General features: G+C 33.3%; 11 protein-coding genes and 3 long non-coding RNA genes across 27 annotated transcripts; 6 read left to right on the plus strand and 8 right to left on the minus strand.

The window, feature by feature from the left end:
• Window positions 1-3944: 3944 nt before the first annotated feature.
• LOC146896483 (uncharacterized) lies at window positions 3945-8058 on the minus strand. 6 transcript variants are annotated; one of them, XM_085735045.1, is made up of 6 exons: window positions 7272-8058; window positions 7042-7128; window positions 6017-6484; window positions 5270-5775; window positions 5052-5165; window positions 3945-4539 (listed from the first exon to the last, which is right to left on the minus strand). In XM_085735045.1, the coding sequence occupies exons 4-6, from the start codon at window positions 5495-5497 to the stop codon at window positions 4186-4188; spliced, it is 696 nt and encodes a 231-aa protein (XP_085591171.1). In that variant the 5' UTR covers window positions 5498-5775; window positions 6017-6484; window positions 7042-7128; window positions 7272-8058; the 3' UTR covers window positions 3945-4185. The 6 variants fall into 6 exon arrangements, with proteins under 6 accessions (XP_085591171.1, XP_085591170.1, XP_085591176.1 ...); XM_085735044.1 differs by having other exon boundaries at window positions 7042-7186; XM_085735050.1 differs by having other exon boundaries at window positions 5270-5412; window positions 5504-5775; window positions 6017-7186.
• Window positions 8059-31177: 23119 nt separating this feature from the next.
• LOC146896484 (putative ABC transporter C family member 15) lies at window positions 31178-43895 on the plus strand. 3 transcript variants are annotated; one of them, XM_085731351.1, is made up of 12 exons: window positions 31178-31738; window positions 33209-33291; window positions 37204-39536; window positions 39649-39735; window positions 40081-40737; window positions 40826-40990; window positions 41284-41578; window positions 41718-41932; window positions 42036-42341; window positions 42696-42759; window positions 42852-43091; window positions 43360-43895. In XM_085731351.1, exons 2-12 carry the CDS (start codon window positions 33249-33251, stop codon window positions 43497-43499), a joined length of 4545 nt encoding a protein of 1514 aa, XP_085587477.1. In that variant the 5' UTR covers window positions 31178-31738; window positions 33209-33248; the 3' UTR covers window positions 43500-43895. The 3 variants fall into 3 exon arrangements, with proteins under 3 accessions (XP_085587477.1, XP_085587476.1, XP_085587475.1); XM_085731350.1 differs by lacking the exon at window positions 31178-31738 and adding an exon at window positions 32981-33111; XM_085731349.1 differs by lacking the exons at window positions 31178-31738; window positions 33209-33291 and having other exon boundaries at window positions 36960-39536.
• On the minus strand, window positions 39825-41335 carry LOC146896485 (uncharacterized). The gene is made up of 2 exons (XR_015021064.1): window positions 41198-41335; window positions 39825-41023 (listed from the first exon to the last, which is right to left on the minus strand). It is a non-coding gene; the product is annotated as an uncharacterized LOC146896485 (long non-coding RNA).
• A 1490-nt stretch (window positions 43896-45385) lies between the features above and the next one.
• On the minus strand, window positions 45386-46488 carry LOC146896486 (uncharacterized). Its single transcript, XM_085731358.1, has one exon. The coding sequence runs from the start codon at window positions 46486-46488 to the stop codon at window positions 45544-45546; it is 945 nt and encodes a 314-aa protein (XP_085587484.1). The 3' UTR covers window positions 45386-45543.
• Window positions 45648-62554, plus strand: LOC146896487 (putative ABC transporter C family member 15). 3 transcript variants are annotated; one of them, XM_085731354.1, is made up of 13 exons: window positions 45648-46600; window positions 48353-48448; window positions 50227-50309; window positions 55675-57998; window positions 58112-58198; window positions 58543-59199; window positions 59459-59623; window positions 59938-60232; window positions 60372-60586; window positions 60690-60995; window positions 61389-61452; window positions 61542-61781; window positions 62013-62554. In XM_085731354.1, exons 3-13 carry the CDS (start codon window positions 50267-50269, stop codon window positions 62150-62152), a joined length of 4536 nt encoding a protein of 1511 aa, XP_085587480.1. In that variant the 5' UTR covers window positions 45648-46600; window positions 48353-48448; window positions 50227-50266; the 3' UTR covers window positions 62153-62554. The 3 variants fall into 3 exon arrangements, with proteins under 3 accessions (XP_085587480.1, XP_085587479.1, XP_085587478.1); XM_085731353.1 differs by lacking the exons at window positions 45648-46600; window positions 48353-48448 and adding an exon at window positions 50025-50129; XM_085731352.1 differs by lacking the exons at window positions 45648-46600; window positions 48353-48448; window positions 50227-50309 and having other exon boundaries at window positions 54535-57998.
• A 1426-nt stretch (window positions 62555-63980) lies between these two features.
• EMB1513 (copper ion transmembrane transporter) lies at window positions 63981-66290 on the minus strand. 2 transcript variants are annotated; one of them, XM_085731355.1, is made up of 2 exons: window positions 66226-66290; window positions 63981-65798 (listed from the first exon to the last, which is right to left on the minus strand). In XM_085731355.1, the coding sequence occupies exon 2, from the start codon at window positions 65735-65737 to the stop codon at window positions 64133-64135; it is 1605 nt and encodes a 534-aa protein (XP_085587481.1). In that variant the 5' UTR covers window positions 65738-65798; window positions 66226-66290; the 3' UTR covers window positions 63981-64132. The 2 variants fall into 2 exon arrangements, with proteins under 2 accessions (XP_085587481.1, XP_085587482.1); XM_085731356.1 differs by having other exon boundaries at window positions 66127-66290.
• A 1248-nt stretch (window positions 66291-67538) lies between these two features.
• Window positions 67539-73841, minus strand: LOC146896489 (ribose-phosphate pyrophosphokinase 1). 2 transcript variants are annotated; one of them, XM_085731360.1, is made up of 9 exons: window positions 73709-73841; window positions 73437-73628; window positions 71803-72051; window positions 70800-70943; window positions 70216-70383; window positions 70003-70072; window positions 68831-68912; window positions 68283-68442; window positions 67539-67903 (listed from the first exon to the last, which is right to left on the minus strand). In XM_085731360.1, exons 1-9 carry the CDS (start codon window positions 73796-73798, stop codon window positions 67865-67867), a joined length of 1194 nt encoding a protein of 397 aa, XP_085587486.1. In that variant the 5' UTR covers window positions 73799-73841; the 3' UTR covers window positions 67539-67864. The 2 variants fall into 2 exon arrangements, with proteins under 2 accessions (XP_085587486.1, XP_085587485.1); XM_085731359.1 differs by having other exon boundaries at window positions 73703-73841.
• Window positions 73842-75338: 1497 nt separating this feature from the next.
• Window positions 75339-79854, minus strand: LOC146896490 (uncharacterized). Its single transcript, XM_085731361.1, has 5 exons — window positions 79638-79854; window positions 79169-79285; window positions 77349-77383; window positions 76758-76858; window positions 75339-75673 (listed from the first exon to the last, which is right to left on the minus strand). Exons 1-5 carry the CDS (start codon window positions 79835-79837, stop codon window positions 75587-75589), a joined length of 540 nt encoding a protein of 179 aa, XP_085587487.1. The 5' UTR covers window positions 79838-79854; the 3' UTR covers window positions 75339-75586.
• Window positions 79855-81900: 2046 nt separating this feature from the next.
• Window positions 81901-85570, plus strand: LOC146896491 (uncharacterized). Its single transcript, XM_085736269.1, has 8 exons — window positions 81901-82339; window positions 82422-82478; window positions 83634-83709; window positions 84241-84320; window positions 84447-84496; window positions 84598-84682; window positions 84964-85062; window positions 85188-85570. The coding sequence occupies exons 1-8, from the start codon at window positions 82055-82057 to the stop codon at window positions 85410-85412; spliced, it is 957 nt and encodes a 318-aa protein (XP_085592395.1). The 5' UTR covers window positions 81901-82054; the 3' UTR covers window positions 85413-85570.
• A 6919-nt stretch (window positions 85571-92489) lies between these two features.
• LOC146896492 (uncharacterized) lies at window positions 92490-96613 on the plus strand. Its single transcript, XM_085736270.1, has 8 exons — window positions 92490-92722; window positions 92847-92897; window positions 94250-94325; window positions 94844-94923; window positions 95079-95128; window positions 95230-95314; window positions 95661-95759; window positions 96110-96613. The coding sequence occupies exons 1-8, from the start codon at window positions 92540-92542 to the stop codon at window positions 96332-96334; spliced, it is 849 nt and encodes a 282-aa protein (XP_085592396.1). The 5' UTR covers window positions 92490-92539; the 3' UTR covers window positions 96335-96613.
• Window positions 96614-99637: 3024 nt separating this feature from the next.
• On the plus strand, window positions 99638-101626 carry LOC146896493 (uncharacterized). Its single transcript, XM_085736271.1, has 3 exons — window positions 99638-99707; window positions 100580-100813; window positions 101253-101626. The coding sequence occupies exons 2-3, from the start codon at window positions 100591-100593 to the stop codon at window positions 101426-101428; spliced, it is 399 nt and encodes a 132-aa protein (XP_085592397.1). The 5' UTR covers window positions 99638-99707; window positions 100580-100590; the 3' UTR covers window positions 101429-101626.
• A 2277-nt stretch (window positions 101627-103903) lies between these two features.
• Window positions 103904-105693, plus strand: LOC146896494 (uncharacterized). Of its 3 annotated transcripts, none has more exons than XM_085736274.1 (3): window positions 103904-104044; window positions 104444-104752; window positions 105274-105693. In XM_085736274.1, exons 2-3 carry the CDS (start codon window positions 104455-104457, stop codon window positions 105480-105482), a joined length of 507 nt encoding a protein of 168 aa, XP_085592400.1. In that variant the 5' UTR covers window positions 103904-104044; window positions 104444-104454; the 3' UTR covers window positions 105483-105693. The 3 variants fall into 3 exon arrangements, with proteins under 3 accessions (XP_085592400.1, XP_085592399.1, XP_085592398.1); XM_085736273.1 differs by having other exon boundaries at window positions 103945-104138; XM_085736272.1 differs by having other exon boundaries at window positions 103947-104143.
• Window positions 105694-124898: 19205 nt separating this feature from the next.
• Window positions 124899-126928, minus strand: LOC146896495 (uncharacterized). The gene is made up of 2 exons (XR_015023094.1): window positions 126585-126928; window positions 124899-125212 (listed from the first exon to the last, which is right to left on the minus strand). It is a non-coding gene; the product is annotated as an uncharacterized LOC146896495 (long non-coding RNA).
• A 2137-nt stretch (window positions 126929-129065) lies between these two features.
• LOC146896496 (uncharacterized) lies at window positions 129066-131093 on the minus strand. The gene is made up of 2 exons (XR_015023095.1): window positions 130792-131093; window positions 129066-129379 (listed from the first exon to the last, which is right to left on the minus strand). It is a non-coding gene; the product is annotated as an uncharacterized LOC146896496 (long non-coding RNA).
• Window positions 131094-132666: the final 1573 nt, after the last annotated feature.

Genomic DNA, 132666 nt, shown 5'->3' on the forward strand with positions numbered 1-132666 from the left:
AGGCGAATATCCTCCTACAAACATGTTGCCATAAAATGAGCAACCCACAAACAAATGATGCCGCTTTTCTAAAGACCACAACCACTCGAGAAAAGGCCTGAAGCATGCGGAATAACGACGCTGTTTGGTAGGAGATTTAATCGGAGCTTCCACACTAGCAATGAGACCTTCGAACGACGTTGCATTGTTCCAAACATAGTCATAATATATCAACCTATCATTTTGCACCACAGATGAAAGCAAATTATAGGCTCCTCGAACTGAGTACCCTTTACCTGGATCTAGGCTCCAATCCCATTTATCTTTCACTCCATTTTGCAAGAAAATGTTAGACAATAAGAGACTACACTCCCTCGTCTGCTCCTCCTCAAAACCAATAGCCTAAGATGCCACTTCCACGCATCTTCCCCACCACTCCAACCTAATGTACACATCTTAGACACCGTCACAAACCGTTAATTATCTGATAAGTCATACGACCGTCTAAACATGTCACACAACAATCCTCCCACTAACCATTGATATCACCATAATAAAGTTTTGGTTCTGTCACCCACTACCCTTACCAAAATTGCGTATTACCAACTTCCTACCCCCAATCTTGCACCTTTATGAATGGCGAAGATATCTCTCCACCACGTAGAACCCTTTCTCCCTCCTTCCTCCCCTCGCCCTCCTTCACCCCATACTTAGATGCTAACACCTTATACCAAACAATCGACTACTCCACATATGCATTCTCCAACACCACTTCCCAAAGAAAGTATATTAAACATATCCTTGAAACCCCAAAACTCTCTTTATCTTTATCGAATCAAAGAGTATCACATTTATTCCAGGGTATTTTTCTAGCATCCTACTGACCCAAAGAGCTTTGTTCTTTTTACTAAGATCTCTTTGTCAAAAAAGTTACAACGTTGAATATATGATGTCAGCATCAAAATAACTAGTGACACCAAATCAAAAATAAAAACTAGAGCTTAAGTTATCGAAAGAGCCACTATTGAACATCTGAGCGGTTGAGTGCTTCATTGATATAAGTCGCATAAAAAAAGTTTTATTTTTGAATTTCATCTATAACCATACCAATAATAAGAACGAGTTAAACAATCATGTTGACCAAATACTATATAATTGTGGCGTTTCTATATTGATTGTATGCATGTCAACCAAATCACGTGAAAACATTCATTCAATTACTTTTCATGAGAAACCAAACCTTGGAACCGTACCCCATGATAAAAACAATTATTTGTCATTCCACAGCTATTGCACATATTATAATTATTTTTCTAACATGAGCAATATCTAACATGTGCAATATTGAACATGTTAAAGATACTAAAAGAAGCAATTTCTTTTTAAGAGCACAATTATTTATTAAAAAATTATATATTTGCTATAAAATACACAAGTTCCAATATAAACTTGCTACTTTAAACTTCTTAACATGTGTAAATTTGTACATGTTAGAAAAACTCTTTTTATAATAACAAAAAAGAAATTGATAAAAAAAAATAGTTTGGAGGATAAATCTTTATGTGTATTCCCAAGCGTTGTACATGGTGTTGCGACCATATCGAAGAATACCTCCCCTACTTCATCCTCCTTATACACCGTTTAATCAAAACTTCATGTTTTATATATGTATGCTACATAAAGTCACATTTGACTATTCAAAAAGATAAATTGCATCTTCAATTCATTATGATAACAACTACATTCATTAGAATGGTTGTTATAATGTTTACTCAATCAAAATTAACATGATCGTTTTTAATTTTTATTTAATATATTGTGACTTCAATCGTCACCAACGAGAATCAATTACTCAATCAAAATTAACATGATCGTTTTTAATTTTTATTTAATATATTGTGACTTCAATCGTCACCAACGAGAATCAAATTAGTAATTACCGTGTTTTTTTAAGGGTGTAATTACCGTGTTGGGTGGTGAAGTATTTTTTTTTAGTATATTGTTCACTAACAATGTAGACAAATTTGTAATAAAATTGGAATACGAACGAATGTTGGTTTACGGTGTAAATTAGTACTAACAATTTAAAAACAGATGACTAATTTGACACAGAAAAAGATAAAGATTCATTTGATAGTTTTTCCTCTTCACTGGTATATGTGTAATATTTTTTAAACAAAGGTGATGCATTAAGCACCACTCAAAATATTATAACTAAAAGGGGGAATTAGCCAAAAACCTTTTCAAAATGTGGTGAATTTAAACTTGAGCATACCCAACATATTCTTAATGTACTCCCTGCTTAGGAAGTAACAAAATTAAAAGAGGAAATGTAGGGGTTAACCCAAAATTGGTCGATCTATCTGCACAGACATTTCCTTCCATGTATATATGAGTAACAAAAAAAGTCATATTACTGGTTAGAGTTAAATAGTTTAGCCACCTATATCTAAGTGTCCATGGGACAACTGAGATGGACTTAAAAGCTTGAAGCCTTGAAGGACAAGCTCAGAGTCAATTTCTAACCAAAGATGGATGTAGCCTTTTAGAAGCTGTGACTTCAATGGCAATCATTGCAGTGTGCAATTCAGGAAACAAAGCATTATCAGGACCTAGGTTTTGAACAAAGCAAGCAGTGCAGATGGCATTGTCAGCCCTAAAAATTCCACTAGTTGCTGCATTATCATGATTATTCACAGCCGCTTCATCAGTGTTAATCTTTATCCAACTTTGAAAAGGTCGAGACAAAGAACTTTAGGAGGGTGGATATCAACTTTGCAAGCTTTCAAAATTGTGAACTCATACATAGAAATTGCAGATGTTTTCTTTGTGTTGTTACTAGATAAAGAGACATTTGAGATGATTAGATTAACAACAAATTTTCAGTGGAGCAGATTGTCTTGGAATCTAGCTTGATTTCTTCTATACCAATTGACATTCAAAACATTTATGATGCATGCTTTGATTACCACTTTGCACCGAGGAGTCCAGTTTATGTCGCATAAATGCCAAATATCATGAATTGTAGTGAATTGAAGAGTTGTGACTAGCATTGTGGCCAACCAAGACCAAAGTTTTAGAGCAAACGAACAATCAAAGAATAGATGGAATGTTGATTCAGTACAATTCATACAAAACGAGTAGATTGATGGAATATTTCAACCTCTAATTTTGAGGTTTTTATCTGTTGAGAGCTTATCATGCATCAACCTCCAAACTAGAAAGGATTTAGAGGGAGGAGGGATATCCGGACTCCAAATATGTGCAATTTATGTATGCTTTTCTCGATGAAAGTAATTCAAATTACAAACACTTGTGTGATTTAAAAAAAAAAAAATCCTTGATTGAGAAAAAAAAGATGAAATTGTAATAATAAATAAAGTATAAAATTTAAAGAAAAAATATATTTCAAATTTGGTATGAACTTTATATAATGTATAGATATTTAAAAGTCCTCGCACTACTAGAAAAATCAATTTTAGAGAGGGTAGAAATCCGTCACTAAACTACCATAATTCCCTCACTAACGAATTTAGTGAGGGATTTAGTGACGACCGGTAATCCCTTAAGAATATTGGCCTTGCTAAATTTTTGTGAGGGATTTTGGTTTCCGTCCCTAATTGACACGGATAAAATCCCTCACTAATCATATAAATCCGTCACTATATATGCACCAGAAAACTTTGGCAAATCCGTCAGTAATCAGTGAGGGATTCTTGTTCCCTCTCTAATAGTGAGGGACTATTCCATAGTTGTTTACCAATATTTCCGTCTCTAATTAATGACGGATTGCTATTCCCTCTCAAATTGTGAAGGCATATTTCATCACTAATTGTGATGAAACTAAATTCCCTCACTAATTCAAACAGAAATTTAATGACAAATCTCAAACCAGATTTCATTAATTAATTATATTAGTATTGTAAATATATTTACTATATTAAACTTGTTGAAAATTATAAATATACAATAAAAAACAATTGATAAATTGTCTTCATACCCATCACCATAAAAGTCATGAGGAAACTTAATAAGTTTACAACCATTGTTCAACTCTCAAAATACATGAGTCATAAGGAAACTCTCAAAATAAGTTTCATAAGAAACGCATAAACATTTTTAATGGTACTAGAAGTAGCACATTAACTAAGTTTGCAACCAAGCTATCAAAATAACCATATGTTATACATACTATATATCTATATATCAAGTAGATGGAGGTAGAGGTGGGTGTAGATGACCTTGAGAAATCATTTCCATCAATTTAGTCATTTGCTCCCGCGATGCACGAATCAACTTCTCATGAGCCTTCAATTTCTCTTTAAGTGATGTGTTTTCAGCCCTCATTTGTTCAAATTCAGAATGTAAGATGCCATCAGATATGGAAGATCTAAATGGCTTATATTTCCCAGCTTCCGGGCCCAAACCATATATACGACCCTTCTTATTTACTCCAACAACATCTAAGAAGATAATGTTGTCACTTTCATGTCTAGAAACATCATCCCCTAGTGCCTCCTCATGTGAATCCCTCTCAATAATCCTTTTTTCAAACTCATCCTGCAAAATAATAATATTTTACTAACAAGTAATAATTTCATACTTCATTCAGTCAACAAAAACAAACTAACATTCTGATATATCTTCTTGTCAAGACAATTCATTATTTTTCCCACAAGCAACATTATTATACTGTGTTCACTGCTTGCCTATATTACAAAAACTGAAGCATCAAGTGGAGTTAGGATTGGTATGGAATAAAAAAAAAAAGAATTGAAATGTCAGTGCTCAGTCTAAGTCATAGGTACATTTATATTATTTCTTAATATCTTTTAAGCTAATTGATTAAACATACACTTGCAGACTGCTACATATGTGCTTAACATTTAGCATCAGTGTAGAACCTCCATAAAAATAACATCAGTGTATAACTAGTTCCCAACAACTAGCATAAATGAACAATTATTTCAGTGCAGATCTATTAAAACAATTAGAAATAGCATCAGTTCTTAACAATAGACTAAATACTAAATATTCATCAAGTTCAATAAGGTCATGAAGTATTAACTTACAGCAATATCCTTTGATTTTGAGGATATTTTATCTAGAGATAGTTTATCACACACAACTTCAAGATAAGAAAGAAAGTTATCTAGCTCCTGAAATTCAAGAACTGTGGTATAGTCCTATCGAAACAAGTAAAGAATGAATTTGGAATGGTACAATAAAGACAACAAAATAAGAGGATATTCGCATGTAATGAGGAAATTAAACAAAAACAGCAACATACCCATTTCTTCTTGAACATGCCAATCTTGAGACACTTTGATTTGGGAACGCCATCTACAACCTTGTAGCCATATACTTTGGGCATATTAGGAAGGTCATCAACAAACATCTTCAGCTTGGATGCATTTATATGTTTCACTGTAGCTGATGATGATGATGTTGATAAGGTAACAAAACATAGTAAATAAGCTAAAAGAGTGAGTAGCTTCAGGAGCAATGTTTTCTCCATCGCTACCTTGTTGGAAGGTGGATTTGAGATAGACTAATATAAAGAGAGGAAAAGGAGAATGTTGTAGTGAGAACTCTCCTTACAGCAACATCCTTTTATGTGTGTTTGTTGTTGTATGAGATGTGGAAGGATTTGTTGCTTGCCCAACAATAGAGTGTGATGGAGTAGTGGCAGCCATACCTCTCCCAGATGAGTGTGGTACCCCCAACTCTCCTACCTCTACTGATACCTATACCAGTACCTCTTCCTCCACCCGTCATAGTAACATTTCATGCCATCTATATATACATATAAAAAAACATATATTTGATTAACACATCAAAATCTGGACATATCTAAAACATATAACACAGATGTCAGAAGAAAGTTCAATGGTTATTTGTAAGAAAAGCTTCTTATCATGTCGGTATGAGTACTTCTTATCCTACCAAATGCAAAAACAGAAAACTACCAAGGGAACAAACATAAAAGGCTGGGACAGCAGGCCAAACTACAATTACAAAGCAGCTGCGCAGGTACCTCAGCACAGAAGAACAGCAGAAGGTGCTGTTAAGGTCAGATAGAATCCACCAAAAGCAACAGAACAGCCAAAAACCAGCAGCTTGTTTGCACCAAAAAAAACTCCCATGCCCCATCAAAAAGTGGGCATATATCAAAAGTTGCATACACAAAAAAAAAACAGATTAGTTCATTCTCTAAAAGAGCACAGTGACCTACTTAAAGTGGCTATATCAAAAGTTGTTGATTTTTTAGGGAAATAACAGGTGTACATACAAAACATAACTCATTTCATCAAGAGGTGGAAGTTGGAAAATGTACACTAATCAATACTGATGCTGCTCTCGATATTCTTCTTTGTCAAAATATATATTATTTGGTTTTTCACTTGTGTTTGTCTAAAAATGAATAGCAAGTAATCTTTGTCAATGATATTTACAAAGAAGTTACATGGAAGGGTTATAGAAAATTCAAAGGAAGTTTCTGACTCTGCAAAGCCAAAAAAAAGCAAGAGGGTCAGTGCTAATAATAACTAATCCATAAAGATTACTAGCTAATTAGTCAACACAATAGAAAACGAGTTGTGTTATTCAAATATACAAAAACTGAAGCAGTTTTCATACATAATGTACAATACATACATTTTTATGCGCTGTATGTTCTGTTTTGAGTGTAAATAAATTCAAATAAATATCAAAATGCTATCAAAGTTAAAGCAACAAGTCGTATCTTTATAACTAAGTTTAAAGTCATAAAAGCTTAACCAAGTACAAATTTGACGATTTCTTAAAATTAAATGACCTATATCAGGGACAGCACCCTGCTCTAAATTGTATCAACACCATATCACATATCAACAAAATTCGAACCCAAAATCCAAGTGTCACTTCAAGTAAGGCCATGATGAAAATCACAGTTAATATATATAAATTAAAACAACATCAGTATCACAAACATCAATTTCACTGAAGAAAAAAACTCTGAAAAAAATAAAAATAAAATAAAAATAAATAACAAATAAATTCTGAGATTGAGAGAGTGGTTACCGTGATTCTGAGATTCACTGAAGATTTGAGAAAGGATTTCGGGAGAAGGAAGAAGATTCACTTTTGGGAGTGAGATTCAGTGAAGATCTGTATTGTGAGAGCATGAGCACAGTGAGGAGAAATTCAACATCAAATTCAGAAGAATCTACAAATTAAACACATAAATTAGTAAAGATGAGAATGGGAAGAAATTTAAAATTGAAACCTTGACAAAAGAATCTGAAACTAACCGATTTTGGGACTGAGAAGAGCTTTTGCGATTTCGTGAAGATGAATGCGATTCCGTGAAGATGACAGCGATTCCGTGAAGGTGTGTGCGATTCTGAGAAGATGAGAGCTTGCGATTAGTTTTTGAGAAGAGCTTGCTGTTTGGGATCGATAGATTTGGTTCAGATTTGGAACTTTGGAGCGATTCATTTTTGGATTGAGAAGAGCTTTGGTTTAGATTTGACGTGAATTGGGAAATTTTTTTATCTGAAGAGTGGTTGAGTGTTTGGGAAATTTTTTTGGTTAATTTAGGGTTTGTGAATATTGAGTTCTTGGGTTTGAGTATGAAATTTTGTTGGATAATTATTTTAGGGTGTTTGTGAGCCAAAAAAAAAAAAAAAGAGGGGGGATATTTTAGTAGAGAGGAGGGAAAAACCAAAACGTGAAAAGAATTGAGGGGGAAATAATTCAGTTTTGATAGTAGTGAGGGTTTTAGTGAGGGATGCCTTGGATAGAGTTATGTAAGTGATATTAGTGAGGGTTTTAGTGAGGGATCCATTAGAGAGGGATAAAGTCCATGCCAAATTCCGTCACAAACATACAGTTAAAGAATTTAGTGAGGGATTTAGTCACGGAATTTTTGTGACGGAATTTTTGTGACGGGTATTTAAACATTTCCGTTACTAATGCTTGGCAACTCATGTTTTGTGGAAAATACAAAAATCCGTCCCTAAATCCGTCCCTATTAGTGAGGGATTGTCTTCCCTCCCTAAAATCCGTCTCTAAATCGCGTTTTTCTAGTAGTGTCGTGAGCTTAGCTCAGTTGGTATGGACAATGCATAAAAATATGCAAGGTCCGAGGTTCAAACCCCGGCCACCACAAAAAAAAAAGATATCAAACCCCGGCCACCACAAAAAAAAAAGATATAAAAAAAATCCAGTTATCTTACTAGAAAAGTGATAAAATTGTAAATAAAATTATTGTAAAGTTGAAAGAAAATAAGGTTAGGAAAAATATTAGAAAATATAGTTTGTAAATGATATTAATTTCAAACCTCGGTCACCACCAAAAAAAAAATATTTAAAAAAAAATCCAGTTATCTTACTAGAAAAGTGATAAAATTGTAAATAAAATTATTGTAAAGTTGAAAGAAAATAAGGTTAGGAAAAATATTAGAAAATATAATTTGTAAATGATATTAATAATAATCATATTAGAGAAAATAAAGTTATGAAAAGAAAATTATAAAGAACGAAAAAAATGTTAAAGATATTGAAAAAAAAATCAATATATTTTGTTTATAAAATTGTGGTACATGATGGACATAGGCCATTAGGACCAATTACTAGCTGCATCCTGCTCTTTACCCAAATGATTTCGCTCATTCCCAAAGTAAAAGACCAAATTACCCCTACGCAACTTAACATGCGCTACGTGACTTAACATGCGCAGCGTGACTTAAGTCACGCTAAGTGTCATTTTTAGTTCAAAACTCAGCATGCAAGCCCAAAACACCATTTTTCTTTCCCTCCACCTCCAAAAACCCTAAAAGTGTGAATTTTTGGGTCATAATCTCAACTCCAAATCATTGCAAATCGTTAGGAAGCAAGTTTCTACGCCCATCAAGCATCAAAGAACAGGTAATGTATCCCCAAAACTCATCCTATTTTCATGGTTTTTGTGCCTGTCACGTCATGTTTTTCAGTAGGGGGTAGGGCTCAGCGTGAGTTAACTCACGCTAGTTGTAAGTGTTGCACAAGTTAACTTGCGTAGGAAGATAACACTAGCGTGAGTTAACTCGCGCTAGTGTGTTGCCCAGATTTTGAAATTTTTCACCTCTTAATTTTTCTTGCTTTGCTTGCCGCACAAGTCATTTATTTATTTTTTCTTTGTTTTTTTTTATTGAGTAGACATTGAGCGGCATGGTTGAAAATGTGGCGGAGGATGGCGTTGAGCCAAAACCGGGCAAAAACAAACCAACCAATGAAGTGAAGTTTAAAGTGAAAATTCCTTTTCAAGTTGAAGCTCACATACTTCACAATCAAGCAACACCGGTACCTACCGGTAACTTTGAAGAGAAGCCTAAACCGGTACCTACCGGTATTCGTGTTATTCAAGTAAACACCGGTTCATTTTTTACAACAAACGAGAGATGGAAAGATCGAGAAGAATTGCTTGGTTGGGTTCGTCGACAAGCGGCTAGGGCGAGATTTACTATTTCTATAGATAAATCTAGTACAATAGCGCCATACATGACGATGCAATGTGAGAGGAGTGGTGAATACAAGCCATATGGCAAGAGTAAGTCTCATAAAACTAAAGGTTCTCGTCTTGGCACTTGCTCCCTCTCACAAACTTCAACTCCTACTTCAAAAAAACAACCTTATTTGCAAATACCATACATTTCACAAATTCCAAATCTCATGAGACCTTACGTTGAAGACATTATGAATGTTAGAGGGGATGGTAATTGTGGTTTCCGGGTCATAGCTAGGCACATGGGATTTCATGAGGATGATCATGTTTTGGTTCGTCATGCACTTATTAATGAGTTGAAAACTCACAAGAGTGACCACTTGCCAATATATGCTACCGAGAGCCGTTACAAACTTATCTTGGATGGTTTACACCCTCCAACAAGTAAAAGTGGTATTGCACCTCCAGAGAAGTGGTTGACCACTCCGGATATGGGTCACATTATTGCTAGTTGCTACAATAGAGCGGTTGTTCTATTGACTTTGCCCGAATTGGGTGGTTCATGTGAGACATATTTTCCAATCCGGAGTGCTCCACCACTTAATGCACATTCCAACATAATGTGCCTTTGCTTGATTCCCGACCACTTTTTTCATGTGAAGTTGAAAGAAAATTGTCCGCTACCACCTCCTCCTAAGGAGTGGATGACTCACAAGATTGGTGATGCGGAGCAATGGCTTTTTCAGTTTTTCGATAGAAACGCCGCCTTCGATGAGCTCATGTCTAAGGAGCCAAATCCGCCAAAAGAAACCAACAAATGAGCACAATCCTATTACTTTGGACACCCCGGAAAAGCCAAAGCAAGAGAACGAAGTCATGGATGAAGATGGAGATTATGCACTATCACTAGTCTAGTTAGATAGGTTATGACACTTTTGGGTCGGTGGGTGTTCGTCCTATTTTTTGGTGGTATTACACCCCGACATATTTTTTGGTGGCCTATTGTGTAATTTTGATATTTATGGCCAATATGTAACTAATATTATATAAATATATGAAATGAATTATTTTGGATCGTTTACGTGTCATTAAGTGTGTCTAAATTATTACGGGTCATTACCGGCGAATTTATGAAATTTGGACCGTTTGGATCGTTTATATGTGATTACGTGATTGTGATAAAAACGATGTTTTTAAGTAATTTTGATCAATTATGTCGTATTATCCAATAAACTTCTTAAACTGGCATAATTTGGTTAAGTTATGAATGTGGCGTGATTACGGGTCTTTCTAGACTTATCACAAGTCTGTTCTGTTACTGCATGCATTTAATGCAGTTTCTGTTTCTGCTATGAACGTGAGTTAACTCACGCCAATGCAAATGGCAACGTGAGTTAACTAACGCACTGCATTACACTAACGCATGTTAACATGCATGTTTTTTTTTTTTACAAATAACTCAAACACATGTTAACATGCGCAATGTCTTTCAACAAATAACACTAACGCATGTTAACATGTGTTTTATCTTGGTTTTTCGGGTGTCAAACATTGATTAAGTTTGAACCTTTTTAACCTTTGATATCTCATTTTTTCTTGGGAAGGGAAAAATAAGAAAAACCCTTGAGAATCGAGGTCCGGGAGTTGTTTTCGTTACGGGAAGGTGTTATGTAACACCCCGTTTTCCCAACATAAAAATTTCATTTAAAATCAGAGTATTTAGTTCATAACGGAATGTCACACACTACTTTAACATCTCAAAACAGATAATAATAATTATCCTTCAAATTCAACATCATGAAAATCTTAAACTGTTGCAGCGGAAAATAGTTCAACATTTAAAAGTCTTGGCACGCAGGCCTTATTGGAAAATCTCATAAATTAGTTCATAAAAGAGACACGTAAGGAATAGAAGTAAAAGCAAGCCCCCATCCCGTTACGTATCAGAGCACCTAGACACCAAGTGAAGAGTCCACTCATGAACGCCTCTAATCTTTATTACCTGCACATTACCCACGGTCGAGGCAACATATACGCAGAAGGGGTGAGATTTCATAATCAATACATTAAGCATATAATCCAATAAAATGCATTTAACAACTTAAACATTAATAACATATCAACGATTAACAATTAGCATATTTTTCATTTCATAACAAATACAATCATCAAATACCATTACTAATTTTCATCACAAATCATAATCAACTTAACACTCAACTTGACGACTCAACTCACCTTTGACCATGCAACTCTATCAACTCAACAACAACTTGACAACACAACTCATCTTTGACCATGCAACTCTATCAACTCAACAACAACTTGACAACTTAAACATCATGAAACTTCTTGTTATGCAAATGCATGTGGTACCAATCAACAACAAAATGAGCATAATAGGCTCTTCAACGTGTGAGCACAAAGGCTGCCGGGCCTAAAGCCCCCAACTTTAATGAGCACAAAGGCTGCCGGGCCTAAAGCCCTCAACTTTAATGAGTATGCAATGAACTCAAACTTCCAACAACTTAGACAACAACGTGAACAACTCATACGACTCATAATCATGGACAACTTCTTAAATTCCAACAACATAGACCGACTCATGCAACTTCAAGACACTAACAGTCAACAGCAGGAAACAGCAGCAAGATACAGCATTTAATAACACTTGAATGCGTTAACATCATCTAAGGAATGAATTACATCAACATAAGTATCATAAAGCATCATAATATCATTCATGCAACAACATTACTAATCTCAGTCACCTAACAGACTTCTGGAGCTTATGAAAGTATCCTAAACAGCTCTCTTACTTACTTCTAAGGTCAACTCAAGACTACACGTGCGAAAGGATCGCATCGAGACAATTTTGGGCGACTAACAGCCTAACTCGCAGTGGCGAGTAACTTTGCTCGCAATGGCGAGCAAAGCGTGCATTCTAGGGATCCTAAGTCCTTACTCGCAGTGGCGAGTTATTCTGCTCGCAATGGCGAGCTTACTGGTCACTCGCAGTTGCGAGTTGCATTGCTCGCAGTTGCGAGCTCTAGGTTCTAGCTCGCAGTTGCGAGTGTTCTTGCTCGCAGATGCGAGCGATGAATGTCAGTACGGCCAGAAACCTAAAAATCATAACTTTTCACCTATATTCATGATTCCTTCATCCAAATAGAATCTAATTATCATCTTAAGTAATATTTAAGGTCTGTACACTAATTTTGCATCAATGTAACATCTGTTCATGATTCAATCGTCAAAATTGATCTTAAACCTAATTCTCAATTCTCACCAAAACTTAACCTAATCATGCTAAATTTATCCTATAGAATTGTACCCTTAATAATATTGAAAATTAGTCTCACCCTTACCTGGTTATGATGAAATCGCAGCTCTCCCTCTAGTTCTCCTCTTTTCTGACTTTTCTCCCTTTTCTCCAAAAGTGTTTCCGGTAAAAACGTTTCTAACTTATGTTTGCCATATTTATCTTTTCGTATTACTCTTCTCACCTCTAAACTTACTCTTTACACATCACAGCCCAACTTCTAATATTTTTATTTTATTTATCATATCTTATTTTATTTAATAATAAAATAAGTCATAACAACATAACAACTTCACCACAACAAAATACCCCACATAATTCATTTATAAATCATATAAACCACTCAACTTCATGAATCATAAAATTCACACAGATCAATCATGAAAATCACTTAAATCATATATAAATATATTTTTCAATAATCAAATAATTAAGACGGGCGTTACATGTTAGGCACCCATAACGACTATAGTATCCTATAGGAACCGTCTTTACTTTCTACGCGCGCGCTTTATTTTTAAATGCTATTTGAAAGTGTTATTTACACTTAAGGGTTTGCTAGGTTAAGAATTGGAGGGAGAAGAATGTGTTTGAATTTTTTTTTTTATTGGAATTGGAGAAGTTTTGACTTCTTGCCTACATACCCCTTTTAAGGGATCAAAATCCATGTAGTTCTCTTCCAAAAAAATGTTTTTGTTTTTTGTTGATTGATTTTAATTTTAAAAATGGAATTTTGAAGAATAAGAGAGAGAGGCCTCAAGGGCATAAGGTTTGGAAAACGTGAGGTGGAATTAGTTATTTTGCAAAAGAAGTCTAAGTATGATTAAAGTTCATTAAGGTTTTTGTTTAAGAAAATAAAGGGAAAATTCAATGGGATTTTGATCCCAAGGTTTCTTTGGAAAATTATTTGAGTGAAGTTGTTCATTTTTTTTTGGGAAAGAGAATTTTCTAAGTATCGTGATTCCTAAGCATACATCTAAAACATACATTCCCTAAGCATACATCTAAAGTATCCGTGTGATGTGTGTGCATGTGTCGGTGCTTGTGTCGGTGTACATCATTAGAGTCCATTGTCCGTTACATCGGGTCCTAGTTTACATGCTACTCCTTGCAAGAAATTAAAAGCATAAAGAGAATTACAAAACCCCTAAGTCTTTACATGCTAAGTCTTGGCGAAATTTAAAGTGCGAGAAATAAAAGCTAAGAATATGTGATGGAGGATGAGATGTTTATGGCATGTATGAAACATGAAATAATGGGGTTAGTAGCACATGATAATGTCAAGAAAAATAAAGCAAGTAAAATTGACATAACAACAGTAAGGAAATGTCACAAAAACATAGCCAAAATAATGCAAAATATAGCTAAAATTCCACCACAAAATGCAAGGGCCACATGACCTATAATCCCCATAATTCAAAACATGTTAAAGTCATAGATTCAGGTTTTTGTAATGAGGATCAAAGGAGTGTAATAGACTATACATTTCAATAGTTAATTTGAACATATTTTGCATCATTTATTCACAAACAAAACTTGCAAAGCAAGCAACTAAGCATCATACTCACAAATTCAGTAAAAACACATTCAAACAGTAGCAAAAGCTTTCACAAAGTCATATATCATGGATTACAAACATCCATCAAGAATTGACATTGAAATCATGCAACTTTCACAAGTTTTTTTTAACATGAAATTCAAGAAATGAAACAAGAAACAACATCAATATTTCCTATCAAGTTTTCCAGTATAAAACCATCAAAAAACATCACAAAACTAACAAGAAAACCCTATGAATTTCTATGGAATTTTTATAAAATATTTTAAACTCAATAGCGGTGCAATTATCAAAAGCAGTATACAAAATAGCAAGAAAACAAGTGAAGAACGAAAATCTGCAAGAGACAGGCCCAGGCCCAAGATCACTCATGGATCTGGACTATCCATCAGCCATACAGCCACTGGATTGATCCAGGTCCAAGTTTGACCTAGATCCAAGGGTTCAAAACACACAACGCATGGTAAAAGCAATCAGATACACATGAGGAAACAATCACAGCCGTACACCTCATTCCTACGCAAGATAAACGCTTGAGATTGAAAAAGGGATTGAACCAAGTGAACCGGCAGGGTTTAGGTGAACCAGACGGTTCAAAAATGCCTATAAAAGAGAAATGAGGCCGGTTCACCTCATTTCTTTCTTTTCATTCTCTCTCTTCTCTCGTTCTAGTGAGAGAAGCTCTCACTTCTCTCTTCCCTCGTTCATCTTTCACCGCCGGTTTCTGGAATGAAACGGCTGGAGAAGATGAAGATTCATCGGAATCTTCATCGTCACCGCCGTGAATTCCAGATTCCGGCAAGTCCTAAACAACTCCGATCTACATGGATTTAAAGCCTAACTTACCCTATTTTTCACACTGATTACGAATATGAACTTAGTTTTACAAAATAAACGGTGAATCTTCGTAGATCTACATTTTAGGGTTCGGTTTTCAAATCTTTTCAATCTTTTCAGAGTTCTTCGAAAGAACAAGTCTTAGAACTTGTTAATCTGCTTCGATTCACCGTTTATTTGTGTTTGTAAACCTTCGATGAGCTATTGCGATGAAAACGAAGAAGTTTTTGGTGATTACCTGGTTTTAATCGGAGATTCGAACGAAAAGATCCTCAAGAACGTTTCAGATTCTTCTGGTAAGTGTTGGAAACTTCTGGAAACCGAAAATAAATCGGTGAATCTCTTTTTCTTCTTTGCCGGTTCAAAATTTTACTTCGATCCTTCTTCTTCTCTTTTCGAACACTGTGATCGTATGAGTTTGTTACTTCGGTGACGAATTTGTACTGGAATTGCAGTGAATTTGGTTCGATGATGAAGATTCAGATTTGAATCTCTGAGAACTTCACAAAATTCACTTCAATTTGGTTCAATTTGTGATTCTGGAAAAGTTAGGGTTTGTGATTGTTCTTTCGGGTTCTTGGTGAATTCTGAGATTTTGGTTGTTCTGCGATGAATCAGTGTGAAAATTGTTGTGAATTGATGAGTTTTTGTGATGAATTCGTTCGAAATTGATGAGATTGGAAACGGTTAGGGCTTGAGTTCTTGATGAATGTTCTTGAAGTTCTGGGATTTTTGAGCTTTGATCCTTGAGATCAGAGAGAGAAATTCCAGAGGTGTTTGTTGTGATGTGGCGCCTTCTGAATGGAATTGTTGGCACTGTACATTGATGATATGGCCCTTATATAGGCTGCCATGTGGACCTGTGACCCAATGAACTTGTGACACCTGTACTGGACTGTAACTAACTCGGCCTTGGGCTGTTTTGGGACCTAGGGACCTTCCTGCAATTATTGAAAATACAAGGACCAAAATGCAATAATAGAAAAAGGACTTAAAAACAAGATTACAAACATTTGAGGACTAAAATGTAAAACTGTCAAAGGACTAAAATGCAAATTTTAGAGACTCAGTGGACTGAAATAAAAAAAGGACTAAAATGCAAATAATAAGACTTTAAGGACTAAAATGCAATTAAAATAAAATTGGGTAAAAAATGTAAATTGAAAACAACGTAAAGTGAAACCAATAAAAACACAAAAAAGGACTAAAATGAACCAACTACACAAATGAGGTACTTCAAAGTAACCTCTCTCTGTCAAAATTTCATGTGAAATGACCAAAATGCCCCTAGGGACTAAACTGACTCTAAATGACTCAAATGCAATTTTTGAAATGGATTTTAACATGGAATTGGAACAAAAACTTATACAACAAATTGAAAGGACTCAGAGACTATTTTCAGGGACTAAAATGAGTTTGAACACAGGAAATGACTAAAATGCCCTTTTTATGAATTTTTGCAAATAACATTGAAATAAAATGCAGAGAACATGCAATTGATCAGAGACAATTTCAAATAACTTGATATGCAAGAAAAACATTTTGGATGGCCTTAAATGCAAGAAAACATAGACAAATACACGGTTGAGAAGATTTTTAAAGCAAAATTAGAAGATAAAGCAGAGTAAAATATCAGTGTAAACAATAACAAATTGGCAATCTTTCAATAGTAAGAGGTACATATCAGAGATGAAGGACATTTTGAACAAGTATTTTTAGGTCCAAAATTAGGGTATGACAACATGCGTAACGTAACTTAACATACGTTAATAATTGTACTAGCGTAACTTAACATGCGTAAGGGCAGTTTGGTATTTTACTTTGGGAGTGAGCAAACCTGTTTGGGTAAAGAGCAGGATTCTTACTAGCTCAATAATCAAACAGGCCCAAAGGACGACAATGTTTCACAAAAGACAATTGCTATTTCTACCCCTATGAAAAGTCAAAGAGCATACTTTTTAAGTTGGATGAACTGATTTAAAAAATGTCTCAACTGATCTCAAAAGTGGGAAACGGCGGTTAGTTGTGTTCTGTGAGTGCTTGAGAGCAATCACTATGTGCCTACAGAGCAAGCGTCTACACATAATGAACACAATAAGTTCCTTAACAAAAAACCACATGTGTAATTTGGAGAATACTTATGGATAGTTATACTGATTAATTTACGATAGTTTCTATTCCAACCATACTCTCTTCTCACACACCCTCGTATATTCCAAAAATACCCCGTTTTGATTATATAATCCGGCCTTTTTTTTTGAAGATTTTTGAATTGTACAATTCAAAAATTACTAAAAAACTAGAATTCTTATTCTAAATGATATGAAGTCTTTGCTTACCATTGTATTGTTCCTACATAAACTGCATATCAATTTTGGGGAGATTATGAGTGGTCAGCATTGACCATGGTGTCATAAACACTCTTAAAAAAAATTATGAAAAAAAATTTGTAAAATGAATGAAAAGCGAAGAATGAATGAAAATGTTTAAGAATGCAATGTAATTTATAGTCATAAAATGTTCCTAGACAGTAACTACAATCAAAGGAAACATTTAACACCACAAACCATCCAAACCTTGTTTGTAACACCACAATCCATTCTAGAATGGTTGAGATTATATAATTTGAATTCATTCTCATAATATTTTGGATTATATAATCTAAACAAGCCCGAGAATATGTTAAAACTTGATATTTGGCAAGGTTCAACAACATACATACATTAAACATAACAATTTAAACACAACAAATTCAACATCATAATTAAAAAACGTAAAACAACATAATAGAACACAAACACAATAAAGTGTCTAAGTCAATTCAAACTATGCTGACAAAATATAAAGAACATGATTCTCACGTCGTTGTTGTTCTAGAGCTTCATCTTGGTGAACCAAACAATTCTATCTGAGTTTATCTTTGATGATATTCAACATTATTCACCCTTCTTGTATCTCCGTGGCCGAGAAGATAATTAATTTGGTCAAGTTGGTTCTTCAAGTTAAACGGTGTGACAACAACGTGGACCCTAAACTACTCGGAATAATATTTCCTTGCTCGGAATAATATTTCCTTCGTTTCAAATTATATGTCATTCTAGTAAAATTTGTTTGTTTCAAATTATATATTATTTTAAAATATCAAGAAATCATTAATGTTTATTTTTCTATTATGTCTTTTACTATTTATTACTTTATCTTTTTTCACTTCTTTTAATTTATGTTTTCCATACCATTAATAAAAAATAGATTTATAAAACAACTCACAATTTCTATTTTATGTACAATATTAACTACATTTCTTAAATTGCTAAAGTGACATAGAGTTTGGAACGGAATGAGTATATGTTTTCGTTCTACTTTATTATTTATCATCTATTACAAAGGGATTTGAGAATTTATAGAGTATTTGAGAATGCACCGCCACACCTACTAATTGTGGTTCATTAATTCTTTGATGGGTTATGTGAATCATCTAACTCATAACAGTCTTGAATCTTCCAATATAGTTGGAACATGCAAGAATGCACCAAATTAAATAACATCGTCAATACCACTTATTTGACATATATTTTCATTAACCATTTAGCTCATAATATTAAAAGGGTTTTTCTAACCTATCATATTAATTATCTTTTTCTTGAAAAATGATAGTTTTCTCTATTCTATTAATCATTCTATTTTTTTTATTTTTTCTATAGTATTTTTTTTTGTGGTGGCCGGGGTTCGAACCCGGACCATGCATATATTATGCATTGTTCATACCAATTGAGTCAAGCTCACGATGACATTTTTTCTATAGTATGATATCAATTATATATTCGGTTAAATATGTTTTTACTCCCTATAAATATATCAACTTTTCGTTTAAGTTCCTTTAAAAAATTTCTTCAACTTTTAGTCCCTAAAAGTTTTCTATCTTCACTTTTAGTCCCTCCTTTTAAATAAACTCATATGTATAATTCATATTTTTTAATAAAAATTTGCATAAAAGTTTAAAATATTATAATAATCTCTCTCGAAAAAAATTGAATTGTTTTAATAAAATACGAATCAAATATGAATTTTATATTTTTTGCGGTTAAATTCATATTTTATTTATGTTTTGTTAAAAAAATTCTAATTTTTTGGGAGGAATTTTGATAATATTATACACAGTTTTGCACAATTTCATTAAAAAATACAGAGACTACACACACGTTGACTTAAAAATAGAAACCAAAAGTGGTGATTGAAAAATTTACAAGGACTAAATGTTGAAGAAATTTTTTAGATGGACTAAAACAAAAATTGATATATTTATTTTGACCAAAAACATATTTAACCCTTATATCTTTTCCAGAAAATGAAAATGTGTCTAAATTAATCTACTAGCTGGACTTAAGTTAATGAAAATGTGGTTATTAAACTACAATTAACCTTAAATTGTCTGCAAGAAATAGAATTCAAATTCTATCTAATTAAAAAATATATGGTTAAATTTTACTAATTGCTTTCTAACAAGTATTCGAATTATCAGATTCTTTTTTTGATAATGAAAACAAAAATAGAAAATGTGTCCAAGTTGTGCTCTAACTTTGAGCAGATCTCTAACTAATATACGAATCTACACGATGACTAGTGTCCAAGTAGTATATGATGAAAAAGTATTTGTAAATTAAGTATCATTCTGATTTCCCACAGGCAATCTAAACTCACAATTTTAGAGTTTTTCGGATGCAAAATTCTTTATTCGATAAATAATGTGCAAGTGCTACCACTCACACTATCTATGCATCTACATTAAATTAAAAATACTCCATCATACTTTTACAGGAGATAAATGAGTCAACACAAAAATATGGATTTGATTCATATAATATACACTATTTAGGTTGCAATGATGATGTTTGTTTGGGGCTTTGGATTATATTCCTCTCAATGTTATATGTAAGTTTGATTCTCCCGATAATCGGTGTCAATTTTAATGAGTTAATTTGACTTCTTTAAAAAAATATAAAACTAATACAACAACTTTTATAAATTCATCTGTCAAAAAAAAAAAATTATTGATTCATTTATTTCTTATAAAAAAGAGTTGGGGGAGTATTGTTTATAATATTCTTTTATTAACATAAAAATTGACTTTTATTATTATTATTTTTCATTAATTCTTTCAAAAAAGTTATTTTTTCATCAAAGGTTCATTCATAATCGAGGATTAAAGGATTCAAAAATCAACGAGGTTTGGTTAGTAGTATCTCCACTTTAAGAAAAACATACTTTGAATGCCTACTGAATGCAATATATGTATATGGCAAATGCTTTTTAGGCCCCGCTTAGATTGAGCTTATTTCGAGCTTATGAAAACTAGTTTATTCAAATAAATAAGTTTTTATATTAATTAATAAGTTCTCACCAACGAAAATTTTATCTTCATAATTTGTTTTTCATAAACTACCTTCATAAATTGTTTTTCCATAAGCTGTTTTGCATAAGCTCAATCCAAACGAGCCCTTAGTACGATGCCAGTTTGACAAAAAAAATAAGAAATGCATTGCTTTAAACGTGTAATTACTAGTTTATCCAACACTTATTTTTCTATAATACCATATTATCCTTTTTTTTAACAAGCCAAAATGAAACTTATATTAACGTATTATCATATTATCCTTGTATAGTAAGTGGTTTTCAACTGTCGTCAAAATTCGTGTAGTGTCTTCCATATCATATAGCAATGTTGCATATGTATAACAACTAAATTTGACCATATTTCAAAAATAAATAAATAATGATTTAAGACAAATGATTAAATATTTTAGAATGAAGATCAATTTTAATTTAAAAAAGCAAGACCCTATTTAGTTCTTTAAAAAAAATAAAAACAATTTTAGTATTTAAAAAAAACAAATCAGAGAAAATTAGCCTCTATATTCTTTATACTTTTTTTAACCAAAAGGGGTTAAACAACCCCAAATACTTTGTTTAATTGATGCATAAAAGACAGAGAAAGAAAAGGAAAGGAAAAAAGATAGAATCCTAAGAGAGAGAGAGAAAGGAAGAAGAAAGACCCACAATAAAATATATTCCTCTCAAATTGAGAAGAAAATAAAGAAATATTTGACATAAAATCAAAAAAACAACAATAATGTCTTCATTTTTTATGTGAACTAGATATCCTTTATGCACAACCGTAAAGACAAACACATCGAGTCAGATAAGACCGTAAAAGGTGGCAAAACTCTCCTCCAAGAGAACTCAGCACTACTGTATTTTTCAGCGTTGGATTCGAACTCATGACATTCCGTTAATATTTTAGTAATAATTCAAGTGTTCATGCAATATTTTAATAATAGTTCATTAAATATATACTATTTGATTGATAACTTTTATCTATTAACTCAATTTCTTTCTTTTTAATTAATTTTAAATAATATTTATATTTATATTATTTATATTTTTTTGACAAATTATTATTTATAATATTTATAATTTATTAAATCTATATTATTTTTTAGGGGAATTTATATTATTATTCTTTTTATTTATTTATCCTTTCCTTTATTAAAAACGCTCTGCTAGGGTTACTCGTATGAGCGCCGCTACCAAATTCTATTCTTACCAAGCTATAATCAATTAGTTCTCCTTTTGTTTTTTGCTACTACGTGATTGAATTGCCTACTTGCTATTAGGAACAATTGCTTCTATGATAGAATTTTAATTCACCGCATGATATTGTCTTCCACGTGCGATTAAGGATTTTGCTAATACGTAAAAGAATATTTTAGGATAACTAATGCGATTGGCGATTTGCGACTATTAGCAATTTGCGATTTATCAGATCTAGAATACGATTTCTGCCGCGTGAAGAAAATAACAGAGCTTCGATATGGCACTGTCACTCTCTTCTGAATAGTGTTTGTTCAAAGATTTGGCGCTGATTTAGATGAAGATCATGAGATACCTATTTTCGATGTTAAGCAATAACAGGAATATGATCAAGTCTATGGAGCGGTCACAAACAAGTAATTAGCGATTGAAAAGCTTTTGCGATTGCTTCTGGTTTTCTAAATTGCTCGATTAAGGTTTCTGGTTGATGACGGTTTTCTCTCCGTTGTGAGAGCTTTTATGTTTCTCTTCTTGTAAGAGTTTGTGGTGTTGGTTTTCTTTCAAGCGTGGGTACGATGACTGAGATAAATTTTGAAGACTTGTCACTAAGTGATGATGAGGGACTGAGTTTCGACATTGAAGAGGAAGATAGTTCTGAACATGATCCTCGCCTATGTTTGGTGGGACGTTTTCTTGTCAACCGTCCAGTTTGACTTAAGGAAATGAAGATACGGATGTCTGAGGTGTGGCGACTGCTGAAGGGGGTGGCGGTGAAGGAAGCGCAACTAGGGCTATTCTTGTTCCAATTTTTTCACAAGTTGGATATGGAGGAGGTACTGAAGGGTGGTCCGTGGACATATGACAATCATTCTTTGGTTTTGGAAAAGCTGCGAATAGGGGTGCCATTAAAGGATATACAATTGAACTATATGAATCTCTGGGTTAGGCTTTACAATTTGCCAACCGGTATGATGAAGGAGAAAGTAGGAATGGGGTTAGGGAACTATATTGGAGAATTTTTGGAGTATGATGGAAATAACAATTCTAGCTTCTGGCGTGAGTATATGAGGTTGAAGGTGAGGTTTGATATCAGACAGCCATTGATGATAGGGAAGAAGATCAAGGCGAATGGGGGTGAATGGTGTGTGGTGAATTTCAAATATGAGAGGTTAGGAACCTTCTGTTTTGTGTGTGGGGTGCTAGGACATAGCGAGAACAAGTGCGAGGTTAGGTTCTCTCAGTCAGACGTTATGATTCCCAAACGCTGGTCAAACACTATTAGGGCAGATCCATGGAAGCCCGGGGGGGGGGGGGGGGGGGGAGGGGCGTCATCACAGTGGTTGCGGGAAGATGGGGGTCCTCAGGCTAATGTGGAAAAGGAGGGATTGAGAAGAGCCGAAACAGATGGGCAGTCTGAGTCCAGTAGGCAACAGGTGTCTCCGACTTCTGTGGAGAGGGTGACCACGTCTCAGGTACTGGTGGGTAAGCATACTAGTTCTACGCTTGTGCCATGTGGGGCCAGCAATGGCGTGAAGGAGTTAAGGCATGTAAATGCTCCTTTATTGACTTTGACTAAAGATATACGGTCGGGTACATCATGTTTAGTCATTTCCTCAACTATTGATAACCAAAACCAGGTGCATAGTACTAGTGAGAATGAAAATAATGCAAACATGGAATATCAGTTTCAGAGAAAGCGTATGCGAGAGGACAAACAACCTGTCGAGGATTCCACAAATCAGACACTTCAGCATTTTTTATCGGCACGTCCTGGCAGCCAGGACTGCCGGGACCAATGATTATTTTGAGTTGGAACTGTCGGGGATTGGGCAGCCCGAGTGCAGTTCCAAATCTTCGAAATCTGGCTCGGGGAAACAAACCAGTCATTCTTTTCCTATCTGAAACATTGACTAATACGCGAAGCATGGAAAGTATCCGTGTCATGTTGGGATATGATTCATGCTTAGCAGTTGATGTGGAAGGCAGGAGCGGTGGACTGGCAGTGTTTTGGAAAGATGTTTTTAATTGTCGTGTGTTAAATTACTCTCGAAATTTCATTAATCTGATTGTGGAAGATAGAGAAGCTGGTGATTGGAGATTAACTTGTTATTATGGCTTTCCTGAACGTGCGCGTCGTCATGATGCTTGGGATTTACTTCGGGAGCTGCGGGATATGTCATCTCTTCCGTGGTGTATCATTGGGGACTTTAATGATTTGTTGTCTCAACAAGACAAAGCTGATATTCATCCTCATCCTAATTGGTTGTGTACGGATTTCTATGAAGCAGTTGAATATTGTGCCTTATCCGATATTAAATTGCATGGTCACCCATTTACGTGGATGAAGAGTCCGGGTACCAATCGAGTTCTGGAAGAAAGATTGGATATGGCTATGGGAAACTCTGAATGGCTGCAACGTTTTCCAGAAGTCAAACTTACAAACTTGCTTACTTCTCACTCTGATCACACTCCAATACTGCTTGATACTATACCTACGGTTCGTCAGAGGTATAATTATTCTTTTAAATTTGAAAACAGTTGGCTCCTAGAGGACGATATTGAGGAGGTGGTGGTGGATGGCTGGGGTGGTACTAGGGGGTTGGAGCTCGGTGATAGAGTTGTGAATTGTTCTACGAAGTTGCAAAGCTAGGGTAGGAGGAAGAGAGTTCGGTTTAAGGAAGAAATTAACCAATGTGTTCGTATATTAGAGGAGCTTCGTGCCCAGCCGAATGGTATGATGCGTACACAATATGTCGAAACTCGGGTGAAGCATGCTCGACTACTTGTACAGGATGAGGCCTTTTGGAAGCAAAGAGCGAAAATGCACTGGTTGAAGGAATGGGACATGAATACTAAGTTCTTTCATACATCTACGGTAGCCCGTGGCAAAGTAAAGAAGGTTAGTAAGCTCCAAACAGATGATGGGAGGATTGCTACGTCTCAAAAGGATATGTGTATCGTGGCACAAGGTTATTTTGAGCAACTATTTGCTGCGAATGCAGGTGTGCATGAACCAGTGCCTGGATTTGATGAGTCAATGTGTGTCAATGGTTTTAATCCGGCATTTTATCAGAGATTTTGGCATGTGTGTGGTGATGATATTTTTCAGGCAGTGGTTGCTTGGTTGGATCGCGGTTACTTCCCTTCAAACCTTTTAGAAACAAATATGTGTTTGATTCCGAAGTGCGAAGACCCGGATAGTATGAAAGATCTTAGGCCTATATCTCTTTGTAATGTGTTGTATAAGATGGTGTCAAAGTTGCTCGCTAAATCGACTGAAACGATGTTTGGATAAATGTGTGTCAGAGGAGCAGTCAGCGTTTGTTGAGGGCCGCTCTATATTGGACAACGCGTTAATTGCTACCGAGATAATCCACTCAATGAAGAGGAAGACGAAGGGATGGAGAAGGGAATTGGCTCTTAAGATTGATATTAGTAAGGCTTATGATAGAGTGGATTGGGGGTTTCTTCGTGGTGTGCTTATGCGAATGGGGTTCAGTGAGAAATGGATCCAATGGATGATGATGTGTGTTAGTTCTGTTACTTATTCGGTTCTTATGAACTTTGACAGGGTGGGGCCTATTGTACCCGGCCGAGGGTTGCGCCAAGGTGACCCGTTATCACCATATTTATTCATATTGGTGGCTGAGGGCCTATCGACTCTAATACATAAGGCTATTAATAGAGGTGATATTCATGGGGTACAAGTATGTCGCGGCGCACCAGTGGTGTCCCATCTGTTGTTTTTAGACGATTGTTTCTTGTTTTGCAGGGCCAATGTGGTAGAAGCACAACGTTTACTCACTATTCTTAAAACTTATGAGGTAGCATCTGGACAAGAAATCAACTTATCAAAGTCTGAGGTGTTTTTCAGTCGCAATTTGAGTGAGGCGGCGCAGAAGGATTTGTCACACATTATTGGTGTCCGACATGTGATGGGTACCGGAAAGTTTTTGGGGTTACCTTCGATGATTGGTAGAGATAAGAGGTCTGTTTTTTCTTTTATCAAGGATCGTATTTGGAAACGAATAAATGCATGGAGTGGACGAGCATTATCGAAGGCGGGAAAGTAAGTTATGATCAAATCTGTGTTACAATCTATTCCAGCATACATAATGAGTATTTATCTTTTGCCGAATTCAATTATAGATGATATTGAAAAGATGATCAATGCGTTTTGGTGGGGAGGAAGGAGTAACAACCGAGGGATTAAATGGATGGCATGGTAACGTGTGGCATGCCCCAAAGAATTTGGTGGAATGGGGTTTCGAAATTTCAAAGCTTTTAATCTTGTTATGGTAGCTAAGCAAGGATGGAGCTTTCTGTCTAAACCTGAATCGCTGGTTGCTAGAGTCTTTAAATCGAGGTACTTTCCACGTTCCTCGTTTTTAGGTGCTACACTCGGACATAACCCGAGCTTTACTTGGCGGAGTATTTGGAATTCGCGTCAGTTACTTTTATATGGATGTAGGTGGACAATTGGAAATGGGCAGTAGGTCAGCGTGATGAATGATCCATGAGTTCGAGGTGGTCATGGTAGCTGGATTCAATCCCCACAAAGTCAGGGTGTGCATAGTTTGTGCGTGTCTGATTTGATAGTTGACGAGGAACGAGTTTGGGATATTGATAAGCTTGAATCTCTGTTTCCAGATGATATGGTGCAAGCTATTCTCGACACACCACTCTTTGCAGAAGTTCAAAATGATAAAAAGTGTGGATGATGGAACGTAAGGGGAGGTATACTGTTAAGACTGGTTATAAACTTGCTATGATGGAGTTGTTACATACTGATCGGTTTCATGTTGAAGGAGAGTGACATAGAATTTGGAATGTGAATTCCCCTCACAAAGCTCGTAATTTGTTATGGAGGATTTGCATAGGGTGTGTTCCGACGCGTCTCCGACTACAATCACGGCATGTACAATGTGAGGTGATATGTCCATGATGTGATACGGATGTTGAGGATGATTGGCATGCTTTTGTGGGTTGTACGGTGGCGCGTGAGAGTTGGTATTGGGCAGGCCTTTCGCCTGTGCTGCAACCGCGAGTTGGAACTGTGAGCAGTTTGGCAGATTTTGTTTTTGATATATGTCGTTCCGAAAGCCGAGACATTGCTGGCCGGGTGGCTTCACTTCTTTGGCAAATTTGGGCTGCACGTAATAATGTCATTTGGAATGCCGCTCATCATACTTCAACAAGCATTGGGAGGACGGCACTAGATGCATGGCATCAATGGCAGGAGGTTCATAAACATCCCCCACAACCGGCTGTGGAACACGGGTAGAATAGAGTGCAAGGTAACAGCTCAGTTTGGGAGAAACCACACGAGACATGATTGAAGTGCAATGTGGATGCCGCGTTCCATGACCGTAACCATATTACATCTTTTGCGTGTTGTGTTAGAGAGTCCCGCGGGCAATTTATTCGGGCTCGAACGAAATGGCAGCGGGCAAATATAACAGTTTTGGAGAGGGAGGCTGTAACACCCACGCCGTGGCTTTTGATATCCCGCCAGTTGGATACGAAAGGTTCCCGCCAGTTGGAACGGGCACTATCCGTAAGGATGACCCCACGTTAATAAGAGGAACCGAATCACATCGAAATGAGAGGGATCCGGAGGCCGTGTAGGTATGGGACTACATGGTTGAAGGAAGGCTTATAAGAATTGTTAGGTACTACCCATATCAACAAGATGTATCTTCTTTTCGGTAGCTCATTCCATAAGAACTCCACAGTTAAGTGTGCTTGACTTGGAGCAATTTTTGGATGGGTGACCTACCGGGAAGTTTTCCGGTAAGCGTGCGAGTGAGGACAAAACACACTGAAAAGACTCGTATTGGTTTGTGGGGTTAGTCGGCAATCCTAAAAGCAGTCTGGGATGTTACAGAGGCAGTAGCCTTACTCGAGGCTCTTCACTTTGCTGATGCGAACAGATGGGACCGGGTTGTCTTCGAGTCCGACTCATCTACTCTAGTGCAAGCTCTATCGTCTCCGTGCCAGGGTGATTCGGAATTCTATGCTATTGTTTCTAGTATTATTTATCAGTTATCTTTACATTCCAACTTCGAGGTGAAGTTTGTTAGGAGACAAGCGAACATGGTTGCTCATAGTTTAGCTAGGGCGGCCTGTTCTTGGGCTAGTCACCGTATTTTTGATTTTTATCCTTCTTGTATTGAACATTGGATGATTAATGATAATAATTAACTTTATTTCGGTAAAAAAAAAAAAAATTCTTTCCTTTATTTATAATCTTTGAACCGTGTTGTGGAAGCCCTAATCCACCAAATTAGAGCGAAACTCCCTATTAATGTGGAGGGCCAACACATTCTTAGCATGTGCCAATCAATACTTGCCAAGTGTCACTCTAAACATCATTAATAACCCTAACTAATTCACAATGCATAGATATCACACATACAAACATTTGTTTCTCTCTGATATGGGTGCTTTCTCTTCGTATTTCATAGTGTAACGTGTGCATGCTTCCTTCTTAATTACATATGCTGCTTCCTTCTTACCTCTTCATGTGTCTTTCCTTCTTCCCTACTGCTTTATAAATACGAATTCAAAAACACAGATTTGTTGTTGTTTGTCATTTTATATTCTATTGTGGATTTTATATTGTTACATCTACATCCAAGGTCTTGGATAGATCGAAAGGTTATGATTTAATTCTAATTGTCCTTATTTATTTATTTATTTATTTATTTTCCAATGGTTTTTATGCCATTTTATGATGTGTGTTGTTATAATTTTTTCCCCTTGAATGCGTCTTTCTTATAGACTGTTACTCTTTTGTGCATTGCTATATCTTATGTGTTGAGTTTTTCCGTTGAATTCGTTTGCATAAAAACTGCTCTTGAGTGTCTTGCTATTCTTTTGTTTTGATGTTTTCCTTTAAACTTGTTTGTTTATGTAGTGCTTCTTATATTTGAATTCGTATTTTTTTATTTATATTCTTCTATGTTGATTTTTTTGTAACTTGACTACCCTTTAGGTTTCTTTTAATTTATGCTATTCTTCTTTTGCTATTTTAATTTCATTTCTTTGAATTTGTATGCGGTATATACTACTATTCTTTTGTGTCTTGTTATTCTTTTGTGTTGATATTTTCCTAGATATTGTTATACTGCTATCTAGTGCCTTGCTATTTTCCTTTTAATTTGGTTGCTTATATACTGATTCTGGTATTATGTTATTCTACTTCTTACTAAAGCGGTACTTTTTATTTGTATCATTTAATTGTTTTGTGCTTCAATGCAACAAGGAAGTTGTATAGAACTTCATTAGTCGCAGGGGAGAGACTTGCAAGTAATTAGTTTTTTTGTTTTTGTTTTAAAGAAGCTAAAATGGAATATAATAACCAGAAACTTAGTCTCTCAAGCACAAGATGTGCCAAAGAAGAACTAAGAAGAGTGTCTGTTACACGAGGATACCAAAAAGAAATTAAGTGTTACAGCCACAAAAAGGCACGCTAAAAGCACAAAAAGAGACTGAAAATTAAAAATGAACTCCCAAATATAAAAGGGCATTAAGCTACCACATGTGGTAACTAAAAGCAAAATTAGGGTGATTTGTCAAATCAGGGTGATTTGCCTTCAACCACTAGAAGGATTGAAGCTTAATTTTATCTCTAAGTTGATTAATAGATTCTCCCTTTTGTGTGAAGACCCTAGCATTCTTTATAAAAACAATTGAACGACACAAATTTCTTTATCAGTAATATTCTCACATGGTCAACTATATGTAGTTGTATCAAGAGCCACTTCTAGATATGATTTGATTTTTTTTTTTGTTAGGTGTCGACAAAGATGTCCATCTAAATATTATTTTAAATGTAATGTACAATGAAGTTTTTTGTTATTCGTAAACATCAAATTGTAGTTCAAATGTGTTATATGACTGTATTGTTGGATATTTTATTTCAGTATCACACATCTAATTTACACATTACTATATAGGGTTAATAGCGTTTTACCATCTGTAAACTATTGCGCAGATGGATGATTTGGGGTGGGATGTGGGAGGAGAGGCGTGGAAGTGGCGAAGGAGGTTATGGGCGTGGGAGGAGGAGCTATTAGTGGAGTGTAGGACTTTATTAAATTGTGAAAAGGGCGTAAACCTGATCAAAGAAACCACAATATATTATTAAATTGTTCTTTTTGAGAATAAATGTAGTCGTACACCCCACTATATTTTTCTTTATTACTGACTACAATTTAAGGACTTCATTTTTTACACTTCCACTAATAGCGCCTCCTCCCACGCCCATAACCTCCTTCGCCGCTTCCATGCCTCTCCTCCCACATCCCACCCAAATATTTCACTTATTTTTATTATTTTTATCATATCTATTTTTTTAGAGTTTGTCATATCTAGTTTTTTTGTCAAAATATTATATCATTTTATAATACATATATTTGCTTTCTTTCTATTTTTAGACAAAACATATATTTACTTTCTATCAACATTTCTTTTCATTTTTCTATCTCATTTTTTTAACGAAATTTTCATTTTCCCGTTTACCAAAGTACAAAATAAAATATTACTTTCTTACTTTTTTCTCTCTCCTTTTCACTTTCTTTTCTCTATCTTTCTTTCATCGGTCAAATTTATACTATATATATAAAGAAAATACATAAGTTTAAACTGATTTTTTTCCTTTCCATTTTTATCCTTCATTTTTTTAATTGATTATATTATCCTTTTCATAACAATATTTAAATTATTAATTAAAATACCCAACTACATTAGGAACAATATTATCTTAAAAATATATAAAGGAAATAGAAGATTTTGAGTTGGATTTTTTTATCATTCCAATTACACCCTTAAAAAAAAAATTCCTGTAATAATTTTATATTTTTGTGTCATCGAAAAGGATAAAAGTTTTATTATATTTGCAACATTCATAATACGTTATTTAAATTTACACCTATTAGCGCAATAAAAATAACATATAGATGGGCACAGACTGCTCGTTAACCGCTAGTAAAATATAAAGAATGTTGGAGCTAAGTTGTCCCGATATATTTTTCTCAAGGATTAAAAATTATTTTTATTTTTATTATGGACTAAATTGCGTCTCATAGTTTTTTTCAAAGACTAAAATGAATCTTACTCAACATTTTAAAACCGGGTGCTAAAAAAAAAACTTTAGTTCCTTAAAAAAAAAACTTTAGTTATGCTTTAACTTTATTATTTATTATATGTTGTCAAAAATAAACTTTATGATTTATTTATTTTTATTGAGAAAACTTTAAAATATTTATGTGTTTATTTTATCATAATTTTAATTTTGATTTAAAATTTTTAAGTAGTCAAACTCACATGCACTAAACGCGTTGAAAATTTTACACGATTAGTCTTATCTTCGTATCTGACGACTCCATTTTTTTATTAACCCTCTTTTTTGAAAATAAAACTTAGGTGCATTTTCTTATATACTTTTCATATGGATCTTAACTAAATTACTTGTGATTTCTTTAAATCTACAACTTTCTTAAAGTTTGTTATAGCCACAAAATGTGTCTTTAGTGAAGAATCATAGGAAAAACACATGCGATATGCATGTAAGTTATGTCTTCTTTTTTTTTTTTTTACAAAGAAAACGACGCTAGTTTATTAACTACTTGCTTTAGTTTTTTTAACCCTAGTAAAAAAGGATTTCTCGATCATTCCCTAAATTTACATTAAAAAAATAAATTTAAAAAACCCTTCTACAAGTTTAAAGAGCCAAAACCCAAATCAAAACCAAGCTGTCAATGTCACATTACTTTGAATACTCTATTCATGCAAAAACCATATATCGTGACAAAATAAATAGCGTCAATCTTAATCTAGTTTGTTATGATTGAATGAGTAGTACCCATTCACCACCTCTCACACACTTCTCATCTTTAAAATAATCCATAATCACTTTCCAACCACAAAACATAATCGATGAATTGAGGTTGTCTTTCAGATTGTGACATCTAAATAAATTGAGGTATGTTTCTTTGGTCTTAATTTGATTTCATTCACAATTTGTACATACATGTTTGTCAATGCCGTATGTGATTTTTTCTGTAGACAACCTGGGATTGTTTTCCGATCACTAGTGTGTGTTTTTGGATTTTGTTCATTTTTTTGTTCTCTTCATTCATTAGTAGATTAAGAAGGATTTTAGGATCGTGGTGAAATTGTGATGAAATTATGAACTTGTGATAAATGAGAGATGGTAGAAATATTTGGGAAAAAAAGGGACCTAAAACTCTTATTGTTGGCTTGACATTGGAATGTCTACCGTCAACAATCTTGTGAATTCACGCAATCAACATATCAATGATTGTTAGATCGAGATAATTAGTCTACATTTCGATGCAAATTTTGTTTGTTTTTAATTTAAAACATTCGATTTTGATCTATTGATGTGTTGATTGTATAAACGCGTAAGTGTATATATGCGTGAGAATGTGACAACAACAAATAAAATCATTTTGGAGAGAGATTATACCTTTGCTGCTTGAAATATAAAATAAAGTCACAATCTAACAGTTGTAACTTTGTTATATTCATTGCATATGCTTGTGCGCAAGTGGAATTTAAAACCATGATTGAATACCTTGTACATAGTTTTATAAGAATGTTAATCACAAACTGAAAACTTGGTAAATAGTTTTTATTGTCTCAAGAAGTTTTTTATTCTCAATTATCAGATATCTAAATTATTGAAAATGTACCAACAATGGACTGTATTGAGTGGTAAAAGACTCTAACACCTTAAATAAATAGTCCGAAATTCGATCTCTAACCCTTGTGTATAGAGAAAGCTCAGTCTCTAACACTCTAACAAATTCTCTGATAAAAATTAATCATCGTTAAATGATTGTGGATACTTCTTCGTATATATAACATAGTTATAAAAAAATACTCAATGTGAGAATATTCTTGGTGGTCCAAAGGCCAGATATGATTTTTAGCTTTGTCACATTTGCTTTTTGAGTTTTCACTTTTAAACCCTGATAGGGACAGTAATAATCACCTTCAACCAGCTTTGTTTTTTTTACCAATTATGCGTATATGAAATCAAGTGATGTTATTCTTCATATCTTGTCTGTCCTACCAAAGCTGAGCACCTATAACATGACAAAAATCAATTATGTAGGACTCTCACGTGACATTCAATCTAACATCCAATTTAAAATTGACCAGAAAAATAAATATATTATTTGCCATGTGATTTCCCTTTATACTATAATGTAGTGCTTTTCTTTTGCTTTGGTCTAAACTCAAATTCTCTTCAAATTTCCTCTACTTCTTTCTCTTTACGTTCACTCACTTGATTGCCAAGTTCTAAATCCATAATACTTTGCTAGAGTGGTTAGTACATACATGTATTCATATATGTATACTATGAGTTATGTATTATTACAATATGAAAAATCTTAGGTCAATAATTTTGTGACACTTCTTGCAGAACCAAGAGCAAAATTTTAGCTTCAAGCTAAGAAGCAAGCATGGCTTTGGAGAACTTCTACAACATCTTATTTGGTGAAACAAGTAAGTCCTAATCAATATTTACAAATTCATGCATCACTGCATCTTATTATTATTATTATTATTATTTCAATATAAATTAGAACTATAATCAGAATGCATTATTTGTATGAACATTTCACTTCTAGTGAGTGTTTTTATTCCCTTTGTCTTTTTTTTTCTCCTCAATTCCAAAGTCTAAACCTTGGAAAGACTTTTGTTTTTTGGTAAATGGAGATTTTCAAGATTTGATAAAATGATTGGTGTATCTACTGTGTGGCTTTTAACTTTAGCTATTTAGCACCGGCATTTCAATTTAAAGACGAGTTTGGTGTCCAAAACCGACACATTTTATTCAATCATTTTACTTTCTCAAGTTATTGTAGTACAGGCATGTTAGTTTCGTATCCGTGTGTCTGTGCCGATGCTTAAACATTATTGAACAGAATGAGCAAGTGAATGAGTTTGTATAAGAGAGTAACATTTATATTTTTTTTGGAGGAGAGTAACGTAAATATGGTATTTACACCCAAGATATACAAATAGTAACAATTGAATCATATGGCAACATTAATTCAGTGCAGGAAGCTTCATTGAACATCTTTGTTAAGCATATCAGTGGTAGCCACTTGTAGACTGTAGTTGTTTTGTGTAGGGTCGTCCCTGTGAAACTGGAGGCTCAGCTCTCATAGTAAAAATAGGCCCCTAATAAAAAAACGCACAATTTTTTTAAAAGATTAATCTTCTGTTTATATTGAAAATAACACTCGTATAATGATTATTAGCCACCGAAATCAAAATTAGCAATTAATTTTACTAAAGACGTGTTTTTTAATTTAGAAATAGAAACATGAAACATGAAGATTTTTTACTTAAAAATTGAAACATGAAACATGTTTATTTTTCTTTTTTGAGTGGAGGTGGCGATATTGAGCAATAATTTTTTTTTTTTAGGCCCAACTCAGTTGAGCTCTTTGCACTCCCCAAAGAACAGCTTGGTTTTGTGATATTAGCATTTTTTTTTCTTAAAAAATAATTTTCAATAATTAATTATAGACAATCATTTATTAATTTCTGACAATCAAAATAACTCCCACCAACTCTTTTGAAGAGCCAATCCTATTTAGCCACCTTTCTCAAGTGTCTTCTCTGATTAATATTTTTATATGTTCAGTAATATAATATACAACTTGTGTGGTGGAATGGATAACAATAATCCAGGACCAAAGTACAGACAGTATAACACGTATATATAAATATTTTAGGAATGATAGTTTTCTTTTCTGCGAAAGAAGTATAACATTTTATTACTAAGATTTTTTTCTAATAACCTAGTAGCTGGATCTCACACATTTAAATACAGATAAATAGAGTATTCGAAATTTGAACCTCGACCCTTCATAAATATGCAATACTCTGTTAATTGAGTTAAGCTTACGTTGCTAAGATTTTAGTGGCACATACAAATGTCCATCATTTTAGAAGCGCTGGCCTAACACTTCTTTGTAAATTAAAAACATTAATAATAGAGTTCTCCTTTAAAAAAATATATATAATTTAATAATAGAGTTCTTTATTTTCCTTGAAAAGTAGAGAAAATCCCACTCATATATTATATTTATAATAAAATCCTACTCATAATTTTCTTTTTTTGACAAGTACTCGTATTTTTCTTGAAAAGTTTCTCTAACGTGTTTTGTTGTAAATATTTTTTATTGTGCTTCATTTTATAAAATATTCGCTTTTAATTCAATTCATTTGTTGTAGTTATAATATCTATATTTTTTTAAATGTATCTAAATTTACTAATTTAGTTTTAATATTAGTAAAGTGTGTTTGGGTTTTATTTTTATTTTATAAAAAAGTGTCTTGTTAGGATAAATTTATATTGAAAATTCATAATAAAATTATTTTTTTAAATCTTATATATTATGATATATAGTATATCATATATTCAAAATAAATCATCCACTAAGTGCTTTCCATGTGGCTTTTTTTAATGAACAAATTACTTTCCAAGTTGATTCCTCCACACAATGAACAATATTGGCATCATTGATAATTAAAGTGACGAAGCATATGCTGTGGCTGTCTGTAACAATTTTGTCTTTGTGTGTACATTCATTGATTCAAAGTTCTAATCACACCTTTCTATTTGTGGCTTTATTTGTTTTGTTGGAAAAATCAAATTTGCATTCCTCCTTAGTTTTTTATTTTGTCTAACTCAACTCAAAAAATTGATAAATCTAACATGAATATTTCATTAACAAATATAAGATAAAAGCCTATATTATCTTAATAGTTCTCAACCTGTGCCACAACCTAGTGTTCTTAATAACTCTCCTATTTCTTCAAAATTTCCACCGATTGTGATGTCCACCAATTGTTTGTTCATCTAGCTTGTTTCTCTCAAAATAGAAATCACTGAAGTCATTAAAGTGAAAGAAATATAGACCAATTCTTACTTGGTCACAAACCTAAATATAAAGGTTTTAGGCGCGCACACATGAGTGAATAAAAATAAAAGAAACAAAGTATATTTTTTTAAATAAATAAACAATATATACTTTGATGTGTGTGTACTTAAATCGTTTTTATTTAGGTTTGTGTCCATGTAAGCGTTGCTCAAGAAATATGATTCCCAAATATAAGAAAAACATACTCAAAGATAAGAACTTGTAAAAAAAAAAAAAAAAAAACTCAAAGATAAGAAGAAAGACACGATGTGATTTTTACTCTTTTTAGTTTTTGCAAATCGACATAGAACAAAAAGTTTGTATATAAAATGTGATTTTTCTTTATTTCATATTTTTTGCAATTTAAAAGATGACAGCCTATAACAAGTCATGTAAAGAGGACCATGGTTGGACCTAAGGTCCATATTAGGGGACCCTAAATTTAATTCTACAAAATACACTTTTAAAAATTGGCTAATTTTGTATAAACGACATTCAAGCTTATCTCTTATAATAAATGTGAGAAGTAATAGATTTTTTTTTATAGATTTTTTGTATTCCTAAAAAAAAATGTAGTATTTTTTATAGAATTTTTGGCATCTTGGAAAATCAAAATAAAACAAAAAGTAGGGGAGGTTTCAATTTAAGACTATAGTCATAGACTCATAGTATCACTTTTTAACTTTTTCTTTGGTTTTTGGGCAAAAATTACTATTTGGTTTTGTTTGTTAGCGAGCAATATTTTGTACTTTAGAGAAATGTGCACACATTAGCGGCGATACCAAACATGTCTTATTCTATTTTTTATTTTCTATTCAAAGAGAAATTATTTACGTCAAAGTTAACTCAATTATTGATGAAGGGGTAAAGAAGAGTTTAAAAATGGGACAATAATAAATTCTCTTGAGAAACTATTTTTCATGTTTGTCCTTGTCTAATTAGGTGTCATTGATTTCAATTTTACAGAAAAAAACAACTTAGATTTTTAGAGTAATGTTGAAACTTGAAAGTGATGATAAAGACTAATGAGGTACAATTATTCAGTAAAACAAAGGAGGCATAGTCACATTAACACACACTTCTAACTTTTTACGCTAAACTATTTAAAAAAAAAAATACTCTACGTATACTTTACGTTATTTGAAATGATTTTATTTGTTTATTGAATACAGCAACAATACAATAATCCAAGATGCCAAATACTATAAATGTTCAATTAGTCTTTATACTTCACTTGACTCAAAACGACATTCTGCGAGTTTTAGGGATTTGGGTTGTGTGGAGTCACAACTTCGTTATTTACACAACCAATTAAATTTGAATTGTTCGAATCAGATGATCCATATTTTAAGTGTGGTATTTTAGATTATAGAGATTCAATATATACCTCACTCTGTAGGCTCAATATTACTTTTGCTTGAACTATATACTACAATGAATCTTCATGAGTTTAACATCGTTCTTCATTTGGCTTTGACAGAGCTGAGAAGTTTTTCATGGACTACATGGCAGCCATTAGTCTCACCATGCTTGTTGGAACATGTAACTTTACCTCTAGAATTTGGCTTTCTTGTGATATTGTTAGTCCAACTCCCAAGAAATTGCGTGAACAACATCACCAAGCAAAACAAGGTCTCAGAAGTGCATCCAAATTGCATAAAATTTGGTTTTCCTTACATGATAAGCTTAGCTTGCACCACTTTATTCTTGGCTATTCATGCCTTAATGCTAATATTGATGCTCAATCATGAGCCTCAATGTACTTCAAAACTTCAAACTTTTACATCAGAGATCATTCAAGTGTTATCATCTGCAACTATTCTAATAGCAATATGCAAGATGTCAAAAACAAATGCTAATTTCCCGTGGATTATAAGGATTTGGTGGTTTTTCAGTTTCCTTTTGAGCATTATCAGCACAGCCCTTCATGTCCATTTCAGTATAAAAAATAAGGGTGTTATTGGTATAAAAGAATATGCAGATTTCCTTGGTTTGGTTGTTTCAACATGTCTGTTAGTTGTTTCAACAAGAGGGAAAACAGGCATAGTCATCATTGCAACAAATGGTAGCATATCTGAACCACTTTTGGAAGAGAAAAATGAGAAACATTCTTCTCAGTGTCTAAAAGAATCACCATATGGAAAAGCTACAATTTTTCAATTGATAAATTTCTCATGGCTCAATCTGTTGTTTGCGGTAGGGTATAAGAAACCTCTTCAATTGGATGACATTCCTAATCTTGACATCAAGGACTCTGCTGAATATCTAAATTGTGCATTTGATGAGAGTCTTAGACAAGTTAAGGAAAAAGATGGAACTACAAATCCATCTATCTACAAGGCAATCTATTTATTTGCTAGAAAGAAAGCGGCAATCAACGCGCTTTTCGCAATAATAAGCGCTTCAGCATCTTATGTTGGTCCATATTTGATCACTGACTTTGTGAATTTCCTCACCGAGAAGGACAGTCGCGGACTAAAGAGCGGATACCTTTTGTCTCTAGGTTTCTTATGTGCTAAAATGGTTGAGGTCATAGCTCAGAGGCAATGGATTTTCGGTGCTCGGCAACTAGGCCTCCGCCTAAGAGCCGCATTGATATCACACATATATAAGAAGGGCTTACATCTATCAAGCCGATCGCGTCAAAGTCATTCTGGTGGTGAGATAATGAACTACATGAGTGTAGATGTGCAGAGGATTACAGATTTCGTTTGGTATGTAAATGTTATTTGGATGCTGCCGATACAAATTTCCTTAGCTGTTATCGTTTTGCAGACAAATCTTGGATTAGGTTCATTGGCTGCATTAGCTGCTACACTAGCAGTTATGACTTTGAACATACCTTTAACGAAAATACAGAAAAGATACCAAACCAAGATCATGGATGCAAAAGACAACAGAATGAAGACCACTTCAGAAATTCTCAAAAACATGAGGACTTTGAAACTTCAAGCATGGGATAGTGAGTTTTTCCAAAGGATAGAATCATTGAGAAGTGTTGAATATGGATGGTTATCAAAGTCGTTAAGACAACAGGCGTTTTCGGCTTTTATCTTCTGGGGTTCACCTACATTCATTTCAGTGATAACCTTTTGGACATGCATGTTCGTAGGGATTGAGCTGACAGCTGGAAGGGTCTTATCCGCATTTGCGACATTCCGAATGTTACAAGATCCTATCTTTAGTCTACCTGATCTACTCAATGTTATTGCTCAAGGAAAAGTTTCTGTCGATAGGATCGCTTCTTTTCTTAAGAAGGAAGAAATCCAACATGATGTAATTGAATATGTTTCCAAGGACAAAACAGAATTTGATGTAGTTATTGAGAAAGGAAGATTCAGTTGGGATCCTGAGACAACAATTCCAACACTTGATGAAATTGAGTTGAATGTTAAGAGAGGAATGAAGGTTGCAATTTGTGGTTCTGTTGGTTCCGGGAAATCTAGTATGCTCTCAGGAGTTTTGGGAGAGATATTTAAACAATCAGGGAATGTTAAGATTAGTGGTACAAAGGCTTATGTTCCACAATCAGCATGGATAATTACTGGAAATATTAGGGACAATATAACCTTTGGAAAAGAGTTCGATGAAGATAAGTATGAAAAAACTGTTGAAGCATGTGCATTGAAAAAGGACTTTGAGCTATTCTCATGTGGTGATTTGACTGAGATTGGTGAAAGAGGGATTAATATGAGTGGTGGACAGAAACAAAGAATACAGATAGCTAGAGCTGTTTATCAAGATGCTGATATATACCTTTTTGATGATCCTTTCAGTGCTGTCGATGCTCATACCGGCACTCACCTCTTTAAGGTCAATTATTCTTTTTTGTACTTTAAATTTGTAAAATATTTCATGTTTTGAAGACTTGTTTGTGAAACAATTGCATTGCTTTAATGTTAGGTGTTTCATATGTTTTCCGCAGGAATGTCTTCTGGGGATTCTCAAAGAAAAAACTATACTATTTGTTACACACCAAGTTGAGTTTCTTCCAGCAGCAGACCTCATTCTGGTAAATGATGATGCTTGCTTGAAAGTTTGGTTCTATATTTATTTAGTCAATAAAGAGTATATCAAATTATGCTGTTGAAGAGATTATAGTCTGTTAAACTACGAATTTAATTCATATACACCGTCAGTTTAAAGATTTTCTACATTGGCAATCAATTGTAATCCTCACATCTTTAAAAACATTTGGTTGTAATCAATAAATACTTCTAAAGCCACACATATGATGATTGGTTTTGATTTTTTGACAGTGTAAAATATATCATTTTACTTTGGATTCCTTAATGTTTGATATACCTCTTCCACTTTTATCATATATCACGCTGCCACTGATCCAAATGAAAACCAGGTGATGCAAAATGGAAGGATTGCACAAGCCGGAACATTTGAAGAACTTCTAAAGCAAAATATAGGATTTGAATTATTAGTTGGTGCTCATAGCAAAGCACTAGAGTCAGTTCTTATGGTTGGAAATTCAAGTAAAGCAAATTTAAATCCAATACCTGAAGGAGAATGCATCACCTACTCAAACTCAAGTTCTGAACTTTTGCACACACAACTTGACACAGTGCAAGATAATCCTCCTACAGAAAGCAAAGGAAATAATGATGGAAAATTGGTTACAGATGAAGAAAGAGAAACAGGAAGCATATCAAAAGAAGTTTACTGGTCTTATTTGACAACTGTTAAAGGAGGAATTCTGGTTCCAATCATACTATTGGCACAGTCTTCATTCCAAATACTTCAGATTGCTAGTAACTATTGGATGGCTTGGGTTTGTCCTACAAAATCTGATGCTAAGCCTATATTTGATATGAATTTCATACTACTTATTTATATGGTACTTTCTGTTGCTGGTTCCCTTTGTGTTCTTCTGAGAGCCATGTTGGTGTTAAATGTTGGACTTTGGACAGCACAAACTTTTTTCACAAGAATGTTGCATAATGTGCAACGAGCCCCCATGTCATTTTTTGATTCTACCCCAACTGGAAGAATCTTGAACAGGGTAAGAATTCATATCTATCAATGCTATCTATGACTATTATTGTTATTGCACTATATAACAACACTGATATTGAAAGTCTTAATTTCAGGCCTCCACAGATCAAAGTGTGCTAGACTTGGAAATGGCAAACAAAATAGGATGGTGTGCTTTCTCAATAATACAAATTCTTGGCACTATTGCGGTGATGTGTCAGGCAGCATGGCAAGTATTTATCATCTTCATTCCAGTAACTGCAATTTGCATATGGTATCAAGTATGTATCCTTTTTCCTTTTTGCTCTCTCTCTCTATTAAAGGACATAAAACAAGTTTTACTCATAACTAATTCCAAAATTAATGCAAGATATAATATTTCAATTTTGCAATGTGTAAGCTATGTGAACCGAAGCTTATGCTCAAATTTTAAGTCCAACATTTAAAGTAGATAAAAATGCTCATATTTAAGTTATTTTTGTACTTACAAAGAAATCAGTCTCTTTCTCATGTCCTTCTCTATCCACCGTTGTTTTATGAAATCCTGACAGAAGTTGAATGATGTTTATTTCAGCGATATTATAATCCGACAGCAAGAGAACTGGCTCGCTTAGCACAGATACAAATTACTCCAATTCTCCACCATTTTTCAGAATCTTTAGCAGGAGCTGCATCAATACGAGCTTTCGATCAAGAAGGCCGTTTCATGAGCACAAATCTTGTCCTTCTGGATGGCTTCTCAAGGCCATGGTTTCACAACGTGTCTGCAATGGAATGGCTTTCTTACAGATTGAACTTGCTTTCAAATTTTGTTTTTGCCTTTTCACTTGTCTTGCTAGTGAGCCTCCCTGAAGGTTTCATAAATCCAAGTAAGTACAAACCTTTATTGAGAAAATATTAGTAATAGACAATAAAACCATGTGTTTTGCAAACATACGAAGTTATTTTCATATAATGCTCCTCACAGGAATTGAAAATGATCTTACTTTCATTTCCGGTATGTTACAGGCATTGCAGGGTTAGCAGTAACATATGGAATCAATTTGAATGTCTTGCAAGCTTCGGTTATATGGAACATTTGCAATGCAGAAAACAAGATGATATCAGTTGAAAGAATTCTTCAATATACAAATATCGCAAGTGAATCACCTCTTGTGATTGAAGACTGTCGGCCGCCAAGAAACTGGCCAGAAACTGGAACAATATGTTTCCAAAATTTGCAGGTTTGATATAGCAAGAATTAAGGACACACAAAATATATAATGAATCAAGTTTCTATGTCCAATTTTTCCTTACATATCTTCTACACAAACTTTTATGTTACAGATACGATATGCTGAACATCTACCATCTGTGTTGAAAAATATCACTTGCACATTTCCTGGAAGGAAGAAAATAGGTGTTGTAGGACGAACTGGCAGTGGTAAATCAACCCTCATACAGGCAATTTTCAGGATTGTTGAACCAAGAGAGGGATGCATTATGATTGACAATGTGGACATATGTGAGATAGGTCTCCATGACTTAAGGTCAAGGCTCAGCATTATCCCACAAGATCCAGCCTTGTTTGAAGGCACAGTCAGAGGAAACCTGGACCCTCTGGAGCAATACTCTGACAATGAAGTGTGGGAGGTAAACACTTCAATCAAAGTTAATGTATGTTTATCACTATTAGCACAGTTAAAAATATCTTCTCATTGAAGAGGAAAGAGAGTATCCAGATGAATACTCATTGGTTACATTTAGGGTGCGTTTGATACACTGAGGTACAAAACAATGAGAATGGCACAAGACAAACACTTGATACACTTTACAACTCTTTGTTATGTACATTTTTTTATGGAGAACAGCACAAGTAATATATTGTGAAATTTACTAAAACATCCTTAGTACTTTTTCTAAGAGCAAATTATATATGGTAAGCTACACGTGAAATGGTCGTATTTTTTTCCCTTATCATCAGCTAAATGGTTTTTTCATTTTCAGGCACTAGATAAATGTCAGCTAGGACACCTAGTGAGGGCCAAGGAAGAGAAGTTGGACTCCCCAGGTTGGATTCATTGGCTATCAACTTGCACAGTTTATTATGCTTTTGGTAATAATAATCATAGTTACTGATAAAAACTGAATTGCTTTATACAGTGGTTGAAAATGGTGATAATTGGAGTGCTGGACAAAGGCAATTATTTTGCCTTGGAAGAGCTTTGCTGAAGAAAAGCAGCATTTTAGTACTAGATGAAGCAACAGCCTCAGTGGACTCTGCAACTGATGGGGTGATACAGGATATCATTTGTCAAGAGTTCAACAATCGAACAGTTGTCACAATAGCTCATCGAATCCACACAGTCATCGATAGCGACTTGGTTTTGGTTCTCAGCGATGGTAAGTGTTTGAGATTACAAATAGAACTAATTTGACCATTTAAATTGTGTTGCAAAATAGACTTTTAAATAGGTTTTCAAATAAAAAAATGTACACCGACAGTGTAAATAAGCATTACACCGACAAAAATATGAAAGATATTGATAAATATTCAACAACCAAATGAAGTAACAAAATAATGACACTAGAGTTTGACATTATATGGGAAGAAGTATCTTAATATATATCTTTTTTTTGAGTAAATCTTAATATATATCTTATGTTACAGGGAGAATTGCAGAATATGATGAACCATCAAAGTTACTTGAAAGAGAAGATTCTTTCTTCTACAAACTTATAAAGGAGTACTCTAGCAGATCCCATAGCTTCAATAACTTGGCAACTCAACATGTCCAAGACAGGGAATAATTTCAAGACTTTAGGGATAATATATTAATTTATGGAGTCACAGATAGCTACTTGTTTGATGGGACAAAAAAGGCTCCAAATTATTCCAGCCATAGCTTCAATAAAGAAAGAAGCTCCTTCCTGGCCCCATCCATGTGAGGTAACAGAACAAAATGGGAAATCATTAAGAGGTTCTTTATTTGATATACCATATGTGAGGAGACAGGCTCCAATTTTGAGCAGGAAAGAGCAAATTGGGATGAGATTGTAAATAGGGATGTCCAGTCTCTCATCTAGTAAACTGTAATAACTAGCAGATCTCTGCAATCTATTAAGTGCACTCTTAGAGTATATTTGTTTTCAGATGGAGTTCTCACCGTCCTTGGGAAAGTAAAACTGAGAAAGAAAAAAAAAAAACTTGTTTGATTTTTAGATTGGATCTTATTGTAAACTCAGTTTTTGCCTTCAAACTCAATTCAAAATAGAAGGGGAGGTTTTGCTTTAGCAAACTTCAATCCAATCTAATCCCGTCAAAAAAGGATCTTTCACTCGCAACTTTATAGACTAATCACTCGAGGAAGCTGAGATCCAATTAAGGTTTCTAGGAGCTTGTACCTTTCCAAGACCACAAACCCGTGACAGAGCTTATGAGATGTGGAAGTCTGCAACTGATAATTGGCAGCTAAGAACTCCACTTTCAGCTCAAAAATTTTATAAGCAAATCCCCCTCACATCAACTAAGCTATACCATTATGAAGGTGTTCAACGCCAAAGTTTAAAATGCTCTGATCATATCCTGACAATTCTTTTAACATGATTGTCATTAAATATTGGGATTGAGGAATTAAATATTGAAAGGATTGAACCAAAAGGTAGTCTCTTTGACTAAAATAATACAGTTAAGGAAAGCATGTACAACTTCAACAATGTTCAAACCAAAGACCCTAGTTCATTTAATCAAGGATAAGGTCACAAGTAATTGATTCTACTACTAAAATTGAAAGGAAACAGGATGAAGCCATAAAAGAGAGAGAATTAAATTGCTCCATAAAAGACACTGGTATTTATCTTTTCAAATTAAAGGAGCAAGGATGAATTTCAAACCACCTCACACATCACTAGATTTTGATATTTTGCTTCTAAACTCCAATGATTCTGCATAAAGAGCTTGATCATCCTTACAATTTCATATAAAACATCTACCAACTACATCAAAAAACTACTTTTATCAACATCAATAAAGGCAAAACCAATAGCTCTAAATATACATCCCACAACAAAATGTTCGGCAATAAAATATATACAGAGGGCAATTTTGCCAATTGAGTGAAATAAGGGTATATGAATGTGACTTGGGATCTTGCATGGGATCCACTATGCCATATATCATTTTGAAATCCAATTCGGATATGATTTTTGTTTCCTAGAATGACCACTGAATTGCAATCAGATTAACAGCTTATATCTGTTTCAATACAGGTCCGCGTATGTAAATTTAAACACTATACTCTAAATATTTTAAGCTACAAAAGCTATGCTCGAAAACTGATTCAAAAGAAGCCCTTGTATATGAGTTCACATTGATTAGATTAATATCAATTTCTCAAAATTCTTGTAGTCCAGAAACCTCTTAAACTATCCATGACCAAATTTATTGTACAAAATTTGATCAAATATAACTTGGTTATTGTCGTTGGTTACTTTTTAAAATTAAAAGCAGTTGGTTTCAAACACAACACTTTCAAGAGAAATCACCTAGGAAATGGTTATGTATTTATAATATACATTATAACCTGTTACTAAAATATTATTTCTATGGACTTCAGTCTTCAAATAATTGCACGCAATAAGCAATTATAAGAATAAGAATTTACTAAGTTCAAAAGTTTTTAAAGAATAAAAAAGACTTTGACTTGATATTCAACGTTTTCATTAAAGATGAAATGTATTATATACAAAATATACTTTTACAATGCCTATGAAAGAGGAACGAAGCATCAATCATTTTTCTCAAGCAAACATTTACCAATATCAAAGAATAACCCTTGACTTAGAGTCCACGGTTTTACCAGCTTGTAGAGTCAGGTTGCTCATTCTGTAAGAATTGATAACTTCCATCTTGTTGCAAACCCATATCATAAATTTCGGTATCTGCATCTCTAACCCTTCGTGAAGCATTGTTTGAAGTCCTCTGAGTATATTTTCCATATCTCCTGCCTGCAATGGAATTACTCCCTCTCTGTGTTCTGTCAGAAGCATCTCTTCCTGCATACATCCCATTAGACCCATTAACATCCTTTGACATAAACCTCTTTCCACTCTCCTTCCTCCTCGATCTAATATCACCAGATCCATTAGACCTAACAGCATCACCATTGTTGGATAAAACCCTCCTTGCACTCCCTTTATTCCCGAAATTGCCATCAAAACTCGCTCCATTCCTCGCATGTGAAGGAGAAGAACACTCTGCATCATCCGACCCATCTACACCCTTTGGAATAAACTTCCTTCCATTCCCGTGCTTCCTCATTCTAGCATCAATATTTGATCCATTCCTCCTAGAATTCAAAGAAGAATAATGATCTTCATTGTCTGGCCGATCAACATCCCCTAATGAATACCTACTCTCATTCTTTCTGAATCCACCACGAACATTCAGTTCACTCCTCCTAGTACTCAAATGAGAAGAATGTTCCCCATCATTGGACCGATACCTCCTCCCATTTCCGTTCTTTCTCAATCCACCACGAATATTCAATTCACTCATCTCAGCACTCAAATGAGAAGAATGCTCCCCATCATGGGACCGATCAACATTCTCTGACAAATACCTCCTTCCATTCCCATTCTTTCGCAATCGACTGCCAACACTCGCTTCATTCCTCCCATAATTCAAAGGAGAAGAAGAACCACCCTCACCATCATGAACATCATCTGACCAATACCCTTCACCACCATCATTTTCTAGAACATCAGATCCCTCCAACAAGTCATCACTATTAACCTTCATATAAGGCTTGATACTATGAACAACCCCTTTAGGAAAGAACCTAGCAGAAGGCAACTCATCAGGGGTTTGAAACAACCGTGGTCCATCATTTTCCGTCCAAAGGTCAAATCAGGTATTTTCTTTTACTACTTACACCCCATAAAATACTACGTATTATCTTAAAATACCCTTTTTATTATATTATTATTATTTTTATTATTATAAGAAAATGCTAACTTGTGCCTTTTTCTAAGTTTACATTGGTGGCTTCTAATTTTTTGGAATGTGGGGAGTGGTTATAATTTTTTCGATAAAAAAAATAGAATGGTGTGTTTTTTTCGTTACGGATTTCCTGGAACATATCGTCGTATTTTTCTCCGAGTTCGTATGGAAGATATTCAGTCTCTCATACTACAAGACACGTGTTAAGGAACTTGAAGTGGAAGTGTGTCAATTCATTATGACTCTTTTAATAAAGTATATATGCTTTAATTGTTATTATACTACAAACATTCATGCTTCCTTGATTCTAGGTAAGTGACGATGTTTTGTGCTATTGAAAATCATCACTTGATAGTTGCTCAATAGAAAATCATGTAATGTGAGTAGTTAGTGACACTAAAATCTTCCCACAAGACCTCCATTGATCAAAAGTATGTCATTGAGTCATTGGAGAGCAAAGAGAAACGGGACAAGGACTTATCATAGAATAGAACTGCAAAATATTTTCATAAAAAACATTCGAAGCAATTACAATATTCTATTTAGTCTAACATACTTTAAAATTTAATTATTTCTCAACATTTTCTATTATAATCGTGTTGTAAATAAAATTAATTTAACAACTGCCTGCAATTTTGAAGTATGTGCATTAGGTTGAAATGGACATAAAAAATGAGATCGAAATTATTTGACATTCATTAGGTTAATCCAACCATCAACTTCATTGATCAAGTTTGCCCAAGGAAGCACCATCTTATGCATCACTAGTATAAACCTTGAAATGAACACATACTGTATATAGGGAATTATTTTGCGAATTCAAATAAAAAGACAAGCTTAAATATATAAGACGACGCATGGAACTCAAAAAAAAAATAAAAAAAAAAAAAATAAAAACTGATCTGAACTGATAGGAACTGAAAAGTTAAGAACAATTCATTTCAATGGGATGAATTGAAATGAAGTTAAGAACAATTTTTGTATCAATAATGTCACACTTGCATAGGAAAGAGATAGACATAATAATACTAAAAATATTGCAAGAACATGTTTTACTAGGATAGCCGTTCTTACACTAGTAAATATACTAGAACATGAAAATCTATTGAGTATTATATTTATAGAGAAAAAAATAATCCAGTGAACTAACTAACTAAGGGTTGCATTTGCATATCAAGAAAACACTCACCTGAGCTTGAAGCCTTGAACAAAAAAAAAATGGTGGGTTTTTCAACCTATTTTCAACCTTCTCACCACTTAACAACCGAGTTACATTCAGAACAATGTAAAGATATATCTCAGGAAGACAAAGACCACAAGGGAATAAACCTTTGTTAACTATGATGAACTTGAGGTTTTAGTCCTTTGTACAAATAGGCATCATGGTCTATTTCTGACCCTTATCTGAAAAATTAAAACACTTGAAAACTTTACATTTGTAAAAATTACATGTTGAAATTCCACAAGAGATCGGTAAATTAATATCACTTGAAGAGTTAGTGACTTATAATAACAACTTAAGGATTTTGTGCTTCTCTTTATTAGGTGCTCAATTTTTATAATTAGAACATGTTCTTCCAATTGTTTAAAGTGGTCCATTATACAAGTCTCAGCTTATTGTTATATCACTTATGTTGATTTCTCTTGCTTTTTGACAATGTAGGCATACATGGTGGAATTACATAAAAATGCTTTAAAAAATCTCATGTTACCTAAGAATGGAAGTCATCCAAGATTAGATATCAAGAAGTATTCAACGGTAATGATCCATATGTTGCCAGTATAATTTCCAATTGCTAAACATTTACAATTCACAATTGATTACGTAGAATGATTTGAAGTTGTTTATCTATATGATGTTTGTCGAACCAAAGCTTCCAAAACATGCACAAAATCATGTCCTGATTTACCCAAACCGTGCCGTGATTTTTGCCAAATCTTCAATCATCAGTTTTGAGGCAATTCTCAACAAGAACTATAAAGTTATATGAATGTTTTTAGGTATGCAAGCCCCAAAAATGTCATCAAAAAGGAAACTAGAGACATCATTAGGAGGTGTCTCCATAACATGAATGTTAAAAGAATTCAGAGAAAAGTTAAGATCATCTAGTCAACCAACACTTTTATTTCCTTCTTGTCAGGTATGATTGAAATGCACTTGTCAATTCAACTTTAAGAGCTCCTAAATACAGCGCATCAAGGTTTCTTCATCCCATACCTGTATAGGAGATAAATGAGTCAACAAATAGTGATGTATTTCATTCATATAGTATAAGTCATTTGGGTTGGTCCGATGATGTTGGCTTGGGACCTTAGAATATGCTCCTCTTAAGATTTCATATAATTAAGTTTGATTCTCTCTGGTGCTAATTTTGATGGGTTAGTTTGACTTCTTCCAAAAAAATTAATATAAAACCATACATCAACTTTATTGACTCATTTATTTCTTATAAAAAAGAGCCGGGAGATTATTTCTTATCAAAAAGAGCCGGGAGAGTATTGTTTATAAAAGTATTTTATTAAAAGAAAAGAGAGAGGAAGAAGAAGAGAAAAGAAAAAGAAAAAAAAAATAACATCCTAAGAGAAAAGAAAATGAAGAAGAGAGACCCACAATAAAATCTAATCTCTCGAATTGAGAAGAAAATAAAGAATTGAGAAAAACAATAACAACCCAACCCCTAATTTTAGCCCTTTTTGCAGTTTTGATCCTCAAATCATGAAAACTTTGGAAATAGTTTTTATTGTCTCAGGAAATTTTTTATTCTCAATTAACTGATATCTAAATTGCTGAAAATGTACCAACAATGGATTGTGTTGAGTGATAAAAGACTCATACACCTTAAATAAATAGTCAAAAGTTCGATCTCTAACACTTACGCATGGAAAAAAGCTCGGTCTCTAACAGTACTCTAACAAATTCTTTGATAAAGATTAATCATCGTTAAATGATTGTTGATATTTCTTCGTATATATAACATGGTTATAAAAAAATACTCAATATAGGATTCTTCATCGTCCAAAGGCTAGATATGATTTGTAGCGTTTTCACATTTGCTTTTGAGTTTTCACTTTTGAACCCTGATAGGGACAGTAATCACCTTCAACCAGTTTTTTTTTTACCAATTATGTGTATATAAATCAAGTGGTATTCTTCATAGCTTGTGCTGTCCTACCAAAGCTGAGCACCGCATAACATCAACCGTATTATAACATTACAAAAATCAATCATGTAGGACTCTCACGTGACATTCAATCTACATCCAATTTAAAATTGACCAGTAAAATAAATATATTATTTGCCATATAATTCCCCTTTAATGTAGTGCTTTTCTTTTGTTTTGGTCTAAACTCAAATTCTCATCAAATTCCCTCTACTTCACTCTCTTTATGTTCACTCACTTGATTGCCAAGTTTTAAATCGATAATATATTGCTAGAGTGGTTAGTACATACATGTATTCATATATGTATACTATGAGTTATGTATTATTACAATATGAAAAATCTTAGGCCAATAATTTTGTGACACTTCTTGCAGAACCAAAAGCAGAATTTGAGCTTCAAGCTAAGAAGCAAGCATGGCTTTGGAGAACTTCTACAACATCTTATTTGGTGAAACAGGTAAGTCCTAATCAATATTATTATTTACAAATTCATGCACACCACTACATATTATTATTTTAACAGAGATTAGAGAACTATATGAAACTTGAAGGAGGGGAAAGAGCAAATTAACCAATAAAAGTAGTTTTGAAGTTCATTAATAAATCAGAGAGCATTATTTGTGTGAATATTTCACTTCTGGTGAGTGTTTTTATTCCCATTGTCTTCTTTTGGCTCCTAAGTTCCAAAGTCTAAAGTTTGGGAAGACTTTTGTTTGAGTTTTTCCAGAAGTAGACTTTCGTAGCAGTACTATAAAGATAAAATCCGGTCAATAGGTAAAATGAATTAAAATAATGGATGACATGGCTAAGTACTGTTGGATGTATTAAAAGAATGTGTTAGGGGGTGCGACTCTATCATTTCTCTTGATAAAATGATTGTTGTATCCACTATATGGCGGAAATAGATTCTCTCAAGTGTAATTCTCTCAATTTTCCTCAATTGGTACATCTCAATCACACATTTAATACCATTTTTCTTTACAATTTTATATCTCTTTTTTACTCTCATGTTTAATAGTGTAGATATAACAGTTAAGAAAAATGGAGAAAATTTCACTTGAGAAAATTCATTCCTCTATGTGGTTTTTAACTTTACCTATGGGATTTCTCAATCATTCCTTGAATTTACATTAAAAAATACAAATTTAAAAAACTCCTCGACAAGTTTAAGAGCCAAACCCCAGATCAAAACTAAGCTTTCAGTGTCACGTTGCTTTGCATACTCTTTCCATATAAACAAACACCTTACTTTACCCATATATAGTGACAAAATAGATAGCGTAAATCTTAGTCTAGTTTATAATTTATTTGAAGGATAGTCTAGTTTATGATTTGAGTTGTACCGGTTCACCACCTCTCACACACTTCTCATCTTTAAAATAATCCCAAATCACTTTCCAACAATCAAACCTAATATTTCTCATCAAAGTTAATTTTTAGATGTGTTGTGTATATCTCAATTGCTCTAATATAATGCACTAAGATAAATCTTTATTTTTTTAAGAAATTCAAATGGAATTTCAATAACCAAACTTCTTTGATTGCCCCGCAAAAGAAGTTTTCTTACATAATATTTGAGGAATGATAGTTTTCTTTTCTTCGAAAGAAATATAAAATTTTAGATTTAAATACAATTTTGATGGTTTCAAAATTGTTAACTTTTGATACCCCTTTTTCAAAATCAACTTTCTCATCCCCCTACTTTGAAAGCCAACAAAAAATTTTGGCCCCTCATTTTTGGATGATGTGGCAAGCTCATTAATGTCGTAGATCATATGTGATATTGTTTATGTGGCACATCCTTTGATACATCATTTCCACTTCATTAAAATTTAAACATAATTATAAAATTAAATAACAAATTAATATTAAAATTAAAAAAGAATTGGGGAATAAAATTAGAATATACGTCATATAGAATGAAGTGGAAATGATTTGTCAAAAGATGCATCACATAAACAATGCCATATAGAATCTACGTCATTAATGAACTTACCACATCATAGAATCTACGTCATTAATGAACTTACCACATCATAGAGAAGGGAACCAAAATTTTTTGTTGACTTTCTAACTAAGGGGATAAGAAAGTTGATTTTGATAAAAAAAAAAAAAAAGAAAAAAAAGGTATCAAAAATTAACATTTTTAAAAATAAGAAATCAAAATTACATTTAAGCCAAAATTTTATTACTAAGATTTTATAGGTACGTACAAAGGTCCATCATTTTAGAAGCGACAACTTATTCTCCAAGTTGATTCCACACAATGGACAATAATGACATTGATGCTTAAGTGACGAAGCAAATGTTGTGGCTGTCATAACAATTAACAATGTTGTCTTTGTGTGTGCATTCATTGATTCAAACTTCTAATATGGTGGTCAAGATTTAAACCTCACACTTTGTATATACTCCCTCCGTCCCTATATGTAAACACTCATTTAACTAAAAATTTGTACCTAAATGTAAACTCTTTTTCAAATTTTTAGATGCATTTATTATTTTTTTCCTAAACATACCTCTAATTAATATTACTAACTTATCTTAAAATATGAAAAGTCAAATTTAATACACATAAAAACAAACGATAATTTGGTAATATTAACACAAAAAGTAGACACATTAATTACACTAACAACTTTTCTTAAGAAATGTGAAAATAACAAAAGGGGTTTACATATAGGGACGGAGGAAGTATTATGCATTGTCCCTACCTACTGAACTAAACTCATGAAAATAAATCTAATCACACCTTTCTATTTGTGGCTTTATTTTATTTTTTTTTTGGAAAAATCAAATTTGCATTCCTAGTTTTTTATTTTGTCTAACTCAACTCAAAACATTGACAAATCTAATATGAATATTTCATTAACAAATACTCCTATAAGATAAAAGCCTATATTATTATATTATCTGAATAATTATCAACATGTGCCACAGCCTAGTGTTCTTAATAATTCTCCTATTGTGATTGTGATGTCTGCTAATCCTTATTTATTAATTTTATTAGGTATGCAGCAACCTAACCTAATATTTTCCCTCCAATTTGCTGTATTAGGTTAGCAGTAGTTTAACCTAACAAATTCCATCTAAAAAAATGCATCGCACCAATTTCATTCCTATCCTCTTGCCTTTTTTTTGTCAATATTTTGTACACTTATTTAATACTAAAAAAATGCATCGTCCCATTTCATGCCTTTTTTTCCAATTTCATTTCTATCCTCTTGCCTTTTTTTTGTCAATATTTTGTACACTTATTTAATACTAAAAAAATGCATCGTAGAATTTCATGCCTTTTTTTTGACAATATTTTGTACTCTTATTTAATATTAAAAAATTCATCGCACCAATTTCATTCCTTTTTTTTGAGAATATCCTTATTTATTAATTTTATCAGGTCTGCATCAACTTAACCTAATAATTTCCCTCTAAAATGCTGCATTAGGTTAGCAGCAATTTAACCTAACAAATTCCATCTAAAATGCAGCGCACCAATTTAACCTAACAAATTCCCTCTAAAATGCAGCAATCCCTAATATTTCTTCTCACTGATCAACTTTTACATTTCTATCCTGTTGTGTCATCGTTTGTATATATCTATTATTTTTGTAGACTTTTTTTTGACAAGTTGTTGTACACTTATTTAATACGTTTACAAACAGAATACCCTAATTATCTCGCAAACTCGGCTATATATAGCAAACCATAAACTGTGTAATTATTCTTTTTAGAGTTGTACGTGTAATTTAGAATTATATTAATTGAAGTGACTTTGTTTTTCATGTTAGTAGAAATTTAAAACAAGTGCAACAATATAATATTGTATTCTTTTTATCTTTTTTCTTTATAATTTAAAAAAAAATTGAGAAGATAATGCCCCAATAATATATTATGATAAAATAAAATAACGGCCTTTAATTGATTAGTTTTTCAAAATTAAAATGTAAAATTTGATAAGATTCAAGTGTCATTGAAGGACATAGTAAGACAAATTTGATTGTAATATTGTATCTCTAATAATCTAAGTTGTGTTTATTGATCGACCCATGATCTTAAAGGTTAAAGATTATTCATTGATCTCTATTATAAACGACAAGACCCGTGCGTCACACGGGTCAAAAGTCTAGTTGTTTGTTAAGTCACTAAAGTGAAAGAAATATGAATCAATTTTTACTTAAACGACAAGACCCGTGCGTCGCACGGGTCAAAAGTCTAGTTGTTTGTTAAGTCACTAAAGTGAAAGAAATATGAATCAATTTTTACTTCACAAACCTAAATACAATGGTTATAAGCGGCACACGCATAAGTGAATAAAAATAAAAAATAAAATGAATTAAACAAAGTATATTTTTAGATAATTAAACAATATATATCTTGATGTATGTGTGTCTAAATCACATATACTTCGCTTTGTGCCCCTGTAAGTATTGCTCAAGAAATATGATTCTCAAAGATAAGACGAAAGACACAATGTGATTTTTAATATTTTTAGTTTTTACAAATCGACATAGAACAAAAAGTATGTATATATAAAATGTGACTAGCTTTTGTACAAAAAGTATGTATATATAAAATTGCCTAGTTTCTCCTTAAAAAAATATAAAAAAAAAAAAAAAATTGACTAGCTTTTGTATAAACGACATTCAAGCTTATGAGAAGTAGTAGATTTTTATAGATTTTTTTTTTTTTTTGTATTCCTCAAAATAAAAAAAATAGTAGATTTTTTAGCATCTTGGAAAATCAAAATAAAACAAAAAGTAGGGGAGGTTTCAATTTAAAACGATAGTCATAGTACCACTTTTTAACTTTTTCTTTGGTTTTTTTTGTCAAAAATTATTATTTGGTTTTGTTTGTTAGCGAGCAAATATTGTACTTTAGAAATGTGCACATTAGCGGCGATACCAAAACATGTCTTATTCTATTTTTTTATTTTCTATTCAAAGAGAAATTATTTACGTCAAAGTTGACTCAATTATTGATGAAGGGGTAAAGAAGAGTTTAAAAATGGGACTAATAAATTATCTCTTAAGAAACTATTTTTCATATTTGTCATTGTCTTATTAGCTGTCATTGATTTCAATTTTACAGAAAGAAAAAAAAAACAATTTAGAATTTTAGAGTAATGTTAAAAGTTATAAAGACTAATGTTATTAAGTAAAACCAAAGGAGGCACAATCACATTTACACACATCTAATTTTTTTTACGTCTAAACTTTTTTCAAAAAAAAAATACTCTACTTACAATTTACGTTATTTGAAATGATTTTATTTGTTTATTGAATACAGCAAAAATACAATAATCCAAGATGTATAAGAAAAATTAGTATTTTAGAAAAGAAAAATGAGCTGTCTTTGATATTTCAAACAAGAATTATACCAAATTAACAAGCATAATTTTAGTTTTAGGAAACTACTTGGTAGTTCATGCCAAATACTATAAAAGTTCAATTAGTCTTTATACTTCACTTGGCTCAAAACTATGATATTATGCGAGTTTTAGAGATTTGGATTGTGTGCAATCACAACTTCGTGATTATACACGACCATTCAAATGATCCATATTTTAAGTTTGGTATTTCAGATTCCTTAAAAAAAAAAGTTTGGTATTTTAGATTATAAAGAATCAAAATTTGTATTGAAATTTAGATACGACTCATTGAGTGTTGTCACACTACACACAATCCAAATCGGAGTTTAATTTAGATACCCTTTATAACTCATTCTGTGTAGGCTCAATACTTTTTTCGCATGAACTATATCCTACAACTACAATACAATGAATCTTCATGAGTTTGATATTGCTCTTCATTTGGCTTTGACAGAGCTGAGAAGTTTTTCATGGACTACATGGCAGCAACCATGCTTGTTGGAACATGTAACTTTACCTCTAGAATTTGGCTTTCTTGTGATATTGTTAGTCCAACTCCTAAGAAATTGCATAAACAACATCACCAAGCACAACAATGTCTCAGAAGTGCATCCAAATTGCATAAAATTTGGTTTTCCTTACATAGTAAGCTTAGCTTGCACCACTTTACTGTTGACTATTCATTCCTTAGTGCTAATATTGAAGCTCAATCCTGAGCCTCAGTGTACTTCAAAACTTCAAACTTTTACATCAGAGATCATTCAAGCGTTATCGGGTGCAACTGTTCTAATAGCAATATGCAAGATGTCGAAAACAAATGCTAATTTCCCTTGGATTATAAGGATTTGGTGGTTTTTCAGTTTCCTTTTGAGCATTATCAGCACAGCCCTTCATGTCCATTTCAGTATAAAAAACAAGGGTGTTATTGGTATAAAAGAATATGCAGATTTCCTTGGTTTGGTTGTTTCAACATGTCTGTTAGTTGTTTCAACAAGAGGGAAAACAGGCATAGTCATCATTGCAACAAATGGTAGCATATCTGAACCACTTTTGGAAGAGAAAAATGAGAAACATTCTTCTGAGTGTCTAAAAGAATCACCATATGGAAAAGCTACACTTTTTCAATTGATAAATTTCTCATGGCTCAATCCGTTGTTTGCGGTAGGGTATAAGAAACCTCTTCAATTGGATGACATTCCTAATCTTGACATCAAGGACTCTGCTGAATATCTAAATTGCGCATTTGATGAGAGTCTTAGACAAGTTAAGGAAAAAGATGGAACTACAAATCCATCTATCTACAAGGCAGTCTATTTATTTACTAGAAAGAAAGTGGCAATGAACGCGTTTTTCGCAATAATAAGCGCTTCAGCATCTTATGTTGGTCCATATTTGATCACAGACTTTGTGAATTTCCTCACCGAGAAGGACAGTCGTGGACTAAAGAGCGGATACCTTTTGTCGCTAGGTTTCTTATGTGCTAAAATGGTTGAGGTCATAGCTCAGAGGCAATGGATTTTCGGTGCTCGGCAATTAGGCCTCCGCCTAAGGGCCGCATTGATATCACATACATATAAGAAGGGCTTACATCTGTCCAGTCGATCGCGTCAAAGTCATTCTGGTGGTGAGATAATGAACTACATGAGTGTAGATGTGCAGAGGATTACGGATTTCGTTTGGTCTGTAAATGTTATTTGGATGCTGCCAATACAAATTTCCTTAGCCGTTATCATTTTGCAGACAAATCTTGGATTAGGTTCATTGGCTGCATTAGCTGCTACGCTAGCAGTGATGACTTTGAACATACCTTTAACAAAAATACAGAAAAGATACCAAACCAAGATCATGGATGCAAAAGACAACAGAATGAAGACCACTTCAGAGATTCTCAAAAACATGAGGACTTTGAAACTTCAAGCATGGGATAGTGAGTTTTTCCAAAGGATAGAATCATTGAGAAGTGTTGAATATGGTTGGTTATCAAAGTCATTAAGACAACAGGCGTTTTCGGCATTTATCTTCTGGGGTTCACCTACATTCATTTCTGTGATAACCTTTTGGACATGCATGTTTGTAGGGATTGAGCTGACAGCTGGAAGGGTCTTATCCGCATTTGCGACATTCCGAATGTTACAAGATCCTATGTTTAGTCTACCCGATCTACTCAATGTCATTGCCCAAGGAAAAGTTTCCGGCGATAGGATCGCTTATTTTCTTAAGAAGGAAGAAATCCAACATGACGTGATTGAATATGTTTCTAAGGACAAAACAGAATTTGATGTAGTTATTGAGAAAGGAAGATTCAGTTGGGATCCTGAGACAACAATTCCAACACTTGATGAAATTGAGTTGAAAGTTAAGAGAGGAATGAAGGTTGCAATTTGTGGTTCTGTTGGTTCCGGGAAATCTAGTTTGCTCTCAGGAGTTTTGGGAGAGATATTTAAACAATCAGGGAACGTTAAGATTAGTGGAACAAAGGCTTATGTTCCACAATCAGCATGGATACTTACCGGAAATATTAGGGACAATATAACCTTTGGAAAAGAGTTTGATGAAGACAAGTATGAAAACACTGTTGAAGCTTGTGCACTGAAAAAGGACTTTGAGCTATTCTCATGTAGTGATTTGACTGAGATTGGTGAAAGAGGGATTAATATGAGTGGTGGACAGAAACAAAGAATACAGATAGCTAGAGCTGTTTATCAAGATGCTGACATATACCTTTTTGATGATCCTTTTAGTGCTGTCGATGCTCATACCGGCACTCACCTCTTTAAGGTCAGTTTTTCTTTTTCTATACTTTAAATTTGTAAAATATTTCATGGTTTGAAGACTTGTTTGAGAAACAATTACATTGCTTTAATGTTTGGTGTTTCATATGTTTTCCGCAGGAATGTCTTCTGGGGATTCTCAAAGAAAAAACTATACTTTTTGTAACACACCAAGTTGAGTTTCTCCCAGCAGCAGACCTCATTCTGGTAAATGATGCTTGCTTGAAAATTTGGTACTATATATTTATTTAGTCAATAAATAGTATATCAAATTATGTTGTTGAAGAGACTATAGTCTGTTAAACTATGAATTTAATTCATATACACTGTCAGTTTAAAGATTTTCTACATTGGCCATCAATTGTAATCCTCACATCTTTAAAAACATTTGGCTGTAATCAATAACTACTTCTAAAGTCACACATATGATGATTGGTTTTGATTTTTGGACAGTGTAAAATATATCATTTTACTTTGGATTCCTTAAATTTTGATATACTTCTTCCATTTTTATCATATATCACACTGTCACTGATCCAAATGAAAACCAGGTGATGCAAAATGGAAGGATTGCACAAGCTGGAACATTTGAAGAACTTCTAAAGCAAAATATAGGATTTGAATCATTAGTTGGTGCTCATAGCAAAGCACTAGAGTCAGTTCTTATGGTTGGAAATTCAAGTAAAGCAAATTTAAATCCAATACCTGAAGGAGAATGCATCACCTACTCAAACTCAAGTTCTGAACTTTTGCACACACAACTTGACACAGTGCAAGAAAATCCTCCTACAGAAAGCAAAGGAAATAATGATGGAAAATTGGTTCAAGATGAAGAAAGAGAAACAGGAAGCATATCAAAAGAAGTTTATTGGTCTTATTTGACAACTGTTAAAGGAGGAATTCTTGTTCCAATCATACTATTGGCACAGTCTTCATTCCAAATACTTCAGATTGCTAGTAACTATTGGATGGCTTGGGTTTGTCCTACAAAATCTGATGCTAAGCCTATATTTGATATGAATTTCATACTGCTTATTTATATGGTACTTTCTGTTGCTGGTTCCCTTTGTGTTCTTCTGAGAGCCACGTTGGTGTTAAATGTTGGACTTTGGACAGCACAAACTTTTTTCACAAGAATGTTGCATAGTGTGCAACGAGCCCCCATGTCATTTTTTGATTCTACTCCAACTGGAAGAATCTTGAACAGGGTAAGAATTCATATATATCAATGCTATCTATGAAAATGCAATATTGAACAACGCTGTCAATCGTGGATGGAGGAAAATAGCAGTTCATTGAAATTCTACTAAGCAACAGTGCTATACCGTCACTATTGCCTATATTTGACAACATTTTGTACTAAATAAAATATTGCCTAACAATATAGATTTGGTCAAACTCCTCATATGATATAGCCCTACTATGGGCACTATATAACAACACTGATATTGAAAGTCTTAATTTCAGGCCTCCACAGATCAAAGTGTGCTAGACATGGAAATGTTACACAGAATAGGATGGTGTGCTTTCTCAATAATACAAATTCTTGGCACTATTGCGGTGATGTGTCAAGCGGCTTGGCAAGTATTTATCATCTTCATTCCAGTAACTGCAATCTGCATATGGTATCAAGTATGTATCATTTTTCCTTCTTGCTCTCTCTCTCTCTCTCTCTCTCTCTCTCTCTCTATGAAAGGGCATAAAACAAGTGTTACTCATTTCTAATTCCAAAATTAATACAAGATATAATATTTCAATTTTGCAATGCGTAAGCTATGTGAACCGAAGCTTATATTCAAATTATAAATCTAATATTTAAAGTAGATAAAAATGCTCATTTTTAAGTTATTTGATACTTACAAAGAAAGCAGTCTCTTTCTCATGTCCCTCTCTATACACCATTGTTTTATGAAATCCTAACAGAAGTTGAATGATGTTTATTTCAGCGATACTATAATCCGACAGCAAGAGAACTGGCTCGCTTAGCACAGATACAAATTACTCCAATTCTCCACCATTTTTCAGAATCTTTAGCAGGAGCTGCATCAATACGAGCTTTCGATCAAGAAGGCCGTTTCATGAGCACAAATCTTGTCCTTCTGGATGGCTTCTCAAGGCCATGGTTTCATAACGTATCTGCAATGGAATGGCTTTCTTACAGATTGAACCTGCTTTCAAATTTTGTTTTTGCCTTTTCACTTGTCTTGCTAGTGAGCCTCCCTGAAGGTTTCATAAATCCAAGTAAGTACAAACCTTTATTGAGAAAATATCAGAAATAGACAATAAAACCATGTGTTTAGCAAACATACAAAGTTATTTTCACATAATGCTCCACACAGGAATTGAAAATGATCTTACTTTCTTTTCTGGTATGTTACAGGTATTGCAGGATTAGCAGTAACATATGGAATCAATTTGAATGTCTTGCAAGCTTCAGTTATATGGAACATTTGCAATGCAGAAAACAAGATGATATCAGTAGAAAGAATTCTTCAATATACAAATATCACAAGTGAATCACCTCTTGTGATTGAAGACCGCCGGCCGCCAAGAAACTGGCCAGAAACTGGAACAATATGTTTCCAAAATTTGCAGGTTTGATATAGCAAGAATTAAGGACACACAAAATATGTAATGAATCAAGTTTCTATGTCCATTTTTTCCTAACATATCTTCTACACAAAATATTATGATACAGATACGATACGCTGAACATCTACCATCTGTGTTGAAAAATATCACTTGCACATTTCCTGGAAGGAAGAAAATAGGTGTTGTAGGACGAACTGGCAGTGGTAAATCAACCCTCATACAGGCAATTTTCAGGATTGTTGAACCAAGAGAGGGATGCATTATGATTGACAATGTGGACATATGTGAGATAGGTCTCCATGACTTAAGGTCAAAGCTCAGCATTATCCCACAGGATCCAGCCTTGTTTGAAGGCACAGTCAGAGGAAACCTGGACCCTCTGGAGCAATACTCTGACAGTGAAGTGTGGGAGGTAAACACTTTAACAAAACAGTTAGTTCATGAACATGAAAATAAAGTTAATGTATATTTATCAGTATTAGCACAGTTGAAAATATCTTCTCATTCAAGAGGAAAGAAAGTATCCAGATAAATATTCATAGGTGACATTTAGGGTGTGTTTGATACACTCTTGAGGTACAAAACAATGAGAATAGCACAAGAAAAACACTTGATAATACACTTCAGAACTCTTTGTTCCGTATATTTTTTTAAGGAGAACAACACAAGTAATATAATGTGAAATTTACTAAAATATCCTTTGTACACTTTCTAAGACCAAATTATATATAGTTTGGTAAACATGAAGTAGTCATACCTTTCTCCCCTTATTATCACCAACCAAATGATTTTTTTTCATTTTCAGGCACTAGATAAATGTCAGCTAGGTCACCTAGTGAGGGCCAAGGAAGAGAAGTTGGACTCCCCAGGTTGGATTCATTAGCTATCAACTTGCAGAGTTTATTTTTCTTTTGGTAATAATCAAAATCATTAATACTAAACTGAAATGCTTTCTCAGTCGTTGAAAATGGTGATAACTGGAGTGCTGGACAAAGACAATTATTTTGCCTTGGAAGAGCCTTGTTGAAGAAAAGCAGCATATTAGTACTAGATGAAGCAACAGCCTCGGTGGATTCTGCAACTGACGGAGTGATACAGGATATCATCTGCCAACAGTTTAACAATCGAACAGTTGTCACAATAGCTCATCGAATCCACACAGTTATTGACAGCGACTTGGTTTTGGTCCTCAGTGATGGTAAGTATTTTAGATCACAATTAGAGCTGATTCTGACCATTTAATTGTGTTACAAAATAGGCTTTCAGATTAAAAAAAAACTATATACCGGAAGTGTTAATAAGCATTGTACAGATAAAAATATGAAAGATATTGATAAATATTCTAAAGCCGAATGAAGTAACATATTAATGATGCTAGAGTTTGATGTATGATATTGACAAGTAACTTAATATATATCTTATTTTACAGGGAGAATTGCAGAATATGATGAACCATCAAAGTTACTTGAAAGAGAAGATTCTTTCTTCTACAAACTTATAAAGGAGTACTCTAGCAGATCCCATAGCTTCAATAACTTGGCAACTCAACATGTCCAAGACAGGGAATAATTTCAAGACTTTAGGGATAATATATTAATTTATGGCGTCACAGATAGCGACTTGTTTGATGGGACAAAAAAGGCTCCATATTATTTCAGCCATAGCTTCAACAAAGAAAGAAGCTCCTTCCTGGTCCCATCCATGTGAGGTAACAGAACAAAATGGGAAATCATTAAGAGGCTCTTTATTTGATATACCATATGTGAGGAGACAAGCTCCAATTTTGAGCAGGAAAGAGCAAATTGGGATGAGATTGTAAATAGGGATGTCCTGTCTCTCATCTAGCAAACTGTAATAATCTGTTCAGTGCACTCTTAGAGTATATTTGTTTTCAGATGGAGTTATTCACTGTCCGTTTAGAAAGTAAAACTGAGAAAGAAACAAAAAAAAAAAACTCTTGTTTGATTTTTAGATTGCATCTTATTGTAAACTCATTTTTGCCTTCAAACTCAGTTTAAAATAGAAGGGGAGGCTTTGCTATAGCAAACTTCAATCCAATCTAATCCCGTCAAAAAAGGATCTTTCACTCGCAACTTTATAGACTAATCACTCAAGAAAGCTAATCACTCGAGGAAGCTGAGATCCAATTAAGGTTTCCAGGAGCTTGTACCTTTCCAAGACCACAAACCCGTGACAGAGCTTATGAGATGTGGGAGTCTACAACTGATAATTGGGAGCTAAGATCATATCCTGACAATTCCTTCAACTTGATTGTCAGTAAATATTGGGATTGAGGAAATAAGATTGTCAGTAAATATTGGGATTGAGGAAATAAATATTGAAAGGATTGAACCAAAAGGTGGTCTCTTTGACTAAAATAATACAGTTATGGAAAGCATGTACGACTTCAACAATGTTCAAACCGAAGACCCTAGTTCATTTCATCAAGGATAAGGTCACAAGTAATTGATTCTACTACTAAAATTGAAAGGAAACAGGATGAAACCATAAAAGAGAGAGAATTAAATTGATCCATAAAAGACACTGGTATTTATCTTTTCAAATTAAAGGAGCAAGGATGAATTTCAAACCACATCACACATCACTAGACTTTGATATTTTGCTTCTAAACTCCAATGATTCTACATAAAGAGCTTGATTATCCTTACAATTTCATATAAAAATCTACCAACTACATCGAAAAACTACTTTTATCAACATCAATAAAGGCAAAACCAATAGCTCTAAATATGCAGCCCGCAGCAAAATGATCGGCATTAAAATATATACAGAGGGAAATTTTGGCAATTGAGTGAAATAAGGGTATATGAGTATTACTTGGGATCTTTCATGGGATCCACTATGCCATATATCATTTTGAAATCAAATTCGAATATGGTTTTTGTTTCCTAGAATGACCACATGAACACTGAATTACAATCAGATTAACAGATGTACATTTAAACACTATACTCTAAATATTTTAAGCTACAAAAGCTATACTCGAAAACTGATTCAAAAGAAGCCCTTGTTTATGAGTTCACCTTGATTAGATTCTAGCATGCAAATATAATATCAATCTCTCAATATTAATCTAGTCCAGAAACCTCTTAAACTATCCAGGACCAAATTTTTTTTTTTCAAAATTTGATCAAACATAACTTGGTTATTGTCATTGGTTACTTTTTGAAATTAAAAACAGTTGGTTTCAAACACAGCACTTTCAAGAGAAATCACCTACGAAATGGCTCTGTATTTAAAATATACATATCATAACCTGTTATTAAAATATTATTTTTATGGACTTCAGTTTTCAAATAATTGCACGCAATAAGCAATTATAAGAATAAGAATTTACGAAGTTCAAAAGCTTTTAAAAAATAAAAAAGACTTTGACTTGATATTCAACGGTTTCATTAAAGATGAAATGTATTATATACAAAATATACTTTTACAATGCCTACGAAAGAGGAACAAAGCATCAATCATTTCTCTCAAGCAAACATTTACCAATATCAAAGAATAACCCTTGACTAAGAGTCCACAGTTTTACCAGCTTGTAGAGTCAGGTTGCTCATTCTGTAAGAATTGATAACTTCCATCTTGTTGTAAACCCATATCATAAACTTCGGAATCTGCATCTCTAACCCTTCGTGAAGCATTGTTTGAAGTCCTCTGAGTATATTTTCCATATCTCCTGCCTGCAATGGAATTACTCCCTCTCTGTGGTTTGCCAGAAGCATCTCTTCCTGCATACATCCCATTAGACCCATTAACACCCTTTGACATAAACCTCTTTCCACTGTCCTTCCTCCTCGATCTAATATCACCAGATTCATTAGACCTAACAGCATCACCATCGTTGGATAAAACCCTCCTTGCACTCCCTTTATTCCCGAAATTGCCATCAAAACTCGCTCCATTCCTCGCATGTGAAGGAGAAGAACGCTCTGCATCATCCGACCCATCTACACCCTTTGGAATAAACTTCCTTCCATTCCCGTGCTTCCTCATTCTAGCATCAATATTTGATCCATTCCTCCTAGAATTCAAAGAAGAATAATGATCTTCATTATCTGGCCGATCAACATCCCCTAATGAATACCTACTCCCGTTCTTTCTCAATCCACCACGAACATTCAACTCGGTCTTCCTAGTACTCAAATGAGAAGAACGCTCCCCATCATGGAACTGATCGACATCTTCTGGCAAATAACTCCTCCCACTTTCATTCTTTCTGAATCCACCACGAACATTCAGTTCACTTCTCCCAGTACTCAAATGAGAAGAACGCTCTCCATCAAGGGACCGAACAACATCCTCTGACAAATACCTCCTTCCATTCCCGTTCTTTTTCAATCCACCACGAACATTCAATTCACTCCTCTCAGCACTCAAATGAGAAGAACGCTCCCCATCATGGGACCGATCAACATTATCTGACAAATACCTCCTTCCATTCCCATTCTTTTGCAATCGACTGCCAACATTCACTTCATCCCTCCCATAATTCAAAGGAGAAGAAGAACCACCCTCACAATCATCAACATCCTCTGACCAATACCCTTCACCGCCACCATCTTCCAAAACATCCGGTTCCACCAACAAGTCATCACTAGTAACCTTCATATAAGGCTTGATACTATGAACAACCCCTTTAGGAAAGTACCTAGCAGAAGGCAACTCATCAGGGGTTTGAAACAACTGTGGTCCATCATTTTCAGTCCAAAGGTCAAACCCACCAGGCTTCTGAAACCTATCAGCCAAAACCTTGAGCTGCTCATCAGCTTTGATAGAGAACAACTTAGGGGGCTTCTCAACCACCTCCCAAGGCCTCTCCAACTCAGACACAGCAGCCTTAAGCTCAGCCCTCTTCCTCATTTCATATATTTGCCGCTCCCGGCACAGTCGCGCCTTTAAGAGTTGCTTGGCCTTCTTGGCCTGCATACGCTTCCATTGCCACTTGGACACCCCACCTGGATACGTCCTTGGCCCACCACCCATTCGGATCACAGTTGAACGAGAAGGTGGTTTTGCTACAGTCACTGTAAGGAACAGCACATTCTTGTTCTTGTTCTGCCATTCAAAACTTGACAAAGATTTTGAGAATGAAAATGACAGTTGTTGTACCACATTGGCGGATAACACGTTCATTTTTGGCTCAGTGTCTGTAGTATGGTTCAAAATCCCACCATCCAATTTGTTTAACTTTTATCTGAAAATAGGACAGAATTCAACGGCAAATGAGATATGAAAACAATATTATAATACATAATTGAATAAAAATGGGTGGGTTGAATTGCATGAATTGAACAAGAACAAAAATTATGGTTGATGAAGAATTAGGAAAAAGGGGAATAGTAAATTGACAGAGGTGAAATGAAATTGAACACTGAATTAATAGAAGCATAAATAATCAATTGGGTAATTTTTAGCAGAATATGTACTCAGAGCTGTTAAAGGAAATTTTTAATCCTTTACAATATCAATAGCTATAGAAACTCAATCTGTAATGAGTAAGGAGCAAGTGCGTTTTTCCTTACTCAACAAAGCTTAACACATGCATTTCCTCAAACATATGGCATGCAATATAACCTCACGAGCGTAACAGTAAAAGAAAAGGGAAATTCGAGAAAGAAAACCTGTTTCCGGACAGTTGAGTTCAGTTAGTTCATAAACCAAGCTGCGGAGTGAGAAACATGTGTTTAATGGGTTGGATAAAAGTTTCGTATCCAAATCCCCTCCTGCTATCTCTCCTGCCCTATTTGCCATCGTCGGATCAATCTCAAGGTTGAGAGAGAGAGAGAAACAATTACATACAATATTGATTTTAGTGTTAACCAAAGTTTTAGGACATTCTTTAAGAATCTTAAATGATAAATTTCTTAAATGATAAATTTTACTCCCTCCGGTCCTATTTATAAGAGAAAGTTAGGTCAATAAAAGTGAATGTATTTGGACTGAATTTTTAACTAGATACATCAACTTTTGTTGACGCAAATTTCTCTTATAAATAGGACCGGAGGGAGTATAAAAATTCATGTATTTAATGCATTGAAATTAAAATATGTAATTTTCTTAATTTAAACTATTTTTAGCAAGACCCTTAAGATAATTATATTCAATAATTTCTTTAAAAAAAAAAATTATACTCCCTACAGTCACTATTATAAGCAAATTTTTACTTTTTTAAATTCATTCAATAAATGATGTATGTAGTCTACAATATAGACCACATACATCATTTATTGAATGAATCTAAAAAGTCAAAATTCGCTTATAATAGCGACCGGAGAGAGTATTCAATAATCATATGTCAAACTATTGTCCTATTTTATTTCAGCAACCTAATGCCTACACTAATTCAATGTTGGACCCCGGTTTTGATTATGTTAAATACAGTCTTAAGAAACAACATTGTGCGCCAACATGCCAATCAATTTAACGAAAAATTTGACCGAATAAGAAGTTCAATCCCTACATTACATATATTTCACTACCTCTTCGAAACATACACTAACCGTGTTTTCGTTTTTCTATTGTTCTCAGTTACATGAATAGTTTATCATATTTTGTTATAAATTTATCGGAATATACCATAATGGGATCTACCTGGTTTTTTTATTAATTCTTTTTTGAAGAATTTTTTATTAATAATTTAAATAATATCATATAAAAAGATAAAATAGTCATGTGAAAAGTTTAAATTAAGGGTATAATTGAAAGAAAGAAAAAAAAAAGTCAGCATAAAACCATGTATTTTCATTTCATTGTATAATACGTATATAGGTTACTATTTTTAGTAAAAATCAAACTCATACCTTACAACAATCGCGCACACACAGACACCCCGCAGCCGCAGCTATCACTCACACTAGATCACGTGGTCTTAGATGTTTAATATAGATCAATTGTGCTTAATCATATTCATTCACTATATATATACTTGAGCGTGTTTAATTCAATCAAACTGTTTCTTATATCCAAAATCAATACATGTAAGACTGAATGAAAACAATACACCGAAAACAGTCACACAAATCAATATTTTTCTTACAAAATTATACTCATCAAGCGGGGTAAAAATACACGATATTCCCTGTGAATTCCAAATATACCTACAGTGTGTTTTTCAAGTACAAAAAATTACCCCAAACAGCTCTCTAAAAGGTATTACTAATGACAAGCTTTTGCTATAATAAATCGACTATACGATTCTTCCACTTCTTGTTACTGCAGTATCATAAGCTGGAACAGCAGAACATGGATACAACAATTTGTTCAATCGATGCCCAAACTGGAATAAGGTTCAATTCCACCCTGACAAAGATAAAACAGAGCAAGAAATTGCAAGATAAATCTACTTTGGATTCTACTCTATCCTATACAAACAAAACTAGCAAAAATTATTGCTCAACGGACAGAACTTTTTATAGCAAAAACAGAAGAGGCTAACATAACATTTGATATATATAACTCAGATTCAACTACGAGACATGCCATTATTAATAATACAGTCTAGCAATAAATGGAAGAGTTTAACTCCAAGTTACATGCTCAATTTTATCCAAAATTGATGTATTTGAATAGATGCATATGTTTATGTAAGCATGCAAGTATGGAGAGTAGTCTCCTTTTTTCTATTGGTAGAATGAAGAAATGACCAACTAAACTTATTTTACAGAAATATGCTACTCACTGAGCAGTCATCGTGAACACGCCATATGGTCTCGCCCAGAAGGTTTGCTACTGATAAGACAGTTAATTGGGGGAAGTAGTTCTTCTCTGCTAGTGGAATTGTATTAGTTATGATAACTTCTTGAAATAAACCGCTTGACAATCTCTCTATAGCAGGAGGGCTGCAAAAGCAATAATGATGCATAAGTTACAAGTAAAATGCCTTGTATCAAAAAACAACTAAGAGTACTATTATTAACCATCATTGCAATACATTCTTCACACGTGTCAATCTATCTATATTCATGACATCTAGGTCACTCTTAGATCAACTAATCGTTCAATTAAGAAACTGATACAGTATAAACCAACTCGTACCCAGACATACTTAACACACTCTCTCCACAACTCTTGAGATCAATCTAGTTAGAAAAGCAGTACGTAACAATAGTGAAAAGGGAACAAACGTCCCTTTATTTTCATTTCACCACAATTAACACGATTCAAGTGCCTAGCAGCACAAACCACAAATTGAAATAAATTATTATAAGATATAAAAGAACATTATACCTGAAAACAGCGTGTGTTGTGCATGCATAGACTTCTCTTGCCCCTTCTTGATGCAAAAGAGCTGCTCCTTTGGCGATGGTCCCTATAAGACAAATTAACAATTTATTGAGCGGATCACTGATAAGACTTGGTCATACCAAGCTGTAGCAAGAGAGAATTGACACAAACAATCAAGAATCTTAGAGGTATATCGAAGCGGCACCAAAATTTTAGCTAAAGATAATTATGCCAAATGAATAGACTGATTAATATAAAGCCAAGGAAGCAACCATCATGTTTAATCTGTCAGGTATAAAACCTAGAATGATTTTCATCTCTAACATGTCTCTATACAGAAAAGTGCATTGCACTCTAAAGTTTGGAGAAAGCACATATCAAAGATGCAATTTGTTATAATCTAATTAAAAATGAAATAGTTGAGCAGCATGAATTGAACTCTTGACCACTTGATCAATAAATGCATTGATACCATGTCAACGAATGACAAATAAGAAGGTATGTTGCAACGGAAAATGTAATTCAATTTAGATTCTCTCATTTTAGCTCCCATTGCGTCTATCTCAATAGATGCCTTAAAACTGTGTCAAGGAATGACAAATTGTATGAGATGTATCGAAGACAAATATAATTCAATTTGGATTCTCTCATTTTAGTTCCTATTGCGACTTTTTCATTTGATAACATCCTGCATTGCACATGGAAATACACATCTCCAGCACAGCCTTGACAGGTCCAGCGTACCTGATTAGGATCTCACTATTGTATCTTTCTCTCTCCTAAAATGACAAGATTAAGTTAGAAAAAGAAAATTCAGAAACTCAATGGATTCAGGCATTCCTTGTAAAGTTGCAAGATTTTTTTAAGGTTTTTTCCTGTAGAAAAATAATATATATCATCAAGAAAAAGGGAGATTCAAAGTATAAATAAGGGTAATTAAGTCCTACGAAATAGAAAAGAAAAGCAGAATAGAAAATTGAAAAAATCATGACCTTTTTATGAATAAGGACTCAAAAATAGTATCAATTCAGTCAGCAAAACATATAAAGAGGAAATGTATTTGAGTAAAGCACGTTTATTGATCAGAAATGTATACGTTTTGAGCCACCGATCTAAGGGTCATAGAGACAAGCTATCAATATTGCACTAGAAACTCAAGTTTTACACAAACTTACCAGCAGTATCAATCATGTCATCTACCATCACTGCTACCTTTCCTTTTACATCACCAATCAAATTCATCACCTGCAAAATGAGATTCATCCAATAAGAAAAGCCTAAAGTTTCTTCAATCTAGACTGTAAATAAATATGCTTCATTAGCTTAAAGGGAAAAATAGTAGACAGCAGTCAATCCTGAGAGATCTTAAGAAAAGTATATTAACATACCTCGGCAACATTATGCCCATGACGTCTTTTATCAACAATTGCTAAAGGAGCATCAGATAACTTTTTGGCAAAAGCACGTGCTCTAGCTACACCACCAACATCTGGCGAGACAACTATCAAATCATCTGAACAAATAGTCTTGCTGGCAAGGTAATCGAGTATAACAGGCTGGTAGTGGCACAAAAGAACATATGATTATTAATCAACAAACCGAATTACATTGACAGTTTCAAGGTAGGAAGTTAAGATTAACCACCAATAAAAAATGTTTGCCTGAATGGGGGTAAGAATGTTTCAATACATCTAAGAAAAGCAAGTTTTGTGATATACTAAGTTACGAAGAAAATCAGAAATTTAAAGGGTCATATAAACAATAAAATAGGCATGTCACTATAACCTTGTCCTTTCTGTTCAGAATTGTGATGCATCAATACAATAAAGTAACAAACATTGACTGATTATAAATTGTTGCAAATATACAGCATATTCATAGCATGTTCGTTTGGGTTGAACAGTACACAAGTGGTTTTATTCTTCAAAACTATGATACACTAATGAAAAAACCATGTACAATAATCTATTACCTGTCCATACACATGATCAACTGGAATATCGAAGTAGCCCATAGACTGCCCAGAGTGGAGGTCACATGCAAGAACACGATTTGCACCAGCTTCTGTAATTAAATTTGCTACAAGCTTAGCAGCAATTGATTCACGCCCTTGAGTCTGAAACAGTAGTTGATGACCATGTTTTAACTAAACTGAACTTTTTTTTTGAGAAAAACAAAACTGCACTTGAATGTTTGAATATTTTTAAAAAATTCATGTACAAGTAATGTTAGGTAACTTTTGCAGAGCTAAAAATGCATGACTTCAGCAGATGCATGTAGAACGTGATTGGTCTAATCACTAATGCCTTGGATATTGTCATCTTTACATCCACAGTATGATACAGAGATATGCCAAAAAGGTAGTTTATTTACATATGATGTGCATGCCTGATACTGATAATCATTTGGTATGGCTGTCCAAGTATTTTGTAAAAAAATAAATATATTTTTCTGGCTGAGACAGTCACTGGTGTGTATTGTGCTTATTTTCTTATCAACTCGGAAATGAGAGTGCTGTATACATGAGCCTTAACCCAACAGGTTAAGCTTTTGGGAGAGTTTATGGTTGATAGAAAAGTCTCCCATTTGGTCTGATAACAAAAGAGTCAAAGTTAACGCAAATGAAGTAGCTAGCGGTTATCAGTAATGGAGCATGGAGATGTTACTAACTGCACTAATTAACTCAGTTCAAGAGATAAGTAGCTTCAAAGATGATTGTGCATTAAGTAATTTTTTTTTTTACAAATGCAAATATGTTTATATATAGTATATTATATTCTACAATTCCCTTATCTTATGTTCATTCCTAAAAATGACATTCAAGTTATACAAATAAATGTATCTGTATCAATACAATATTGAAAAAAAAAAAAAATACAATCTGTATTCAACACAGGAAAATATAAGATAGTGAGAATATTTCATCACCAATAAAAAATATATTATAGTTATGAAAACAAAGCTGACAAACAGACCTTTCTATCAGCTCTAGCATATCCAAAATATGGAATGACTGCAGTAATATTTTTGGCAGAAGCTCTCCTGCAGGCATCAATCATTACGAGAAGCTCCATAAGATTCTCATTCGCGGGAGGACATGTAGGCTGCACAAGAAACACATCACACCCCCTGACACTCTCTTGCAGTTGGACATATATCTCCCCATCGGCAAAACGTTTTATCTTAATTTTTCCCAGATCCAGGCCCATATAACATGCAATTTCCTATTTAAATGCAAATCAGAAATTTTAGAAAACAAATACTGTCTTGTTATAACATAAAATTTCAAATATCATTAGGAAACAACAAAAGTATAAGTTCAATATGCTTTACTTATTGACCAACCATATTATATCATGAGCAAGTTTTGAATAGAAATTTCTCTACAAGGACATGGTGTTTTTCTGAGCTTAACTACTGGTCTAAGCACTTGACAGTGGGTTTGGGAGAACTTATGAAAACCATTTATGAAAACAACTTATAGCTAACATAAAAATAGTTTTGAGTATATTTTCTTTTGACCATAGAAATAGCTTATACATAAGCACTTACATGATAGTGTTTATCCTATAATATAAGCACTTAATTAATTTGTTTATCCAAGCAGATCCTAAAAAATTATCAAGTTAACTATGAGATTGTTAAACAATAGCTTTTTAAGTATAAGCTATTGATTAAGTAAATTGAGATGTAATATATTGGTTTTCTCCTCCAAGGGTTTCCCCTTTCACATTAGAGAATACTATATTCACATACAGTTACAATGTTCAAAGATACTCCTAGGAAATGAAGGGCTATTTAAAGATTTTCTAATAGGCTTAACAGTCACATAACAAACTACCCAACCAACTAACTAATTCCTATAACAACTCTTTACTACTTTAACCATTCTAATCAGTTATTATTCTATATCCTAATGAACAGTGAGATTGGTAAACAATATTTTTTTAAGTGTACATAGAAATGCTTTTACAACTCAATTTTTCAAAAAATAAAATAAAATGGAAATCTTATATTTAACTACTATGTGAACTCTCCTATAAGTTTATGTTCATAAGTGAAGAACCATAAACTATTAGGCTCAGTTTGGCAAGGCCAACTTATAAGCTCGTATGACCAAACTAGACATTTTTTGTAACAATTTTTTATAACTACTTCAAGTAGCATTTGAGCTTATCATCTTTTTTCTGTCAACTTTATCCTTATTATCGTATTCGGAAAGAGAAAAAAAATAGTTAAAATATCTTTTATGTCAACTAGCTATGAAGCATGGACCCTCCTCGGCTTAGACGTGTCGGTGTCCGACACATATAATTACTATGAATTATGTGATTTTCTCAAATTATTAAAAGTGTCTGGGTGTCAGTGCCCGTGCTTGTCAGGTCATATTTAGCTAATTTTAGTGAACATTACAAATTTAATCTAGTACTAGTTTATACATTATCAGCTAGCTTATACATTATCAACTAGCTTATCCGCACTATAATCTGACTCAGCTAACGAGCTAGAAGTTAATCGAAGTTCAAAACCTATATTACATCTCAATATAATTTAATTTAATTTGTTGTTCCATATCGAAACATTCTGTACGATCAAGATTGGATGATACCTGAGCGAGTGCGGGATTGGCGGTGCCAGAGAAAATACGAAGACGATTCTTGTTAACGAGATCATGAATACGAGTGTTTGGCGCCACTAGATAACTGGGAATTGAACTTGTACCACCGGTAACTGAATATTCAGTTGAACGGTACGGTTTTCCGTTTTCCAGATTGACAGATTGTACTACATTATTACATCTCTGAAATCCAAGAAATTCACATTCAGCTATTAAATCAAACGAACGCGAAGAGAGAGAGGGAGAGAGTTACTTACGACGACGGCGGCGGCGTTGCGGAGGGAGAAACGAGGAGTGATCGGAGAGAATGAAGACGAAGAAGAAATGAAAGAAGATTGAAGTAGAGTGGACATGATGAATGAATGAATGGCGTAACACTCAGTAAACGGTTACGCTAAATTCGGAAGGAGGATTAGGTGGGACTATTTATACTACTTCCATATCATTCCATTCATGTTTATCACACTGGTGTTAATTAGTTGTGTCCTAATCATACATTTATATTTTTCTCTCTTCTATCTTATCTTAACATATTTGGTAAATATTAACTAATTTTACATTTATTATGAAATTTATTTGACTATGATTATTTTAGTATTTAATAAAATTAAATGTATTTAAAAAAATGCACGATGAAAACTTGTTTAATAGAAATAAAATAGTCATTGGAAAAATAAAATTTATATTAATTGAAAATATTATAAAAATGACATCCTTAAATGAGTAAAGTGGTTAACCAAGTAATTGGACTCAAGTGGTTAATGAGTTTCATCGAATGACGAACTGTTTAGGAGAATCTGAATTCGATTCTTGAATAGAACAATTCTTAATAGATTTTACTTACCTTCTATTCGAACTCTGGGTTATTAAGGATATAAGTATTTTTCGTTTATATTCGAGACGAAAATTGTATAATTTGTAGGGTAGGTTTAACACATATTGAGGTTTTAGACGAATTTTAAAATGAGACATTTTGAAGCGCATAATACTACTTCAATAAAATTACTACAACGTGAAGTATTTTTATCATGTAAATGTTCAATGATATTTTATTAATTTTAGTAGAATATGACACCTTTTTATCAAGTAAATTTGTATCAATGGTAGAAAATAAGTCATCTTATCAAGTAGTTTTTTTTTTTTTTTTTTATATATTTTGTAGGCATAAGGTGATTGCTTTGGTGGTGTTACCCTTAGGTCAACCTCGAACATATGAATGACAGAGCCTGACATGGAGAAAGTTACGTTTTGAGATGAGCTTAAAACTTGTGGTTTATGAAATTATGAATGTTAAAAAAGAGATGTTACTTTGAGATTGAGATTTTCTCACATTATAACTATTTCATTTGCGTTAAACATAGTCGTCCAAGACATAGTTTGACTAATTTGTTGTTGATTTGGAATAAACCATAGAGGTAAGTTTTAGGAGTTATCCTAAGGAGTTGATAGTACAATGATTACCCAGTGTAGTATGACTGATAGGAGTTTGGAATTTGAGAGAAGTTATGTATCTCCAGAGTTTTGTAAGTTAAAAAATATGATGAAATAGATGCATGAAGTTACTAAGGTATGGAGAGCAGTAGAGAGACCTTACCTTCTGGAACAAAAATGACATATATCTCCGAGTAATCAGAAGTGACAATACTCTCTTCCAAATTAATGGTAATTAGATACACAAATTAATTGTCAGATAATTATCAATTTTTATTTATACCATAAATTCAAAAATATATTGAGAATTAACTACTGATAAATGTTTAACATCCCCAAGGGAGAGGGGCAAGGTTCTGTGTCAACACCTAATAATGTTGAAGAAATAAAGCGTTTTCTTCACAAGTCACAGCTCTAACAAAATGAAGTAACATTGAAATTTAAAACCAAACAACCACCAGCTAGAAAAGCCAACTTTGCTTGGATTTATGAGAGCTGCTGTTCTATACATTATTATCGTCGTTATTATTACATTTGAAAACATCAACAGACATGGACAAAGTTACATGTGCTTAACTCACTGTCCTATTGATATGTAAAATTTCTACATAGAAAATCCAAGCATGTCCTGCAGATAAGGCAAGATTTTAGTTCTGACGAATGTGAGCATATTTGAACAAAGGATAGCTACTAGAGTATAGGTCCAGGCGTCACGAAGTAACTCCGTATGGAAGAAGTGCGGCAGCCACAATGCGACCTTCTTCATTCAATATGTTGTAAGTTGATGCTGCATTTCTCTATTCAATAATGGATGATAATAAGTAAATGAGTAAATAATGTAACATAATTCAACGAGAAGCAGCCAAAATGGAAGTGTTCATATTTTTGGTTGGTTTCTCCCTTGTAACATTTGGAGTTATCTTATGAGAATTGTACTATGACTAACCTTTAAGCCACTTTTAATCTATATTAAAATCATGTTTCAATAACTTTTTTTTTGAAAGAATGTTTCAATAACTAATTATAAATACAAATATTCTATTACTTTAATAAATATACACTAATAGTGTAACCAAATTTTGTATATACATCTAATCATATTTTATCATCTTGTCACATTTTAAACGGGTTTTAAAGATGTAACATTATGATGTAGCATGACAGTAAAATATGGACGTACAAGTAAAATCTGATTACACTGTCAATGTGCATTTATCAAACTCATACTCTACAACTACTAAACATTGATTAATTCAAATAAAATGAAAATTCTTCCCATCCTTAGAGTGATACCCAGGACTATAATACCACAAATGACTCTGCTAAGTTCATCAAATGACAGAGCTAACACATACATCCACGATTTTATTTTGATCCATCCAATTATTTGTTACCATGTCATTGTAAAGAGTTTGACAAATAGATGTTTAGCATACTCAAACTCTTTCAATGATGTGGAAAAAGATAATTGAATGTTATCGTGAAATAATTTTAAATTAATATCATATCAAAATTATAATAATTCCTAACTATTAGTACAATTATCCTTGAATTCCATCATCATCTATTTTGAACATTCATTTTCTCACCATTCGAAATCACCTTTACAACCCGAATTTCAGACACTGGCTGGTATTAGAGGAAATATAAGAATCCATGTCTCCTCCATTTTCTTAAAGTCCCTTATCAAACAGGTTAAATGGTTCCCATTCCCCCTCTGTACGAATGTCCTGAGGGACCATGTACTCTTTTACTTAGATTATTTTATCATACACAATAATAACACCAATGTAAGGAAAAGTATTTGTCAAAAAAAAAAAAAAAAAATAATGCAGGGAGAAGTAAAACACAGATCTCATAAATTAAAGCAAATGTATATACCGAGTCAACAGCTTCTAACTTCATGCCAGTAGACCGAATAAACCGTCTAAGTTCAGGATCAACATGTTGAATGCTCCTTCCACAGCCAATAATCAGAATCTCTGGCAAATAATTCTTCCCAGTTTCAGTTAATATAGATCAAAATCAATTTGATAGGTTGCAATAGCATCGATTTAGGAACATAATGAGCAAAAAGCAGGGCTTGTAATTAATTCAAAACAATTAGCTAAAAGGGACAGTAAATCAAGAGAGAGAGGACAGTAGAAAAGAGAATTATACACAGGAAAGTGAAATCATGTTTTTCAATTTTCAAATAATCCTATTCATGACATTGGGATTCTCATCAGCTTTAAGGTCCTAACTTATCATTTAGAAACTACAAGTACATGGGATCACTAGTCTTCATTATATCAACCACTTCTCAAATGAGAAAGTTATATAAAGTAATTTTTAATCTATAGAACACATTATCAAGTGCCCCAAAGAGCATTCAAATAGGAAAAATCAAAGGAAACATAGAATTGCACCCCAAAAAAAGGGAAAACCAGAATGTCAAGTCAAAGATAGAATAGCAAAACTGAAAAATCCAACCTGGAATAGGGCGGACAATTTGAAAGAGTGACAAGCTGTAACAAGAAAAAGATGACAACCAATAAGATATCAAATCAAGATAAATAATACAAGCAGATATGGAACTAGTTCAACTAGATTGTAATGACAATTCACTTCTTGTTGTTTCTTTGCCAGTTTCGTAATTATCATACACTGAACATTTACATCCATGTTATTGGAGCTAATTAATCATGAGTCATTGCCATTTATCAGAGGTTCTCATCCATTTCTCTTGGTAAAATTAGCTTCGTAGATATAACAATGTTACCATGGATGTGTGATTACATGAAGAAAAAAAATAGGATATGCAATTGGAATAAAATCATTAGACGAGAAATTGGATAGCCTCACGAAGATAGTAGAATCTTGTCTTATGTTATTTGGACATGTACGAAAAGTACCTTTAGAAGTACTGGTTGTAAGAGGAGTATACCAAATTGAGGGTAGTCCAATAGTTAGAGATGAAGAAGACTAATGGTCAGTTTGGGAGGGGGTTTCAGAGGGGAGGGGTGTTTTTCTTTTGTAAATTAAGCAAACTATAAAATGTCTCTAAAAAAGGATGAAGTTTGATTGAATTGCTACATGATCATATTAAAATATCATGGTCTTTTTTAATTTTATTAAAATCTCAAATATATATTAAAATATAGACAGCCCTTCTAAAATTCCCTCCCAAACAGACCCTAAAGAAAATTATAGGCCATACCATTAGGAGAGATTAAGAGGTAAACAGTCTATTTTGGACCTAACACATTACAAAACTTTATGGAAGAGTAAAGTAATAAGATAATAGGAAAATCTTGATTCAAAGGGTATTCTTTAATACTCATTTTATACCACTTTGGGTTTTGAAAACAATTCAAATCATTTTGATAAGGGTCTTGCTAACAAGTGCCCTTGCCCTAAGGGCACTAGTTAAGGAGTAAAAAATGGAAACAATTGATAACTTTCATGTAGAAAAATTTTCTTTTTGATGTTACAATGTGTTGATTACACAAATCCCAAGATAAAATTTCCACTTTAAACTTCTTAGCGGCACTTGTTAGCATTTTCCTTTTGATAATAATAGCTTGTTCCAACAATTTTGTTAATCGATACAAATTTGTAAACCAGATCTAGAAGATATTTGATTCCAGCTAATGATGATGCTAATTCATTTAGCTAACTACACCTACTGCGAAAAGGCTTGATTATTATTGTAGCATCCATTCGCTCATTCTCAAAACCAATGGTGATATACAAAATGAAGATGTATAATGAATGCATTAAGAACTATCCACGATAATTTAAAACCATTTAAAAGTGGCAGAAGTATTCAAACATTAAGGCTTTGTTTGGGAGTTTGGAGGGGAAGGGAGGGCTTTGGGGGGTTGGAAATATATAGAAAAAGGGACAAAAAATTCACATTTTTTGAAAGAACAGTTTTGTAGAGAATGATAAACTAATACTTATGATTAATATACTTTTAATTTTAAGAATATAATAACAACATAGATTGGATTTGAAAAATTCATATAAACCCTCCATAACCCCCCAAAACCCTCCCCCAATACAATTTTTGAGTTCCTCCAAATGAGGGGGATTTTTTATTATGAGTAAAAAATTAACCTCCAAAGCCCTCTCCTCCCAATGTCTTCTATTTCTTCCACTTGCTCCTTCCTTTTTTCCAAAACCCTCCCCTCCTCTCCCCTCCAAACTCCCAAACAAAGCCTAAAGAAAACAATTGGTTTTACAAATATACTTTATAAGGTAAAAGGAATTGCAAGAGAAAAGTAAGCACATAGACTGTAGAAACAAACCTATCAGCAGTGATCTCTGAAAACTTGTTTGGTTTCCAAGACATAATCAAATTTCCAACACAAAGCAAACTTCCTTCATATTCAACTCCATTTACAGTAAATCCAGTATCTTTAAACCTACAATATCATTAAACTCAGTACCATTAAATCCCTGCAACAACTATTGCCGATAAAACAATGATCTTAGCTAAGATTATTCACATTGCATTAAAAAAAATCAACTCATTTCACATTCACCTCTCTTCCTTGACCCCATATCAAAACAATCATGTTAAGTTCCTTCAACAATACAATTATTGGCTATGATGCAATTATTTAAAAAAAATGACCCATTTTTAGATTCAAGTCTTTTCCTTGAACACCATATAAAAACTAACTAAAAATCAAAACTTTGAAACAACCCATTTTGCAAAATGGAAAGGAAAATAGAAATGATTATTATGTGGAATGAAAGGAAGAGAGTAGGTACCCTTGAAAACGGAGTTGGTCTTCGGGGACATTGTCAATGAGATTGATCTGATCGTATAAAGAGAAAGCGCGACGGAGAGAGGGCAAGGAATTGGGATGATTGTTATGTGGAGAAGGTTTGTTGAGCTTGAGAGGTTGTTCGTTGCGGAGATTGCGTATGAGGTTTGGAAGTGTTGTTACTGCTCTTTGTCGAACAGCCATCTTTTTGTTTCTCTGGTGTCTCTCTTCCCCAAACCCACGAACTACTTGTTGTGTTGTTTCTGGATGGGTCAGGTCAGAACTCAACAACCATCTCTATCAAACACAACGACCCGACCCGAGTCAATTAATTTAATATGAAAATATGAATTTTACGATTAATCTATTGAATAAAAAAAAAAAAATTAAGGCAAAGAGCACAATGATGCTCATATATATTATTAAAAAAAAGGAAAAAGAAATAACAAAAAAAACGGGGGACATAAACTAACCCAGTAAATCCACGTAAAGTGTAAGTCTGCCCAATCAGGTGGTACAAAAAAATGAAAACAACATTAGTGGATGTCTAAAGTGCGGCGTATAGACCAACCGTCAACATGGAACGAATCCAAGAACCAACAACTCCTTGCAATAGCAACAAGCATAACGTCTCTTTCGAGCTAAATTGTCCAACATCAAATAGACTGATGAGGGTTTCTCCTGGCATATGAATCGTCTGCCAACATAGAGACAATCCAAGATCGATCTGCTCCCTATAAGAAACACAACAAGCCTTCAATGCCCTTTTAGGCCAAAATCATCCATTTCAACGCAGCGTCACAACCCCAAACCGAGTCAACACACATCGGAACTTGGACCTTCGTACCAACAACAAATAAAACAAATCGCAGTCTGTCGGCAGAGCCTGAAACAACCGCAACAGATATATCAACACCTACCCATCGGCACGGACGCGGTAAATCTAAAAACAAATCGCCACCAACCATCCAGAAACTGAATACAACACCACATCACAACCCTTGGCAAACCTTTAAGTCGACGACATCCAAGAGGACAACTGGAGAAGGTTGGGAGGCAATTGAGGCTTGTACCACCGATAGAAAGGCGAATATAACAGAACACAAGAACAGATGCACAGTGTTGCCGCAGAAAGCAGCAACACCGCCGTTATAACAAAAAGTACCATCTTGATCGAACCACCGGCTTCAAACCAACAACGACGAACGGAGTCGGCAAAAGCGGATCCAAGGATGGATTAAAAGAAATCGACCCATTCCAAAACCACCGGATGCAAGCTACCAGAGTTCGGGAACCAGGGTGGTGCGGAGAGCCATCACCACTCCTCGCACCACCGGTGTTGAAAGCTACATCGAAAAAGATAAGTGAGAGGTGAATTTGTTTATGTGGGGGGAGAGGCAGCGCGGATGTGTTGAGATTAGGTGAGAAAAGGGAGCGGCGGCTCTAAACACTCAATAAAAAAATTATTGGGAAATGCTAGTGAGTAAATAATCCATTTGAGTTATTTCTTTATTTGGAATCCTTAAAAAGTGTCAAGGACACTCGTTAGTAATTACGGTTCTACTCTCCTCTTGCGGCGAGAACTTTGTCACTCATTATGATTATGTCCAATTTGAGGGATTAATCTTTACAATTGTGTGTAGATGATATCTATTTCACAAAAAAATATAGCATCTTAAACTCTCACATACAATTGCATAGTTTGGATTCAAACTCCAGCTAAACGAGTTTAATTAGTACACACCAATCATGTAAAACAAGGTTATACAATACAAAAGTCTATCAATCTATAAATTAAAGTGTTAGCTACTCTAAATCATACAAAAGTGTATCAATCTATAAATTAAAGTGTTAGCTACTCTAAATATAGCGAGTCTGCGAGACTCAACTCACCTAAAAAAAACTTCCACAAAAGAAAAGGTACTATATAATTATATTTCTAATTTTCAGAGAAATTTGATACAAGTTAACAATAGTGATGAGTGCCATCAAAACTCTAGTTAAGATTCTTGCACTGATGAGTGTTTGGGTGGTTTTACTAAATTATTTGGTAGTGGTAAATATTGGTTGGTGTGTTTAAAGATTTACGATATGTGTTGAGTTTGGGGTTTTATAATGTGAAATTTTGTATTGACTCGTAAGTTGTGGTTAATATGCTTGTTGGATCAAATCGACCTTATCCTTTTGGGTGGAGTTTGTGTTAGAAGTTTCGTCATTTGCTACAATTAGAATGGTATATGAAGGTTTGACATACCTACCATGAAACCAATGTTTTTGGGACATTGGTTAACATTCTCCTACAAATAAAAATAAAAATGTCAATTTTTTTTTTGTACGGTCAAAATTGTTGAATAGCGCAGTAACAATAACCCGATCTTATAACTATTGCCTTTTCCGGTGGGTTGAAGAGAAAGAGGGGAAATGGGTTATTGCTGTGGAGGTTGGCGTATATTACAGATACAGAGTCGTCACAAGAAGTTAGTATATGGCATTGATACTGCTTTAGTAATGTTACCACTCTCACTCTCATTTTCACCCTTTCGTCCTTTCTCTTCTTCTTCTTCTTCTTCTTCTTCTCTTCCACTCTCCTCTTCCTCTATTTCCCAAGTAACAGCTGAACAAGACCAACAACAACATAAGTCACAACGAAAAAGCTCACAACTCGTCGCATTAGAATATGCTGAACTCAATCTCTCTAACAACTTGGTTTGTTCGTTATCTTTTACTTCCAATTCCCACTTTAAACTGAAAATATTATCATTTTCTCTGTTTTTTTGTCAAATTTCAGGATATGGGTCATGTCAGAATCAGACAACATGTCAATCCCTTAAGTTCTTCTTTCTCTGTATGTTCCTTTCTTTACATATACCAATTCAATTGTTTTCCCCTTTAGTAGTTTATTCTTATTCATTACAGTTTAATTTTGATACACTGGCAGTATAAAACAGTTTAATACAATGGCAAATGACAACCAATCTAATGTTTGACTTTAGAAGCAGTTACGACTGAAGTCAAATGTTATTGATGATCCACCGTTATAATTGATTAATGGTGTAAAAAATCTTTACACCGACGGCGTATATGAATTAAACCTTATTCATTGTATGGTTAAATATGTTTATAGTTCCTTTAATTATCTCGAATTTTGTTTTTAGTACATGTACTTTGTTCAGTCTCTAAGAATTACAAAACTGCATGTTTTCATTCCCTATTAAAGCATGTAATTTTGTAATTTGAAAGACTGATAAATGGGTACAAATACTAAAAACAAGAAAATGTAACTTTTCTAGGGTCGAAAACCAAAACAAACAAAAAAATGATATTTTTATAGGAGCTGGCAACATATTTAACCATTCATTATAAGTTATATGTTAGGTCCCTTATGTTTATTTTACGTTTTAAGTCGGTCCCCTATATTTAAAATGTTCAAGTTGGACCCTTACGTAACCAATGTCAGCAAAATTTCTTCATTTCCGTCAAATTTTGAGTTAACTCTGTCTAGAATGTCCACGTGGCACCCCCATAAGTCATCCATGTGCGTCTCTGTTAAACACGTGGACGTATTAAACGTAAATTTTACTGAAATGACTAACTTATTGTAACATTAGTAACGTAAGCATCTCTGTTAGCAACGTTAGAACCTTTTTAAACATAGGGGGCTGGCTTGAAACCTAAAATAGAGGTAAGGGACCAAACATACAATTTAGCCTTCACTATATTATATAAAAGGTTGTGGTTAAAATGTATATTTTTTGGTCTCTCTGCATTATATTTGTGTGCCACATATATATAGTTTGATAACTACATCTTCTGTCCTTTTACACTAGTATCTAATCATTTTTCAGCATTTTTTCACACCAATTTTAGGAATGGTATATTGATAAGGAGAACCGGATAAACAAACCAGACATAATAGGCATTTCTTTCAGTGAATCCTTCTGCCTTTCATTGTTTATGAGGGGGTCCCTTGCTTTCGTCTAATGATTATTTTTCTTGATAGACTCCTGCACCAGTACCAGACTGGAACCAGGTGTTTGCAGACCCTGCTCTGCCACTCATGGTGGATATTGGATGTGGTAATCTCAATTTCATTGATAATTGGTATATTTATTTTGTTTTATGCATTTGTTCTTGATTGTTGGATTTAGCCTACATGTTATTGATTGGCATTGGCATTGGCTTGGATACCATCTATGTGGAAGTTGATAATTTACATGATCTGTTATTGAGTTTGAATTTCACCCTTTCTGTTTTATTGAACCAAAACATCTTATAATCAAAGTGTCAAATATTTTTCACGAACTCTTTTACCCTAACATCAGGATGTGGTAAATGAGTAGGCATGTTCTCAAATAGCAGCTATAGCGTAGTGGAATTTGAATCAATGGCTACTGTTTTGCGATATGATAGTACAAAGCGTTGTCAAATAGAGGCGGCTATTATGACGCTATAGCGTTGTATCACAGAATTTGATCAAGCCGCTATTTTCCTCAATCCACAATTGTCGACATTGTTATAACTCTAAGACATTCAAATAATCATTTTACTACCTGATAAACAGCACACTTACTCGTTCAACTATATCTGTTGTTTGAAAATAATGACAGGCAGTGGTAGGTTTCTTATGTGGCTTGCAAAAAGAACACCTAAAGTGAGAAATTATTTGGGATTGGAAATACGGCAAAGGGTAAGGAAACAATTTTCTCTCTGTCCCTTCCAGTAAATTTTGATTTCTCATCCAGTTATGGTACATTCAGCTTAGAATAGAGAGATATCGTCTGTATGATTATATAAACTTTGATTCCATGTGCAGATGGTGAAGCGTGCTGAGTTATGGGTAAAAGATCTGGCTCTGGATAACATGTACTATGAATCCGAAAACTTTATTTAGATGCCAAAGTAAATTACACACACATAATTTTTATCAATGCTGAGAAAATGACTGTTTTTACACTAAATTGCAGACATTTCTTGTTTGCAAATGCACCTATTTCTTTCAAGCAGTTGGTAGAATCATATCCTGGACCCTTGCAGTTAGTTTCAATTTTGGTGAGTATTTCTAAAAGCACTAAAAAGAGAAATTGGGTGTCACTGTCCTAATGGTTTGTTGGCTGGATTTGGATTGCCTGTAGTCACAATCCCACAAATTTAAATATTCAGCACATTGGTGGCTGTTATATCGAGATCAGACGACACAAAAAGCAAAGCAGATTTTGACGGCGTGAGACTGTGACTGCAGGCGATCACTTATTGGCTACATTGTTGTTACTTAAGGTTTGACATCCAAGGGTGTTTTATTTATAGTTAATGATTTCCCTCACCGGATGCAGTGTCCAGACCCTCATTTCAAGAAAAAACATCATAAAAGAAGAGTTTTGCAGAAGCCTTTGGTTGGTGCTATTGTAGATAATTTATCTCCTGGGGGACAGGTATATTTTCTGTATGCTTGATATATAACATATTTATGGTTGTGACATTCCCTTTTAGTGATATTTCATGCCTGCGAGAATACTTAAGAGATTCATTTTCCCTCTTGTGGTTGTCTTTTTCACAGGTATTTGTACAGTCTGATGTGGTTGAAGTGGCACTTGACATGAAAAACCAGTTTGATGAAGTTGATGCACTTAGTCACACAGATGCTTTGAACCCTTCTATATTGTGTGACAGTGAAGGATGGTTATTAAGCAACCCTATGGGGATTAGGACCGAGAGAGAGATTCATGCAGAATTCGAAGGAGGGAAAATCTATCGAAGGTTGTACCAAAAGAAACAGATGTGATTGATTTGTCAAGTTTTAGTTCAATCCTGTCCATTGCAGACATTTTATAGTGTGATGATTTATTCATGCATTTATATGTTCAACATCAACCACAGGAGAAAAGTATGCATTCTCTTAGGATGCCTACCGGTATTTTTATCTAAATATTGATTTTTCTACTTTTTCTTATAGTGGATTCTGTATTTTGAAATAATTTATTTATTTGTAATTTAAGGAAAAAAAATTAATAAAATTTTAGGTGTTATTAAGAAGGGAGAAGAGACAAGGGAGAAGAGAAAAAAAAATTTAATAAAATTTTAGGTGTTATTAAGAAAGGAGAAGAGACAAGGGAGAAGAGAACAATGAAAGAGAGAGTGTGGCGATCCCTAACATTATTCTAATAATATACATGCCCCGTCTGTCTCTATCAGAACGGTGTTTATAGGCTGATAGTAAAAGCAAACTTAGTGCACTTTTGCATCATCATGTTTAAATTGGTGGAGAGTGGTGGAATAGGGTGGGATAGAGCCATATACTATTGTTTGGTTTGAACAATACCCTTAGCAAATACGTTTCTTGAACAATACCCTTAGCAAATAAGAAACTGAGTCAAATAATCATCAAGAGTAAGCTTCGATTGGAGGAGTAACCACAAATCCTGAGCAAATAAAACTACCAAGATGGCTCACAATAGCAAGGGCATCAATGCTAAGATTTGTGTCTCGGAATACATGATAGATAAACCAAGTCAAACAATTAAAATCGATAAGGAGTGCACTTCTTCAATAAGGATATTATTAAGATACAAACAATACGTTATGTGCATACAAGTAATGTTTACCACCATTAACGAATCCATTTCCACAATGATCGAAAGTAAGTTGAGTCTTCACACTAGGCACAAGCCAAGAACTGTGTTCCAAAGCTCTGCATCATTGAAGTTTCATTACCAATGTTATAGGGAAAACCACATGTAAAGTGTCCATTAAAATTGTGAATGAGACCTCCATAAAGAAGAATGACTAGAGGAATTGTAATGTGAACCATGAACATTCAACTTGTAAGTTGTTTCCGTTAGACTCAGGAGGAGACCAGAAGTGGGGTTTTTGGGGTTCGAACCCCAAACCCTGTATATAATATGCAATATTCCTACCAACTGAGCTAAGATTACGGGGATCAAGAGGGTGATCTTTAATTGAGATATGAAAGAGATCATGAATTGCTTATATGACTAATTAATGTAAAAAAAATATTTACTCCGACAATGCTTATGACTTAAATTCTAAAGTTGTTTCAATGATTGGACACATCTGTAAATCTTTTTTTACACAAACAATGCTTATCAATTGAACTCTTAAAAGATATGTAGATCAATTTTATATTTAATAAAAGTATAATATTTTATCACATTTTTTCATTCTTGTAAGTATATTTTGATGTTATGAAATGAAAACAAAATAGAGATATTCAAATGTAATTGAATGTTATTGTTAAGTTTGATTTAAAGTAATACCATTAAATTCGTTATTTGAAAAAAATATAAAACATTATTATTGTCTACTTAAAAATGGTTCACCAAGAATTTTATAAACCATTCTTCAAGAAGTGGATTAAGATACAAGCAATTTATTTTGCGCATACAAAATCGTGTTAATCACCACTAGTACATTCATCTCGACAGTGAGCGAAAGTAAGTTGAGCCTCCGGCCTAAGCGCAAGTCAAGAAGGCGGCTCCAAAAACCAGGTCACCCAAAAATATATCTCTCAAAATGTTGAACTATGTTCAAGAGAACTGAGTTCGATTTATAAGAAAACAATTATTAACTAAATTTTATTTACCTCTGGATCGAACTCCACGTTACAAGAACCTCGCTATCATAAAAGTCAAAGTGTTAACAAAGAAAAACTTCATTAGTAGTCGTCGCAAAAGTTATTAGTAGTATTGTTTAAATTTTCAAAAAAGAAAATTGCTACAACATTATATCATTTCTTTTAAACTCACTATCCGACATAAGGACTAACTAATATGAGAAATGAATCTCACCATCCACTTACATGTGTAATTTAAAGTCAGAACGAAAGTTTATATGAATGAGCTCGTAGAAATTGACACATGAAGGAAACAAACTTGAGATATTAAAAGAAACATAGTTCAACCTCACTAGGTCAACTCACGAGTTGAGTTATATTGTTCAGTTTTTTGATATAAATTTTAGGGTTAAATAAGTAAATGATCCTTCTAAATATACCAACATTTGATTTTCGTCCCCATAAAATATTCCCTAGGCTTTTGGTCCCCAAAATTTTTCATCTATGAAATTAGTCTCTACTTTTTAGTCAACTCATGTTTAATCTTCATATTTGTTTAATGAAATTTTTCCAGAAATGTGTAGAAAATTATGAAAATATTTTCCAAAAGAAATTAGATTTTTTTAACGGTACATGATTTAAATATGAACTTTTATGTTTTTGGTGTTAAAAAATTCACTAGGCCTTCAAAAATGCCAGACTAGACTTTAAAAATGAGCATATGACGGGTAATAGGTCAGACTCAGACCTATACTTTTTGAAGTAGGTCAGACTTAAACCTTACAAAACCCAACCCGTCCTAACCCATCTGCACCCCTAATGGTGGATATAGGATGTGGTAATCTGAATTTCACTAATAAATTTACTATTTTTTTTTATCTATTCTTCATTGTTGAATTTAATAATGTTATTGATCTTCGTTGGCTTGGAAATCTTGTACGTGGAAATTGATAATTTACATTATCTATTACGCGAAAATTGATATTTTAATAAATAATATTATCTTTTTCTTAAAAATTGTGCATAAACTTTAAACGACTGTTATTTTAAAACGGAGAAATTATAAAATAAAAGAAGTTCCATAATACATCTCATAAAAAATAAAAAAAATAAAAAAAATCCCATAAATTCACAAAAGACAAGGAAAACAATAAATAAAGGTGTGTTTATGTGCGCGAATGGTTGTTTGCAATTGCAAGTGAGGAAGAATGACTATCGGTGGATGTCTTTACTCTTTATGATGGAAAGTTACCGTGCCTTTCGTGGAAGGCAGAGAATATGTGATATTGGGATTGGGAAGGAAAATGGGATCCCCCTATGTTCAGTAGTAGTATAACATTAAAATCATCTAGTATCAAGTAAAAACTAATTTAAATTAGGTTTTTTTTTTATCAGGTGCAAATTTGCACATTAAAAAGTTAAAAATAGTAATTTTGTATTGAAATTTGTATATTTTATATTAAATATAGAATTTTTAATAAAAAAATTAAATATATAATTTTTTTAATAAATAATTGTCGGTTTTAATAGAAAGTTGTTTTTTTTAGTTTCTTTAATATGTGTAATATTACACTTGTTAAACAAATTCTTTAAATTTGACCCCGTGATCTTAACTCAGTTGGTATGGACAATGCATAATATATGTAAGGTCTAGGATTCGAACCCCAGTCACAAAAAAAAATCCTTTAAATTTGAGCAGATGAACTATTGAACGTACAGTAGATACTTGTTAAATTTTTTTTTTTTTATGGTAGATACTAAATAGTTGAAAAAAAATTTATAATCGAAAATGTAAAAACTAGTTGATTAAAAAATATAGTATATGATAAAATTAGCAGTTGAACTAATTAATAAATATAAAATTACATAAAAATAGATATATTAATTAATATTTAATTTTTTCAATTATGATTACATGGGTTAAATTATGAATTGTGAGCTATAAACTACTTAAATTATCTTATAAAAAAATGTTATAAGTTAGTGCAAATAAAAAAATGTTTATGGCTTCTATTCGGTGGTGGTACGAAGGATGTATAACTTGTTGTTAACGGTTAAGCGAGATTCTTTTTTTTTGACAAACAACGGTTAAGCGAGATTCTTATGTATTACTATTTTATGGCTTCTTTTTTAATCTATAAAAAAAACCTATCATTTTCCTTTCCTATAAGATGCACATCGACTGTTTTGGAAGTGAAGCCAAACACAGAAGAGTAATAATAATAATAATTCAGATGGATTGCAGCTCCGATAGCAATGCGGTTTCAAGGTCAGTAGTACTAGTACCTCAACTATGATATTCATTTTCTCTTTCAAAAACCAATTCTAAAAAAAAAAAAAAAAAACACCTTGTTTGGGTGATTGATGCATGTGAAACAGGAATAATAAAGAAGTGTTTAAAGATTTGGCAGAAATCTTTTATAAAATGTTCACAACTTTAGCCGCAATGGTTGCAATGAAGTGCACAAATGATGGGGATAAGCTATTAGCAAAAAACTATACTATATTTTCAGCAAGTGTCTACATCATCATGGCATACTTCTTAATTTGTGTGCTCCAAACTCTCTTGCAACTACAACATCCTGTTACTATTTTCCCAATTTCACTCTTACTCTTGTTGGGGTATGCTGTTTCCTTTCTAGCCTTGACACTGATTTCAAGGAACATTGCTCTGATCAATTTGGCCTTATGGGTTCTTATTTTCACATTTGTTGTCATCTTCAATAAATATCAACCCAGCAAAGTACTGTCTGAGAAAATCAAACAGATTTTTGAGAGGTATATCAAAATTCCTCCGCAACTTAGAGGTAGATTGCCGGTGTAGATTGTAGAATGCTTAATTATATGCAAAAAAAAAGGCACGAATTTATTATATATGTGCACCCAGCTTAGAAGAATGTAATTGATTGATAAAAAAAAAGTAGAATTTAATTGAGTAAATTTTATTTTCATTATGTATTGTATTCTATTTGATTTTCTCGATTGTTTGTCTCCCCTCGGGAAAAAAAAAAGTACGTATACCTATAAAGTGCAGTTATATCATATGTTGAATTTACCTTTGATTTCACTACAAAAAATTTAGTATTTTGCGACCCTTTGCCTTAAAACTGCCTCTGAGTATACCTTTGCGCTTGTTTCTGCGACCCTTAAGCCCAATTGCTGCATGTTTTTGAGAAATTGTTGCGACCCTTACCCAAACAGCCCTATGTTTTGAGTTCGGGGTATTTTTATGAAAAGTTAACTAATGCACCTTGACATTTAAAGAGGTTCTTATAAAAAGGGACAACAAATTTTAACGAAAGAGTAGTAATAAATATCACCCACCCGCTCTTACTCGTACCCAAATCATGGCCAACGATTTACTTTAGACTTTGTTTGAGAGTTCGGAGAGGAAGGGAAAGATGACTTTAGAGGGCTAGAAACTGTTGTTTTTACTACTTTGTCAAGTATTTGACTTAATGTTTTCAAGACAACTTTTTTTAAATAAGTTTATTAAACAATATCCCCTAAAACACTGGTTAGCATGATCCTTATAAAAAATATCAACCAAGAAAGTGAGTCAAATAATTATCAAGAATAAGCTTCATTGGAGGAGGAGTAACCACGAACCACAAATCCTGAGCAAATAAAACTACCAAGATGGCTCACAATAGCAAGGTTCAATACCAAGATTTGTCTCTCGGAACACATGATAAATAAAACAAGTTCAACCATTAGGCTTAATACATACGCAGGTCCCTTAACTTATTTTTTCTTCTCACTTCAGTCCCTTAACTTTTAAATGTGTCAATTTGGTCCTGTAAGTCCTCTTCCGTTTACCCATTTGATCCTTTCCGTTAACTTTTAAAAAAAAAACGTTAAGTCTGCACAGTAATGTATTAAAAAATTAAAAAAAATTAAAAAAATCAGAAAAAAAATAAAAATTAAAAGAAAAAGAAAATGGAAGAGGCGTGACATTTTCTGGGTTTGTTTAACAATAGCAACATAAACCACATACATCAAACAAAAACCAACTGCCACAACAACATTGATTTCACCATTGATGAAGACACTGAACAAACAAACAAGAACAAACAGAAGAAAACAAACATCTCTTATCAAAGCAGATTTTTGAACACGAATCTCTCTATGTCTAACTGAAATACTTATAATTCCCACAATAACACATGAAATAAAGGAAGCACCACCAAGAACAGTGTTGAATCCAATGCCTTGTGTCCCATTACCTTTGAAAGAAACAAGTGTGGCAAAAACGTCATTAGCGCCATTACCGAGAGAGAGAAGAGTGACACCAGCAATAGTTGGTGAAAGCCTCAAAACTTTGGAGAGATTATCAAGAGAAGGACAAAAATACTCAGAAGCTGTATTAGCCAAAAGATAGAACAGAACCAAAAGCCATAGAAACAAAAGGGTATGACCCAATAAAGGGAAATTTCCAATTTTGCACATCATCAAATTTCATCTTCTCAAATCCAATCAATCAATCTTAGTTGTTTCTCAAACTTTAACCTCCTCTCTGTTTTTTTTCACCTCATTCTCAAATCCACTCATTTTCACACTTTCACCCTCAAGTTTGCAGCAACCCAATCATATGGCAGCCACACCCTTTCCATTTCCACAACAACAACAGGCTTTATGAAAAAATCCCAAAAAATCATCTTCAACCACAACCCAAACAAAATTTATACCAATAGATCTTAAAATCCAACCCAACCCCAAAAGAATCCCCAAATTCGAAACAGATTGCACGGTCTCCGTCGACATCGCCGGTGGGTCCAAAGGTGGAAAAGCTGCCGCGTGAAATTCAGGAGAAACGAAAGAGATGGAGTCGGTCTGTAACAGTCGTCGGTGGTGGTGTTGGGTTGGAACGGCGGTGATGGGATCAGTGAGTTTGATTGGGTTGGATGAGTTATGGATTTTGGGGTTTTGAAGGAATGATGAAGGTTTGAAGGAATGATGAAGGTTTGATGAATGATATGGGTTTGATGAATGTCACGCCTCTTCCATTTTCCTTTTCTTTTAATTTTTATTTTTTTTTCTGATTTTTTTAATTTTTTAATACATTACTGTGCAGACTTAACGTTTTTTTTTAAAAGTTAACGGAAAGGATCAAATGGGTAAACGGAAGAGGACTTACAGGACCAAATTGACACATTTAAAAGTTAAGGGACTGAAGTGAGAAGAAAAAATAAGTTAAGGGACCTGCGCGTATGTATTAAGCCTTTAAAAAAATCTGAAATGTAAGAAGATATCCAATTTAACAATATCGACGTGAATAGATACAAAGTCACAAGAAGAAGTTATATGGCATTGATATTGATAGTGTTCTTTCCGCACTAATGTTAACACTCTCACTCTCACCCTTTCGACCTCTTTCTTCCTATTCTTCTCTTTCAATCTCTTCTTCTTCTTTGTCCCAAGTAGTGGCAGTAGCAGAACAAAGCCAACAACAAAAGCCACAATTACGAAGCTCACAACTTGTTGCATTGGAATATGCTGACCTCAATCTCTCTTACAACTTGGTTTGTTTCTTTATGTCCTTTTTACTTTCATTTTCCACTTTAAACGGATAATATAATGAATTTCTGTTTTTTTTTTTTTTTAACTAACTATATTATTATTATTATGTTTTATGTCATATTTCAGAATTTGGGTCATGGCAGAATCAGGCAACATGTCAATCCTTCTTCTTTCTCTGTATGTTCCTTTCTTTACTACACCAATTCAAATGTTTTCTCATATTTTATCCTTATTCATTATAGGATTAGATAATAAATATGTTTTTAGTCCCTATACTATAATTATCATTTATCATGAGTTTTGTTTGTCTTAATTGTAGGCTACCCTATTTTGATTTGCTAATGAAATTAGTCCCCTTTTTAAAAGATGTTCATTCGTTGAAATTGGTAGAGTACATTAGATACAAACACAAATTCAAATGTAGCTAATAACAAAAATGATGAATTTGTGAATAAATTCACAACATCCAAGTTAAAAGCATAACACGACAAAAGACCTACAAATAATATGATAAAATCAAAGTGACCAAAATACAGATGTCTCCATATCTGCAACGTTGACGACCTAGTCATTGCTATTGGTTGAGTCAATAATTGATTGAAGTTGATCTATTAAGGAACCAAGACGGGGAATCAAATGAAAACCGCACATAGGCTAGAAATCATACAACACCACACTAATACGATGAAATCACGAAGAAGAAAAAAATGAAATAAAAACATGATCTCAGTTGAAACCAATTATTTAGATTTAAAGAGGGGGAAAAGATGCACAGAAGTGATTCCGGATAGAAAAAACGACCCCTTTCCGGTGGATGACGAAGAAATGAAACTGAGAGAGAAGGTGCAGTTTACCTCCACTCACTCACTCAGATTATTGGATTTATTAATCCACCTGTATATTATAAATTCACCTTGATGATTCCACGCGAACAAGTTTGATCCCACGTCAATAAAAAACTTGACACATCACATTTTTTGGTCCAGAAATCTGAGCGATGGACCAAAAAACAGGATTTCAAAAGGGGGACAAATTTTACGAGCGAGTGAAAATAAAGAGATCAAAACTGCAATTATGTCGTTTTGTATTTAGTACCTATACCCTTTTCAATCTGTACAAAACAAAACTGCATGTTTTTAGAACCTCTTAAAGAATGCGGTTTTGAAAGGACTTAATAGTAAGAACACTGGGACTAAAACAACAAATTTATATGGACTGATAACACATATTTAACCTTCATTATATTATATAAACATTTTGTATAAAATATATACATTTGGTCTCTACAATATATCTGTGTGCGTTACTGATATGTAGTTTCATAACTACGCCATCTTTTGTCACCTTACAGAGATATCTAATCAGATTTGAACATTTTGTCATACACCAATTTTATGAATGATATATTGATAAGATGAACCAAATACAGAAACCGGACCTAATAGGCATTTGGTCCAGCGAATCCTTTTGTCTTTCATTATGTACGAGGGGTCTTTTGCTTTCCTGTAATGATATTTTTTTCTTCATAGACTCCTGCACAAGTACCAGACTGGAACCAGGTCTTTGCAGACCCTGCATTGCCACTCATGGTAGATATTGGATGTGGTAATATGAATTTCATCGATAAATGTATTTTGTTTTATGTATTTGTTCTTGAGTTGATTGTTGAATTTAGCATACATATTAATGATTGGCATTGGCTTGGAATGCATGTATGTAAAAGTTGATAATTTACATGATCTATTATTGAGTTTGGATTTCATCCTTTCTGATATATTGAGCCAAAACATCTTGTAATCAAAGTGTCAAATATTTGCATGAACTCTTTTACCTCAACATCAGGATGTGGTTAATGAGAAGCCGTGTTGCCAAAGAGCAGCTATAGCGTAGCTGAATTTGAACAAATATCAATTGCTTTGCAATACGATATTTAATACAAAATGTCGTTAAATAGAAGTTATTGCAGCGCTATAACACTGTAGCGTTGCAAAATTTAAACACTACTATTTTCTGCGATTTATAGTAGACAATATTAGCTCTTGGACAATCAAATAATCATTTCACTACCTGATAAACATCGCACTTAATTGTTCCACTATATCTGTTGTTGAAAATAATGTCAGGCAGCGGCAGGTTTCTTATGTGGCTTGCAAAAAGAACACCTAAAGCGAGAAATCATTTGGGATTGGAAATACGGCAAAAGGTAAGGAAACAAGATTCTGTTTGTTTTGAATGCCCTTGATGATAACTCCCTTCCCTTTCAGTGAATTTTGATTTCTTATTTTGTTATCGCACTTTCAGCTTAGAATAGAGGGATATCGTCTCGTATGATTATGTATACTTCAATTCCATGTGCAGATGGTCAAGCGTGCTGAGTTATGGGTAAAAGATCTGGCTCTGGATAACATGTACTATCAATCATAAACTTTATTTTGACGGCAAAGTAAATGTATACAGGGATTATTTATAACAATGCTGCAATAATGACCCTTTTTTCCCTTAATTGCAGACATTTCTTGTTTGCAAATGCCCCAATTTCTTTTAAGCAGTTGATAGAATCATATCCTGGTCCCTTGCAGTTAGTTTCGATTTCGGTGAGTCTTTCTAAAAGCACCAAAGAGAATTTGGGTGCCACTGACCTAATGGCTTATTGGCTGGACTTGGATCACCTGAAGTCACAATTCCACGCATTCACGTATTCAGCACATCGGTAACCATTGGATTGAGATCGGACGATGCAGAATGCAATCAGATTTTGATTTTTATTACTTTAAAATACTGAGCTTGAAATCTTCAATCCAACAACCACTGATGTGTTGACTGTGTGGAATTATGAGTGCGGGAAATCCAAATCACTTGTTGGCTACATTGTTGTTACTTAAAGGTTTTACATTCAAACTTCGTTTATTTATAGTTAACGATTTCCCTCAACACATGCAGTGTCCAGACCCACATTTAAAGAAAAAATATCATAAAAGAAGAGTTTTGCAAAAGCCTTTGGTCGGTACTATTGTAGATAATTTATCTCCCGGAGGACAGGTATATTTTCTGCATGCTCTAATATATAGGACAGTTGTTACCATAAATATTGTGCAATTTACTTGTTAACTAAAACTGCCACTTAGTACAAGATATGCTGATATTTAGGACTCTATATTTCTGTCCCTGGTACATAAGATTTTGTATGTTCCATTTTTCTTACTATTAGTGTAAATGTATGGATACTTTGCAACAATGTTTAGACTCTTTTGTTTTCTTCTCTTTTTTTTTTCATTTGTTTTTAACTCATAATCATATTTATGGTTCTGACTTGCCCTTTTAACGATATTTCATGCCTGCGAGAAGACTTAAGAGAGTCGTTTTCCATTTTATGGTCGTGTTTATGACAGGTGTTTGTACAATCTGATGCACTTGAAGTGGCACTTGACATGAAAAACCAGTTAGATGAAGTTGATGCACTTAGTCACATAGATGCTTTGAACTCTGATATATTGTGTGACAGTGAAGGATGGTTGTTAAGCAACCCTATGGGGATTAGGACTGAGAGAGAGATTCATGCTGAATTCGAAGGAGTGAAAATCTATCGAAGGTTGTATGAGAAGAAGCAGGTGTGATTGCTTTGTCAAAGCTCGAGTTAAGCTGACCTCACACTTCAAATTTCAAATCTTAGATTTTGAAATAATTATTTAGTTCTTTGTAACTTACGAAAGAATAAAAACTTATAAATTTGTATGCGTTATTGAGAAGTTAAGATCAAAGGGTTCATGGAAAAGATTATGTATATAAATAACTATTTGAATTTTTTCTTATTTTCATAAGAGCTTGCTAAAATGGTTAGTGGAGGGGTTGAGCTCTTTCATACAATCCAATAAAAAAAACATTTAGAAAAAAAATTAAGTCTCTTAATTGTTCTAATTCAAATCAATTCAAATTATTTTAGTTAGTCATATTCTGATTACTATGACCATTTCTGTCCTGATCAGTCATAACTTTAACTTTTTTATTGATTAACTTTTTTTATCATATAAATTCAAATTATTCTAATTCATTTCTTCCTCTCACTCTATAGGTTAAATGAGAATAAGTCTCCCTATGCATTAACAGCAAAAGAAAAAAAAAATACTAAAGTTTTTCTTTTTGTTTTTTGCATAAGAATATATACTGAAGTTAAAAGATGGAAGTATATGTTCCAATAAGATTATATATTATAATGATAAATTAGTGAAGAACACTATAATCACTTTTTAATTTGTTTTTTTTTGAACAGACTAAAATGGTGTATATATATAAACACAATAGATCCCCCGCACAAGGAGTGCAAAGGAAAGATCAAACAAGAGTTTTTACAATGTCAAAGCTGCCCAACAACGGGATGTAACCAAAAGTGAAAAAGAAAGCTAACAGATACCCATACAACAAAGTGGGTGTTTCCACCATTCGTGGTAGCTATAAGAGAAAACAACCTGTTTAGATTTTAACCACAAAAAAGAATTCAGTTTTACCTTCTCTAAAAGCACATCAACACTTAGTGTCACATTATTGAAGACACGGTTGTTTCTTTCTTTCCAAATCACCCAAACCGATGCAAACCAAATAAGCCGAAGATAAAGGTAAGAGAAACTAGGCAAACCAGCCTGATGAGTAAACTGCACAAAATGATGACGTAAATCTCCATGAAGAACCGAAGAAATACCTAACCAATGCAACACATGTGACCAAAGGGAGCCGTAAGTGGTGCACCCTAAAAACAAATGAGTAACCGTTTCCACTTCCCCACAACCTATTGTACATTCCGTATCCGTTGCTTGTATAACTCCCCTCCTTAACAGATTATTTTTAGTAGGCAATCTGTCACGAAAGAGCCGCCACACAAACAAAGACACCTTCGAAGGAATACATTTATGCCAAACCTCATCAACATGCGACCTGTCAACACCAGCTCCGGAAGAAGTAAGGAAGTAATATGTCCCTCGAGCCGTGTAACCATGAATCGGGTCTAGTAACCACCGCCAAGTATCACAAGATGTATCCTGCAAAACAACATTATGGAGCAAAGCATAACATTCCCCCACACTCTCCTCCTCCCAAGCTAATAACCTACGTCTCCACTCCCACCCTCCTCCTCCCACCTCCCAACCTAACCTCCTCATCTCCTCAACAGTTATCTCCTTAAACACCGCCAAGTCAAAAAGACGGGGGAATTTAAAACGTAAAGGTAACTCCCCCACCCAAGTATCATACCAGAATAAAGTATCCCTACCATCTCCCACAATCCGCCGAACATTCCCCTCAAACCAATTACCTACTCCACTACCCACCCCTTCTCGGATCCTACAAATCGTCCTCCACCAAGATGAACACACGGTAACTCCACTTTTTAATTTGTAAATTACAAACAACTGCTGAAAAATTTCATAAAAATGAATATAATTGCATAATAATGTTGCTCACGCTCATCCAAAATGGTAAGTTTGAACTTGAAACCTCACAATTGTGTGTAAGTTTTAGGTGGTGTTTGTCACTTCATCTACCAACAAAAAAATAGCAATAAGTAAATATCTTCAATAAGAGCACAAAATGACGAAAAATAAATGTATGAAATTCTGTAACCTATCTAGGTGGCATTTATGGTGGGAATGTCTCTTAATTTTCCCATGATGGGAAAAACTCAAATACACCATTGATATATGATTAAAATATTGGATGGCTTGGATATAAGATTGGATACCTTTTGTACCATTTGTCTTGTTAATTTTAATTTATTTATGAATGTGCCCCTCTATTACTAATTATTATGCATTTATATATTTATATCAAAGATTTATTTACGGATCTGAACGTGGCCTTTAATTTTCAAACTAACTGAAATGCTTTGATATTTTTTACGTGACAAATGACAATTACATTTTTTATGATATAGTTTGTGATCCCTAAAAAAAATGATATAGTTTGTGATTGAGTTTTAGCAATTATTTTTGACAGATTTGTTGTTACAATTTTGTAGTCTTTTAACGATAAAATAATTAAATAATAGTAAGAAAAAGGGTTTATCAATAATTCTATGTAAATCTGCTTTTTTATGTAAAAAAACGTGTAAAAAAGTGTATTAGTAGTATTTTTTTTGAAGGAAGTGTATTAGTAGTATTGAATACCTAACCAAAGATTTGTTTGATTAATAATTGTTTGTTTATCAATAATAGTACTCCCTCCGGTCCTATTTACAAGAGACAATTCATTTTTGAGATACATTAAATAATTTTTGTATTTGGCTTAGATTCTTGACTAGATACATAAATTATTCAATGTATCTAAAAAGTCAACTTTCTCTTGTAAATAGGACCGGAGGGAGTATGTAATATCCCCTAAAAAAATAATGTAATATGTAAAATCCTCTCAAAAAGATACTCTCTCCGGTCACATTTATAAGCAAAAAACAATTTTTTAGGTACATTTCTGGAATAATAAAAAAAATTGTATATTTGAGAAGGTAAGGTGGACAGATGGGTTAAGAGAAAGGTGAACAAAGTGTGTACGGTGGAAGTTGTATTTCAGTTTTTTTTATTGTTGTGCTTAAAGATAGAATATGTTATTTTGTGGGGTGAAAAATCCAATTTAAAAACAACCGGAACCAACTGTCCATTGCCAGTCAAATCCACTTTCCCATGATGAGAAAATTAAATGTCTTTCCCACCTTAAACGTCACCACCTATCTATATCATTATAAGAAAATATTTTCTTAGAATATAGATAGATATTATATTATGTTCGATTATATTTTTATGACATAACAATTATGCTTGCAAAAAGAATTAATTATATAGACAGATATATATTCCATATTGCGTAGAAATAACGTGTGCTTTTTCATAATTGAGAAATTATATAACTATAAGAATAGGTGAAGCATTAATTCTAGCAAGGCACCAACAAGCATACACTTTGGTCACCTTTGGGTTTTATTGAAAGCATTTGCCATTTTTCAATTGAGTAAGCATCAAGCAATAGCTATTTCTACTTTTTTTTGCATGTTGTTGCCAACAAAGTCTAGTATGTTGAGTTATTTCTTGGTTTGAATTTTTCTTGAAATATTATAATTCATTTTCCATTCTTTGTAAATTTCAATATAATTTGCATCATGATTAACTTTTTTTTATTAATTAAAGTGACACTAATGATCATTTTACAATCACCTTCGAGGGAATTTGAACTATGTACCTTAAGGTTACAAAACTAAACTCTTACCACTGAGCTAGCACCTCAAATTGTATGGTTTTGGATTCCACTAGTCTTCCCTACCATTTGGCTTGATCATGATAAAAGAAACATGGGTTCATTCAAATTGTTTCCCTGCTACATATTTTACCTGACTGATTCTGATCGTGGAGATGAAATCTCTTTAAGGGGTTTGCTATATATTGATGTCATAGAAATATATGTTTCCTTCATGAAGAAATAGGAATTTAAATAATATTTTGTTTGGTTCTGTATTCAATCAGTTTACTACCATGTATGAGTAAATGGTTCCTTTTTGTCTGAAAATTGATCATTTAGATTGGTAATATAAAGCCTATTTGATCGACTTATTTGAGTTGATCTACTGACATATAAGTACTTGTGAGACTGTCTGGGAGAGCTTATGAAAACAGCTTATGACATGTACATAAAGTGTTTTTAGCTTATTTCCATAAGCTCTCTAAGATAGCTTATATGAAAGCAATTTGACTTTATTTTATCTTTTGTTATAGAAATAATTTATACAGAAGCAATTATATGATAAGCGCTTAACTATGTTGTTTATCCAAACAGGGATAATATTTATATGATGTATTTATATTTTTGCAAATTTTAAATTGTCCTAGGCTGAATCAAGATGAACTATGGTAGAAACAAGTATGATCAAGGAGGCTATTGTCCACCAGCTGGATCCTATTCCTATCCACCTCAAGGAGGCTATTATCCACCACAAACTGCATATCCATCTCAGGGAGGTTATTATCCTTCACAACAATATCCACCAAATGCAGGAGGATATCCACCTTCTGGTTATCCTCATCAGCAACCATCTTATCATGCACCACATGGCTATCCTTCAGGTACACTTGATCATCCTAATTTGTTATCAGTAATAAACATATCAGCGACTCGAGTACTCATCATGGTACTCCTTGTACTTGCTTCGGCTTCTTCCTTTATCTATATATTCGATTTTCCATTTTTAAAAAAAGTAATAAATATATTAGAATTCATATAAACAATCTTTTATGATCTACCTGATGTTGGCTTATATTTTATGATAACGCACGAATGGTAATGGTTTGTTCAGAATCTGAACAAACCTCTACTTTTTGCGATCTGTGTTCAATGTTTTTGTGAATGGTTTCTTTTTCCTAATGTTTCTTGCATAGGTTATATACTCAACTCATACTTAGTATTGCATCTTTGTTTTACAAACTAGACTATTCTCGCACCATAGAATGATTCTAAGGGAGGGGTATGTTATGTACAATGTACTGATTTATTGTTTTTATAAAGGGCATGGTGCTGGTATAGGAGGATTGTTTGCAGGAGGGGTGGCTGCATATGGTTCTCACCATCTCTCACATGGACATGGAGGTTATCATCATGGTCATGGAAAGTTTAAGCATGGAAAATTTGGCAAACATGGAAAATTCGGCAAGCATGGAAAATTTGGCAAGGGATGGAAGTGATGCAGAGGCCAATATATTAAATATGCAACTTTGAGCATGATCATCAATGCTGAATTATTACTTATTAGATGAATAATGTATGCTAATTTTATTTTGATAATAATAATGTATTCTAATTGTTATTAGCAACATACTAAGTTTCAATTGGATGTTTGCAATGAACATTTTCATTTGATATTACTATCTTTTATTTGAATATGTGTGGATGTTCAATGTATGTATATGAAAGCCCTAAACTTTATTTAGGGCCTGTTTGGATTGCCTTATTTGCAGACATTTCTTGTTTGCAAATGCCACAATTTCTTTGAAGCAGTTGGTAGAATCATATCCTGGGCCCTTGCAGATAGTTTCTATTCTGGTTAGTCTTTTTAAAAGCACTCAAAAGCAAGATTGTGTGCCACTGAGCTAATGGCTTGTTGACGACATTATTGTTACTTAGAGATTTTGCATTGAAAGGTCTTTTATTTATTGCTGATTTCGGCCAACACATGCAATGTTCAGATTTGTCTCACGTAGTCAGCTCGGTTGTTGAGCCAAGGGATACCAAATGATTTTAAAGAAGGTTTAGGGTTCAACCTGTGGAAACTAACGTAACCACTAAGTTACTAAATTTGTCTATCCAAAAACATGCAGTGTCCAGACCCTCATTTCAAGAAAAAACATCGTTAAAGAGGTCTGCTGAAGCCTCTGGTTGGTGCTATTGTTGATAATTTATATCCAACGGGACAGGTATATTTTCTGCATGCTCTAATATAAGTTCACTGCTCCTTTGATTGTTCATTATGTCAATTCAAATTTAATCTTTGATTGTTCATTATGGCAATTCTTAAAGAAGAACGCTGTTTAGAAAAACCAAAATGAAGGCGGGGATTAAGTGACTACAAATAGGATGTGTGGAACTTCCAAGATATGTTGTTATTTAGGACTATAATTGTCTCTCCTGGTAAATAGATATGGTTCTGAATTTCCCTTTTAATGATACTCCATGCCTGGACAAGACTTGAGAGATTCTTCTGAAAGGAATGAAGTAAAAATGCATGTTTGTGTACCAGAAGAAGCAGATTTGTTAAGCTTGAGTGCAACCTTGTCCATGCCATGCCAAACATATATGGAATGGAAAAACAGTGCAATTCACATGAGAAAAGTACATAGGCTCTTGGAATGCTTACCAATATTTTCTCTCTTGTGATCAGATATTAATAATTTCTTCATTTTTTTTCTTATATAGTCGGTTCTGTATTTTCAAATGATTATTTATTCTGTAACTTACGAAAGAAAAAACTTATAAATTTGTAAGTGTTATTAAGAAGTTGCATATATTTTGTAATGTAAGGTTCTTATGTTGCACATGTCTTTCCTAGTGGGTAAGGTAAAGGTCTATAGCTTGTAATCAGATATTGTGATTATTCACTCCTATTAAGCTCTTTCTCAGAATCCAATAAAGAAATTTATGTTAGAAAAATAAGCCTCTCAGATATGGCATTTCTCTCAGTCACTACTTTAACTATTTTATTAATAAACTTTTTGGTGGTGTGATTTGTAAGTACCTCTATTATGTTCCATCTTCAAACATGTCACATCGTGTTCTGAGGTATTGTCTGCTTTAAGTGTAAGCCTTCCAAGGTTTTGCTCTTTTTGAAAGATGTTTTGTTGTACTTTATATAAACTATCTTTGGTCAATGTTCCATTTCACTCTCAAGTATGCCAAACCATCTTTTGAGGTATTGTCCACTTTGGGCTGATGAGTGAGCTTTCATAATTTTGTCTGTTATAAAAGGTGTCTCGTCGAAATATTTCTTTGGTCTTGATTCCCAAGCAATATGTGACTTTTAAGATGTACCAGAACAACATCTATTAGCGCTCGCTAAGCCTAAAAGTCTGTGCTGACTTTGGTGAACCTTGAAGTCCAACTCACCTAAACTTTTTATTAAGAAAAAAGAAAAAGAATATATCTCTACACATATTCATAGCAAAAAAGATAAACATATACTTTAAAGTTTTATTTCTTTCAGAAGAATATATGCTAAAAAGATAAATGTATCTTTTTTTTTTTTTTTTTTTTTTGAGGTGAGATGTATCTCTACCAATAATATACTGTAATAATGACAGAATAGTGAATAATTTTTAATAAATTATGAAAACTTATTGAAAAATTTCATAAAAATTGCATAATAATGTTACTCACGCCCATCCAAAACGGCAGGTGAAATCTACAAAAATTAATAACCAGATTTGGTATTTAACCCAACTAACCCATTCATGTATGCTTTTCTTTATTTAAACAAATAAGAAGTATTAAATATCTCTAACAAGAGCACTTGAATCATGTCACATATATCATTATAAGAGAAATAAACTTTCCTTAGAACATAGATTCTCTTATATTTTTTTAAGATATCTTTTACAAAAAGCAGAATATAGTAGTCTAAGTTTCAAATAGAAGATAAAAATATACCAATTATGCTTGCAAAAAAGAATTAAATATACAGACATAGATACATATTCCATATTCTTACGTGGAGCTCTTAGTAATTAGCATCAAACAAGGTGTATATATAGTTGCGTGGAAACAACGTGTGCTTTTTCAAAATTGTGAAACAATAACTATAAGAATAGGTGAAATTTCAATTCCTTCAACTTTTTATGGTTCCAACAAGCATTCAATTTGGTCACCTTTGGATGATTTTATAGAAAGCCTTTGCAATTTTCAGTTGAGTAAGCACCAAGCAATAGTTATTACTACTTTTTTTTTATTTCTTTCATGTCTCTGCTAACAAAATCTTGTGTGTTGCAAAGTTTCTTAGTTTGAATTTGGCTTGAAATGTTTTAATTCTTCTTCCTTTCTTGGAAAATTCCAAGATATTTTGCATGATTTTGGATTCCATCAATCATGGCCTTTGTTTTTTTTTCTTTCCTATGATTCTTCCATACCCTTTGGCTTAACACATAAACAATTAAGTTGTTTATAATATGATATGATGTACTTATATTTTTGCCAATTTCAAACTGTTTTAGGGTGAAACAACATGAACAATGGTAGAAACAAGCATGATCAAGAATCTAGTGAGAGAGGTCTGTTTTCACATATAACAGGCTATCCAGCAGCACCACCTTATCCTCCTCCACCTGGTTCTTATTCCTATCCACCTCAAGGAGGTTATTATCCACCGCAACCGGCATATCCACCTCAAGGAGGTTATTATCCTTCACAATATCCACCACATGCTGCAGGAGGAGGGTATCCACCTTCCGGTTATCCTCATTCCGGATATCATCATCAACCATCTTATCATGCTCCACAATATGGCTATCCATATCCTTCTGGTACACTTGATCATCCCAATTTTTTATGGAGTATATTATGTGATCATGAATGAATTTTGATTATTACTAGTTTCAAATATTATTAGGCGCATCTGATTTGCAAAAACATTTTCTGCTTTTTTTTATTGGGTTGTATCGAAAAAACGCTATTGCCTAGCAGAATTTTAACAAGCCGCTATTGTTCTGTAATAGATGATTTAGTATAAAGTGTTGTCAAATAGAGGCTACATCAGCGCTATAGTACGTTGTAGCGTAGCAGAATTTGTACAAACTATGTGGATTTTCGTGCAATCAACAACATTGATCACAAAAATGGAAATTATAGCTAAATTTCTAGATCAATGTTTTTTGCTAATGGTTTTCATTCTCCTAATGTTTCTTGCATGTGTTATATTATGTACTCAAGCCATACCTGATATTACGTCTTTGTTTTACAAACTAAACTCTACACGTACTTCAGAATGATGCTCGTTTGAGAGGTTATGTTATGCAAAATTTACTAATTTATTGTTGTTATAAAGGGCGTGGATCTGGTATAGGAGGATTAATTGCAGGGGCGGCAGCTGCATACGGTGCTCACCATCTGTCGCATGGACATGGAGGTTATCATCATCGTTATGGTTATGGACATGGGAAGTATAAGCATGGAAAATTTGGCAAGCGTTGGAAGCATGGTAGGTTTGGTTTTGGAAAGTTTAAGCGTGGAAAATTTGGCAAGCGATGGAAGTGATGCAGGGGCAAATATGTTAAGTATGCAACTTTGAGCATGATCATAGATGCTGAATTTTTAGATTAATAATAATGTATGCTAATTGCTATTAGCAAGTTTTGAATTTCAGTTGGATGTTTGCAATGAACAATTATTGTTCATTTGGCATTACTGTCTTTTGTTCAAATGTGTGTGGATGTTGTATGTATATGAAAGCCCTCAACTTTATTTAGGTCTGTTTGGATTGTCTTATTTGAACTTACCATGAGATATCTTATGACATGTCTATAAACTATTTTCAGCTTATTTTCATAAACTTTATAGGATAGATTATAAAAACATCATATAACTTACATGAAAACTGTTTTGACTTTATTGTATCTAGTTGAATTGTGTCTTCATGTGTTGTCTTCTGTTTCTGCCGTCTGCACGATGCACTGGGAGGGTTATGCGGTGTGCCTGAGTTCATTTTCAGTTTCTTATTCGCCAAGTTTTAAGGGATGGGCAAATCTTATAAATAGAATGCACAAGTGAATAATGGTGAATAATGTCACCGTTATTAACAATAATTCATCTTCTCCGATTTAAAAATATAGTGACATAAGTATATATCGTCTCAGTTGATCGTGCCTCGTATGAATGTGCGGTGAATAAAGAAACACAGAAAAATTAGGGTGATTCATAATGACGAAAGTAATTAAGATTCAATATTAGCAAAAAAGTTTTTTTTTTTGACAAATAGTAAAAATAATATAAAATATATTTATATTCATAACTTTTTATCGGAAAAATAGATTGTTCGTCTTGATATCTAAAATAATAAATGGGATAATCGTCCTTGAAAGAATATTTAGGTACAAGCGCTTTTATTCATGGGGTTTTAGTGATAATCAATCAACATGTTATAATGCTTTCCTTTGTCATCATTTTCTAAATTAGGGCAACAAGTTTCCTCTCATCGATAACAGAAATGATTGCAAAACTTGTAATGCATTCCAAAATAAGTAAAATCAAAAGAAACTAGAAACCGCTCACACATGTGTTTATCTTGATAATTACCAAATATGGAATGTGTACAAACATACAGGGGTCGCATGAGACATGCCTCTTATCTCATTATGTTTCTTACTGAGTCTACCATTCCTTATCTTCAAAATATTTGAGACTTGATTTACATCTAGCATTATTAGACTTGGTGAGTATATGATAGGTGGTTCGAATCGATAGTTTCTGATATACCATATTATATTTTTATATTGAACATAACTCACCATTATAAAATCGTCTTGCAAGTATAAGAGTGTCACTCCTTATAAACTGTAATTAACTCTTATCTTTAAGATGTGTGGGAGTTAATTTTTTCAATATATCAGAAAGGAAGGTAAACATTACCCTTATATCTACTGTTCTAGAAAAATTCAACTAGATTAAAATTCATTAATCTAAAAGTACTATAGAATTTACAAGTTTTTATGTTGAGAGTCCTCATAGGAATCTATGGGGATCCACAATATAGGGAGTAGGGAGAGAAAATCTCCTTGTGGTGGGAAATGGTAGACATTTTGAGGGGCGAGGAAGGATGGTAGACATTTTGAGTCCTCATAGGAATTTACAAGTTTTTATCACATGATGATTTTGCATTATTTTATAAAAAAAGTTAATACATTTTAGAATTTGTATTACTTTTAAAAAGATGGGGATTGGTGAAAGAAATTAATCAAAGTGACATTAATGATCATTTTATAGGAAGAGATTTTAACTTTGTCTTTTGAAGTCATAAATTTAAACTCTTATCAATGAGGTGACACCCCTTTGAATTTAAAATGGAAAAATGTCGATGAAAAAAAAACCTAATCAATTGATTCATTTTGTTCCAACTTTATTTAATTTATCTCAAGATAGTAGTTCTAGTGACTAGTGATTAGAGATTTTTCATGCATATGTCATAGATTCAAACTACAATGTTTCACCGTACAATTAAAAAAGTTTTAACTTCGTTCAAAATATAAAATATATTTAATCCATTATAAAGTTAACATGTTTGATTTTTTATTTTCAAGCTACTTTTATAAATATGTTTTGTATGAAAATCCTATATATTTGAGATTTCACGATAATAAAAAGATATAAAGTTAAAATAAAAATTATTATATTATTAGAAAAATCCAAATTTTCATTGCATATACAATTTGTCAAACATCATACTTTGTAATAAATACATGGATATCATTTTATTTTTTTGGATACACACATGGATTTCATATAGGACCATGCTGGATGAAAGAATGTTTGGCAAAGCTTTCGACCAAAAAGAAAAAGAGATCAGGGCTCTGCAAAAACAACTGAAGGAGATGGATGACTTCATTCAAGCATCCAAAGAGCACAAGGCGGAACCAACAAGGAGTCACTTTTCCAACACCCCTGCATTCTCCAACGTTCCGGCTTTCTCTCCTAGTTTTACTCAGCCAAAAAGATCTTCTCATTATTATGCCAACTTTGCTTTACCAGACTATAATCGCCAAGAACCCGTTATTCAGGAGACAAGAAAACCCAAGGTGACAACCTCTACTTCTAGGGGTAAAGAAACATTCTACAAACATGACTCCTCTTCAGATTCTCAAGAAGTAACTGAACCGCCTCCATCAAGACAAAGAAAGACAGATCTGCCAGACCCAGAATCACAGCCTCCTAGTCAGCCTTTTCAGTCATTAGCCATAACAACTAGACAAAAAGAAGAAGCGCCAGATACCTCTTCTGAAGACTCTGCCTCAGACTCGTCTCAACAGGAGTCTCTCGCTAATACAGAACAACACATGAATGACCTTTCAGAAGCCTTCATGGTTAACTTCAAAAACGAAGAATACTTTTATGAAGAACCAATAGATGAAGGATCTACATCTGGAAAACCAAAGATTCATAGTGGACCATGGTTCAATCTAGACGGCATACCCTTGGAACAAAGGAGGAAGAAACTTCTGGAGTTCGGAGCTTGGCTAGACACTCAACTCATGAAACCAGGATCTGACTCTTACAAAGTGATAGAAGAATTTTGTTGCCGAATGATAGGAACTTTGAAAGATTGGTATCTATACCTGAGTCCTCTCAGGCAGGATGAGTTCCACAGGCTTGAAGGCACAAAAAATGTTCTTGGTGTATTGCATCAAGAGTTCATTGGAGACATAGATATTCTTGCTAGAAAAAATAGTCAGGAATATTATGAAATGAGATGTTGTTCATTGAAGATCAAGGACTTGGAAAAACATTTTCAGAGAATGTCTCAAAGATCCTATCAGCTCAATGGCTTCAATGACCCTAGCCTCAAACATACATATGTTTCCTCTTTACCTCAAGAGCTTCAACCAAAAATTCACAGAATGATAGAGACAGCTGGCAGAGACATTGATTCTATGACCTTCGGCCAAATTCATCAAACGACTCTAGAAGCCTTAGAAGAATTATGCAACTTACACCAACACTTTTCAGAAATGATGGAGCAAAAGTCCAAATTTGGGAAAGCTTGCAAGAAAAACTATCTAGAGATTGGATGCAAAGAAAAATGCCATTGCCCGCCAAAACGAACAAAAGATCATAAATCAAAACCTTCAAATCTTTCCAAGACAAAAAAGAAGACAAAGTTTTTCAAGCCAAAGCAAGCCAGAGGAAAGAAGAAAGGTCAGAGATGTTTTGCTTGTGGGAAAAAGGGACATTATTCAAAAAATTGTCCCAATAAACCAGAAAAAGCTGTAAAGATGATAGACTCTCTCAACCCTGAAGAAGCAGATCTTGAGTCCTTATACTCAGAACAAAGCTCCGCAGATGGAGAAACCGCCTTTGCCCTCCAAGAAGACTCTGAAGAAGAAAACAACTCTGACTCAGGAGACAAGAATGAAATACCAGTCTACTTCCTCAAACAGGTAGCTAGCTCCCTGCCTACTACTCCACTTCCTTGTGTTGAGGTTCAAATACTTGCTTCCAAGTTTGCCCATCCAAAAAAGGCTATCGCCTACATGGACACAGGTGCCCAGGTTACCATGATGAATCCCAGTGTTCTTCCTCTAGAAGCGTGGACTACCCATGCTGCATTCTTCATGGCTGCTGATGGAAAAATCTTCAGAACAGACTTGATAACAAAAGAAAAAATAGGCATCAAGTTTTTCCAAGAATGTGTAGTCTGGACTAAAGTAATTGGAAGCAGGCTCCCTAATAAAGACATTGTCATCGGATTTGATGTTTATTCTGCAGCTGACAGACTTCAGATACTTCCCAGGGGAGTAAAATTCAAAAGAGAATTCAAGCCATACTCCACTACAGTGAAAATGTACTCTCTCTCCAAAGCTCCTGCTGAATATGAAGAAGTAAAGGCCAAGTTGCTCAAACTTTGTGCAAACTCTCATGAAGAATTCCAGCATCCTAACCCTCTATGGAAAAACAAAGACTTCTTTGTAGAACTTCCATTCAAACTAAATGAAGATATAAATCCTACCAAAGCCACCCATCCTGGAATGAGCCCTTTTGATTATTCTCTTTCTAGAGGAGAATGTAATCAACTTCTTCGACAAGGCCTTATTGAACCAACCAAATCCGAATGGGCTTGCCAAGCCTTTTATGTTGAAAAAAGAGCTGAAAAAACCAGGGGAAAGAAGAGACTGGTTATAGATTACAAACCTCTTAACCATTTTCTCAAGGATGACAAATTCCCCATTCCAAAGATAGCCACCTTGAATACCTTCATAAAAGATGCCCAAATTTTCTCAAAGTTTGACCTCAAGTCAGGATTTTGGCAATTAGGCATTAATCCAAAAGACCGCCACAAAACAGCCTTCTGCATTCCAAATGCTCAGTATCAATGGACCGTTGTACCTTTTGGACTCAAAGTTGCTCCATCCCTATTCCAAAAGGCCATGATCCGAATCTTTGAACCTATCCTTGACAGTGCCATCATATACATTGATGATATCCTTCTTTTCTCAAAAGATGAAACAACCCACAAAGCCTTATTAGCCCAATTCTACCAGATAGCTCAAGCCCATGGTATCATGTTATCTGAAAAGAAAAGTCAAATAGCCCAAACTGAGATAGACTTCTTAGGGATGCATTTTTCTCAAGGGAAGTACCAACCTCAACCTCACATTGTACAAGAACTCCTAAACTTTTCGGATGAAAACCTCACAATCAAACAGATCCAGCAATTTCTAGGAATCATCAACTATATCAGAGACTTTATACCCAAACTTGCCAAATACACCAGCCAGCTATCCTTGTTACTCAAGAAAAATCCTCCACCATGGGGTAACAGACAGACTAAAGCAGTTAGAGCTTTGAAAAAGATTGCACAAAACCTTTCTGCTTTAAAAATACATGGTGAGGGAAAAAGAATTCTTCAAACAGATGCCAGTGATCATTACTGGGAAGCTGTTTTGATAGAAGAAACTAACAACACCAAGTATTACTGTGGTCATGCCAGTGGACAGTTCAAAGAAGCAGAAAAACACTACCATACCACATACAAAGAAGCTTTGGCGGTAAAACTTGGAATACAAAAGTTTGATTTTCATCTCAGAGGCCATCATTTTGAAGTTCATATGGACAACTCCTCTTTTCCTAAAATCCTAGAGTTCAAGAACAAAATGCCACCAGACCCTCAAACCCTTCACCTCAAAGATTGGTTTTCCAGATATGACTTTACAGTAAAACACATCAAAGGAAAACAGAACCTTATCCCAGATCTTTTATCCAGACCTAACAAACCAATCCAACTTTTTACCCATAACCATTCCTTCCCTCTGATTATGATGATCAGATCTCTACCATCTGGAGCCACCACCTTCAAAGACTTTCCCCCAGGACTAAATCCATCATGTCCACTTTCTGCAATCCAAGATTATGCCAGAAGGAATATTTTTTATTATATGGCAAAAATCATGAGAACCATTAAAACCATACCAGACCTTTCTCCTGTCCATCCAGATACCCCATTTTATTTACCCTTTTTAATAAATCCAAAAGTCCAATTCACTGAAGATCATTTATGGTATTTATGGTGCACTACTTGCCTGTATGTTATGCCTGTCCTCATTCCTACCGAAGCAATGTACCATTATCTTATGGAACCTAACAACCATGGATCATTGATCTGGACAGCCCTTCAATGGTATTCTCCCCTTGAAAAATGGAGAAAAGAACTTGAAAGAGCCTTGCATGATTTATATAAATTCAATTTCAAAGGAGATATGTTCAAATTCAAAACAGTTTTCATTTTGCACAAACCATATGAAACAGATCCAAGAATAAATTTCTTGATCAGCAAACCTCAGTGTACATTATGGGAAACTGTTAATGATTGTCCATTAGATCCAAGGATAAGTCAAGAATTAAGAAGTTTCATGGGACTTATGAATTTTCATAATCCTAAGAAAACCACAATTGGTACTACTTGCATTAGCCATGGTAATCTTCCTCCGCAATTCCAACCAGTGGAGTTAGGAGGAAGTTTTACTCAAACTGAAAATGATCAGATGATAATTGATGAATATGAAGCCCAGTGGATTAAAGATCATCCACAACCGAGCTCAAGCACACCAACGGTAGGAGATCGAGAATATGAGGCACTATTCCCTTATCAAGAAAATGATTCTCCAGACCAAAACATGTCACCAAGTCATGAGCCCATCATAAAGCATTACTAACGTGGCAAGAAGATTGGAAAGCCTACAATTTCGTTCAAGATTTCATCCAGATTTTCAGGCTTTCATTAAAGTTAATTATTCTATGTCGGCCATTTGTATAAATGTGTGGGCCACTCTTTTGTTTGTTTCTGTTTGTTTGCTTGTGTCGGCAACCGTCCTTTAAGTTGCCATTGTAGATAAGGAAGAATCTCTCTTTTTGCATAGTGTCGATGGGGCCCAATGAGCACCCGACTATCAAAATTATTGAGGTCTTCTTTCAGCATGGTTCTTCTATAAATGGACCATTTGTGTATCAGTTGAGGCATCGAAAAATAAATAAAACCTCCTATGTTTTCTACAATCATGTTCTTCTAATTTTACTCTTTCCTTCTGAAAATCTTAGCTAACATATTCATATCATTATAACCCTCCAGTAGAGTCATACATAATGAACTCTATGATCAATGATCCATGCTACGGTCATCCCTTTTCATCAGCCACCATTCCCTTGGATGCATTACTGTGTACAAAAATTTAATATAAAATGTGTATTACGAGTAAATAGAACATAAAATAAATATATAGTAACAAACACAAGTATATATTTGAATAATTGACTAAAAAAATAAATCTCAATATACCTTGATTCTCCTCTTTCACAAGTACATGGAATACCTTGCATGTCTTGTTCCGTGATGTCCATGTCACCCATGTGTTCAGTACTCTATTAAGGTTGATTGAATTTAAATTAAAATTTGAAAAGAATGATAGATCTTGGAATTTAACTATTCTAAAATAATAATTCACATTAAAAAGTCATGTTATAGAGAGAGAAATGATCGCTTAAAAGAGACAAATGCAGAATATTTTGTGATTAAAAATAACAAAATATCTTACCCATATACTCAAGTTTAAGTCAGGAATTTGAGTGCAAGAAGGCATGGAAGAAGGTGCATTGTTTGAATTTTCATTATCAATGCAAAAAGCTAAAAGTCTTCTAGCAATTTCAATTTCATCCAAGGATGTGCTTATTTGGGCACCCAGCTCCAATTGGTGTCCAAGAAAACCCTGATCTGGGTTACTTCGCCAAGCTTCTCCTTCTGTGAGAAGCGAATCGGCAACAATTTGTCTTTGATGTGGTTCTATTAATTGCATAATTCTCATCAGGCGACTTAACCCCAAAATTTGAATGACACACTGAAAGTCAGCATGCCTACTGGTCGAAAAGTATTGACCAAATTCACAATCAGTGTCATGCCTTCTTCTCATATGTCGGCACAAAAGACATGTAATAGCCCTTGTATTTCTCTGATGCATTTTTAAATTTGGATGGACCAGTGTCTATGTACACAAACACACATATTTATAGATGAATATAAATATGCATAAATCAACATATTTACACACAAGCCATCCAAATACATTGTACCCAAAAAAAAATTACTTTATATGAAAGGAAAAATATTGGATTCTCAAAATTTAATAATTTCTTTAAACTATAAAAGTTATCTTCCTGTTAGCAAAAAAATAAAAAATACCACCTTCTTTACCCAAAAAAGCTTTTGTTGATATTAAGTAATTAGCTTTTAAAAATTATTATTTTTTGAATGAAAAAGATTCTTTGAAAGATAATATATATAAATTATGATGGTCAATGTATTTGTATGATATAAAACAAAAGGATAACTAAAATATAAAAAAAAGTGTGTGTATCACATATAAAAAGTTATGAAAATCAATAAATAAAATGTAAAAGTATGTCTATGACGATAGACTAATGATCGATATTGACACGTGTCAACTTTTATATATATAGCATTTTTTTTGTTAACTCTTCGATTTTCATGAAAGGAGCTCATAATTCAAAATTCGACCGTGAGATAGGTATATTTTGACTAAGAATTGTTTCATTTAAAAATCAAATTCGAGTTCTCTAAAATAATTGTCATTTAGTGAAACTCAAGAACCACTTGAATAATATTATTTGGTTATCATTTAATAATTTTTTGATAGAATATGAAATTATTATAAAGTACATTCAAAGTTTATAAAATTTTATGCATATTTATCAAAAGAAAATTTAAACCATTGTGATACTTTACTTTATCTAATAGTATAATGTTGGTCGTAAAAGAATAAATATATTATGGTCAATTCAACATATTATCTTTTTATTTAATAAAAACTCAAAACAAAAAAAAAACATCATTTTTATCTCCATCTTCAATCTAGAAAAATAAAAAATAAAACCAACACTTAAAAATAAAATATGGGATTCACATTCAAACCCATATCTAAAGTGTAAAAGTGGATCCCGATCTCTTACTTTGATTTCTTCTCTCCAAACACTTTAGATCTTGGTTTGAATGCGAAATCCATATTTGTTTTCAGAGCATTGGTTTTGAGTTTTTTTTATTGAAGATGATAATTTTTATTCTAGTTTTGACTTTTTATTTTTTATTTTTAATAGAAGTTAATCATAAGAATATAATTTGTTGATTTGAACCTACCACCTTAGTATTAAACGATCACATGAACATTTTTTGTGGAGTTGTATGAAAATGTGTAACAATGTCAACATTGTATGACTTGATAAACTAATTCCTAACAACAAAAAATTCGAAGAACTAACATGTTACAAACATCTAATTTCAATGACTAGATAATGTATTTGATCTTTTGGATTTTAAGTGTGGGATGGTTGAATCTCACATCGTCTTTAAATAGGTACATTGTTGGATATGTACCTCTATAAGAGATGTGACTCATATACGTAATTCCTTAACGTTTTTAGTGGAGATGTTGGATCTCCCTCTCTTGTGGTCATGGATCATTGTTTCTCCCATGCACATGGACTCTCCAAAAAGTGGTATTAGAAGGTGGAAAATCACACTTAAGGAAGAGATTTTTGGATTTCAAGTGTGAGCAGTTAAGTCCTACATCGCATATGAATTGATAAAATCTTAAGACATTAGGTATATATATCACTTCTCTTATTTATTTAACATTTAATCACACACATACTAACGAGTTTAACCTTGTAACTTCAAAGTTAAAAAAATGGAGTTCAAATTCCAACTTAGTTATAAAATGGTCATAATTTTATAATTATTAATAATAAGGCTTAAATGCATTTTTGACCCCTTAACTTTTAAAAAAGTTGCGATTTTGGCCCCCTAACAAAAAAATAACAAGTTTGCCCTTTATATTTAGGGAAATGTGCTCTTTTGACTCTCCATCTATATGAAATATGTTCTTTTAGCCCTCTATCTTTAGGAAAATATACTCTTTTTTCCACCTTATCTTTACAAAATGTTGTGATTTTGACCTCCTGTTTTGGAACATGTGGTGTCTTTTAAGTAGTTTTGCAACACTTTCTAAAGTCAAGGGGACAATTGTTATTTTTTTTGTTTTGGGGCCAAAATTACAACTTTTTAAAAGTTAAGGGGTTAAAAATACATTTAAGTCTAATATAGTTCATCTTCTAAAATTTATATATAATAGTGACATAAGTGTATTTGGTCTCAATTGATCGTGGCTCATATGTACATTCACGCGTGTATATATGAATATGTGTATAGATCTACGCATTCATTTTATAAAATGACAAAGTGGTTGGATGCAGAATAAAGAAACCTTAAAAGAAAAATTAGGGTGAATAATACAATCGTAATAAAATGAGTAATGATATTTTGACATCCATTTGATGACAACTTTGTTGACAACCTTGTTTTTCTCACTTCTTATTGGTCAAAAACAATGGAGAGAGAAAAAGGAAGAGAGATGATAACAACATCATGTGAGTATGAGAGATAAAGTTGTCCAAAAGTTGTCAAAAAGTGGTTGTCAAAATATCATTTCTCTAATAAAATATTGACCCAACAGAGACATGTGAATCTTAAGGTAGCTTCGTCGTCTCCTAAGTATGCAAATAAAATATGTTTTGTACTTTTATATGATGATATTAAAGTAAGATAATTTGATAAAGATTTTTTATTTTGTTTTGGAAATATTCAATGATGAAAAATGCATCGGAATCATTGGAGTTCATCTTATAATGAACTCTCCAAAACACATTCCTTTCTTTTACCTTGTAAATACATATATAAAGATGATATATTCATTATCATTTTTTTCATTTACTCCATATCTAGTAATAAAGAATTGCCTCACCAACAAGAAAACATATTATCATGACTAACCATATTGATTAGAACCATTAAGCCTCAATAATAATTTTTACATCTTAAAGTCTCAGGCTATTCTAATGTTTCAAACATTTTGGTTAACCTAATATTTCAAGTAACGTACCTTCATTTTCACTTTTCGGAAGGTTGCCTAAGAATTTACTGTATTATGGTGTCTAAGATCTTTCAATCTTCTCATTATCAACCTCAACTTTCATTCTTTCGTTGATAACGTTGACAAATGATTGTTAGAACTTGTTATGCATAAACCACTCTAACTTTACTAGCTAAGTTCTAACAACCACACCATAATTCTAATTGAAAAGCAAAAAAGGTTAAATTAGGAGAATGTATTTCTTAAGTAAAAGAAAGAAAATAGGGGTTATGGAAAGTTTGTCATAAGACTACTTTCCATGAACCCGAGACTTGAAAAACTACTCAATCATCATAAGGATGATCTTAACTAAATAAAATAAAGAGAATTCAAAAAATAATGACAAGTAATTAACTATATTGAAATAACAATGCATGTACAAGGTGTATTCAGTGGTAAGTGGTGTCAAACTAAATGGAACATAAGTCTATTTATAGGTACTACATTTGTGAATTACGTCACAAGCATGAGATTACATACAATTACACAAAAATCACTCAAGTTCCCAAAAGAAAAACGACTAAAAAGCATTCTAGTCGATGGAGCTAGTATGGTCGTAGCCCTTGTTATGTCTGGCCCTAACGACTTTTATTTTAAATGCATGATCATTTGCCTTCTCACATCATTAGGTGAAGGTTTTGGTACTTGATGGTGTGATTTTTGAAGTGGTACTGAGTTATTTCCCACTTCTTTCTCATTGAAAATGGCCATGATTGCATTAGGTCTTGGTTTGGTCAACAAATCTTGGTCATTTGGAAGATTCTACCATCTTTTTGCACTGTTGCACCATATATCTCTCATATCACATGCTTATTCAAAATAAAATAAAATGTATTGTACCAAAACAAATGTAGTAAAAAGCAAATAAAACTTAAATAAAAATTATAATAAAACATATACGCATTCGGTTCTTAAGTTGGATATCGATGTTTTTTTTTAGGAAAAAAGGACATGAAGTCGAAACAAAATCAAAATACATGAAAATTTTCAATCGAAATAGAAGTATAAACAAGTTTTCAAACATAATGATAATAATATCTAATAATATTACGATATCATTTTTACTCTTGAAATTTTACATTTACTTTGGAGAAAAGTCTTCGTCCTCATCACCGACCTATATATCATTTTGTTCAATAACTGATTTTTTATTTCTTTTCATCTACATTCAACTATGTATCTTCAACAATTGTCTTTTCCTTCATTGCATTGCTTCTATGTAGAAAACATTAATATAAAGTGTTATTGAAAGTAAATAAAAAATATAATCAATATTGTAACAAACACAATATATATTTTTTTTTAGTAATGGACTCTGCTGAAAAATAAGAATATACCTTGATTCTCCTTTTTCATGGATATTTGGAATATTATGTTGGTTACTCAAAGGAGGGATGAAAGATGGTACAAGCAGAATAGAACAAAGGGAATTGTATATTTCATTGTTAGAGATATTATGATTCCTAGAAAATGCTAAAAGACTATTAGTAATTTCTTATTCAATCAAAGAGGTAGATATTTGGGCATCCAAACTCCAACTTGTTTACACATCTCTCTCCTTCAATCGTGTGGCGCGGAATTTCTCTTGCCTCCTCCACCACCATCGTCGTCCCAAGGAGGCAAATTGTTATTTAAGCCTCATATCCATCGTCGGAAGTGGTGATGGAGAGAACACATACACTTTTGAGGTGACACTTATCTCCTTTCCTTTAGGGTGTGTTTGGTTGCGAGAAGAAATTGATAAGAGAGAAAAAGGTGAGAAAGATAATGAGAAGAGAGAAAGAGATGAGAAATAGAGTAGATTTAATGTATTGTTTGGTATAAAAGAAAGAGAAAAGAAATAGGAGAGAGAGAAGTTTGTTTAATTTATAAAAAGACAAAATGATCCTTGTGCTAACAACTTAATATTTTATTAGTATACAATTTTTGCGAAGAAAATTATACACAATTATATTGTTTATATTAGTAAACAATATTTTTATAAAAGTAAAGCACGCGAAAGTTTTTTTATTTGTCATGATTTATCTTTTTTTTTACGTTACGGTAGAGTTTTTTATTTAACATTTATTAAAACTAGTCAAATAAATTGTAAAATGCTTTTAAATTATACTATGAAATGGAAAGTGAGCTCACAAAAGGAATGAAGCGGATATATATTAATCAGTTAAAAATTAATCTTCTAGTTCCATAATTAATCTTTGTAACATGTAACATGGGAAGGAGAAAGGTTTTGTACTAGTGTAAGGGCAAAACTGGAAGATTATAATATTGTTCCATTTCTTCCTTCTTTCTTCGCATGCTAGCCGAGAAAAGAAAAACGTGTAGGTCCCACCTTTTTTTAGTCTCTCTCTCCAAGTTCTTCTCATACCAAACAGGAGAAGTATGGTCTTTCTCTCCAACTTCTCTCTCTTCAATTTCTCTCTTCTCAATTTCACTCCAACCAAACACAGTGTTAGGGTGTGTTTGGTTTGGAAGAGAAGTTGTGAAGAGAGAAATAGATAAGAGAGAAGTTGTGAAGAGAGAAAAAAGTGAGAAATAGAGTAGATTTGATGGGTTGTTTGGTATAAGAGAAAGAAGAGAGAAATAGAAGAGAAAGAGATGCTATTTTTTTTGAAAAGACAAAAATACCCTTGAATTAAAACTAAAATATAATTTATTATGTTTAGTTAAATTAATTTATTGGTTCTATATAATTAATTTTTTTAGGATATAATTAAATTATTATTAACTGATGTAATTATTAATATACTTTAATTCAATCTTTGACAAAATTAGTTTATTTCATTTGATATAATTTAATTTAACAATTTAATTTAAAGTATATTATATATTTTCAAAACACAAATTTGAGAGCAACTCTGTCTTGTTGCTAGTCCAGCCTCATTTATTTATTTATTTTTATAATACACACGCAAAGTTTTCTTTTTTCTGTATTTGTAGCAACAAAAAAAAAAGGGCTTGGCATGTTTATCCAAAAATTTATTGAAAAGAATTAAAATTGCATAAGTATGAATTTGTAGGGGCATAATGGTGCATTTGCTATCTCCACGTCACTCCCCTGCATTTCTTCCCTTAATTGAAGAGAAACAAAAAGGTGGTAGGGCCCACCTATTTTTATTCTCTCTTCACAAACTCTTTGCTCTCCAAACAAGAGAAGTTTGATACTTCTCTCCTATTTCTCTCTTCACTAACTCTCTCTTCTTTAACTCTCTCCAACCAAACAGACACTGCATCGTTATTTTTATGGTGATAATCCTAGCATCTAGATGGACTTGCACTCCAGCATCTTGAGGTGCTTTCAAGGAATGAGATAATGTATCTTAAAAATGGAAATGTCAATCTTACCTTTATGGTGCGATGACCAGTCTATTGTTGGATCAAATGAACCATGTGATTTGGTGAAACGTGGCTCTTCACCGGTGCATGTGGGCAGTGGTAGCATGTGAATGGCTTACTGGACCTTTATTACAGTAATGGACTCAAGACTATAGAATTTGACCTTGCATGGTTTATAACAATATTATTAGAATTCTGCCCTTCTCCCAACAAAATTCACTCACGCCCAGTTTATTTGCCAATTATACCCCTGCGTTAGTTAAGTCACGCACCACTGGCCTGGGCGCGAGTTAACTCACGCAAGTTGGCCGGTTGGTCAGAGCTCAAAGACACATGTTTTTGGACTTTGGTCAGCTTTTCAACCTTCAATCTACACGTTTTTTTTTACCAAGTTTACACTTTTTTTTACCACATTTATGGTTGTTATAACCTATACTACCATTCCCACCTATAAATACCCCTCCATACTTCCCTATTTCCTCACACCATATCACTTTCTCTCCCTTCTCACTCTCTCCCTCTATTTCTCCTCTTTCTTTCTTTTTTCAATAGTCTCTAGTCACTTTTTACCTCTTTGAGGTATAAAGTGGTCAGTTTTGAGGTAAATGGTGAGTAGCCGACTTGGGGGAAGTGATCAACCCTTGGGATAAAATTAAATTTGCTTATTTTTACCCCCAAAAACTTTTTACCGTGGGTAAAAAGAATCTTCTTGGGGTATAAATAGAACCCGATTTAGATTTAGCCCAAGGGTTGATGATGTATTTTCCCCGAGAAGGCTGCTCACTGTTTACCCCAAGGCTGATCACTTTTTACCCCAAGAGGGTAAAAAGAAAATAAGTAGATTTAGTGAATTCGAATAAATGTATCAATTATTGTATGAATTCTATTTTTTAATAAAATGAGATGTTGTTATATGTATTAATTTTGTTCATTTCATTTTATTTATATTTTCTTTTATTTTATGATTTTGTATTTAATGAATAAATTCGAATAAATATTAATTTAGTTCATTTCCTTTTATTTATTTTATATTTGCATTTATTTAATGAATAAATTTGAATAAATATTTAATTTATGTAAATAAATAGATTAGAATAACATAAATAAATTAGAATGAAGTGAACAAATAAATTAGAATAAAGTAAATAAATTAAGTTGAATAAAGTAAATAAATTAATTAGAATAAACTAAATAAATTAATTTGAATAAAAGTGAACAAATTAATCAGAATAAAGTAAATAAATAATTTTTTTTGGTCAGGAAATTAAATAAATAAATTCGAATAAAAGTGAAAAATTAATTAGAATAAATTTAATACTTGCGTTACTTAACTAACACAAGGGTATTTTCGTCATTTCAATTGGGTGCGAGCAAAATTTGTTTGGAGAAGAGCAAAATTCATATTATTATTATAAGATACATTTGAAATATTTTGCGAATACTCATAATACTTCCGACTATGTATCTTAGAAGTATCCAAATTCTTTATTGTTTTTTATTCAAATCATATTACCAAATCCGTTTGAGATAAATCATTGATACATTTGTGATAAATAAAAACATAGTGAGAGCATTGCATTTTTAAAACTCTTTTTTTACATATTTTTTATATGTTTTTTTTGGTGGTGGCCGGGGTTTGAACCCCGGACCTTGCATATTTTACCCCGAACTTTTTTTTTTGTGGTGGCCGGGGTTTGAACCCCGGACCTTGCATATTTTACCCCGGACCTTGCATATTTTATGCATTGTCCATACCAACTGAGCTAAGTTCACAAGGACATATTTTTTATATGTTTGTTTATATCAAACATATATCTAAAATATTTAAATTTTAGATATTGAAAATTAAAAAACTCTTCGGTATAAAGAGAAACCTCACAATCCCTTTTACGTTTTCTTGATGTAACTTTTGCAAAGTCAATGACATTAAAATATTTTAATTTGGACACAAATATCTTTTGGAAATTAAGGTTATACAATACAAAAGTTTTTTTTTTTTTTATATAATCTCTCTCTTCTCTCTTTGCTAAATGTTTGCCGTCACAACTTTTTTTTTTTTTATCAAAGAGGGGTGATTTACAGTTAAAGTTGACCCGAAATCACTCCTCCAAATTGTTTTTCTTTAGTTAAATATGTGATTATTCGCATACTTTCAGCTTTCTTTCGTTGGTTTTGTGACTTAATTCGTCATCTAACACGACTTTGTTTATTTTAATTTCTCGTCTTTGTGTCGTCAACGTTGCATGTCCAAAAATATGAGTATTTTGGTGGGTTGAATATAATCATATTTATAAACATATGTACTTTACCGTTTTATGTTATTAACATGAATGTTGTGAGTTTATTTGAAAATTCATTCTTTTTATTTTTATCGATTTTGAATTTGTGTTGTATCAACGTGCTCTATCAATTTAAATGAATAAATATCGTTTATTTTTGTCACAAAAATTACTAATGAATTATAGTATTTCTTTTCTTTTTTAAAGTTAATGTTTATTTCTTAAGGTAATCTACAATATAAGATTTTTTAATTAAATTTTTATTACTGTATCTAGATTATGCGTATCTTAAAAGTTTTTCTTATTCTACAATATATGATATTCGAATACATAATTTAGATACAAGTGCGATTATTTTTTATTAAAAAAATAATGCATTTATATATAACTAATTATATATTCGAATATCATAGATTTAAACTTATAGTTATAATAACTGGATCAAATATCATTTTATAATATTTGATCTAATTTTGTAACGATGAGTTAACTTCAACCCGAATTATAAATGTTGGATCATTAATCCAACATTGGCCTTATATGTGAATAATTATGTATTGTGAACTGTCATTTAAGTTAGGCCCAATTAAAGTGATCTAATAAGGTTTGGCTAAAGTGGACTTATGAGTATCTAATAGGGTGTGGGCCTTTAATGTGTAGAGACTAATGGGTAATTCTATTTTTATGATGGGCTAAAATAGAAATACCAATAGTTAACCCTAATTTGGGTGCTATAAATAAAGAGGTCATGGTCCCCAAGTCACACACACCAAGCCGCCGTTCTTTGCTGACATCCCATCATCACAAGGAGATCAAGAGAATAACAAAGGGTTCTCTCAGTGAGAGTGTGTGTTGATCTGGAAGGCCATTACCACATCAACAATCTCCGAATATGAATTCAGGTACGCTTCCGCATATTGATTTGTTATTTTTGATGATTAACATGATTGACTCTAGGGTTTAAAATTTAGTTTGGTTCTAACAAGTGGTATCAGAGGCAATCATGTTTGATCGTTGAGAAATCAATTTTTTATGCCGTGATTATGTTTCTCGGCATGATTCAGTTTCAGCTATTCATATATCTTTCTTTTGTTTTTTGTTTGTGCGATATGCACATGATTCAATTGCCTTCGGTCAGTTGCCTTCGGTTTGTTTTCAATTTTTATGAATGCATCGATTGTCTTTCAGTCTCAATATATATATAGTTTAATGTATAGCTTCTGTTTCAATTGTGAAACACTGTTATGCATGGTTTATCAATTGAATTCGGATTGATTTTTATCAAAATAAAATTATGCTATATGTATTTTGTGAATAAATTACTACTAATATATAAACAATTGCCTTATGAAATCCGGACCTCTATATATTTCATTCTTCTGTCTTGAAAATCAGCTAGCAGAGCAATTCATAAAGACAATTATTTAATTTGTCTCGAAAGTTTACTTTGGTGCTATACAGAAATTCTGTTCCAATCAATTTTTTTTTAAGATGCAAGGTAATTGGGACAAGACTTAAGTACTGTTTTGCAAAATTGCAAATTGTGTTGTCATGTTTGCAACTTTGGTTATGTTTAGTTCAATAAATTATAATTAAATATTGGAAAGTTAGGTATATATATTTTGAGCTGAATTAATCTTAATAATATGTCGCCAAAGTGACCTCTTTTATGAAGATTAGTTTATTTTAAAATATAACAGGTTAATTTTAAGTTTTGGTTAAGTAATTATAAATTCAAATAAGGAACAGTTTATGTATATATTTTGAGATAGGTTGATTGAAGCACTATGTCGCCAAAGTGACCTCTTTTGTGGAAATTAATTTATTTGAAATATAAAAGGTTGTGTGTTTGTAACTCATGTGAATAACTAATCGGCCCAAAGGAAGGTTGTTATTTGACAGAATTACAAGTGCTCATGTGGTAATAAACATGTGATAATTATTCGGTTTTACATGGGATAATAAATTGGCCCAAAGGAAAATTTATTGTTTGACATGTTCTTATTATCAATGTTTGATTACTGCGCCAAGGTATCACTGAAAAGTTAATATTTTATCCAAAGATACAATGTTAATGGATTCCCGATATCTTGTAATGGGATTTACCTTTATTTGAATTTAGTATTACTTTTATTCTAAGGTTTATATGAGCATGTTTTGCTTGTTTATTGTTTTCTGTTCGGATGATCCTATGAATATTACACCCAACATCAGTTATTTTGTTAAATGGCTCAAACTTCAAGTTCTAGAAAGTAAATATTTTGATAGTTCTTTGAAGTTATGGCTATCAACATTGCATTAAGGTCTGACCCTCTCTTACCTCTTACGGATGAGAGTATCTCTAAAATAAAGAAGTGAGAGAAATCAAAATTGCATGTGTTTGATGATAATGATGAAGGGCATCCGGAAACATTTAAGGGCAAACTATCTGGAAAAAGAAAAAAAAGATAATTACAGTTAAGGATTTCATTTAATTTAAGATATTGAAAAGAGGTTTGTCAAGCACGAAAAGTCCAAGATAGATACGTTTTTGACAAACTTTAATTCGATAAAATGTAAGGATAAGGAAGCTGCGAATACAATTCCTCAAAAGAGATAACAAAAGATATTTATTTTGTGGAGCTGAAAAGGTATTACATGTTTCTTAATTTGGTTTGTTTTTAGATCAATTTAACTTTCATACCTAGTGTGTCTATGCCGTGTTGTCTAAATTGTTGAAAACTAAGTGATGGTGAAAGATACTGTGACACCCTAAATTCCAAAAATAATTATAACTATTATTTAATTAAAATATAGTTTGATTCGCAGCGGAAAGTGCCAACAAAAAAACTTTTCTCATAATATAAGAATTCTTCCACAAGATTTAGGATATCACGTTGACTCATAACAAACATAATTCATATTTCACTTCATTAAAAATTATAGTAATAATAACAGCGAATCTTTTTCTTTTGAAAATATTTCATTTTACATCATAGACAATGGTTTTCTTGCACAAAATTAAATAAGTAAGCATATCCCTTTTCCCGTGTCACTATCAGAGCGGTGCTTTTCCCCAAAATAATCGACGACACAAGACAAGTCCTCACGAAAGGCATGCACTTGACTCCAAGACTCATAACCTATATAACTACGGTTTCGCAACCGCAGGGCCAAGCCAGCAAACACAAACAACGAAGGGGTGAGTTCCGAGAACATGTAATAGTATAAAAAAAATGAGAAGAACACGTAAGCAATTAAGTCAAAGTCGTTTCACATCACAAACATAATATTCAGAACCTTGAAGAATATACTATATCATCTCAATCTATATTAGTAGAAAATATCATTACAACTTAAGAACCAAAAAAAACTTCACAAACACAATGTCACAATTCAATTCCAACTAGTCACAACACATGTAGTCACCAATAACCATCTTCATAGGAACATCAACAAATAATCACCTTCATCGTCTCACACAATTACATTAATAGACATCACAAAGTAATTCGTTAAAACATCACAACTTAACAACTTGACTCGACAACACGACTCAACTTGACAATGCACTCTTAACAACTTAACAACTTAAATCATCGTGAAACTTCTTGATATGCAAATGCATGTGGTACCATTCAACAACATATATGAGCGTAATTAGGCTCTTCAACAAGTGAGCATAAAGCTGCCGGGCTTAAAGCCCCCAACGTATTTTGAGCACAAAGGCTGCCGGGCCTAAAGCCCCCAACTTTAATGAGCACAAAGGCTGCCGGGCCTAAAGCCCCCAACTTTAATGAGCACAAAGGCTGCCGGGCCTAAAGCCCCCAACTTTAATGAGTATGCAATGGACTCAATCTTCCTACAACTTAGACAACAACGTGATCATCTTATACAACTCATAATCATGGATAACTTCTTAAATTCTTGCAACTTAGACCGACTCATGCAACTTCAAACTTTTAAATGATCAACAACATTAAACAGCACATATTAATTCATAGCATATCAACATCATAATATAACAGTATCAAATGATAATCGATCAACATTTAAGAATATCAAAAAGACATTTAGCAAAATACATATCATTCACACATAACCATTTAGAAGCACATCATTGAATATCACATCTTTAAATCACACATAATCATATTCCAATAGTTATCATATACATGTGGCATACCAATAATTACATTCAAATACATAACATCACATCTATATCAATCATTAAATAAGTCATCAATCTAAATAGTTGCAGCAAATCAAGCATAAGCACCCACAAATTTATTCATGACTTCAAATACCACATATTCACATAATTTAAATCAAGCAACACCTTAATAATGTTTCTAATTCTTCTTTTAACCTCCCACATCTAAATTTGCACATTAATTAATTATTCTCTCAAAGGGCTGCAACCGTCGCGGTGAGCCCCGAATGAACTTTGGGAAATACGGCTTTCCCGTTCATCCCAATTAATTTACACTCATGATCTCGAACTCTTCTCTCTCACCCCATACCTTATTTCGACGCTTTCATATGCTATTCCAACTCCACGAGCAAAAACTCTGTTTCCTTTGGTGCTCCGCCCCACATCAGAAAATTCAATTGGTGGTTAAAGTAGCCAATAGTCTCACGGTTATTTTGGCATTGGTTTCAGTCGAATCCGATTGGATTTAAAAGAAAATCGAAGGAAGTTGTATAAATTGCTGGTTGACATTGGAACTTGGCTTTTCCTGCTTCATGATACCGTCCCTCATGCTCTATGATTTGTTCCTTCTCTCTCGTTTGATGACAGCCGCATAACTGTATCCTCCCACACGATGAATTTAGGGATTTTTAATCCCATTTAATCTGATTCCCCCTCATAAGCTAAAGCCCACCATGCTATCTTATTATTACTATTAGCACTGCCCTCTTAACTAAATTTTACGTAAACACCATCATACACAGTGTACCTTGTTTTATTTATATCTCAAATATTATCATGACTAGAGAACAATTAAAATAATAAAATAAATAAATATAGTACTAACACTTCACTAACTCAAATAAATATCCAAACATAACCAAGCCGTAGCAAATCCATATAAGCTGAAAATAATAGTTAATGATATATAAGGTAAACATCTATCTAGATATTTAATATTTAGTTTATGAAAATTAGGGGTGTTACAATTCTCCCCTCGTAAAAAAAATTTCGTCCTCGAAATTTAAAATGTCTAAAAGAAATAAAGAAAGGAAAAATAAAAGAAAAAATAATACTATCTAATATCACTTTCTCGTCCATTAAAATATGAAGTTAAGAATACCAAACTAGAATGAAGAGCTTCATAGTTGGTCAGTAACAAATACATAGAATTCACATAAACAAGTCATCAAATGGGTTTGTTTGGCGTACAAACAAACAAAATTAGTAGCTTAAAAACACATGTATCATGCCATTCAATGCATATAACATATATCAGGTAGAAACAAAATTTCACTACAACAAAATTTACCAAATAAAGATTATTGATAACATTATTTTATTTCTTTAAAGAATGGATTAGCAGCCACTTTTTTTTTTCAAAATAAAAATACATGCAGAAGGTAAAAGAGACCTCTAAGAATGAAGTCACCAAACAAAGATCAGCTCCATTGTTAATATAGAAAATTTCCAAATGCAATAGTTAAGTACCGACACACACATTACCTTTTGCCATAAAAGGCTTTGAATAGATTATATCAGTGAATACATTTTACGAGGAAGAAAAATCAGGCAACTTAAACTAGCTTTTTTTTTTTTTTTTTAACAAAGTAAGTTGCATAACAAGGCATATACAAAGCTCATTCAACATAGAGAACACATTATTACTAGTTCACAAAATATTCTTAGTTCTAATTCTCATAGAAGTTACTCAAGGAAAAAAACAAAGCTCATTCAACATAGAGAACACATTACTACTAGTTCACAAAATATTCTTAGTTCTAATTCTCGTAGAAGTTACTCAAGGAAAAAAAAAAAATAAAAAAAAAATACACAAACCACAAAGTAAACTGCCTCTACATTGATCTAAACATGATCAACTAAAAGTTATGCATACTAATTCAAGAAATAAACCAACTATATCAAGAGAGAGAAATAAAATGTTTCATTTAGAGTAACATATTATACTTTTGAATACAGCAAAATTTTATCAAGGACGATCTCAAGGAAAACAAGTTGTACCCGAGGGAAGATAAAACATTACAAGATGCATGGAAGTTAAGAAACAACGCTACAAGGCACCGAAAGTTGACTCAAACTAAAAAAAATTAACAGCTAGCATCGCAAGGCTACAAAACAACCAATGGTTACATGCATAAAGATTACTTCTCAACAAAACTCAATCTGCCTACAACACAGAAAACGGAAAGAAATAAAAACAAACTGCGGCAGCAAAAACAGAAAATCATGCGGCATAAATCGATATACATAGGATATAAGTATAAAAATGAACAAAGGAGTAAATAATTTTTCAAATACATGAAACATTTAATTTAGAATCAGACTTTCACAACCACATCATGGATAATCAAGCGAAAGAAATGGAAGAATAAACACAGATATACCAAGACATAACTACCAAGGCTATAAAACAATTAAGCAAGTAATGACAGGAGGGTTACTAATAAACATGCTACTTCATTACATGTATTTAAGCAAAAAAAACTTCCATGAAGATGTCAACTAAGAGTACACTAAAATGATAACATATTAAAGACTTAATGACCCGAGCACTTGGTAATACGAGTAACTTAGAAAACCGAGAAAACTGACCAAGTAAAAATAAGTCATTTCAACAATTGCATCCTAACAATCAAGCAACTATCAGAGTACACAACTCAACATGGGAGACACATAACACACATGGTCGGATTGAATCGACCTGCTCTGATACCAATTGTGACACCCTAAATTCCAAAAATAATTATAACTATTATTTAATTAAAATATAGTTTGATTCGCAGCGGAAAGTGCCAACAAAAAAACTTTTCTCATAATATAAGAATTCTTCCACAAGATTTAGGATATCACGTTGACTCATAACAAACATAATTCATATTTCACTTCATTAAAAATTATAGTAATAATAACAGCGAATCTTTTTCTTTTGAAAATATTTCATTTTACATCATAGACAATGGTTTTCTTGCACAAAATTAAATAAGTAAGCATATCCCTTTTCCCGTGTCACTATCAGAGCGGTGCTTTTCCCCAAAATAATCGACGACACAAGACAAGTCCTCACGAAAGGCATGCACTTGACTCCAAGACTCATAACCTATATAACTACGGTTTCGCAACCGCAGGGCCAAGCCAGCAAACACAAACAACGAAGGGGTGAGTTCCGAGAACATGTAATAGTATAAAAAAAATGAGAAGAACACGTAAGCAATTAAGTCAAAGTCGTTTCACATCACAAACATAATATTCAGAACCTTGAAGAATATACTATATCATCTCAATCTATATTAGTAGAAAATATCATTACAACTTAAGAACCAAAAAAAACTTCACAAACACAATGTCACAATTCAATTCCAACTAGTCACAACACATGTAGTCACCAATAACCATCTTCATAGGAACATCAACAAATAATCACCTTCATCGTCTCACACAATTACATTAATAGACATCACAAAGTAATTCGTTAAAACATCACAACTTAACAACTTGACTCGACAACACGACTCAACTTGACAATGCACTCTTAACAACTTAACAACTTAAATCATCGTGAAACTTCTTGATATGCAAATGCATGTGGTACCATTCAACAACATATATGAGCGTAATTAGGCTCTTCAACAAGTGAGCATAAAGCTGCCGGGCTTAAAGCCCCCAACGTATTTTGAGCACAAAGGCTGCCGGGCCTAAAGCCCCCAACTTTAATGAGCACAAAGGCTGCCGGGCCTAAAGCCCCCAACTTTAATGAGCACAAAGGCTGCCGGGCCTAAAGCCCCCAACTTTAATGAGCACAAAGGCTGCCGGGCCTAAAGCCCCCAACTTTAATGAGTATGCAATGGACTCAATCTTCCTACAACTTAGACAACAACGTGATCATCTTATACAACTCATAATCATGGATAACTTCTTAAATTCTTGCAACTTAGACCGACTCATGCAACTTCAAACTTTTAAATGATCAACAACATTAAACAGCACATATTAATTCATAGCATATCAACATCATAATATAACAGTATCAAATGATAATCGATCAACATTTAAGAATATCAAAAAGACATTTAGCAAAATACATATCATTCACACATAACCATTTAGAAGCACATCATTGAATATCACATCTTTAAATCACACATAATCATATTCCAATAGTTATCATATACATGTGGCATACCAATAATTACATTCAAATACATAACATCACATCTATATCAATCATTAAATAAGTCATCAATCTAAATAGTTGCAGCAAATCAAGCATAAGCACCCACAAATTTATTCATGACTTCAAATACCACATATTCACATAATTTAAATCAAGCAACACCTTAATAATGTTTCTAATTCTTCTTTTAACCTCCCACATCTAAATTTGCACATTAATTAATTATTCTCTCAAAGGGCTGCAACCGTCGCGGTGAGCCCCGAATGAACTTTGGGAAATACGGCTTTCCCGTTCATCCCAATTAATTTACACTCATGATCTCGAACTCTTCTCTCTCACCCCATACCTTATTTCGACGCTTTCATATGCTATTCCAACTCCACGAGCAAAAACTCTGTTTCCTTTGGTGCTCCGCCCCACATCAGAAAATTCAATTGGTGGTTAAAGTAGCCAATAGTCTCACGGTTATTTTGGCATTGGTTTCAGTCGAATCCGATTGGATTTAAAAGAAAATCGAAGGAAGTTGTATAAATTGCTGGTTGACATTGGAACTTGGCTTTTCCTGCTTCATGATACCGTCCCTCATGCTCTATGATTTGTTCCTTCTCTCTCGTTTGATGACAGCCGCATAACTGTATCCTCCCACACGATGAATTTAGGGATTTTTAATCCCATTTAATCTGATTCCCCCTCATAAGCTAAAGCCCACCATGCTATCTTATTATTACTATTAGCACTGCCCTCTTAACTAAATTTTACGTAAACACCATCATACACAGTGTACCTTGTTTTATTTATATCTCAAATATTATCATGACTAGAGAACAATTAAAATAATAAAATAAATAAATATAGTACTAACACTTCACTAACTCAAATAAATATCCAAACATAACCAAGCCGTAGCAAATCCATATAAGCTGAAAATAATAGTTAATGATATATAAGGTAAACATCTATCTAGATATTTAATATTTAGTTTATGAAAATTAGGGGTGTTACAGATACAACTATATTGGTGACAACAATACAGTTCAGGTTGAGGCAATTGGAAAGCTTAGATTATTGTTAAAGACTGGATTTTATTTGGATCTTGTTGAAACTTTTTCTTTGTAGCGTCTTTTAGACGAAATTTTCTATTTCTGCTTTGGGCAAGTTTAGTTTCTCTTGTTCATTTAGAAATAAAAAAAAAATTTAGTTTGTTTCAAGATTCAAAATTGGTTGGTTCCGGTTCTTTATCAGGTTATCTCTATCTAATTGACACAATTGTTTCATTTGATGAAACACTGTAGTTAAGCACATTAAGTGTAAAAGTAAAATTAGCCAATGAGAATTATGTTACATTATGGCACAAGAGATTGGGTCACATCTCCAAATGGAGAATATAGAGACTTGTGTCAAATGAAATTCTAGAACAATTGGATTTTCCAGATATTGATATTTATATCAATTTTATAAAGGGGAAACAAACCAATACAAGGAGATTTAAGGCCAAATAGGACTTTGGGCGTCTTAGAAGTTAAACATACCAATATTTGTGGGTCATTCCATACAGTTTCTTGGAATGGTCAACAATATTTTATAACGTTCATAGACGATTTTTGGTAGATATGGCTACATTTATCTCATTTATGAAAAGGAAAAGTCTTTCGACATGTTCAAAATATTTTAAGTTTGAAGTTGAGAATTCACTCAACTAAAGAATAAAAGGTGTCAGATCAAACCTTGGTAGTGAATATCATGGTATATATGACGGTTCAGGTGAACATTGTCCAAGACCAATTGCTAAATTCCTAGAGGAATGTGATATCGTCTCATAACACACTATGTCAAGTTTTCTTTCTATGAATAGTGTTTCTGAAAGGCGAAACAGAACGCTTAAAGTTATGGTAAGAAGTATGATTGCTCATTCTAACTTACCAGAATCACTCTGAGGAAGGAGAAGCAATTAAAATTGCAGCATATATCCTTAATAGGGTTCCAACTAAATAAATTACACAAACTCCTTACAAACTTTGGATAGGCAAAAAGCCTATTTTAAAGCATTTGCATGTTTGGGGTTGTCCAACTGAAGCAAGGCCTTATAGGCCAAGTGAAAAGAAGCTGGACTCAAGGACCGTGAGTTGTTGTTTTGTTGGATATTCTAAAAAATGAACTAGGGGTATAAATTTTATGATCCCATAAAAAAGTCGATTTTCAAATTAGGAGATGCCCATTTTTT

The sequence above is a fragment of the Medicago sativa genome, chromosome 8, assembly GCF_051527215.1.
Source record: "Medicago sativa cultivar Bolivia chromosome 8, Bolivia_mono, whole genome shotgun sequence".
In the NCBI taxonomy this organism is placed as follows: domain Eukaryota; kingdom Viridiplantae; phylum Streptophyta; class Magnoliopsida; order Fabales; family Fabaceae; genus Medicago; species Medicago sativa.

Excerpts from the sequence above, each read along its gene's own strand:
- LOC146896490 (XM_085731361.1), bottom strand. The coding sequence starts at position 79,837 with ATGGCTGTTCGACAAAGAGCAGTAACAACACTTCCAAACCTCATACGC. Across the intron at positions 76,859-77,348 it reads AATTGTCCGCCCTATTCCAG|AGATTCTGATTATTGGCTGT; the intron begins GTTGGATTTTTC and ends ATTATTTGCCAG. Across the intron at positions 75,674-76,757 it reads AGTTAGAAGCTGTTGACTCG|AGAAATGCAGCATCAACTTA; the intron begins GTATATACATTT and ends ATTATTGAATAG.
- LOC146896483 (XM_085735047.1), bottom strand. The coding sequence starts at position 5,497 with ATGGAGAAAACATTGCTCCTGAAGCTACTCACTCTTTTAGCTTATTTA. Across the intron at positions 5,166-5,269 it reads GCATGTTCAAGAAGAAATGG|GACTATACCACAGTTCTTGA; the intron begins GTATGTTGCTGT and ends TTGTTTCGATAG. Across the intron at positions 4,540-5,051 it reads CAAAATCAAAGGATATTGCT|GATGAGTTTGAAAAAAGGAT; the intron begins GTAAGTTAATAC and ends ATTATTTTGCAG.
- LOC146896493 (XM_085736271.1), top strand. The coding sequence starts at position 100,591 with ATGAACTATGGTAGAAACAAGTATGATCAAGGAGGCTATTGTCCACCA. Across the intron at positions 100,814-101,252 it reads ACCACATGGCTATCCTTCAG|GGCATGGTGCTGGTATAGGA; the intron begins GTACACTTGATC and ends GTTTTTATAAAG.
- LOC146896489 (XM_085731359.1), bottom strand. The coding sequence starts at position 73,798 with ATGTCCACTCTACTTCAATCTTCTTTCATTTCTTCTTCGTCTTCATTC. Across the intron at positions 73,629-73,702 it reads GCAACGCCGCCGCCGTCGTC|AGATGTAATAATGTAGTACA; the intron begins GTAAGTAACTCT and ends CTTGGATTTCAG. Across the intron at positions 68,913-70,002 it reads TGACATGATTGATACTGCTG|GGACCATCGCCAAAGGAGCA; the intron begins GTAAGTTTGTGT and ends TTTGTCTTATAG.
- LOC146896491 (XM_085736269.1), top strand. The coding sequence starts at position 82,055 with ATGGGTTATTGCTGTGGAGGTTGGCGTATATTACAGATACAGAGTCGT. Across the intron at positions 82,479-83,633 it reads CCTTAAGTTCTTCTTTCTCT|ACTCCTGCACCAGTACCAGA; the intron begins GTATGTTCCTTT and ends TTTTCTTGATAG. Across the intron at positions 83,710-84,240 it reads CATGGTGGATATTGGATGTG|GCAGTGGTAGGTTTCTTATG; the intron begins GTAATCTCAATT and ends AAATAATGACAG.
- EMB1513 (XM_085731355.1), bottom strand. The coding sequence starts at position 65,737 with ATGAACGTGTTATCCGCCAATGTGGTACAACAACTGTCATTTTCATTC.
- LOC146896487 (XM_085731352.1), top strand. The coding sequence starts at position 55,629 with ATGAATCTTCATGAGTTTGATATTGCTCTTCATTTGGCTTTGACAGAG. Across the intron at positions 59,200-59,458 it reads CTGGAAGAATCTTGAACAGG|GCCTCCACAGATCAAAGTGT; the intron begins GTAAGAATTCAT and ends TCTTAATTTCAG. Across the intron at positions 60,996-61,388 it reads CTGACAGTGAAGTGTGGGAG|GCACTAGATAAATGTCAGCT; the intron begins GTAAACACTTTA and ends TTTCATTTTCAG.
- LOC146896486 (XM_085731358.1), bottom strand. The coding sequence starts at position 46,488 with ATGAAGGTTAATAGTGATGACTTGTTGGAGGGATCTGATGTTCTAGAA.
- LOC146896484 (XM_085731349.1), top strand. The coding sequence starts at position 37,158 with ATGAATCTTCATGAGTTTAACATCGTTCTTCATTTGGCTTTGACAGAG. Across the intron at positions 39,537-39,648 it reads CCGGCACTCACCTCTTTAAG|GAATGTCTTCTGGGGATTCT; the intron begins GTCAATTATTCT and ends TGTTTTCCGCAG. Across the intron at positions 39,736-40,080 it reads CAGCAGCAGACCTCATTCTG|GTGATGCAAAATGGAAGGAT; the intron begins GTAAATGATGAT and ends AATGAAAACCAG.
- LOC146896494 (XM_085736274.1), top strand. The coding sequence starts at position 104,455 with ATGAACAATGGTAGAAACAAGCATGATCAAGAATCTAGTGAGAGAGGT. Across the intron at positions 104,753-105,273 it reads TGGCTATCCATATCCTTCTG|GGCGTGGATCTGGTATAGGA; the intron begins GTACACTTGATC and ends GTTGTTATAAAG.
- LOC146896492 (XM_085736270.1), top strand. The coding sequence starts at position 92,540 with ATGTTAACACTCTCACTCTCACCCTTTCGACCTCTTTCTTCCTATTCT. Across the intron at positions 94,326-94,843 it reads CATGGTAGATATTGGATGTG|GCAGCGGCAGGTTTCTTATG; the intron begins GTAATATGAATT and ends AAATAATGTCAG. Across the intron at positions 95,760-96,109 it reads ATTTATCTCCCGGAGGACAG|GTGTTTGTACAATCTGATGC; the intron begins GTATATTTTCTG and ends TGTTTATGACAG.